This window comes from Zeus faber, assembly GCF_960531495.2.
Source record: "Zeus faber genome assembly, chromosome: 19".
Taxonomy (NCBI): Eukaryota; Metazoa; Chordata; class Actinopteri; order Zeiformes; family Zeidae; genus Zeus; species Zeus faber.
Window position 1 is genome coordinate 24,565,045 of NC_137206.1, and position 144,179 is coordinate 24,709,223.

General features: G+C 42.0%; 2 protein-coding genes across 2 annotated transcripts; both read left to right on the forward strand.

The window, feature by feature from the left end:
* Positions 1 to 31,342: 31,342 nt before the first annotated feature.
* On the forward strand, positions 31,343 to 64,224 carry LOC307245045 (integrin beta-1-like; the record flags this gene model as incomplete). Its single annotated transcript, XM_080020456.1, has 16 exons — positions 31,343 to 31,417; positions 31,593 to 31,714; positions 51,129 to 51,220; positions 51,888 to 52,099; positions 52,921 to 53,086; positions 53,904 to 54,067; positions 55,829 to 55,984; positions 58,166 to 58,261; positions 58,908 to 58,997; positions 59,087 to 59,227; positions 59,411 to 59,616; positions 60,293 to 60,531; positions 61,543 to 61,717; positions 62,475 to 62,617; positions 63,650 to 63,795; positions 64,159 to 64,224. The coding sequence occupies 16 exons, from the start codon at positions 31,343 to 31,345 to the stop codon at positions 64,222 to 64,224; spliced, it is 2,289 nt and encodes a 762-aa protein (XP_079876582.1).
* An 8,924-nt stretch (positions 64,225 to 73,148) lies between these two features.
* On the forward strand, positions 73,149 to 117,774 carry epc1a (enhancer of polycomb homolog 1 a; the record flags this gene model as incomplete). The annotated part of the gene is made up of 14 exons (XM_080019974.1): positions 73,149 to 73,301; positions 84,545 to 84,704; positions 94,957 to 95,102; positions 95,653 to 95,859; positions 96,421 to 96,569; positions 99,596 to 99,749; positions 104,903 to 105,061; positions 105,479 to 105,568; positions 106,812 to 106,960; positions 109,242 to 109,645; positions 114,783 to 114,904; positions 115,326 to 115,467; positions 116,740 to 117,124; positions 117,702 to 117,774. 14 exons carry the CDS (start codon positions 73,149 to 73,151, stop codon positions 117,772 to 117,774), a joined length of 2,493 nt encoding a protein of 830 aa, XP_079876100.1.
* Positions 117,775 to 144,179: the final 26,405 nt, after the last annotated feature.

Below are 144,179 nucleotides of genomic sequence, written 5' to 3' on the forward strand. Positions count from 1 at the left end.
GGCGGTCCAGGTTCCCTTTCAGTTTGTTTTTTTTCCCCCTCCCCAGAATGCGCCAAGAAGTGGCGTCAGACTCCCACTGGAGCGTGTTGTGAAATACCTTGGTTAAGCCGTTTATTGATCGTGGAGCGGAGGTATTCCCAGGCCGCAGCGTCTTTCTGTGAAGGAGCGGCTTTTAAAGGAAGACCTCCCTGCACCAGCGGTCACTACTGATACACATCACTTATCCAGCCACCCACACCAGCAACACACACACACACACACACACACACACACACACACACACACACACACACACACACACACACACAGGCTTTTCACATGCAATGTTGCATGGCTCAGGTGTGGAACGGATTCAAAAACGTATGTATGATGCGTATGAATAAATACAACCAACACCCACACAGAGATCCCTACCAAACAACACAATGTGCGCCTATGTGTACTCATGTGTACACAAATATTCACATAAACAATTCATAATGTATGCATACATATACACACAGAAATGTCCTCAGGCAGGCAGGCCGGCTGGCGGGAAGGCGTACACACACACACACACACACACACACACACACACACACACAGGTCTGCCTCTTCTCTGCACTGAATACCCATTTCCATGTCCAGTCCACACGCACGCAATGTCAGACGCAATGACTTTCAGGCGGGTTTTTGGCTGCCGTGAGCGAAGCTTTGAGCACCAGCCCATATGATCCATGCGCAGGCCTTTTCATCATCCCCCGCGTGATGCATCCAACCATCAATACATGACGCAATGTCTTATAGTTGAGTCATCACTATACAATATGATCATTGCCTTCCAAACCTTCAGTGAGACTTTTGGACGGACCGTCGTCCCTGCTTTATAAAAATCAGCAGCTGAAATTTTATTTTTTTCCCTCTTGATTTATTTACTTGCTTGAGTTGAATTTTCGATTAAGTGGATGGAGGGACAGCAAAGGCTGCTGAAGGACGAGGGCTTGCTTGATGGAGTTTGATCCCATTCTAACTGGCAACACACACGTACAAACACGTAAGACAGATTGGACTGTTTTTGCAACTCAGCTGTGTGGGGAATAGCACTTTGCAGCCTGAACAGGGCATTGGATTAATCATCTTTAGGTTATTACTGCACACAGAGGCTACTGTCCTCTTATCTCTCCATGTAAACATTAATTAATTGATGGCAATCAGTGATGGGAATTAATGAAGCCAAGTGGAAGGGAAGAACCCAAAGGAACCATTTGGCTTGTTGATATGCTAGGTGAGCCCAGCCCGGGGAGTGTTTGCCCGGCTGGTCTGGAACAGTTGTTTGAAGTTGAAATTATATTTATATATTTGCATTAACTAAAGTAAAAAAGTTAAAAAAAAAAAAAAAAAAAAAGGATGATAAAACACACGGTGCCAGGTGCAAGGTAACTGAGGTATTGTCTTTCCAACAGAAGCCGCTTTTCCAATAAAGCACAGGAACTTACTGAGGAACCATTCATGCTGGGAAACCTTCTGAAATGAGAACCTTCAGCAGTTATTGGTTGTTTTCGTTCCACACCAAGGAACCACGAATATTAGTAAATATGCAACAAGAAATGTCACTTATCTTGTCGCATGTGGAAACAAAACTAACTTGAACTTTGCCTGGACCCACCGGTCTCTGTTTCAGGTTCTAAATGTCCATTTATTCAGTATTTGAAAATGGTCGTTGTGTTTCACAATCAGTGTTGTTCAGTACTACAAGCTCCGCCCCAATGCTTCCCCTTCCCCTGAAAAGCACCACCAGCTCACGTGCAGGGATTGTTTTTGGATGAGGAACCATCCAACTGGAACCAACTTCAGAACCAAGTTCCTTCTGTGGAAAAAGTCCCAATTTCCTGAGACCCAAGGAGTCAGTCCATGGTTCCTGCAATGGTTGCTGCAGTGGAAAGGCCCCTACAGTGGGATGGTTGGAACAATGGAACAATGAGTTGGACAAAAGCCGGCATTGACCGTAGCTGCCTCCAAAATTCTGGGCGTAACAAACTCCTTGATCCCTCCTTGACCCACTCGGTGCCGGAACTCTGCTCTTTGACGGGCCAAGGAGGAAGAACAACAGGTTGTTGCTGCATGCAAGGGGAGTGTCTTTTTCAAATCTGAAATGGACAGACATGTGGCCATAAGAGTCCTTGACTTATCTGTGGAGAACGTCTGGCATTGCAGCTCTAAGCCCACTTTAAGCAAACTCAAATACATACTTCAAATTGTATTAAGACTGACCATATTACAGTTCCATTGTCATTTGGTGAGCTATTGGTAACTGTTTGTAAACTAACAATTGCGATACTTATATTGCTAAAGGCACTTGTCTCAGCGTAATAGCGTGAGCAACTGGGAGCGTTGTCACTTTTCCTTCCCTGGCTCTTCAGCTCCCACGATTGGGTAACCCATCCAGAAAACAGTCAGGCGTACAGTTCCCGGATCCCTGGGTGTGGACATTACACTTCACAATCCCATTATATTGTCTTCCCATTGATCGCTCGTTGATGATCGGGATCTTTATGATAGTCGTGATTGATCGACATCAGCCACCGGGAGATTGATGCAAAGGCAGTTTCTGCGGCAATGAAAACAGAATTCAAAAGCACCGGGTGCGTGTGCCCAACAATTCTTCCACAGTAATAATGTTTCTCCACGGAGCCAGAACTGCAAATATATATATATTTATATATATATATATATATATATATATATATATATATATATATATATATATATATATATATTTATATATATATATAATCCCAGTAATACATAATAATACTTATAAAGCGATATAATATCCCTATATATGAAAATTATATTTTTATATTTATTGATATATCACTTCATAAGTACATAGTACAGAATTTGTGTAAAACACCATTTCCCAGAATGCAAATGGCTGGGAGGACCCCGACATTTTGTATTCTTGGAATTGTTGTTTCCTGGCGATAGGTTTTCATGTGCAGGATCTGAAAAGTGTCACTTTCATCAAACGATCATTGTTATAAAACAATAAAGTCAGGAAATGGGAATGTTTAGAAGTTACAGAATAATAGAGGGACAGGCTGCTATAGTGAGCGTGAACTTTGAATTAAAAAAATGAATAACTTGAACTTCAAAGATTTACTTGAATTATGCATTTTCCAATATTTGTTTTTATAAATTTATGATTGAAATAATATTTCAGAAAAACACATTCAACATGATCTCTTTGAAGGAGCAAGACACTATCCAGATGTCACTATTTTAAAGCACTAATTTTGTTTCTAAATGTGTAATTTTTGCTGCAGAAGTCTGGAGATGTTTCTAAAACTTTAAAGTCTGATTTCTGACGACTTCTTTTTCCAAAACCTCCATCTTTAATAAGTCACAGCTTCCAAAATATTTGATTGATTCCCACAAGTTATACAGTACCTTGTTTTGAAGCCCTGATTCCACACTTTCATAATGTGAAAAAAATTTAAATTGTGACCCTAATGCATGTGGTGGGTCAGACATTACATAAAGTCATATCATAGTTATGTGATAACAAGGACAGTATCCTGATACCAAATACTGGTGCAATTACTTTAAAAGTTATTTTTTGTTAATCAACAGCTGAAATGTCTACAGAGGAAGTTGACAAATCTGGATTTCAAAAAGTACAGTTCAGCTAAAGTTGAAAGGAGAGGTCATCGCTGCCCTGTATAATTATTTGCCACCTTTTGATTTTTCAGCATCAGATCAGCTCAGTTTCTTAAAGAAAATATATATATATTCATTGGTTAGAGCAAACGCTTTGTATCAATATTTATTTTCATCGGGATCAAAAAGTATTGTTAATTCAGGAATCGTTCGCGAATAATTCTTAATATATAATGTAAATAAAACATTCACACCTTGTCCTGCTCATAAACCAAGGACTCTTACTCATAAGTTTGTGAAATTAATGTGGATGTCGAAAATGGAGGAATATCTGGAACAACTCAAAGTGTGATAATGGCCTCACATCCAGTTAAATAACACAGTCAAATATTCTTAAAAGAAGTTCATTTTTAAGCTTTAAGAGGTTGAAACAAAAAAGCAAGAACAATGGAAACATCGCTGAGAGTCGATGAGGGAGAAGAATGATTAGCACTCTATAGCACACTATAAAACATAGTGTAGGTGGAAGTGAAAAAGCAGACCAATGACATTACACAAAGAAGTGATTTTGGGGTTTTCAGCCGGTGGTGCAGACTCCCGTTTTTCAACCAGTGTCCCATGACAATGTTCGAAATTCCACTTCCAAAAATCAAGAAAGGGAACCAGCCGTTGTGTTGCAAGTTCAATGTTGCAAAACGGAACTAACTAATCGGATGCATCAGTTGCAGAGGAATAGCAGAAGTGTTAGTCGCAGTGAATGGTTCAAACTCTTTTTTGGGATTCGGTTCTTGACAAGTCACTGGGTAAAAAGGATGATTCAATTGGTTCAATGCAAACCCCTGGCAGCCATGGAGGACTTCCTGAAATGGGTCGGTTCACCTCTGAGTTGCGAATGGAATTCCCAGAGGAATCATTTAATCGTCATTGGTTTTAGTGGAACGCAGAGTTAAGTCCCATTAAATAGGAATGAGGCCAAATTCCTCAACCTTTATCGCCTTTGACTATAATTTGGTCCTCTAATTATTTTCCGTTTGTGAGTCGAATGTTCACTCTTGTGCCCGAGTGCCTCCCGACTTCAGAGTCATTTGTTCGCTACGGACGAGTCTTTCATTGCTGACTATTACTGTAGTAGGCAATAATAATAATAATAATAACAATATTATTATTATTATTATTATTATTATTATTATTATTATTAATAATAATAATAATAATAATAATAATAATAATAACAATATTATTATTATTATTATAATAATAATTATTATTATTATTATTATTATTAATAATAATAATAATAATAATAATAATAATAATAATAATAATAATAATAATAATAATAATAATGATGATGATAAGATAATGATATGTTAAGTGGTTAACAGTACAGTGTGGGGTTTTTCCTTTTAAAAAGTGTTGCGTGGAAGAAAAAAGTTTAAACAACACTAGACGACAGACCCCAATCGCCCACCCACCCACCCACCACCAGCACCCTCTGCTCCATCTCCTCCACCCAAGTCCTGGTCTCTCTATCTTGCCGTCCATCTTTCTATCCATCGCTCTCCTCTCCGTTCCATTAGTGACTTCACGCTCCGTCGGGCTGCACTTGTCAGACTGATACCAAACTAATCAAGACTAATGAATTCATTTAACTGATGATAATAATGTTATTAAAATGCAAATTGTTAATTTCTGTTAATTGCTCTACATCACATGTAATCAATCACAAATAACTTCCATCGCGGACATGAAATTGGCTTCCTTTTCCGGTTTATATTATGTTTAAATGGTTTATTGTATATGGCAAATTGATCTCTTCTACTTAGTTTTTAGGATTTATGTACAATACCAATTTCTCAGCTATTTTTTGATATTAAAGTTTTTTTTGTTATTCTATGTGCCAAGACTACTTGATTGAAATGTTTTTTCTTACTTGAATTGGCAGAACAAGGCCAATTTATTTGCACATTTCCTACATAAGGACGATTCCAAGTGCTTTACATAAGACAAAAAAGACGTGGCAGCAGCTCCAGTATCTTTAAAATCAAATTTGGGACACATTGGAAGCCATTGCAGGTCAGTACATGTGTGTTGATTAAATAACATTCATTTAATAACCACTGATTTATTTTTACATAATGTTACACAATTGTACTGCAGATTTCTGAGTCCCATCTGCCATTTTAATTTGAATCATCTTCTGCATACATGTTGGGTGCATTTTAACTCTATGTCAGTGAATGTGGTGTAAAGTCAAAAACATCTTAGGAAAAGCATTGACGCAGATCACTTGCTTAGCTTAGCACGGAAACAAAGCACATCCTCTTTTAGGCTGAAAAACAAACTGTACTGTAGAACGCTGATGCTTCAGAGGTCTGGATTTGTGGTTCAACTTTGCTGGGATTAGTCCCGGTCCATCCAGCACACTGTGTGTTATATCTATTTTTGTTGACGTCTATTTTTATATAAGCTGTACAAGCGGTGAATGTTGGCGTGATTCTGCGCGGATGATAAGGTTAATACAGCCAGATTACAGTTAAGGGCTTTTAAGTTAAGACGGAATAGATACGCAGAGATCATAGAAACGGTCGTTCTCAGCAAAAAGGACGAAAAGCAGCAGAAGCCGAATGGAGAGACAAGACATTGATGAAGAGGAACTTATAAAAAAAAAAAAATTTCATCTGGATTTACCTCAGGGCTGGCTGTAAAAAAAACAAAATCCACATATTACACACTGACCTATGACACAGAGGCTTACGGCTCAAAACAGGCGCTGTTAGCAGAGGTCAGCTGCAGAAAAAAAAATCATATATATATATATATATATATATATATATATTTTATATCTATTTCTGAAGAAACCCGAAATGGATTTTCCTGTGATAGAAAATGAAAAAATAATTGACTTTTCAGATAAGATAAGACTATTCATACCTGGAGGGAAGTCCAGGCATTAAAAGCAAAAACACAAAAAAACAAAAAAAAAAATGTATAAAGTGCAAGTCAAGAAGGAGAAATAAAAACTAGATAAGAAATAACACGTACACATCCATCCACACTAGTAAACAGGCACTAGTAGCACGGTGCTCACAAGTGAAAAATTTACAGTAATTGCAACTAATAGTTAATAACAAATTGTTATCACTGCAGTAATTATTATTGCATTTTTATTGCATTGATATGCCGTCTTGTATTTTATATTCTACATTTCATTGAAAATACCTGTATTGTATATTTAAGCTCTTTATTACAATCTCATCTAGAATTTACTTGTTTAATACATTTTATGCCGCTATCCTCGTATAAATTACAACAACAATAACAGTGTAAATACATGTTATTGCTCACAGAAGCTCTCTCTATTGACATTGAAGGAAGGCTGACCACACTTTCAAACCCCACCAGAGCCCCCAGAGTGTATTGATCGGAACAAATAAAAACACTGTTTTTATTTGTTTTCTTTGGAGAAACTTAACGGGGACGTGCAGGCGGTCCTGTGTTTGTTTGGCCTTCTTAATAGGATTTTTAATGTCAGCATTTCCACCGTGCGCGACCGGAAATGTGTGTGGAACGCAGCATTTTCATTGCCGGCCCTTTCACAAAGAAAAGAATAAGCCTCCTGGAGGTCTTTAGAAAAGACCAACTTTCCCTTCGACATGATGACTCCGAATTTTACGATTAACTTAAAGTGCGAAAAACATGACCTTTGTAGTTAGAATATACCAAGGAGAAAGGTATTCGGACATGAGGTATGTAACGTGGTGGATTATTCATAAGGCAGTTACGAGGATTATTAAAGCAATATCTATAGTTCTGATGTCCAATATGTATAATTTTCCACTCCAGCGTGCTGGAGTTGGCTTTTTTTAATGTCTGCATTGCAGGAACTAGGAACGATCGTAGTTCTTGGAATTCTGTTTGAGGTATTTTTTTTTTAGCTCCTACTCCAGGGGAGGACTAACCAGCATAACAAGAACCTTCAGTGACCTAAGTGCACAGTGATACAGACCTAAGTGTACGGTGATTGGTCCAGACATACCCAGACGCAATGTGGTTGGGTAATGAGTGGGACAGAACATGATAAACGCCTATGTAAGTGCTGAAAGCGAATATATTATAATTATAAAGCTTCAGTGTGTAGAATTTACAGAACGAACTCCGCAGAAATGGAATATAATATTGATAAGTATGTTTTAATTAGTGTATAATCCCATTAATTTAAGAATCGTTGTGTTGCCGTTACCTTAGAATGAGCCATTTTTTATCTACATAGGGAGAGGGTGCGCTGCCATGTTTCTTCTACAATAGCCCAGAAAGGACAAAGCAAACACTGGCTATAGAGAGGGCCTTTCGCATTTTTTTTTTCGGCCCCTGAAGGCCACCGTAGTTTCACCTACGTTATTGGAAAGGGAGGGGTGTGGGGGAATTCAGTTAGTTGCGATCTGCTGTTTTTGTTGCTGCTATTGTTGCTGCTGGTATAGATGCCGCTGGTGTTGTCATTGCTGCTTCTAAACTTATACCTAAACTTAACCATCTCTGACCTTATTCATTAACTTAACCATCTCTAACCTTTTACCCTAATTATAACACCTCTAACCTTATACCTCAACTTAACCATCTCTTAGATCTCTAACCTGAGTGATTTTTCCAGTTCCAGTGAGAGCTACCACTTCCGGTTCCGGTGAGGTCTTTGCGTGTGCACTGCTGTGTGTTGTTTTTGCTGTTGTTTTGCTGTTGTTGCTGCTGGTGATGATGTTGCTGCTGTTGTTGTTGTTATTTCTGTTGTGTACAGTGAGAGGATCATAAGAAGGGTGTGTTTTCAGAGAGAGAGAGTCAAAAGCATCTCCCTCCCGAGGTCTGATTGAAAAGAAGTAACTTAGGGATGCTAATTAAAGGACCGTGACTGGATTAAGATGAGATGGTGCACACAGTTGAAATTTCCGTTTCTGGTGAGGGCTGCCACTTGTGCTTCAGTGACGTCTTTGCTGTGCGTTACTTCGTTGAGGTGAGATGGTACACACTGTTGACTCAATCCAGATGAGGAGATTTCCGGTTCCGGTGAGAGCTACCACTTCCGGTTCTGGTGACGTCTTTGCGTGTGCGTTGTTGTTGTTTCTGTGGCTGCCGCTGCTGTTGTTGCTGCTCTTGTTGTTTTCTGTTGATGCTGCTGTTGCTGTGGTTGGAGTCGCTTTTATTGTTGTTTTTGTTGTCTTTGTTATCGCTGTTGCTTTTGTTGTTGCTGTTGTTTCAGGGGGATTCTTTTGTAATGACCGGCTGACAACTACGTTCTCTCTTTCTTTTTTGTATTCTTGTATGTACACTGATCTTGTGCCCCGATTACCTCCACCCAAGACAGGTGTGGCTGCTCAAACCACACCATCCCCACAACACACAGTTGTGGGGATGGTGTTTTTCGTAGACCGTATCTCCACACCACACTCTGCTGTGTCCACATTCTGTTTAGTGCAGCATTTCAAAGACAAAATCTGCTTGAAATTTGGAAGGAAACAGGACTTCAGAATCTAACATTTTACAAAATGATTGAGAGAGTGTGGTTATGTTAACAACTGTGACAGCTGTGTGTAGTGTAGTTTGGAGCGTTGTTTGTCAGCAGATGTTGCACAGCGCACGCGCATTCTCTTTCTACTTCCCGGTCTTGTACGTGTTAGAGGCGAGCTGCGCCATTCACACATCCGTCAATCAAGGGGCGGCGTGTCAAAGCACTCAAAGCCAGCGCCAACTTCGGGAACAAAGAAAAACCACCAACGCCAGCACGAATCCACAAGGCTTCCACGCCGCGGCTTGTAACATGTCATCAAACCCGACAGACTTAAAGAGCGGCAAATACAAAAAGAAAAAACGGCATTAAAATGTCCTTATGTTTGTCTGTCAGAGAGAATCATTAAAGAGTGCACGGAAGTCCTTGTTTTGTTGTTTTTGTCGCCGTTTCTTTTCACATCTCTAGCCAGAAGAGCTTCGGTTGGAATTTCCAGGAGTTGAGACGTTGCAATCGGATCTCCTGGTGGGGGGGGGACTCTGCCTGTAATCAGACTGTGCGCCGCCCAAGCGTCACGTTCTTGCCGTCTGACACGTTTGGCCTTTCGGCGCTCCCTTCTCCATCGTCACAACCTACTACAGTGTCCCGATGCCGGAAAAAAATTTTAAAAATAAAAATAAAAAAAACAACAAACGGAGGTGGAAAGCGTTCTAGTCTTCACGGGATAGAAGGAGCCTCCAGGCGGACGCTCTAACCTTCTGTTTTCCTGCTGCAGAAATGTCTGACTGACGCCAAACCACGAGCCTTTACTTCCACACGAAAGGTTGTATTTTGAGAAAGTCGATGTTTTGAACATAACCACTGAAAATACCCTTTACATTGTCATGTCGTATTGTATTATTCGAATTGGATAAATCTGGGAAAACCAATGTACGGTAATTATTATTTGTACCTATAATTTATCCCTTTGTATCCCCAAAATGTACATTGAGTTTTTGTCTTCATAATTGAAATGATAGTGAGCTGATTTGGAACCAGCCTGATAACTCGTTAACTGTCAATAATGCATGACGGGAAAACTGACCCTGGATCCGTCATTAAAGATCCAGTCACACCTCTCATCTTTTGAGGGGGACCAATCACATGGTTGAGGGGTCCTTGGCACAGATTCATATTGGCTGCAAACCCAGTTTTTCTTGCGTTTGCATTATCCTGATTCCTTCCACCAGCCCAGTTCACAGTACATGGCTCCGTCATTAGTCTAAATATTGAATTGAGGTGGGGTCGGAGGACATTTTTTGCACATTATTTTTATTGGGGGAATGTAATTTGTGTTGCGACTGTTAGCGTTCAATGTCAACATGCTCCAGTGGGTTAAATGCATATGCCTATTAGCACAGAGGGGGTAGAACGATATTTGCAGCCCCTTAAACTACTTTAAATGCTCAAGTGTAAAATAGTTGATGTACGAAAGAGAGATGTTTTCATTACACAGGCCTGACTGTGTGAAATGAAACAGGAACAAGTTGTTAAGACGGTTAGAGGTTATAATGTGATCGCTCCTCGGATAGATCATCAGTTCAGCACCACCAACCACCGAAAACAGTGAATCAACACCACCACACTCACGACTACATAAACAAAAGCTGATCTCCCTAGCTCTGCTCACTGAACGCAAACACAGTGTTATACAAACATAAACAGGGATAACAGCACCCATCAAACACTACATGAAGCTCCATAGCACCTGGTAATATGGGAAAAAAATTGTGGAAAACATGGGAAATAAACACGGAAAAGAATACACATTGGAAAATAACATGGAAAATAAAGTAAACATGGAAAATTACTAAGTAAACATGGAAAATAAAGTAAACATGGTAAATAACAAAGTAAACATGTAAAATAAAGTAAACATGTAAAATAACAAAGTAAACATGAAAAATAAAGTAAGACTGGAAAATAACAAAGTGAACATTGAAATGAACAAAGTAAACAATGAAAATAACAAAGTAAACAGGGATTATAACAAAGTAAACATTGAAAATAACAAATATGGAAAATAACAGTTAAAATTGGAAAATAACAAAGTCCACATGGAAAATAACGTAAAACTTGGAAAATAATAAAGTAAACATGGAAAAGAACAAAGTAACCATGGAAAACAACAAAGTCAACATGGAAGATAACAAAGTTAACATGGAAAATAATAAAGTAAACATGGAAAATGACAAAGAAAACATGGAGAATAAAGTAAACCTGAAAAATAACAAAGTAAACATGAAAAATAACAAAGTAAATATGGAAAATAATAAAGCAGACATGCAAAATAACAAAGTAAACCTGGAAATAATAAAATAAAGATGGAAAATAATAAATGAAACATGGAAAATAATAAAGTAAACATGGAACATAATAAAGCAACATGGGAAATGAAGTAAACCTGGTAAATAACAAATTAAACCTGGAAAATAACAAAGTAAATATGGAAAATGACAAAGTAAACATGGAAAATGAAGCAAACCTGAAATAACATAGTAACCATGGAAAATAATAACATTTACATGTAAAATTACAAACTAAACATGGACAATAATTAAGTAAACATGGAACATGATAAAGTAATCCTGGAAAATAAAAATTATAAAGTAAACATGAAAAATAATAAAGTAGACATTGAAAATAATAACATAGACATGGATAATAATAAAGTCAATATGGCAAATAATAAAGTCAAAATGGCAAATAATAAAGTCAACCTGCAAGCAAATAAAGTAAACATGGAAAATAATAAAGTAGACATGCAAAATAACAATGTAAACCTGGAATATAATAAAGTAAACATGGAACATAATAAAGTAAACATGGAAAATAACAAAGTAAACATTGAAAATTATAAAGTAAACATGAAAAATAAAGTAAGACTGGAAAATAACAAAGTGAACATTGAAATGAACAAAGTAAACAATGAAAATAACAAAGTAAACAGGGATTATAACAAAGTAAACATTGAAAATAACAAATATGGAAAATAACAGTTAAAATTGGAAAATAACAAAGTCCACATGGAAAATAACGTAAAACTTGGAAAATAATAAAGTAAACATGGAAAAGAACAAAGTAACCATGGAAAACAACAAAGTCAACATGGAAGATAACAAAGTTAACATGGAAAATAATAAAGTAAACATGGAAAATAACAAAGTAAATATGGAAAATAATAAAGCAGACATGCAAAATAACAAAGTAAACCTGGAAATAATAAAATAAAGATGGAAAATAATAAATGAAACATGGAAAATAATAAAGTAAACATGGAACATAATAAAGCAACATGGGAAATGAAGTAAACCTGGTAAATAACAAATTAAACCTGGAAAATAACAAAGTAAATATGGAAAATGACAAAGTAAACATGGAAAATGAAGCAAGCCTGAAATAACATAGTAACCATGGAAAATAATAACATTTACATGTAAAATTACAAACTAAACATGGAAAATAATTAAGTAAACATGGAACATGATAAAGTAATCCTGGAAAATAAAAATTATAAAGTAAACATGAAAAATAATAAAGTAGACATTGAAAATAATAACATAGACATGGATAATAATAAAGTCAATATGGCAAATAATAAAGTCAAAATGGCAAATAATAAAGTCAACCTGCAAGCAAATAAAGTAAACATGGAAAATAATAAAGTAGACATGCAAAATAACAATGTAAACCTGGAATATAATAAAGTAAACATGGAACATAATAAAGTAAACATGGAAAATAACAAAGTAAACATTGAAAATTATAAAGTAAACCTGGAAAAAAGTAAACCTGAAAACAAAACAAAGTAAACATGTCAAATAATATTGTCAACATGGAAAATAATAAAGTAAACATGGAAAAAAATTATGTAGAAATTGAAAATAATCAAGTAAAGATGGAAAATTATAAAGTAGACATGCTAATTTGCGAATGCAAATAACAAAGTAAACCTAATAAATAATCAAGTAAACGTGGAACATAATAAAGTCAACCTGGAAAATAAAAGAATATACTTAACACTTAAAATAATAAAGTACACATGGAAAATAATAAAGTAAATATGCAGCATAACAAAGTAAACATGGAAAATAATAAAGTCAACATGGAAAATAAAATAGTAAACATGGAACATATTAAAGTAAACATGGAAAATAAAAAAGTAATCATGGAAAATAAAAATCATAAAGTAAACATGGAAAATAATTAAGTAACCATTGAAAATAATAAAGTAGACATGGATAATAATAAGGTAAATATAGCAAATGACAAAGTAAACATGTAAACGAATTAAGTAAACATGGAAAATAATAAAGTAGACATGGGAAAAATTAAAGTAAACATGGAAAATAATGAAGGAAACATAGGAAATAAAAATAATGAAGTAAACATGGAAAATAAATTAAACATGGAAAAAAATTAAGTTGGTAATTACTTGATTTACTTGAGTTAATTAGTAAGACAGCTCCTAGCTGTGGTTGGAAGGTAGTCGGTGAAGGTATTCTTCCAGAGGTAGAAGGTATTCTTCCAGAGGTAGAAGGTATTCTTCCAAAGGTAGAAGGTATTCTTCCGGAGGTAGAAGGTATTCTTCTAGAGGTAGAAGGTATTCTTCCAGAGGTAGAAGGTATTCTTCTAGAGGTAGAAGGTATTCTTCCAGAGGTAGAAGGTATTCTTCCAGAGGTAGAAGGTATTCTTCCGGAGGTAGAAGGTATTCTTCCGGAGGTAGAAGTTGAAGACCTCGCGGACAGGGGCATCCACCAGGCGTTCCCATTTCACCCTCACTACACGTTTAGGTTTACCAGGTCTGTCTGGCAGTCTCCCCTGCCATCTGATCCAACTTACCGAAAATTATAAAAGTAAACATGAAAAACAATAAAGTAGAAATGGAAAATAATAACGATAAAGTAAATATGGAAAATTATACAGTAAACATTGAAAACAACAAGTTAACATGGAAAACAATGAAGTAGACATGGAAAATAATAAAGTTGACATGGAAAATAAAAATAATTAAGTAAATATGTAAATTAATAATATAAACATGGAAAAAAATAAAGCAAACATGGAAAATTTAAATAACAAATTAAAAATGGCAAATAATGAAGTTAACATGGAAAATACAAATAATACAGTAGACACTGAAAATAATAAAGAAGACATGGAAAATAATAAAGTAAATATGGAAAATAATAAAGTAAACATGGAAAATATCAAAGAAGACATGGACAATAATGAAGTAGACATGTGAAAAAAATAAACTAAACATGTAAAATAATGAAGTAAACATGGAAAATAATGAAGTAAACATGGGAAATAAAAGTAATCAAGTAAACATGATACAAAAAAATAATAATAAGGTAGACATGGATAATAAAAAAGACAATATGGCAAATAATAAGGTAAACACGTAAACTCATAAAGTAAACATGGAAAATACTAATGTACACATGGGAAAAAAATCAAGTAAACATGGAAAATAATCAAGTAAACATGGAAAAAATGAAGTTAACATGGGATATAAAAAAGTAAACATGGAAAATATAAAATAATAAAGTAAACATGGAAAATAATAAAGTAGAAATTGAAAATAATGAAGTACACATCGATAATAATTAAATAGATATGGAAAAATATAATGTAGACATGGAAAATAATAAAGTAAATATTGAAAATAATAAAGTAAACCTGGAAATTATAAAGTAAACACGGAAATTAAGAAAGTAAACATGAAAAATAATAAAGTAGAAATGGAAAACAATAATAATAATAATAATAATAATAATAATAATAATAATAATAATGTAAATATGGAAAATTATAAAGTAAACATTGAAAACAACAAGTAAACATGGAAAATAATGAAGTAGACATGGAAAATAATAAAGTATACATGGAAAATAAAAATAATGAAGTAAATATGGAAATTAATAATATAAACGTGGAAAATAATAAAGTAAACATGGAAAATTTAAATAACAAAGTAAACACAGCAAAAATTGAAGCTAACATGGAAAATAACAATAATAAGGTACATATGGAAAATAATGAAGTAAATATGGAAAATAATAAAGTAGACATTGAAAAAAATAAAAATGACTTGGATGATAATAAAGTTCATATTGAAAATAATTAAGTAAACATGTAAACTCATAAAGTAAACATGGAAAACAATAAAGGAGACATGGGAAAAAATAAAGTAAACATGGAAAATAATCAATAAACATGGAAAATAAAAATAAAAAGTAAACATGGAAAATAATAAAAATGACTTGGATGATAATAAAGTGAATATTGAAAATAATACAGTAAACATGGAAAATAAAAATGATAAAGTAAACATGGAAAATAATAAAGTAGACATGGAAAATAATAAAGAAGACATGGAAAATAATGGGGGGACGGTAGCTCAGGCGGTAGAGCTGGTGGTCTAGTAATCTAAAGGTTGCTGGTTGGATCCCAGGCTCCTCCTGCTAGCATGCTGTAGTGTCCTTGAGCAAGACACTTAACCCCTAATTGCTCCTGATGGCTGCGTCCGTCGGTGTTTGAACAATTGTAAGTCGCTTTGGATAAAAGCGTCTGATAAATGACTAAATGTAAATGTAAATGTAATGGAAAATAATAAAGTAAATATGGAAAATAATGAAGTAGACATTGAAAATATTAAAGAAGACATGGAAAATAATAGACTAAACATGGAAAATAATAGAATAAATATGGAAAATAATTAAGTAGACATTGAAAATAATAAAGTAGACATGGATAATAATAACGTAAATATGGCAAATAATAAAGTAAACATGTAAACTCATAAAGTAAACATGGAAAATAATCAATAAACATGAAAAATAAAAATAATAAAGTAAACATGGAAAATATTAAAGTAAACATGGAAAATTTTAATAACAAGGTAAACATGGCAAATAATTAAATTAACATTGAAAATAATAAAAAAGACATGGATAATAATAAAGTAAATATGGAAAATAATAAAGTAAATATGGAAATTAATAATATAAACATCGAAAATGATAAAGTAAAGATGGAAAATAACAAAGTAGACATTGAAAATATTAAAGGAGACATGGAAAATAATAGACTAAACATGGAAAATTATAAAATAAATATGGAAAATGATAAAGTAGACATTGAAAATAATAAATTAGACATGGATAATAATAATAATGTAAATATGGCAAATAATCAAGTAAACATGTAAACTTATAAAGTAAACATGGAAAATAATAAAGGAGACATGGGAAAAAATAAAGTAAACATGGAAAATAATCAAGTAAACATGGAAAATAAAAAATAATAAAGTAAACATGGAAAATAATAAAGTCAACATTAAAAATAATAAAGTACACAATGAAAATTATAAAGTAAATATAAATAATAAAGTTAATGTGGAAAGTAATAATATAAACATGGAAAATAAGTTAACATAGACAATTTAAATAACAAAGTAAGCATGGCAAACAATGAAATCAACATTGAAAATATTAACATGGAACATGGAACATTTTTACGAAAATATGGAAAATATTAAAGTACACATTGAAAATAATAAAGAAGACATGGAAAATAATACACTAAACATGGAAAATAATAAAATAAATATGGAAAATAATAAAGTAGACATTAAAAATAATAAAGCTAGACATGGATAATAATAATGGAAATATGGCAAATAATAGAGTAAACATGTAAATTCATGAAGTTAACATGTAAAATAAATTGAACATGGAAAAAATTAAGTCAACATGGAAAATAAAAATGTAAATATGGAAAATAATAAAGTAGACATTGAAAATTATAAAGAAGACATGGAAAATATTAAAGCAAATATGGAAAATATTAAAGTAAACATGGAAAATAATAAAGTTGACATGGAAGATAATAAAGTAAATGACTACGATCTGTGATTCAGGAAAATAAAAAACAAGTCGAGATGACATTCTACAGTCAGAGCACTTTTCACGTAGGCTTCATCAATACACTTTCAATATAACTTTACCAGGAGATAGTTTCACATTTACGCCGTTCATTTGTTGTATCGTTTGTTTGAAGAACTGTTCTTTCAAACTTTTCAGTTTTTCCCTGTGTTTTATTTCACATCATTTCAACGTCAGGTGTCCCTCAGCATCGGGATAAGCTCTCTGTACCTTCGCAAAAAACGCAATATCATCACGAGACGAGCGCAGCCATTTTGGTTGGAGGTCATCATATTTTGTTACTTGTTCTATTTTCTCCGTATCTTACTACCACTACTGGTTCCATGGCGCTTGCTGGGAAACGCCCATATCACCACAGCTGCACTGGTTTAATACATCATGAGGTGTCGAGCCACGGAAGGATCCATTCGGTTGTACCTCACGGGGGCGATGAGTAGTTAAGATTTGAATTTACCATACTCCATATAATAGAAGAAGAGTTTCTATATCAATTTTGCACGTATTTAAACATTCCTATCCATTGTAAAACAATATGAATGTTAAATCATTGCACATAATGATAAGAGTCCCCCTTAAGGAGATGCCACGCGGAGGGCGACCCACTGGGTTATTATGTTTAGTCGTGTTCTGCTCTCCGTGGTGATGGATGAGACCACAGCATGGGCCTCACTCAGTCCCAGGAAAGGTTTATTTTCACAGTGGGATTTAAAAAAAACTTTGTCACGCTGCGAGAAAAATGAAGTCGTTCGGAGTCATTAGATCAAGTTGAATTTTTAAAAATAAATGTATGTAATTGAAAAAAAAAATTGCATTTGGAAAATCAAAATAAATAAACATTTAAAATAGAAAAATTTTTGCAATATAGAAAAAATAAGAAAATAAATGGTAATTATTGCAAGCCTACAATGAAAGGATAAACCAGTAAACGTTTATATCAACAGTTGGAATAGTAAAATTGAGATTGAGAATTTAAAGGGAGACTCTTTATTTTTACCCCGATTCAGACGAGAGGATCAAAAGCAGTTTCTTCCCTGTGTGTCCAGTACAGAGATAGCGATGGGCTGCATGCTAACTGTGTTAGCTTAATGCATGACTGCAGATGGGATCAGCTAGCCTAGCTCCTGTGGAAAGCCCCGAAATGCACCTTTAGCATCTCAAAGGGTGAGCTATTCAAAGAGGTGGTTCTCATCATAGGGTCCAGGGACCCCCTCAGGGGCCTTCAAGGAGTTGCAGGTGGATCCCCAAAAAATGTGTAGATTAGAATAGATTAGATTAGATTGGATTACATTACATTACATTATATTAAATTACATTACATTAGATAATATTACATAAGATTAGATTAGATTCAATTAAATTAGATTTGATTACATTAGATCACATTAGATATAATTAGATTACATAACATTACATTCGATTGCATTTGATTATATTAGATTTGATTACATTACATTACCATTCATTGTATTTGATTCGATTTGATTTGATTTGATTAGATAAGATTACATTACATTAGATTAGATTACATTAGATTACATTAGATTACATTAAATAGCATTACATTAGATTAAATTAGATTACATTAGATGAGATTAAATTACACCACATTACATTTATTTAGATTACATTAGTTAGATTACATTACATTAGATTAGATATTTTATTCATCCCCAGTCGAAATGTTGCAGTGTTACAGCTGATCAAAACAGAATGAATACCCAGTCACAATAAAGTAAAACATTTAAAAAGTTAAAAATTAGCATGCCATATTATTTTCATTCATATTTTTTTAAATTTGATTAATAGATTGATAGATAAATATATTAATAGTTCAACTTCACCATTATTTCATTTACAAGGCATTAGCACCATAAGACGATGCAGAATAAAGACGGTTTTGAACACAGGGTTAGGGTTAGGGTTAGGGTTAAGGTTAGTGTTAAGGTTAGGGTTAGGGTTATTTTTCAGGGTCACTGTTTTCTCTGGAACTATAGTATGAACAGCTATGAAAGTTTGGACCAAATCATGTTTAAAAACCGAAATGTTTCCGTATTGAGGTCACGAAGACACCAAAATCTTATCAAACGGAACAAACAAACAGGAACAAGATGGCCGCCTGGCTCCGTCAGGGCCATTTCTTGCTTTATATGGACAATGCTGCTCCAGCGGGGCCCCTGAAGCAACCAGGGGGCCCCAAGTCCCCATTTTACATGTTTTTTTTTCTTTTTTCTCTATTAAAATGACTGGTCTCTCTTGGTAGCCAAGCACCCTCTTTTGGGGGGGAAAAGTAACATTTTTATACTTTTCGTATTTATCAGTTGCAACGTTTGCCTTCATTTCCATTCCTGAATGTGAATGTTAAAGGCATGGCCCCCAGACCACCTTAGAGCCCCCCCCCCCCACCTGCTTCCCAGGAATCGTCGCACATCGTCGCCGTACTCATTGACAAGCTGGGCTGTGACAAACGCACCAGGGTTTGCTTTTATTATCCGAAGGAGGCGGCACGAAGCCAGCGTGAGTGGCTTCATGCCGGGGGCCTCAATGGAAGTGGTGTTTTGTTTAATGCTGAAGGACTGATGGTGTTCCGCATCTTTCTGCCGCTCGCCACTCCTAAAAGCGGCCACCGACCTTTCTTTTCTGGCCTTCGTGTCGGAGCCACATCCCTGAAATGTGCGAGTTTCCAGTAGGCGCACACACACGTGCTCTTACTTATGTACATGCAAAGATCATGTCGCGCCATGAGAGTTGTTTATCAACAGACAGAAAATTTTGCCGCATAATTTGCAGCTCAAAATGTCATTTGACATTTCAAGGGGTTGATAAGATCATTTACATAGTTTGCTTGAATGCGAAATCCAATGCAGTAACAAACACAGTGTTTTTTCATCTGCAAAATGTGCCATAAAAATGTTTCAAATTCCACTAATTCCACAAAATACATCAATAATGGAAGTTGTGTTGTGTCTCTTGTGTTGCAATATCAAAACTGTAAGGCTGCACCAATTCATCAAATTCACAAGTTTCAGCAGAACAGCCCTGTGTTCATCAGAACAAGCTCGAGTTTCATACTGAAAAGACTGAACTATTAGTAGTGATGAAAAGGTTTGATTGTTTTGAAGATTTGGTCATAACGAATCACTCAGTAAAAAGAGTCGTTCCGATTTTAAGACTCTTTGTTCGTTTGTCTCAGACATTTTGATGAACTTTGAGCAAGGAGAACATCTGGTGAAAAAAATTCACAATCACCTCTGGGAGAAGGTAAGATAAACAAAAAATTAATAAAGCATAAATCACTCTCAATATGAGCGCATAGTGGGATAATGCTAATAATTCCGCTGACTGTTTTGAAATGTAATGTTATCTTTGGAAATAAACGCCTTTTTCTGCGAAGAACAGCTTCAGCCTGATCCCCGTGAAGGCTCGAAGAATCTGATTCGATTTGTCCGCCACTAGGTTCGTACGAAACTTGAGACGTTTTCCATGAATCTGTGCCGGGTATAAAAAAGAATTTTAAAAAAACCCTTGCCACCTAGAAGCCAGCAGCTAAAAATAAAAATAAAAGATAAAATTCAATCATTGAAGGCATTACTCTGGAAGTAAGAATCACAGCACACCGGGGTAAATATCTGTCTCGACATGTCACTTTATCCAGTAATGAAGCTTTAAATGTTGTTTTCCTCAAACACAAACAGCGTTAGGAGGGAGAAAATAAAAATGGTGTCCCGTGGGATGAGCAGAAACAGACCATTCCCATTTAATTCCGCTTCCCGGAATAATTCCCCGGGACATCTCGCAGCTTCTCCAAATAGCGGAGGCCGTTCGGCATGTTGGGAGGTTTTACTTGATGTTGCAGCGAGTTTGGTTCCAAATGAGTCGTGTTTTAGTGGATATGATTCGGGGGAGTCGGGTGAGTGCGGAGGAAGTTCTTCATGAATGAGCTTCATTAAAATTCAGGAAGCTTTGTTCCTTTTTGTCGGTTCCATTTGGTGATATATTTTTTTTTTTCCTAAAACATTGACTATTTTCTTGAGAAACTAATTTTAACGCTTGGAGCCATACAGGAGCATATTTGGGGATGTCAGTCTCTATGATTGACTTGACTTTTTCAAACAGCCCCACCTGATATTAACAGGCTCGGCGCATCATTTAGATATTATATTCATTTATTATAATTTTATTTATTTTATTTTAGTCATTTTAAAGGTCAAGCTGCGAAGCATTTCTGGTGTCTTGCAGGAGGAATAATCTTTGCTGCTTCCCGAAATGTTTGTAAGTGGTAAGTTGGGATTTGAAAATGTAAAGATATACAGTATATATAGAGAGATAGATTGAAAACACAAGCAAATGAAGAGAGCGTCTCTAACAATGTGACAACACACGCGCAGCATTTAGAAAACATTCTGCAAATCCAGACACATCGAATAAACTGCATAGCAATACGCCTCGCAAATTAAAAAACACAACCGTATCAACGGAAAACACAAATGCAAAATAACAGAAGTGAGCCACAACGGATTAATCTGCAATAAAATATATTTAAGTAAATTATTTTGTGTCTCAAAATGTATAAAAGTAATAACCTGGAGCCCCAGCTATCACCAGACCAACCCCCGACCAAAAGATTTGAATTGTTCGATCGACACCACACCATCACGGAGCCGGTAGAAGCCGTTTTTTCTGGAACATTGCACTTTAATGGCTTGAATAAAAACTGTGGATTGATATAAAAATATATTTTTTTAATTGCACAGAGGTGGCAGATGGAGGATTTGGACACGGTGGTCTTGCGGGGCGCGGTTGGTCTGGTGATAGCTGCGGCTCCAGGTTATTACTTGTATAAATTCTGAGACACAAAATAATTGACTTTAATATATTTTATTCCAGATAAATCCGTTGTGGCTCACTTATGTTATGTTGTGGCTTTGCATTTGTGTTTTTCGTTGTGTTTTTTGATGTTGTGAAGCGTGTCTGGATTTGCAGCATGTTTTCTAAATGTTGCACGTGTTGTCACATTGGTGAAGATGTTTTCTTAATTCTCTTGTGTTTAGCCTATTTGCATGTGCTTTCTTAAGTTGTAGTGCGATGGGAAAAGACCCAAACTCTTTTTATCCCAGTCACTTCCATTTCCACTTACGAAGCAAATCCTCAAAGCGCGACTTGTTGGACAAACAGCCTCTCCCTGCTTCTTGCTGTTGTTTCTTTCTTTAACTCCCCGTGTCTGCTGAAGAGCAATTAGTGGAGCTGTTCATTAATTACACATGTGCGGCGGAGGCCAGATGCCGCAACCCCAGCGACCTGCTCGACCCCTTGACGCAATCCAATTCTGCACGACTTGCATTTGCCGCGTCCGCACCGCTTGTTCAATCAAGACGTCGTGGGCAATTTGTCTGCCACACCCCCAACCGAAAAGTCGATTACAGTATCCGTCAGCCGTCCCAAAGGGTCCCGCCAGCTCCCGCCGGCTCCTCGGAGGCAGAGTGGGTGCCCGCATAGGCTCGTCCCGAGTGTGTTCCGAGCTCCCCAGTCTCACAGGTCCCTTTAATATTTTACAAATTGACTTATTAAAAAATATATATTATAAGTATTAAAATAATGAATAAATAAATAAGTGTGGCGGACAAAAGGCCGTGGTTAGATGGCCGCCTGGCTGCCCCGAAGAGCTGATTGGCTCGATCCGGAGTAGAAAGCTTTCTACATGTTTGTGTCCAAACTATATTATTGTTTATTATTCATCCTTTTGGCCAGTGAGCCTTTCTGTTCAGGATTATAATAAAAACTCTCGCAGCTGTCGGCAGCCCACTGCCAGGAGGAACCTTCTCCCTCCCTAAACCCGTACCTGTGGGCAAAGACCCATATAACACAATATTTCCGTCACCCCGACGCATAAAATGTGTCATTTGTTTCTGTTGACGAACCACAAAATGTATTTGCAGTCTGCGCTCGTGTTTCATTGTCGAAACTTTGGTCGGACCAGTGGCTCTCGAGATAGGGTCCGGGGGCCCTCCACAGGGGTCCCTACGAGAGGTTGAGAGCTTCCAGGGGGGTCCCCAGCCAACTCAATATCCAAATCAAAACCTATCAACAGTTGAACTTCATCAACAGTTTAACTTCACCGTTATTTCACCTAAAAAGGACGTTGGCGCCATTTCAGAAGGTACAACGTTGGTTGTTTGGATCCTGGTTTCACTGGTATCTCCCTCACCACAGTCCAGACAGGTGTGGGAGTTTTGGACTAAATCATATCTAACAATCATAATCTTCTCAGATCGGGCTCATGGAGACGCCAACATGGTATCAAAGGGGGTCCTTGGCCAGGTGCCTTTGAAATTGAGGGTCCTTGATGTGGAGAACGGAATCGTTGGGCCAGAGCAGCGTTTCCATTATCTGGTAATCGGTGGTTTTTGACTGGGAAAATCTGTTGAAGTCCAACATATTTGAATCTCTCCGGTCATAATGTCCGGTGAAAATAAATCCCTCAACACACAATTTGAATTAGTGCTGGACGATAAAACGCTAACAATAATTATCGCCATATTTTTTCCTCGATGTCGAAATAAAGTAGACTAGATCATTTCCATAAATAACTCCGCAGATCTGTTCATTTCCGCACTCGGCATGTTGCAACGGAAAGCCAATCAGTTTGGACAATCTAAAGCTGACCTTTCAAATCTGACCAATCACATTGATATAGAAACACAGTACACACGGAGCGGAGACAGAGAGCAACATCCAAAACTCAGAAGAGAAACAGAAAGATGATGTATGGTTGACAACAGGGACACATACATCCATAGTTTATCGTTTTTTTGGATATTTAATCTATATCGACCCACAACAGACGGTAAATATTCATTGTGTAAAATATGTCGAAGGGACGTCCCGACCAAGACCTCAACACCACAAACTTTATTATTTATTTAGACCTAGTTGCCATATATATATATATATTTTTTTAATTTAATTAAAAAAATGATTTAAGTGAAATGTTAATTCAAGCAGCTGCACTTGTTACTTATTGTTCACAAACAGAAATTATTTGATTTGAAGTCATAATAATCGTAATTTTTATTTTGTTATTTTTAAAATGGTGTTTACTGTTGGGACTTATTTTATTTTGAATATTCAATAAAAAATATTATACATCTACATGCCTTGATGATGTCATTCTCTATATGGCCTGCTTATCAATTGTTTTTAAGTTCAATACACACAGAAAATATTTGACCAGAATCTCTCCTATTTGTCTGGGAAATTGAAATATTCCAGGACACGTTGACCGGCACCAATTTTTTTCTAACGGAAACTCTGGGCCAGGGAGCGGAATAGTCGATTTTTTTCACTAAATGATCAATCTTCAATTGATGATTATTTTCTTGTTGATTTTCTTTAAGCGGATGACCTTTGTAGCGTCGGGGGGGTGGATAGATCGATCGGTGGACAACCGAACGAATAAATAAACACACCGAGTTAAACCCTCAGGTCCCTTGTCCGTCCACGGCTTGTAATAGCCTGCCTCGCACGGGCGCCAAAGGCGTCTGCTATCTTTCGTGAAGGAAAACCAACAACACCACGCTACACGGCCGCCGCCGCCGCGTTTGCCGAGTGCTGGCCACGGCTTTAATTAAGCGGGCGGATAAAGGGGCGAGCGGGAGATGAAAGAGGCGGCAACGGGCTCGGACGCAAACAGACGCATCGGAGAAATTGATCAATGAGGCCGGCGCTGCTTTATCAGTCTACGGCGGCCCTCTCCAGAAACATCTCCTTATCTGGTGCGCACAGGAAGCCCGGTGGACGACTCCCCCCCCCCACTCTCTCTCTCTCTCTCTCTCTCCGCCCTCTCTCTGTCTCTTTCTTTCCCTGTTTTTTTCTCGTGAGTGTTGGCTATGTCAGCAGGTTGAGCGACACCTCATGCATGTGCCGAAAGAATTTCAAATCCTTTGTCCCAACCCGACAGGAAAATTGCTATTAACCTTCCATCGCTCACCCCAGATTTGTGTAAATGTGAATGGACGTCTTTGCAGGGTGAGAGAGGCAATACACCCCCGTCATTTATTTACCAAATTAAAATGGCGGAACGATGCGTCCGCCTGGTCTTTAGGACTTTGGCTCCCTTCCCCGGAGCGCCGGGCGTGGCAGGCGGGAGGCGGGTGGCGGGCGATTAGACGCTTCATCGGCCGCGCTGCGTTCCATCTATCGTTCCCTCTGTTGTGTCACCGCTCATCTGACTTGTTCCTGTAAACATCTGTACTTTTGGTGCCGGACAGAGGAAGTACGCGCTTCATAAATCAAACAGAACGGAGCTGACTAAGCATCCAATATCTCTCTTGCTCCGGGGTGGACGGACCTCATCCACTACTGTTGGGCACCAAACAGCTGAAGGGAAAGTGCCTTGCCAATGGGCACTAAACATGGTTGATGGTGAGGTAGAGGGCATCATTTACCAACTAACGAACGAACCGACTGACAATTATTCCAGTTTGGACATCCATACTTTCCTGGAACAAGCCTACTTAGTTAAAGGAACTCTGGTATCTTTTAAACTAAACCTTATTTCTGGTCGTTGGGAATCAAAACGTGAGCGATAGGATTCCGAATATTTTCAAATTATCCATTATTGACAGAACAGCTTCAGCCAGTTGCCACTCATGGAGCAATTACAGCTGAATGCTGCTATTACAGTGAATTCCACAAACTATCCGACTGTCTGAAGATTTCTGGCGTCTTGTAGTTTTCTCAGCTGTACATTTTATCATTTTCACTGAATGAAAGAAAAGCTGGAAACTTGTTTCATTCACCGTTCGAAGATAGCGCACAGAAGGGGTTCCGGCTCGTCAGACTCCACAGCAGCGTTCGCTCAAAGTGTCAGGTCTGAAATCTGCGAGGAAGAGTGAAAGAGCCGAGAGATTGAACGTTTTCAATGCATCACAACCTTCGGTCCTATGTGGAAATGTCAGAGCGGCAGAGCGTTTCTCATGCGGTTTCAGATTCTCCTTAAGAAAACCAATCCGACTTCCATTGGAGTCGTTGATGTCGTTTGTCGTATTCAGTGTAAAGCCCGGTTTAGCATCGCGCCTTCCTTCGCTGTTTAACCGCAGAGACAACGCAACATCACAACAACTCTCTACTGTGCTGTATTATCCCAAACACTACCTCACACTATTCACATTCACATGCCACTTTAATTCACATGCCACTTTAAATGCACATATCTGTATATACATAGCCATATTCCTTCAACCTATTCCATTTTATTTCAATTTATTTTTTATTGTATTTTATTCTATATATTTTTTATCTTATTCTATAAGTATTCCACTTACTGTATTACGTTTTAGGAGTCAGTTAGTCGGTCTATTAGAAAGGAATTTTCTACTTTTTATTTTATTTTATTTTTGTACTTTTTCCTAGGACTTCTTGTGCGCTATCACCGGGTGCGTTGCATTACATTTCACTGCATATATGTATGGAAGTATGTATATGTATGTGACAAATAAAAATCTTGAATCTTGAATCTTGAAATCTTGAACCCTTCTGTTAGTTTTCCCATTCTGCTCCCGTCGAATCCACCGCGCTCCACGTCCGGGTATCTCACCCCCACCCCCACCCCTAACACCAATAACCCCCAGCACCAACAGCAGCAGCAGCAGTAATGAACTGACTGGCAAGTGGCAGCTGTGCTGTGACCGCTGCTCCGGCCTAATCTGATTCACCGCCGAGTGTAATGGCTTTCTACTCCCAAGGCCCCCGCCACGCTACCGCTAACACTAGCGCTACCAACACCCGCTAGCGACAGTGCTACCGACACCGCGCTGCACCACACATGTTTCCGGGCCCCATTTATAACCCGGGACAGACCTTTTAGTAATCAGATAGCAGCTCGATAGCGTTGAACTGCTGACTTCCCCGAGGAGCGCCTCTGAAGGGCCATTTACCACCTCGCCGCTGAGGGGACGCACATCCCCCGCCCGTCTGTTGGTGTTGTCAGTGTACGGGGGCGGGAGGCCGTGTGGAGGAGGGGTGGAGGGGGAGGTGGAGGAGGAGGAGGTGAAGGAGGAAGGGGGGATTCTCAATATCGTTCTCATTTTCTCTCTCTCACTTGCCCTGGGATTGTTTGCTCGCTCGATCACGTTGTCCATCCATCTCTCTCTGATGCGCTGTTCTTTCCTTCCCTCCTCCTTTCTTTCTTCCCCTCCCTGTCCTTCTCTCTCTCTTTCCTCTCGCTCTCTCTCTCTCTCTCTCTCGCTCTCTCTCTCTCTGTCCAAACTCACCAGGAGACTGGTCATATTGGTGTTGACCTGGATCAGATCCCACAATTTTATGACTGTTTGCTGCTGCAACCTGGTTGATTATTGTTTATTTATTTTATTTATTCAATAATTATTATTATTTTAAAAAATGTATATGGGATGGAAATATTTTCAATTTCAATTCATAGAGCATGCTTTGCTTTCTGGAAATAGATTTTATAATTTATTATAATAATAATAATTTATATGTTTATATAATGATTTATATAATAATCATTTATTTTATTGATCAAATAAGTTAAATAAAATGATTTTCTTCATGTATTTAGGTGTCTATATCCATATTGTAACCCACATAACTGTTCTAAACCATGTCCTATTAAAAGCACTTCATGGTTCAGGGATTTGAACCTGTGACTATTCCCTGAACCCAAACCCTAACTCAGCAGCTACAGAAATGTGTGAAGAAATAACAAAAAGTCACATGTCACACAAGGCATCCAGCTCAAAAAACCTTTGTTACATTTCCGAGGAAGCGAACAACAGCGTCGACTCACCTGACGTGTCGTGATGAAAAAAATATATCAATAATAAATACGCTGTAAACGTGATCCATGCTGTGAACTGATGTGGTTTTGTTTGATTTTGTTTCCTACGAAAGCAACGGCAATTTACCACTCATTCTTATTTTTTCACAAACATTCAGTAATGGAGATGTTACGTTGGAGGCAGGTGGTGCATATATATATATATATGTATTTATATACACTACTCACAAAAAGTTAGGGATATTTGGCTTTCGGGTGAAATTTATGGAAAATGTAAAAAGTTCACGCTACAGTGATATATCATGAAAGTACGACATTTAAGCAGAAGCATGCAATGGTGACTTCCTCATCTCAAACAATTTATTGAAACAAAAGCCAACAACAGCGGTGGGGCTCTCAGGTCATTGAGGTTCTGGGGCACAGAGTTACGAGCCTCTACACGGCGACTCAGCTGATCCCATAGGTTTTCTGTGGGATTCAGGTCTGGAGAAAGTGCAGGCCACTCCATTTGAGGTGCCCCAGTCTCCAGCAGCCGTTCCCTAATGATGCGACCTCGATGAGCTGCAGCATTGTTGTCCATGAAGATGAAATGAGGCCTGTGTTGTTTATGCAGGGGCACAATGACTGGATTAATGATGTTATTCAGGTAGTATGGGCTTGTCACTGTACTATTCACAAAGTGTAGGGCAGTTCTGTATTGACTAGACACACCTGCCCACACTGTAACACCACCACCACCAACAGTGGCTGATGCATAGTGCTCTCCTTGACGTCTCCAACATCATTGGCGACCATCATTTCTGCTCAGCGTGAATCGACTTTCATCAGAGAACAGCACTGAGGCCACTGGGCCCTCTTCTGGCGTAAATGCTCCCTGGCCCGTGCAAGACGATGATGCCTGTGCCTGGTGGTGTGGTCAGGTACCCTCGCAGGTCGTCTAGCACGTAGACCACGCCAATGTAAATGGTTTTGAATGGTCTGACATGACACTTGGGTGCCCCTCACCTCCCTTAAATGCGCCTGGAGTTGAGTGGCATTCATCATCCGGTTCCACGGGGCACTGTTCACATTGAAACAATCATCAGTGTGGGATGTGGCCAAAGGACGTCCACTTCTATGCCTTTCTGTGACTCTTCCAGTCTCTGTATCTCTGTTGCAAGCTGCTGATGACACTCTGTGACACTCTAAGCTCAGTGGCCACTTCCCTCTGAGAACATCCTGTTTGAAGCCTCACAATGGTGAGGTACTGTTGATCAATTGTTAGGCGTCGTCTTGGTCTCGTGATGTCAAAATGTGAACAGCATGATGAAGAGAACTGTTTAAATACCAATTCTAATTGAACCAGGAAATGTATTGGTCGATTCATGGATCAAACACCTGAATTTTGCCGTTCAGCTCCTTGTTAGAGAACAGCAAGTTGTGCAAAAAGTACTGAAACATTGAACAGTTGGTCAAATTAAGTTCACCTGTAAAGGTTATAGTGCATTTTAGGTTCATCCTGAAATTTCACCCGAAAGCCCAATATCCATAACTTTTGTGAGTAGTTACTCACCGCCCAAAATATTATTATTCACAGGTTGTACATAATGTTCCTCAGCTGTGGTTTTGCAGCAGGAAAGCTTTGGTGGAAATGGAAAAGGATGGTGACATACATGAGTCTAAGTGAGTGTGTGTGTGTGTGTGTGTGTGTGTGTGTGTGTGTGTGTGTGTGTGTGTGTGTGTGTGTGTGTGTGTGTGTGTGTGTGTGTGTGTGTGTGTGTGTGTGTGTGTGTGTGTGTGTGTGTGTTCCTGCAAGGAAGTGTGTGTATCTTTGTGGTGAGTGTGTGCTACCTGTGGTGACTTTGTGATCCAACCACACTCGCCTCCACCTGTCTTCTCTGCAGACATCGTGAAATGCCAAGCTAGATAGAGAACGATAAAGAAACTACAAAACCTTCGTCCTAAACGATCGACAATACACACGTGCGAGTGTGTATTGTCGATATATACTCACAGTAGCACACTCGCACACTCACACACTCACACACACACACACACACACTCGCACACTCACACACACACACACACACACAGGCGCACACTCACACACAGGTGCTCAGATGAATGTTTTATGGGATGAAATGACGTGAAATTATTAACAAGTAAACCGTGTAATCAACTTGCACGGTCAATGAATACAGCGAATATCGTGAATTAAATTACACCGAAATGTGAAACCGTGCGGTTTTAAATTCCATAACATACGGTGGACTTAAAAGAACATGAGGACATGAAAGAACTGAACATCCAGACACTGTCTGACAAGGACTGCAGTATATGAAAGAGTGTGAGAGAGAGAGAGAGAGAGAGAGAGAGAGAGAGAGAGAGAATTACAGGGATTTAATAATATCAACAATGCCAATATTCAAATTGGTCATATACAGTACATATAGTAAAGTGGGAATCCATAAGATCTCTGCGCAATTGATTTGGATTTTTTTCTCAGTCACTTGAGGCTGTGGAAATTTCCTAAATATGTCATATATAAATACACACATCAGATAAATATGCAATAAATGTCATAAAAGTTTTTTACAAAATAATTTCACGCATTCCCACTTTAAGGTGGTTATTTTGTTGATTTCTTGTTCAGATTCTGGTTTACAACCTCACCAAAAAATCTCCAAAATCGCTCTGGTGGGGCTGAAGGACGATCTGTCGTCTCGTATATTTGAAGAAGGTTCCTCTCACACTGCCAACTAATCTCTGTCACACACAGAGCAGCAACAGAACACGCACTTTGATCAACTGTTTCCACCAAAATGTTTCTGGATCCGTGTGTTTTCCCCTCGATCAAGCACCCACTGACATGGAAGCCGCGGAAACGTTAATAGTATCAGAGCCACCGCCGTGCAATTACGCACGATGCATCAATCCGTCCCTTCCCGGCGCCGTGCCCGGGTGCGTTTGAGTAATGGGCGGTGAGACCTCAAAGGTGCCGCCCGGGATGCCCGGGAAAAGCTAAAACGTTCATGTTAACGTCGGCCGATCGATCGGAGCGCTCGGTCAAAGGAACGTGGAGGTGTTGCTCAAGCCGGGACATAGTTTTCACTTTGCCAACGGGATGTGAGCGGGCGCTGCCAAGCTTTTCTAACGGATGGACACCAGGACAACGTCGCCAAATACGGAGCCAAGTTTCACCCCCCTGTTACAGCGGGCTGGTGTAAACCCAGGCAGGAGTTACGACTGGGTGTTGATATACCTTTTCTGGCCCATTTTTAGGCCCCAAAATTGCAACAATAAATATTTTGTTCTGTTCTTGCTTTCATTGTTATTTTGGACCCAGCACGACAAATTTTACGCATTACAAATTACATGAGGTGATCAGATATCAAGGCCCTGATTGGCTGGGTAAGGCTCAGTCATGTGGAGCACAGGGCGATGTGCCAGTCCTTCGCTTTAACGATGGTGGACGTGGGCTGTCCCGAGGCCTTGGAGCTCGCCACGCTGGGGTGGGTGAGTCCCACCAACATGGTCCATCTGCTGTACTTGGTGCTTCAGCCACCGAGAGGGAGCTCTTGGAGTGAGTCGTGGCCAGGAGGGGGCGCTTCACAAAAGGGGGATGCCACCTAGGCCCTGCAGATGTGCTGGCTGTGGTAGCATACCTCCACCCCTTGGGAATCACCCACAGGGAATGACCCACAGGGAATCACCCACAGGGAATGACCCACAGGGAATCTTCTCCAGGGAATCACCCACAGGGAATCACCCCAAGGAAATCACCCACATAGACCTGAAGCCAGAGAATATCCTGTACTACCATGCAAGGCCTGTTTCCAGACTAATGATTTCCACGTTGGACAGGTGGCTTTTGGCGGCAAAGGGGTGTGGTGGTTCAGCAGCTGAACAGGCGAACCTTCAGAGATGGATGAATACATGTCCAGAAAGTTAAAATCCTTCCATATGTTTCCTCCACCCATGCACTGACTCATTATGAGTTCACCCACTAGTTGAACGTCTGTGGTGTTACTAATGAGCAAATCTGCATGGTTGAGAGATCTCAAATCCCAGAGTTTTGGACACGTACAATGGACACGTGGTTTCTGGGTGTGATCCCCTACGTGGCGTTGAAGCCCTTTGAAGAAGACAGCCGACATACTTTTCCACGGAGCCGTCACGAGTGGGAAGTAGTGCTTGAGCGTTGAGCTTTCTTGCTCCGACTCCGTTCCCTGCTGCCAAGCCGGCGAATGTTTTCCTCGGCCGCCGGTATTTGCACATGCTGGGAAGCAACCCAGCCGCGGCCATGCACATATGTTTAGATGTAAGCTGTCAAAACCGCTCTCCACACAGGCACAAATAATTCACACTCTGGACTTGTTCCGCCGCATTGATGCCGCTCTGTCAACTGGAAATAGCCATAATAGTTTATCGTTGGAAGCTGGTGCGTTGGCTGCGGTAAGAAGGTGATTCGCGCTTTGTTTCCGTTCCCTTTCCTCACGCAGCAGCAGCAGCAGCGTGGCATGCGAACGGACGTACGTAGGCGCGTTGGTGGAGCTCCAGTTTCGGCTCTTGGAAGTAGAGGCAGAAGAGGTCTCGTGTTGCCCCCCCCCTACCCGATACCACAATAGGGTATTTTCTTGCTGAGTTCGGCGGCGAGTTCAGGATTGTTCTTTCACGCTGATTACACCCCAGGCTGGATTATTCGCTGGCTTTAAACCAGAGACTGGGTCATGGGATGTACTGTAGCCTGACATTTTAGTGTGGCATACAAGAAGCCCCCTTTGCAGGGGCAGAGGACTGTTATCCTAATGTTTACCGCTGCACTGACCACCAACTGAACAATGGCAGAAAATCCCTCTGGAGTTTTATGCAAAAGGCTTATTCAATTCCAATATTTTCGCGAGGGCTTTAGGAGAGAGCCACACGGGTCGTCGGGGGAAATCCTCAGAGACATCGAAGTTCCCCCCCCTCTTTTGGAGAGGGAACTGGAGTTGTGCCAGCAAAGTGAATTGTCAAGGGACGACAATTTGTGACGTCCATATTTATTTGGGATTCAGGAGGGGTGCAGTATGAAGTCATCAGAGGCGGCTGAGCGGCAATCTCAGCCTCCGTCATTGATGGATTAGCTGTCAATCACGTTGCCGGGGGGACGGGGGGGCGAACAGCGACAACTCACTCCGGTATGCATCACACACACACACACAAACACACACACAAATATGCAAATACGCACACACAAATACACGATCTAAATACACATCTATCTAACTATCTATCAATCTATCTAGCTAGCTATCTATCTATCTATCTCTCTCAAAATTTCAAGATTTTTATTAGTCACACGCATACAGGCATGCAGTGAAATGCAAATGGCAGCAAGTGGTCTGCATAGATTGAACCCATTTTTAGCAGCAGCACATTTTTAGCAGCAATAAAATTTCCAATATAACAATGTATATATTAAAATAGTATAAAAAATAGAGATATAATAAGAATGTGGATATACAAAAAAAAAATATATATATATATATTCCATGCAAAAATAGATGAAATCAAGTCAAAAATCGAGTCAGTACATCCAAAGAAAAAAATATATAATCTGTATCCACAAAGAAGTGTATGTATACAGTACATCTGAACTGAAGTGTGCAACAAATAGAAGAGAGCAGCAGCAGTCTCTCTCTCTATCTTATCTATCTATCTATCTATCTATCTATTTGTCTGTCTGTCTATCTGTCTCTCTGTCTGTCTGTCTGTCTGTCTGTCTGTCTGTCTGTCCTGCAGATTTCCCGTGAATTTGTCACAAAAGGAAAAACACCAGATGGCAAAGATATGTGTGTAAACAGGGCAAATCCACTTAATCCAAATGTGGAAATAAGTTAAATATTCTTAACCATTTTTGTAAATATCGAAATAGTTTGGTAAATACTGTGTATAAACTATTTCACCTACTCACCATTTCATCTTTCATCTTTTCTCTTTTCTTGTATTGTTGGGTTTGGCTCAAAGATGAAGCACTTCATTGATTATCTGACTCTGGCTGTAGATTCAACCATTTCACAAAAAATATAAAATAACTTTATCTATAAAGCTAAAAAGTAATAAAGAAAAATTGCAAAACAAATCCAATTAGGCTACATTGTTAAGGATTCAAGACACAAAGGATGCACTCGAGCAGTGGATTTTACCAAGAAAATCATATGCATGTTTCCTAAAAGTAATTTTTATGTGTCTGAACACGCAGAAACAGCTTCATTCAATATCTTCACTTTTTAGCGTAATTTCATTATTTTTATTGTAATTTTTCCCAAAACTATCGAGACATTTGAATATGTCACTCAGGGCACAATGCAAGTGAAGTGCGCGTAGGCTTCCCGAATCCTAATGGAGGGGTGCACGTGTTGAATTCCAAATTGCAATTACAACATCTAATTTAAAAAACACACACACACAAACCGCTGGGGATGCTGGAGCAATACGAAACGGCTCCATTAGCATAACGTTTACAAGATAAATCCCAAACACGAATCAGGGATAAAGATTCCAGATTAGATCCTGGAAATGTTTTGTTTTCTCCCCCAAACAACTGTGTTTATTTGCATAGCAACTGGTCGCCAATTGATCTACAAATCAAAAAATCAACAAACACACACATGCACATTCACGCATATAACCAAATATACCCACAAACACATACACATGGAAATAAAAACTTGCAACACACACACACACACATACACACACACACACACGCAAAGTCATGCATAAAAAGCTACCTACACACACACAAACACAGACACACACACATGTACACACACTCACGGACATGGACAAGCTCCATACTGATGCAAATATACCCACAAAACACATATGAATGAGCGAAGACACTTGCAACACACCCGCACGAATACTACCTATACACACACGCACACACACTCTCACAGACGTGCACAAACTAAATGCCAATAATCTGACAAACACATATATCCATGGGTATGCACACTTGCAACACACATACCTATACAACCCATACACACACACACATAGGGACAAGCACACAAACAATAACACACACACACACACACACACAATCACACATGCAAACTCGTGCACAAATACCTATCTACACACACACACAAACACATAAACAAACAGTCACACACACTCACAGACATACACAAGCTTGCATAAAGTATGGAAATAGACACAAACACACATGTGCATGGATACGATACACAAACACGCACACACAACACACACACAGACATACACAAGCTTGATTATACATTTCAATATACCCAGAAACACATACACTTCAATAGCATTCACAAACCTGCAACAACAACTTACACACACACACACACACACACACACACACACACACACACACACACACTGTAGGAACTGTAGAACCATAGGAAGAAAGGTAAGCGGGGGGGGAGGGGGGGGTGGAGGAAAAAGGGAACATGAAGGAGGACAGAGGCCGGGCATGGCGGAGGGCGGACGCAGCCTCGGGGCTTCGCATCGCTCCACCTGTTCCCCTCTGATGTGTGCGTCTCTGTGTGTGTGTGTGTGTGTGTGTGTGTGTGTGTGTGTGTGTGTGTGTGTGTGTGTGTGTGTGTGTGTGTGTGTGTGTGTTTTTGTTTCCGTGCCTACATGTATGTCTGCACGTCTTCCTCTGTTTGTGTATGTGTGTTTGCCTATCGTGTGTATTATCTGTGTGTGTGTGTGTGTGTGTGTGTGTGTGTGTGTGTGTGTGTGTGTGTGTGTGTGTGTGTGTGTGTGTGTGTGTGTGTGTGTGTATGGTGGAACGTGAGTCTCCTATGCCCAATCCTAACCCACGTGCAGCTCAAGTTTTATTTAAACCGCGGTGAGCAGACATGGCGCCGAACACCTGCATCCAGCAAACAGCCGCAGGACCGGGCACGGCGCGCTGTGCCCAGTCTGCCCCCTGGTGGCCACCCGCAGAACCAGCACTCCAGCAGACCCCCCTCCACTGGCCGCTGCACCGCTCTGTCTCACAGATCACTAGTATTCTGATTCATATTCTGATTAGAATATGTGTTTCTGCTTTAAAATGTTTCCAGATGTTCAGTGGTGAAGAGTATCCGTACTTGTTTAAAATATGTTAAATCTATCATCCTGTATACAGTGCATACAAAATATATTCACTTTCAGAAACTTTCAAATTACAAATATATATGCGATTTACTCAACTACATATCGAACACCAATTGAATTTTTTCATATATATTCCTTTACATTTTTAAATGTAAAAGTATATCCTATGTCCTTTTGTCTTTGTGAATTGTAATCAATATATGCATGTGCTGTCATCTGCATGAAACAGTGCAACCGCACTTTGCACTGGATGCAACAGGTAGTTTTACTTTTAATACTTTAAGTACATTTGAAAACAAGTCCTTAACTACTCTGAGTGACTTCCACCACTCCAGATTCTTCAAACTGGAGAAAATCTAGATAGATAGATAGATAGATAGATAGATAGATAGATAGATAGATAGATAGATAGATAGATAGATAGATAGATAGATAGATAGATAGATAGATAGATAGATAGATAGATAGATAGATAGATAGATAGATAGATAGATAGATAGATAGATAGATAGATAGATTTTTATTGTTTGACAGACAGACGGACAGACGGACAGACAGACAGACAGATGGACAGAGAGACAGACAGACAGACAGACAGTCAGATAGATAGATAGATAGATAGATAGATAGATAGATAGATAGATAGATAGATAGATAGATAGATAGATAGATAGATAGATAGATAGATAGATAGATAGATAGATAGATAGATAGATAGATAGATAGATAGATAGATAGATAGATAGATAGATAGATAGATAAATAGATAAATAGATAGATAGATATATAAATAGATAGATAGATAGATAGATAGATAGATAGATAGATAGATAAATAGATAGATAGATATATAAATAGATAGATAGATAGATAGATGCGTAATTAGATAGAATGAAGTAGAAAAAGGAAGCAGGGCAAATAAGCAGAAACACGGGCTTGAAAGAAGGATCATTTGGCTGATGCAGTAAATGGCTTTTTGGCACCTGCCTCAGGTTGTGCATTATTCAGCAGTGTCACTGTGATTCCTGCTGCTGGCGCCTGATTCATATCAAGGTGTCATCACGGCTTTGTCAGGTAAGTAGCATATAGCAAATAGCTTCTAAAGCCCTTTGGACCACACGCCAGAGAGTTTGTATTCCCCTTCACTTTGGCACCAAATGACCCCCCACCTTCATCACCTTCCTCTTCTCTGTTCCCTAACTTGTAGTTCATTCGAAGTTATTGTACATTTTGCGGTTTCCTTGTTGATTTCTAGGATTATTTCTATTGTTTTTGTCAGTTATGGGGTTAGACGTATTCGTTGATCAGTGGGTTATTATTGTAATAGAAAATTAGATTTTCATTGTTTATCTAAGTGTTTATTGATCGGATTTTTTTGGTTTATTTTATTATTATTTTATTATTAATATGATTATGATGATGATGATGTTATTCTTCTTCTTCTTCTTCTTCTTATTATTATTATTATTATTATTATTATTATTATCATCATTATTATCATTCTTCTTATCATAATAATAATCATAATTATTATTATTAATGTTGTTATTATTATCATTATTATTATTATCATTATTATTATTATCATTATTATTGACCGTTTTTGATTTGAAATGCTGACATTTCCCTCCTGGGATCAATAAAGTAGATCTATCTATCTATCTTTCTGCGTGTGTGTGTGTGTATGTGTGTGTGTGTGTGTGTGTGTGTGTGTGTGTGTGTGTGCTGGCAGACAATCAGAGAGAGAAGTCTTTCATCGCATCCCTCTCGTTGAAATATTTCATATCACTCTATTATTTCCAGTTATAAATCAAAGGTGTGTGGACAACATCTCTTTCTATCCCTCTCTCTTTTTCTATCCATCTCTCTTTTTCCACCCCCTCCCTTTTTCTATCCCCATCTTGCTTTCTATCCCCCTCTCTTTCTTTCCTACTCTCTCTCTCTCTTTCTATTCACCTTTATCTTTTTCTATACCTCTCTCTTTTTCCACCCTCCCTCTCTTTCTATCTCTCTCTTTTTCTCTCTCTCCCTCTCTTTCTATCCCTCTCTCTTTTTCTACCCCCTCTCTCTTTCTATCCCACTCTCTCTCTCTTTCTTCCGGTTCCAGCGGTGGCCTCTGTCAAATGTGTGTTTTATTCGCTGTTGGTGAAGGGAAAACACCAACAGGGAGCAGCGGGATGGATGAAGAGGACGGCGGGCAAGATGGCTGGGTCTACCTCTCCCTCCCCCCCTCTCTCTATCTCTCTCTCTCTCTCTCTCTCTCTATCTCTCTCTATCTCTCTCTTCCTCCCAGATAAAAGGTGTGTCACTGTACTCGCCTCTCAGGTGTGAAGTAAAAACACAATGAGGGGAACGTCTGAGTAAGAGGCATTTTTTGGTATTTTTTGACGGGCTACAGTGTCCTCTCCCTTCGACCGAGGGGGGGAGGGAGTCCTGGCTCCTTTTGAATTCCTCTCTTCACCGGCAACAGTCTTGCAATTGTCAATTTCATGCTTGATTAATTGTCATTACTGGGTAAGAGACAAAAAAGAGAGAGAGAGAGAGAGAGAGAGAGAGAGAGAGAGAGAGAGAGAGAGAGAGAGAGAGTGAGAGAGCGAGAGAGAGCAAGAGCGAGAGAAATGCATTTTGGGATTAAAATGGAGAGCAAGACCTGACTAAAGAGCAAATGAGTCAGGGGGGGTTGAGAATGAAAAAATGTCACTTTTTTTTAAAGTGTTTTTTATTGCTTTAATCTGCCAGACATGCTTTGAGGAAAAATTAAAAAAATAATAACAATAATAATAAATCGTTAATTGGGTCGTTTATTGGGGGTTATTTTTCGGGCAGGTCATTTTTTTCTTTAAATTTCTTTCAATTCATCTCGGAGACAAGTGACTAACTAAAATGTTGATGAAGGTAATCAAGTCTCTTCTGGCCGCTGAATGGCACTAATCACAGCTCGCTGTTGCGAGACAAATTCAGAACCGTCCCGAAATGCGGCGAGATGAGCTGTACTCGCTTTGGTATTTTCCTTTATCACCTCCGTTCTGGTGCTGACGAGAGCTGTTTTGTTGCTGTGGTCTGTCCTCTGCTGTGATATCCAGGTGTTTATTCACGACAGGTAATAATCAAGCTGCCATCCGTGGACCTGTGTCACACCTGCTCCACCTGCTCCCCCGTGCCCCGTGTGCTCCGCGTGGGTGTGGTTTCCTTTTATTTTCAGCTTTGGTGTGAATGTGAGTCTCTGGTGGTTTATAGTCTGTCCCTCCTTTCCTTCTATCTCTATGTCTATGCTCCGCTCAGGTTCTGGTTTTACAAGCTGATGATCGTCAACAAGCAGGCTGACTCCAGTCTAAGTACAGCAGCTGTCAGGGACCTGCACAGACAGATCAGCCACAACATTGAAACCACCTGCCTAATATAGTGTAGCTCCCCCTCCTGCCACCAAAACAGCTCTGACCCGTGGAGACTCCACAAGACCTCTGAAGGTGTCCTTTAGTATCTGGCACCAAGACGTTTACAGCAGATTCTTTAAGTCCTGGAAGTTGTGAGGTGGGGCCCCCAGGGATCAGGCTTGTTGTTAAGAAACAGAAACAGAAAGAAAGAAACAGTCTTTAATTGTCACTAGACACTCCACAACACATGCTTGCACACACACACACATGCACATGCTTGATGGTGGCCGGTGAAATGGCTCCTCTGCTTTTGACCCATCCTGGCTTGTCCTTCCTCTGGGGCCACAGCCAGGAGCAGTGGGCAGCATACGTGGACGCGCCCGGGGACCAGGTGATAAGTGTCCATCGCTGGTCAGACGATGATGACCACACATGTTGAATGTTCCAACACATCCCACAGATGCTCCATCGGTTCGGACCCTAACCCCGACCATCCACATGATGTAGAAGAAAACGTTATTCATCGGACCACATCATGTCCATTGTAGGTGCTTTCAGCGTTTGACTGGGGTCAGTATGGACACTCTGACTGCTCCCATACGCAGCAAGCTGCGATGCAGTGTGTGTTCTGACACCTTTCTATCATAGCAGCATTAACTTTTTCACCAGTTTTTGCTACAGTAGTTCTTCTGTGGGGTCGAACCAGACGGGCTAGACTTCACTCCCCACGTGCATCAGTGAGCCTTGGGCATCCATGACCCTGTCGCCGGTTCACCGGTTGTCCTTCCTTGGACCACTGTTGGTAGCTACTAACCACTGCATACCGGGAACACCCCACAAGACCTGTCGTTTTGGAGATGCTCTGACCCAGTCGTTTAGCCATCACAATTTGGTCCTTTTCAAAGTGGCTCAGATCCTTACCACGCCCATTTTTCCTGCTTCCAACACATCAACTTCAAGAAGTGACTGTTCACTTGCTGCCTAATATACCCCCGTACCCGTGCCACTGGAACCTGATGATCAATGTTATTCACTTCAACTTTTTACTGGTTTCAATGTTGTGGCTGATCAATGTATAAGCTCTGCTGTTCCCTTCCTCTGGGTCCAGATCGTCTTTGATCACCGACCACACTTCTAGCCTCCCTTTCCTGATCCCGTGTTTCCTGTTTCCGTGTTACCTGTCCTGGCTCTTTCAGTCTGTCCTGCTTCTGTTTCTGCTAGCAGCTACCCGTTCTCCCTGCATTCACCTGTACTATTCCCCAGCCAGTAGTAAACTCTGTCTGCATTTGGGTTCCATTGCCAGCACACATTCTGACAACCTGCCGTGTTCCTCACGCCACGCTAATTTAATTCACAGCCAAAGTTATTAATATTTAATTTGAAATAAGGCGGTAAAGCCAAGGTCACCGCTTGCTCCAGGGGGATGCTATACGCTGTTGTTTCTATGACAAGCTGTCGGATGCAGAATTAATTATTAAAAGATCTTTAGCCGTAGCTTCTCTCTGTTTCTAAAAATTCATTGTGCATCTCCAAAGAGCCCTTGCGTGCCAGTTTTCAGGGCCCGGACAGAGGAGAACCGCATTGATATTTATTTGAAGGGTGGTGTGTGTTCGTGTTTGTGTGTGTGTGTGTGTGTGTGTGTGTGTGTGTGTGTGTGTGGCGACCGCATTGTGAAGCAACCAGTCCCAGAAATGAAGGCGATCAGGCTCCCACGCGCTCACCACCAGAGTCCTTTCCCCACGACTTCACTCTCATCCAGTGGAGCCGGATTTCTTCAGCCCAGTGACATTTAGCCAAGATCCGAGGTTGGTTCCGGCTGTTAGGCCTGCAGGACGCAGCCGTCATCGGGTTTTTTTTTTTTTTCTTTGTTACAATCAAATCTTAAGTTAGAAGCCTTGAGTCCAACTCGCTGCGGTTATCAAAGCAGCATTTTTTTTAAAGGACTGCACATGAACCAGATCATCTCATTGTTGGGGCAGTAGAGGTGGAAAATCTGTACTCAGAAAGTAAAAACTCCACTCCGGGATTTTGGGTCAGCCATGTGGATTTGCTTATTAGCAAACACCCAGAGGTTTGAGCCCAACTCATAAGTGAAACCAATCGGGTCAGAGTGTGGCTGGAACACAAACTCTGGCAGGACTTTTATTTTCTGAAGCCGGACTGTTCCACCTCTGAGCAGAATTTTCAGGGATAGAAATTGTGATGGCCAACCCATTCCCAGTCAGAGTCTATCTAGTCCCCTTTGCTTTGGCCCTCTATACCGAACCTGGCGAAGGACTTCATCTGGGACCCAAATGTCCCAAGTGTCACCCCTGTGTGGTCTCCCTTCTCCCTTCACTGTTCTTCACGAATGTAGAACAGAAAAAAGAAACCAAAAAGGGTCAGGGGCAGGAGGCCTCGTTGAACTGGTAGGTTTCGAGGAGATTTTTGAAGTTGGCCAGGGATGGAGCATTTAGAATGTCAGTGGGAGAGAGTTCCAGAGGGTGGGGGCTGCCACACTGAAGGCTCTGTCGCCAAAGGTTCGTAGCCTCCTGTGGAGGGTGGAGAGCAGACCCGTGTCCAAGGACTGCAGCTTCAGGGACAGGGCGGAGGGGGGGTTGGAGGAGGCCTGTTAGGTACTGCGTGCAAGGGCATGGAGGGATTTTTAGGTTAGTAGTAGGGTTTTGTCGGAAATATGGGTTTTGACAGGGAGCCAGTGGAGATGAATCAGGGTGGGGGTGATGTGCTTCCAGGGCTTGGTCGAGTGAGAACTCTAGCAGCAGAGTTTTGAACATACTGGAGCCTGTCCAGGACTTTGCTTGGAACCCCGGACAGGACTCCATTACAGTAGTCGAGACGGGAGGTGATGAAAGCGTGAATTGGTGTTTCTGCCACTGACTCAGACAGTGATGGGCGGAGTCTGGAGATGTTCCTGAGGTGGAAGAAGGCAGATTTGGTTATGGATTTGATGTGTGAGTGAAATGAGAGGGTTGAGTCGAAGATGACGCCCAGGTTGCGTACTTTGGAGGATGAGAAGATAGAGCAGCCATCAACAACCAGGAGCAGATCTCAAATCTTTCTGAGCCGTGCCTTGGGAGCCGCAACCAAGAGTTCGGTTTTGCGATCGTTGAGTTTGAGCAGGGTTGATGACATCCAGACTTTGATGTCATGGAGGCAGTTGAGAAGAGACAGAGAGGGTAGTCGGGTGGATGGTTTTGTGCTGAGCTATGGTGGCCGGGTGTCATTGGCGTAGGTGTGGAAGCATAGACCGTGGTGGAGTATGATCTGACCAAGAGGGAGCATGTAAATGGTGAAGAGGAGGGGCCCAAGCACGGAGCCTTGAGTGCTGCCGCTTCCTGTTGGTGAGATCGGATTGGTTTCTGGTTTGTGGTTTAGTTTTGGTTGGACAGGTTTCTGCTAGTTTCTGTTGGTTTCCACTGGTATCATTTGGTTACCGTTGGTTCCTGTTGGTTTCTGCTATTTTCTGTTTGTTTCCATTAGTATTGTTTGGTAACCATTGGTTTCTGCTGAATTCTGTGGGTTTCTGCTGGTTAATGTTGGTTTCTGTGGGTTCATTTTGGTTCCAATTGTTTTCATTGGTTTCTGTTGGTTTCCATCGGTTCCCGTTGGTTTCAAATGTTTTCGTGGGTTTACTTTGGTTCCAATTGGTTTCCACTGGTTCCCACTGGTTCCCATTGGTTTCAATTGTTTTAGTATGTTTCTGTTTGTTAATTTTGGTTTTGATTGGTTTTGATTGGTCCCCAGTGGTTTCAATTGTTTTTGTTGGGTTCTGTGGACTTGTTTTGGTTCCCATTGGTTCCTGCTGGTCGAGTGGAGCCACTGTGGCGTACCTTCTAGCTTTTATTCACACAGACAGCGTTGTCCACCCACTCGCACTCTCACGGTCCTGGTTCCTCTCACATCTCAGACTAATGAGTAGAGTAGGTGTCATAGATCATTATGCATCATCATATTAACCGAGCCAGAGTTTTAGACTGAAATAAGATATTCGCTGAGAGAATTAAATAAAATGAGAGACTAAGTTGTCTAGTTTTACTTTTTATCTCACATTGGAGAGGTTTCTGGTTATCTTAATGCTTGTGCTTGTCATATTTAGAACAGTTAAATTAAAGTGGAATTTTAAAAGATATGAATATCTCTCCATTAAAATTGAACATTACATTTCTTGGATGCTATTTTGGAATTACCCACTTTTTTACACAGGCTTCCATTTGGACACCGGTGGCATATTTGGAGATTCGTCAACACGGTGTAGGAACACAGCACCATATAGGAAGTCAACCAAAGGGTGTCTGGAACCAGACATCAGGAAACAGGTCTCAACTAAAAATTTGAAGTAAAACCTGACTCTGTTCTCTCCCCATTGCTTCTTTGTAAACTGTAAGCCTCATCTGCAAAATACCTTTTAATTTTGTGTCAGGGCTTTTTGAAAGTTTGGCTTTTTTTTTGCCATTTGCCAATGACAACTTTTCATATTATTATGTTGATATGATTCAGCAACACAAGAGGCGGTGGGGAGGGAAAGATGTTGCAAAAGTGCATTAAAATGCAAATAGGATTGAAGTCGTAATTACCAGTGAAATTATTATTTCAGTATTTATTTTCCGCTTCCCGTCCGTTTTTTTCAATGACAACTCTGTCTCTACAGATGAAGACTATTCCGAGAGGTGCTGCAGTCTTACTAAAAAGGGCAAATTAGTAAGGATGGACATTTGGAGGAAATACTATTTAGTATTTAATTAATTTCCCTCATGTTGGACCTCTATTTTTCAGAAAATTGCATTTATTGTATATATTTACAAGGTCCAATTTTGAGAAAGTGTTATTTGGAATTCCCTACTTTCAGAGCGTTCGATTATTCAATCTTTCTTCTGTTATTATGTCAATCATTTGCTGTTTTGTGTCATTTTTGGACCATGTACAAGCTACATATTTCATAGAAAACTATGAAAAAATTTAATGCATTAGAATGGTTGATATTTCTGAGGAGCTGCTCTCTCCACGTGGGTGAGCCAGGGCTTGGTCCAGTAATAGATATTAAAAGTCAGATTTCCAGCCAAGAGCCACAAAGACTCTCCTGGCTCACGGACACACGGTCAGGCTCGGCTGCATGATAAAATGTGAATGGAGTTGATTAAAATTTGGAGAAGTCTCATACATTATTTCTTCTACGGGGACCATTAAAAAGGAGCCGAAACAGTATCCTTGACCACCAAATATGCCGTAATGACCTCCAAGTGGTATTTCATTGGAAAAATTTAGCCACCGATTCATAAATTGCTTTATGAGTTGGTGGCTAAATTATTTATATAAGAGAAATTATTTCTAAACCCTGAGATAGCATTTAAAGTGGAGAGAAGAGAAAAGTTTGGACATCGATAGGACTTGAAGATAAACCTTAACTACTTAACTAAAGGCCCTTTCCCACCTGCACTGAAAGCCGTAAATACACTGGCAATGTTCCATATTGGCGTCATGTGGGAAAAGGAGCCGGTGTCGATGTTCCATAAAAGCGTTCCGTAAAGTTCCTCACTCTTGACCCAGTATCATTACTGGGAAAACGCCGGTACGGCTGTGAATGGAAGTGTGTGTGAATGGAAGCAATAACATTGCATTTCTATGAAATAGTGGGTTTTTACAAATATTTATTTTGTACAAATATTGTACAAGCGCTTGGCTTGCCCACCAGCTGCAGCGTCGCGTGGAGCGGGAGGGCAGCAAGCGGACAGGGAGAGGTAGAACGGGTAGAGAACCTTCCTTCTACGGAGGCAGAGAGCGTAGGACATGTTGAAAATGATCACACTGATTTAATAACATCGGGTTTAGGGTTATTGTGTCCGGGGACGGAGGCTCTGTCCTCCCTCCGTAGGCGGAGGGAACCGAGTCCGTCCGGGGGGGCCATAGGGAGACGGGAAGCGAAGCGCTGGTCTCTGAGAGCCAGAAAAAAAAACGATTGAAATTGTATGTCCATTGCCAACAGATTGTCCAGACAATCCCATCTACACTGGACATTAGGTACTAACCCTCACACATTATGTACTGTATCCATAACGGTTGTGTAATATGGGAACAGACTCCATACGGAACTTTTCCATAAAGGAGGCCAATGTATGAATGACTACCTACACCTCTGTCAGATATTTTTTATCCAGCTATGTTATGGATTCCATGTGGGAAAGGGGCTTAAAGCACAAACCTGAAGTCGATAATATTGTATGTATGACCAAAAATTCAATAGATATCGTTCGATGAGATTCATGGTCTAAATTGATGACTGCAAATCTGAAAATGTGTATATTATTTACCTTTTTTATGAAATGCATATCGCTTGTTCGCCTTTTTTATTGTTACTCTTTGATTGCCTTAAATTAATGCAAAGCACTTTGAGTTGGTTTCTATTGGTTTCTGCTGGTTTATGTTGGTTTATATTGGTTTACAATATGTTGGTTTATGTTGATTTCTGTTGGTTTCTGTTGATTTCCATTAGTTTCTGTTTGTTTCTGTTGATTTTTATTGGTCGAGTAGAGCCACTGTGGCTTACTGTAGTGGCTCAGGCATTGAAGTTTCTGGGCTTTAATCATACAGACAGTGCTGTCCACCCACTCACGCTCTCCCACTTCTGGTTCCTCTCACAGCTCAGACTAGTGAGTAGAGGTTGATAAAGGTTATTATTATTATTAATATTATTATTATTATTGTTATATACAGAGAGCGGCATGCATCCTTTGCATTCGGCTATGCAGGACTCCCATCACTTTTTCGTCTATATAATCGCACTGGTGATCTGGTCGCACCTTATCAAATCCATCTTTGTACATCCTGTCGGACAAATTAGTCGGACAAATTAAATTTCCGTTGCGGGACTATAAAGGTTTGGAATCGTGCAGGGATTGAATCCGACAATGGTGGACAGTGTTTGCCGCTGACTAAAATGGGCTCTATATCTTTGGGGGAAATAGAGGGAAAACAAACCGGCCGCCTTGTGGAAATTTCGTCTGTCTCATTTCCGCGCACGCACTAATTCTATTGTCTTCCCTGGTAGAGATGCAGAGGGACAGCGGCGGGCAGCAAGAGCCGCTTGATCTGGGAGGAAATTCAGAGCTTATTTTCTTGCCGTCTGTAATGGAGCACCGTGCATAATCCTTCTATTATTTTCCGTCTCCAATGGCTATGCGATCGCGCGGTGGTTGATTTCCACTTTGAGCTGGAAACCGACTCCTCTTGTTGGACAAAAAAATCTAAATCCCACCGAATTGCATGCAAATAGATCTGCCTCGAGTCGTGGATCACCCCCCCCGCGCCAATATGATATGTTTTTTTACTCCTCAGTCCAAGACATCGAGGCTGCGTATGCCGTGCGTTCATGTTAGAGATGGTTAAGTTTAGGTAGAATGTTAGAGATGATTACCTTTACCTATGATGTTAGAGATGGTTAAATTTATGTATAATGTGATGATGGTTAAGTTTACTTATAATGTTAGAGATGGTTAAGTTTAGGAATAAGGTTAGAGATGGGTTAGTTTCCATATAATGTCAGAGATGGTTAAGTTCAGGTATAATGTATGAGATGGTTAAGTTTATGTATAATGTATGAGATGGTTAAGTTTAGGTATAATGTATGAGATGGTTAGGTTTAGGTATAATGTTAGAGATGGTTAAGTTTAGGTATAATGATAGAGATGGTTAAGTTTAGGTATAATGTTAGAGATGGTTAAGTTTAGATATAATGTATGAGATGGTTGGTTTAGGTATAATGTTAGAGATGGTTAAGTTTAGGTATAATGATAGAGATGGTTAAGTTTAGGTATAATGTTAGAGATGGTTAAGTTTAGATATAATGTCAGAAATGATTAAGTCTAGGGTGAGGGTGTCATCCATGTCTGATGGGACCTTTTTCGGACTATTGGGGTTTTGGAATAATGGGCTGTCCGAACAATGACATGGCACTGCCAACAGATGCCGCCTCTTTGCACTGCATTGCAAAGGAAGCCGTCTTGCTCATTTTGAGATACAGGACTTTCATTCAGGAAAGGAAGAAGTAGTTCCTGACGTCGGAGAAAGAGAGCGAGAGAGCGACTCCCCGACTTGGAATTGTTCTCTTGATCTTTGGCCTCGCTTGAAGAGATATTTTGGCGCCGGTCGTCCTGAAACACAAGCTGGCAGATTCACTGTAACCGGGAGAGAAGATCAGATCATTGGAGTATAGCGTGGAGGCTTCGTAGGTGTGTATGTGTGTGTGTGTGTGTGTGTGTGTGTGTGTGTGTGTTTGTTGTCACCCCCGCCCCCCTCCTTCTTTCTCCATCCTGTCCAGTCGGGGAAAAACTGACGGAGGAGCCTGCAGATTTAGGGAGATGTTGGGTACACACCTCCACCCCCTTCTTGCCTCCAAAGGTAGAGCTGCATCACCTGCTGTTTTGGATCATAGTGTATTGTTCTACCAGGGCTGTGAGGGGCAGGAAGGGAGGGAGGGAGGGAGGGAGGGGAGAGAGAGGCCTTTTGTTCTTCACAGAAGAGTCTTCCCAAACGAAAATCAACCGATCCAGCCCCGCTTAATGGTGTGAATGGAACGAATGGTCCATATTATGTCTGTAAATTGGGTTATTTTGGTTAGTTGGTTTCAGATGGCTCCGCTTTTCGTTGCTGTTGCCGTGCTGTTGTCGTGTTCTGGAGACAACACTGCAGTAATCCAAGGTAGGTTAGGCCGCTCTACAAATATATATATATATTAAAAAAAAACAACATTTGGTTCTCTTCTGTTCTTTTCTAACATTTGTTCCGAAGTTTGGGTTGCAATCCCATATTTATGCGATTGTACATCCTCGTCGCACTGCTCGTCCTCGGCAGCGATGCAGTGGATCCAGGGCTTGGGAGACGAGGCCTTTCGCAACGTACCATTTCAGCCTTGAAATATTAATTTAGATAAGATAAGATACAACTTTTTTGTGGGGGGGAGTGTTCTGGGAAATTCAGGTGTTCTAACTGAGTTGACAGAACAGTAGAAGAAAAAATATATAGTAAAAATTAAAATAAAATACAAAAATAAGTACACATAAGATAAGATAAGTACTTTATTGAGCATCTCAACAGGAAGAATGAAGTATAGAGTAACAGCAGAAGAATATACATTAAATAGACAATATATTGTATATATACTGTACAATAAGCAGTCCAACAGTAAAAAATAGAATAAGTAATATAGTAATATAATTTTAGAAGTTAACAGGGAGTGGCACAAATAAAATTAATGAGTCAGCCCAAAATGTGCAGATGGCATTTCCGCAAAAATAACTATATAATAAAAAGTGAAAATTAATGATATGTAATAATAATAAGACTAGCAAGTGGTATTATATACCATAATATACTTGCATAATGTAATATATATACATATATATATATATATATATATATATTTATATATATATATATATATATATATATATATATATATAGTAATATGTAGTAATTATAACAATAACAATAATAATAATAATAATAATAATAATAATATTATATACTGTAATTTACTAACAACTCCAACAATACTAGTTATACTAAAAATAATACCAATAGCAATAATTAGACTAGAATACTAGTCCTCATGGTTATTAATAATAATATAAAATGTAATCCAAATAATGATATATTAATAAATACATTTCTAAAACTAATAAATAAAAAAAAATTAATAGATATTTATAAGATGTAGTGGAGAGAAGTTATTAGAAGTTAATTTGCCCAATGTACACCACGTTCCAAATTATTAGGCAAATGATATTTTTCTCTTATTTTCCTAAATAGTCTATGCAAATGAGAGTCAATATAATTTTCAAGTCATCAACCATTAGGGTATTCATTCAGGGTAATTTGAATGTTATTGAAAAAACCTCCCAATGATAACCGCATTTTTTTCCAAAATAAAAAAACTCAAAATGCACTGTTCCAAATTATTATGCACAACAGAGTTTCAAAACATTTTATAGGTTGTAAAGAACTGAAAATGGTCATTTGTTGAGTTTGCAGCATTAGGAGGTCATATTTACTGAAATCAAAAGCTATTCCAATCAAAAACATCTTAACAGGCCAAGTTACATGTTAACATAGGACCCCTTCTTTGATATCACCTTCACAATTCTTACATCCATTGAACTTGTGAGTTTTTGGAGAGTCTCTGCTTGAATTTCTTTGCAGGATGTCAGAATAGCCTCCCAGAGCTGCTGTTTTGATGCAAACTGCCTCCCACCCTCATAGATCTTTTGCTTGAGGATGCTCCAAAGGTTCTCAACAGGGTCAGGGGAAGATGGGGGCCACACCATGAGTTTCTCCCCTTTTATGCTCATACTTTCCAATGACACAGCGGTATTCTTTGCAGCATGAGATGGTGCATTGTCATGCATGAAGATGATTTTCCTTCCTAAGGCACGTTTCTTCTTTTTGTACCATGGAAGAAAGTGGTCAGTCAGAAACTCTATATACTTTGCCGAGGTCATTTTCACACCTTCAGGGACCCTAAAGGGGCCTACCAGCTCTCTCCCCATGATTCCAGCCCAAAAGATGACTCCACCACCTCCTTGCTGACGTCACAGCCTTGTTAGGACATGGTGGCCATCCACCAACCACCCACTACTCCATCCATCTGGACCATCCAGGGTTGCACGGCACTCATCAGTAAACAAGACTGTTTGATTAGTCTTCATGTATTTCTGGGCCCACTGCAACCGTTTCTGCTTGTGAGCATTGGTTAGGGGTGGCCGAATAGTAGGTTTATGCACAACTGCAAGCCTCTGGAGGATCCTACACCTTTAGGTTCACAGGACTCCAGAGGCACCAGCAACTTCAAATACCTGTTTGCTGCTTTGTAATGGCATTTTAGCAGCTGCTCCCTTATTCGGATTAATTTGTCTGGCAGAAACCTTCCTCATTATGCCTTTATCTGCACAAACCCGTCTGTGCTCTGAATCAGCCACAAAGCTCTTCACAGTACAATGATCACGCTTACGTTTTTGTGAAATATCGAATGTTTTCATACCTTGTCCAAGGCATTGCACTATTTGAGGCTTTTCGGCAGCAGAGAGATCCTTTTTCTTTCCCATATTGCTTGAAACCTGTGGCCTGCTTAAGTAGTTTTCCTTTTATTGGGCTCACCTGGCAAACTAATTATCACAGCTGTCTGAGATTGATTTCAGTGATCCAAAGAGCCCTGAGACACAATACCATCCATGAGTTTAATTGAAAAACAAAAAATGTAATGTTTATGACACTTTAATCCAATTTGCATCATAATTTGGAACGCAGTGAAATATCATATTTTTCCAAATTTTTCAACTATTTTGCCCGTGGCACCACATTGAGATTTCCATTGGTTTGCTGACAACATTTTGTCTCATGTGGAAAACTCGATGTTTGATGTAGTTGATGAGAGCAGTCCATGCGTTCTATCAAAATGTTCTGTCGCCGAAATTTGATGGGTTTGATCCCCAGCCATCTGGATCTTTCTTCACAGCAGGGTCCCGTCACTGTTCACTCATCGCAGCTAGGAGTGACAAAATGCAGAAGTTGTAACCGGCGGCTACGAAAAAAAGAAAACAACAAAAAAATAAACTTCACAGAACTTTATAGCAAATCATCCCTCCTCACAGGTAGGTTTTTGCGAGGTTTTTTTGGGGCTCACTGCACTTCTTTACACAATGGAGACGGAATCCTTGTTTTTTTGCCTCCACTCCCAACTGCAGATCATTCAGACCACGGCTGCCAAGGTCAGGGGGTCACAAGCTGCGGAGAGTGTCTGGCAGCGAGGCCATGGTGCGCCTGGTGCACGGAGCAGGTGAAAAGCTCCTTAAAATACAATGAGGAGGCTTTATTTCATGCACACACACACACACACACACACACACACACACACACACACACACACACATACACGCACGCACGCACGCACGCACACACACACACCGGTCCAGTGAGCGCGCATTTTGCCTTGACCTTGAAAATGTAAATTTACAAGGACGAGGGCAACAATACTGATGAAATGACAGAATATTATGAAAAATGTGGCAATGAGTTACGAAAATGTCTGGATGGACGTACACAAACACACATATAGTATGACAATCTCCTGTATGAAAGTTTTCGGCTTTAAAATACAATCTACTATATGAATCTTCTTGTTTTATATCAAAGCTTCCATGAACACAATGGGAAAGTCCATACTGTATGTTCATGACCCAGAGGCATTTTCAATGGAAAAATAAGACTTTAATTGTTCTATGAATTTTTTATTCATAAATTTAGATCTTGTGTGTGGTCAGATATTATCCATTTACTGTATATCCTGTATAACCAGTCTCATATCAATTAAAATGTATGGGTCAGTAAAGCCACATATTCCTTAATAACCCGCTTTCCTAATCCTATACTCACCTTCACCAACGAACCAGGCCTAACTTCTGTCCTGACCCTGAACTTCAAACCTTCTTTCAGAGCTTCCTAAGAGTGGATCATCACACATGGGAACACGGCCGGCGCCCTTCTGAGGACGGGCTGCCCTGCTCATCGCCTGGAGGACCCCCGGGGTTCCGTCGTCCTCCTGGAGAACCAGAAGGTCACCTCGCCTCTGAAGGACCGAGGACTGCGGCCGAGCCATGACCACGATGTGGTCCAGCTGCAGCCGCAGAAGGTCCAGCTGCTCCTCCGGCCAGGTGAGGTTTGCAGGGACAACGGTGATTCGTTTACAGTCAAGGGACATTTTATGGAGATTCAGACTGAACCTCAGCCCCCTAAGTCAGTGTTTCCCAAACTTTTTTTACACCACGGCACACTTTTTACAGTGAAAAAATCCCATGGCACTACCACTATCCTGTTAACCACTAAAAATGTAATGTGGAACAGTGCTTATTATTATTATGGTCTATTAATAGTGATAGTGATAGTGATAGTGATGCAAGACGCACAAGTGACTTGTTTATACCGAACACGTCTTATAAATGACAAAAGCGTGGGTGAGTGAGTGAATCTTCAACTCACAAACAGAAAATAATGACTGAGGAAGGCTTTTGCCATAACTCATACTGAGTGTGACGAATTTACACATTGCATTCCACAATGGAATTCAATGATACCCCTGAGAATTACATTCACAACCCGGAGCCGAACCGACACATCTGCTGACTCTCATTTTGTAGGAAGTCAAAGATCTGGTCTCTATAGCAAATTTACTAAAATGTCTAATCCATACGGCGGCTAGACGGTTGTGACTGCTCTCTCATTGCTTGTGAAAAGTAACTGGACTTTGCGACCACAGTTCCACCCACCCGGACCCCAGCAGTGACATCAGATGACTTCATTAGTGGTTATAACTAAATGTAGATTTAGCGTAGAAAGTCAAGATATCAAATGAAGATCTGGTGTTTATAGCAAGTGTCACTTAAATGTCCACCCCATACTGGTTCAGCTCCACAGCAGTGACTAGTAGTGACCATCTCACTGCTTGGGAAGGGTAACTCTTTGGTTTGGTCGCTCCTGTAGGCGGGCCCCAGAGCTTTGAAGTTCAAGCGCGTAGAAAACTACCCTGTCGACCTGTACTACCTGATGGACCTCTCCTTCTGCATGGAGGACCACCTGCCCAACGTCAAGAAGCTCGGGGCCGACCTGATAGAGGCCATGAGGAGCACCACCAGCGACTTCCGGATGGGTGTGTTAAAATCAACTTCATCGCTTATCGTCCGTCAACGATGTCTTATCGTAGCATATCACGCCGCCCTGCGAGATCCTGGCGTCTGATTGGTCGATAGTGCCGTTCAGCTCTCGCACTAGCTAGTGGCATCATCTTGTGACACTACATCTAAACTACAGTGGAAGATTTCTGAACGTAAATGTCAATTGTGACATTCATAGTAAATACAGTGGGTAAATCACATTTGGGGCAAAAACGTTGGCGGAGCGACTTGACTATTTTGCTTAATGGAAGTTCTTAATCTAGGCATACTAGTTATTCCCACTAGTAAATTACAATCAATTTTCTGTGTCAATGCATTTGTTTAGCGAGTCATTATTGCGCAGTATCCCTTGGGTAATTAAGATATCATTGTGATACACAACTCTACCTTCTAAATAATTGATTATGAGAGAATCTGGGGTCAAAATGTTGACCTTTCGAGGTCTGGTATGAACGGCATCAGTGTGGAGTCAAACAGGACCAATCTAAAGAAACAATTCAGTGTTTCATTTGGACATGTACAATGTCAGATTTTTCCATTCATTTCCCCCCAAAAAAGCTATTCAAAGGACTTCTGTGTATTCGTTATGCCAGTGATTAGTGCACATTATCCCTCGGTAATTAAGATATCATGGTGATAAACAACTTTCCATTCCAGACAATCTCAACTAAAGATCAGTCTGTAGTCAAATCTAAATGAAGAAAGACAGATAAATGCATTTAATGCGTTTATCTGTCTTTCTTCATTTCTATTTGTGAAACCGTGTTTTCCACTTGTCTTCCAACGCCGAAGGTTTTGGAGCGTTCGTGGACAAGACGGTGATGCCGTACGTCAGCGCCGCCAAGGCCATGCTCCGAAACCCGTGCAAGCGTACCGAGCCCTGGCCGTGCACGCCGCCCATCAACTTCCACCACGTCCTGGGCCTCACCGCCAACGGAAGCCTGTTTGCCCAGCTGGTGGGCGGCCAGCGCATATCTGGCAACCTTGACTCCCCGGAGGGCGGGCTGGACGCCCTGATCTCTCTCTCTGACACGACAGAGAGAGAGATAGAGAGAGAGAGAGAGAGAGCGAGAGAGAGAGAGATTTAGTGATATCAACAATGCCAATTTTTGGGTTGGTCAGTGGAAAACAATGGTGAGATAAAGCATATACAGTATATATGAGTACATATATTAAATTGCCAAATCATAATATCTTTTAGAAAGTATATTGTCTTCTGATCAATGGATTTGCGTTTTTTTCTCAGTCGCTTGAGGCGGTGGGAATATTCCAAATATGTGATATAAAGTGTTTCTCTCTTTGTCTGGACGAGCGTGGGTCGCAGAAGTGGAAGCGGGGAACGCCAATAATAGATGAGAAGAGGAGAAGAGCCTTATTTCTCAACCTGGCGCAGCCCCCTGTGAAGCCGTGCTATCCAGTTTGGGAGTCTGTGTTTCTTTCGGGGAAAATCTCATTGAGCAAATAAGCAAACAATGACAGAATTGCTCCCTGAAACAGAACGACAAACCGGCTTGCTGCTTTTGAACAACTTGGAAATATACATGTGCTATGATTAAATACGAGAGTAGGCAAGTGTGTGTTTTCCCTGCAGCAAGGCATTAAAACAACTCAAAACAGCAACTTCTATCGCTCATGTTCCCATTCCGCGACCAAACTGAAGCTGGTTAACATTCAGGAACGTGCAGAGGGCGTGGTGGAGGATGCCCGAGCACCTGCCCCTTTGCCACTTGATGCCCCATGGTGCCCTTTTTTTTTCATGTGCGAATGGGCGTCGAGATTTCGTTGGAAACAGCTGTATTATATATGGACTTTAGAGACCCTGTTTTGGTTGGGTTGTTGGAAGGTGGGGGGTGCTGATGATGGGGGGAACGTTTCTCCCAGAGAGACACGCAAACCAGAGTGTATTTGTGTGACAGTGTATTATTTTGTGTTTTTCTTTTCAAAATCCAAATACCAATTGTCAACTTTATATAAAATTGATCAAAATAAGCCCAAATAAAAGCCATATTTATGCGGGCGCATGTGTGTGGCTTTCATGGAAAAGAGACGACAATAATTCCTTCCACGACATTATTTTTTATAATCATGGCAGGAGAATGACATTGCAACACGATTGTTTTAATGAGTCGCATATTCAGAGTAAATGAATAAATATGGATATTCGTAAGCTCCGCCTTCTGAACGCGTTCTCATTGGTCGAGTCCAAATGAGTCTTTGTTGGTGGAGTTGGTGAAGGAAGCTCATGTCACCAGTCAAATTATATATATATTTTTTGTTTTATATATATAATATATATACATATATATAAATATGTAAACAAAAACAAACAAAAAAATTATATATATATATATACACAGGTTATGCTGGAAATGGCATTTTAAAATTGTGCCCTTTTTTTACTTTGAGCACCTGCCCTTCTTAACCCTGAAAAGCCCAAATAAGAAAAAATGAGAGATGAGCTCTGTGGAAAGTTGGCAAAAATGGACCATGACCAGATTCCCAGATCAATTAACACATTATCCATCCAATAACATTGTTTGAGTAGAAACATATATTTTGTATTGTGTATAAACAATAGGATGCATTGATAATGTAAGGTCTTTAAAAGAGAGCTAAAAGTGGATGTTGTATTACACCCGAGGGCTTCACAGCGTCAGGGTCTCTGCACGGGCCTATTAACATTCATGGTCATTGACAGTTTTCTCGTCGTTCTCCAGGAGCAGATCGGTTCGAGGAACGTGACCCGCCTGCTGGTGTTCTCCACCGACACCGGCTTCCACTCCGCCGGCGACGGGAAGCTGGGCGGCATCGTGCTGCCCAATGATTGGAAGTGTCACCTGCACCATGATGTCTACAGCCAAGGAAATTCACAGGTTCATTACCCAAAGAAAAAAATATTCTGTAAATATATACTGTACAGGAAATCCTCCACGGCTCCATGGCACTCAGTCGTTATCATACGAAGTCGGGAGATAAAGCTCGAGTCCAGCTGTCACCAGTGGAGTGGATTTCTTTTCCCAGGGCACTTTTGCTGTATTTTTGGCAACGGCGGCAGCGTGTAACGTTTATCTTATAGAATGGATATCGCTCTGTGTGTTAAATTGATTCCTGTCTGCAATCCCAGCAGAGAGACGGAGGTCCTCGCTGCCGCAGGCAGGAGTCAAAGACAGTGATTTAAAGGTCAGAATAAACAGCGTGGACCAGCTGAGTAGGTAGTGCACCGCATGGATAGTGTGTTTCCGCATGTCTTTCTGTTTGTTTGTTTGTTTGTTTGCTTTAATATGTCCCATTGTTTGGATTGTCCCTCTGCTACCGGTGTTGGTACCAGATGTGCTCGGCCTGGCAGACCGACTCTCACGCCCCAGTCAGAGGGTGAAACAAACCGGGCTTAATGAAAGTGAGGGCTGAAGCGTGCCAGGTGATTGCTTTTTTTTTTTTTTTTATACATTAATTACCGGAGCCAACATCAAGCAAGTGATGTAGTGCCATAAAAATAACACACTTTTACCGCCTTTAAGCCCGAAGCCAGAAGTTACATAATGCAAGAACAGGAGTTTGGGGGATGGTAATGAAAGAGGTGCCATTCTTCATATTACAAGTCAGTGTACCATCAAAATGATATGGAAGCTGTTATTGTAAGGTAACAAAGTTACATAATGTTGCTTTAATGAACAGGCATTTGTATCTGTGCGAATGTAAGTGGCTTTTTGGAGACATTCTAAAAGGGCTTAATGCAGTTTTTTAAATGATTCATTTTGGCGGAAATAGGGACCGTAATGTGGCCTAATGGGCCAATATTACAGAGAATTTGTGGAAGAAATTCTTCTGCAATGATCGGTGAGGTTAATCTGCCCGCTATAAGAAAACAAAACTGAGAATATTCAAGATTATTTATTCTGCAGAATAAAGAGAAAGGTTCAGTACTGCTCCAAAGCAGTGTTCTACCAGTCTAAATCTCATTTCTGATCAAGAGGACTTTATACAACAACAGAGGGTGTGGCTTGGGTCAGAAGTCATTTACAAATCTGTGTCCCTCAACTGTCTCCTCAACTGACCGTGGTGGTGATGAGGAAGCTGAGCCGGAAGGCAAAGCTCTCAATTTACCAGTCCATCTACGTCCCAACCCTCACCTATGGTCATGAGCTTTGGGTAGTGACCGAAAGAACGAGATTGCGAACACAGGCGGCCGAAATGAGTTTCCTCCGTCGAAATGAGTTTCCATCTCTAAGGCTCAGCCTTAGAGATGGGGTGAGGATCTCGGACATCCGGAGGGAGCTCAGAGTAGAGTCGCTGCTCCTTCATGTCCAAAGGAGCCATTTGAGGGGTTTTGGGCATCTGATCAGGAAGCCTCCTGGGCACCTTCCCTTGGAGGTTTTCCAGGCACGTCCAACTGGTAGGAGACCATGAGGCAGACCCAGAACTGGAGGAATAACATATCCCAGCTAACCTGGGAAGGCCTCGGGGTCCCCCAGGAAGAACTGGAAAACATTGCCAGGGAGAAGGGGGCCTGGAGCTCCTTGCTCAGCCTGCTGCCACTTCAACCCGGCCCGGATTAGCGGACGAAAATGGATGGATGGATGGAAGCCCGCCAAAATCTAGTATTTGATTAACTATTTCTAGATTTCAAAATTTTTCATATGCCCATATGTTCCTGACCAAGTTGAGGCCAATTGACAGGGGAGAGACACCCACGCGTTATCAATCCAGCCGCAGTCAAGATAAATCACCACGCAGGATGGGGAAATAACCATGTAGAGAGAGAGAGAGAGAGAGAGAGAGAGAGAGAGAGAGAGAGAAGGGAGAATAAAATGAGCGACAGGAACAGTTGTTAGACAGGAGGGGAAGAGAGGAAGAGTGTAAATACTGATCAAATATAATGTCTACCCTGTGTGCTACACATCACAATTTGCATCCTCCCTGTCTCTCTCTCTCTCTCTCTCTCCCCGTCTCCCTGTCTTTCTCTCCCTCGCTCCCTCTCTCCCTCTCCCCCTCCCTCTCTCTCTCCCTCTCTCCCTCCCTCCATCCCTCCCTCCATCCATCCCTCTCTCTGCTAGGACTATCCGTCAGTGGCTCACATTGCTGAGACGCTGAGACAGAGGAACATCCAGATCATATTCGCCGTGACGGAGGACATGGTGCATTTGTACGAGGTGCGAGGCAGAGGACGCGCTTCATTTATGATGCCACTTGTTTTCTGTTTATCCTCCTCCAAGCTGCTTTCGCACTGAATACCCCCCAAAAAACGGACTATGATCCACCCAATTCCTTCATGTAAAAAGTGATTAATTGATCGCGACCACGGTGACACCCAACATTAACATTAATAACGTCTTCACTTTAAGGTACATTACGCCACATTAAGACACATTCTTCCCAGTTTGGCAATGGCCGACTTTTAAGACGGCTTTTAGATTTGGAATTCACTTCAAATTTGCAACAGAGGTACAGCACAGCATGTCCCCCTGCGACATGAATTTATTTAGATTTATTTTGTGATTTGGGTTTGTTATATGCTTGCATTAAACTAAGTTCAATGTGCCGCCAAAATCTGGAAATGATTCAATTATGTTCCATATTTATTGCAGATGGGCGGGGCCTATTGCAGAGGGGGCAGAGCTTCTCTCATGCCTCTCTTTCCGCCTCTCCACATGAACGACACTTCCTGCCTGCGTCGTGGTTGTCGTTTGTCGGATTCGGTGTAAATCCGGCTTTAGAATTAGGATTAGAAATAGGATTAGAATTGGAATTGGAATTAGAATAAGAATATTGTGTGTTTTTTCTCCTGTCTTATCCCAGGGCCTTAGAAGCATTTTCCCCAAATGTGCAGTGGGAACGCTGTCCAACACCTCGCACAACATCCTGCAGATCATCGTGGAGGCATACCATGTGACTTCGGTGGCGGCAGCAGGTGCACGGTGTCATTTCCTCACTTTAAAAAAAGGTGAAATGTGTTCACGGCGCTCCCCACCCCCAAGGCCTTGACCTCGGAGGTGGTGATGGAGAACAGTGAGCTTCCTCTGGGCGTCTCCATCTCCTACACGTCGTGCTGCAAGGACGGCAAACTGCGGCGGGGCCAGGCGGGGCGGAGCTGCTCGCTCATCTCAATCGGCGACGAGGTGCGTTGAACGCTGGGGGGAAATTGCGTAAGTGCCTCTGTTAGCATGTGGCTAACAGCCCCTCGCTGTTAAATCAGTGCCAACGCTGATTATAATCACCTCGTAAGCGATGGAGCTGTAATTGGGACCACAGGTGTCTCCTCCTCCTCCTCCTCCTCTTCCTCCCTCCCCACCTCCACCCAGGTGAACTTTCATATTACCGTGACGGCGTCGGCGTGTACGGAGGCTCGTGGGTGGCGGCCGTCTCGCGTCGTCCTCAAGCCCCAGGGCTACAGCGAGGAGGCGGAGCTGCTGCTGGGCGTGTGCGACTGCTCGTGTCGTCGGGACAAGGTGGAGTGCAGCCCGGCGTGTAGCCATGGCAACGGTACTCTGGAGTGCGGGGTGTGCCAGTGAGTCGGCAAAAATGGCAGCAGGCATTCACACACACACACACACACACACACACATGCGCGCACGCACACACACACACAAGCAGTGCAAGGCCTGGCACACCAGCAGAATCCAGCCGGCTCATGAGGGTTACATGTACCAAACAGTCATCAGTGTTGGAAATAATCCAATAATAAAGTGGAAATATTCCTCAAATGGAAAGGGTGAAAATAATAATAATAATAATAATAACAACAACAACAACAACAACAACAACAACAACAACAACAACAACAACAGCAATAATAATAATATATAATAATAATACATTAACTTTAAACTATCTAATAACTAAAAATAACCAAATATTATTTTCAATTTCTTTCAATTCAATTTCCATTTTCTGTTTTGGGTCGTCAATTTAGACCTTAAGGGTGATTTTTTTTCAACATTATCTCTCTCGAATTATCTATCTTGTCTTGAAGTACTCCAAACAATTCTGAATGCCCATTCTCAAAATAGTCCCACACTAGTTCAGGGACCTTTTCAATTGACTTCATTCACTGTCATTCGCCAGCAAGCGATTCCACTTGAGTTATCTTACTTATATAGAATTCTCCTTTACCCAGGTAGTTGTGTGTGATTCCACTGTGACGGGGGCAGCGGACGGTGACGCTTCGCTTCCTTCTGCTACAGGTGCAACGGAGACCGAGTCGGGACGCTGTGCGAGTGCGAGCGAGCCGGGTCGGACGAGCCGGCTGAGTCGGCCATTTGTCGCCGTGACGACGCCCCGGAGCCGTGCAGCGGACACGACGAGTGCATCTGCGGGAAGTGCGTCTGTCATAAGAGCCGCAAGAAGCCCGGCCCGGCCTTCTACGGCAAATACTGCCAATGCAGCGACTACAGCTGTGACCAGTACCAAGGATTGCAGTGCGGTAGTGAAACAAAGATGACATTGGAGTCATGCGTTCCACGTAAAACTTTTTGATTTCATTTGTAAAACCTAAATACGGTGTTTTTTTTTTTTAGGTTTTCTCAGCTAAAATGTTTTCTTAATATCTTGATTTCAAGTTGAAGAAACCAAAAGAAAGTTGTGACCTGTCCACTACATGTTCAGTAATATATTGTTGAATCCTGTGCACAAATTAATAGAAAGAAAGAAGAATTTGGAAATGCTTTATACATTCACACAATTTTACTTCCATTTTTTAAGAATATAAAATGAATGATTAATCAAATGAAGTGTAGAATAAATAAATCCTAAAATAAATATATAAACAATTAAATAAAATTGAATATAATATATATTCTTATATATTTAAGTAATTTCCCCCTGGGATTATTAAATTATTTCTGATTCTGATTCTGATTCTGATATAAGAAATGGAAAAATAATATATTTAAAAGATTTAAGAAATATGTAGCTTTTTCAAATGTATATGAATACATCATCTTTTCACCCCATCCATCAATCCATCCACCTTTCCATCCATCCAACCATCCATCCATCCATTAATCCATTTATCCACCAATCCAATAATCCGTCCAACCATCCACCCACACATCCATCCATCCATCCATCCATCTATGCATCCACCCATTTATCCACCATTCCATTAATCTCTCCAACCATCCACCCACATATCCATCCACCCATGCATCTGCCCATCCATCCATCCATTCATCCGTCCATTATTCCATCCACTCATCCAATCCACCCATCCTTCATCCATCCATCCATCCATCCATTCATCCATCCATCTATCCATTCATCTATCCTTCTACACATTCACCCATCCATCCATCCATGATGGATATCCATCCATCCATCCATTCCATCCACCCATCCATCCACTCCATCCGTTTACCCATCCACCCATCTACCCAGCCTCCCGTCCATCCAGGGCGAGGCCAGTGTGTGTGTAGAGTGTGTGAATGTCTCCCAGGATTCTCCGGCCGGGCATGCGAGTGTTCGCTGGGCGTCTGTCCGGGGACGGAGAGGTCTGCTCGGCCAGGGGGGGTCTGCGTCTGCGGGGCCTGCATCTGCTGGGACCCCCAGCGCTTCCAGGGCCCCACCTGCGACCTCTGTCCCGCCTGCCCCGCCCCCTGCACCCTGCACAGGTAGAGCGGTCACGGGAACACTTCGTTGATGCTTCAATGTCAATACACCACAAAATGAATTTGACGCACAATTGAGTCAATGTTGGTGCTTCAATGACTTAGCATCAACATGTTCAGTGGTGAATAAACTGGATCAAATAAAGGTAGATCTGGGATTATTCTGAAACAAGTAATTCCTTAATGAGGTGGTTATTACGCAACTAATGCAAATGTTATCAAGTAGTAAAAAGGGACACTTTACAGTAATGATGACAGCAGTTTTGGCGTGTTATTACATGTTTAATTATTACATGTTCATCCTTAAAACAGTTAAAAAGCCGAATGTATTTACATTAGATTCGATTAGATTAGACAGATAGTTTTCTAATCTCCGGGGGGGAAATTGCCATGTTACAGTAGCTCACACGAAAAACAATTGGCCGATCACGATAAAGTGATTTAATAGAAAATACGAAGTAAATATTATCACAAGAGAAAAAAATACAATATACAATAAACAATACACCTAAAAATAAACTCCTATTAACAATTTGAAATGTAAAAGCAGGTAATTGTGCATACTGTGTATGCATCGGTATGTGTTATTATATACAGGAAAATGCATATTTTATCATATTATGTATGTGTTACTACATAATATAGGTGACATTTACTACATTTTGGCCAGTTAATTCAAAATGCAGTGATATTACGTAATGTGTTGTTAAAAGGACATTAGAGCAGGGTTTCGGCTGACGCTGTTTTCCTCTCTGTTCAGGGAATGCGTCCTGTGCAGGGTCTTCTCCCAGGGGAGGTTGAACCAGAGGGAGTGTGAGCTGAGCTGCTCCCAGCTGAACATCACTGTGGTGGGGGAAGCCGCGGCACTGGCCCCCGGTGCGGCCCGGTACACGGTGCAGGGAGGTGGACAGCGAGGGCTGCCTGCTCAATTTTGTAATTGAGAAAGGCCAGCGAGGAGGCTCTGCCCACGTTCATGTCATCCAGGAAAGAGGTAATCATGGCGAAGCCCCTATTGCTTTTTTTTTTTTTTTTTTTTATGGGAGGAAGCCGTTTTTCATCACTTTTACGCTGCCAATAGGGATTCTGAGTGCTAAAATTAAAGAATGGGTTGATACCGGTTTCTGATTCATTACTTTCTCTGACGTTATAGACTCACACCATTGGTTAGTGGTAATTAGAACATAATAATCGGCATAAACTCTAATTTTCTCCCATTCCAGACATTCAGGCAGGGTTATTATACGATAACGACTGGGAATTTTGTGGACATTCTAAATAAAGGATTACATTAAGACAGAATAGTGTTTTCTAATTTATTTTTTAAGAACCACTATGCCTACTGTAGTTTAAGGGCTTCCACTAAGAAAAATTGTCTGGTCATTGTAGTTCCTATGTTATGCCACCAGATGGTGCCACTTGCTACTGTTCATATTAGCACGTCGGGAGAGTGATACAAGGGATGTGAATGCAGGCAGACGTGATTATCAATGTTAATACGTCATCATTAACAAACAGCGGTCAATATTCCGAAATAACCGATTGCTGATTGGACGTTGACCAATCAGAATTGAGTATTGCACAGAGCTGGGTAATAAAACCCATATTAATAGGTATAAACTCTATTTTGCGCCATCCAAGCCACCTAACATGCTTCAAAGCGTCTTGAAAGCGGAAGCTCAAATTACTTTTCTTTAATTATCCGATGTGGTTGATGTGGCTACTGGCATTGGACATTCATACCAGGGATATACTGGGATATAATTTGCTATAGCTGTAGCATCAAAACCAATCATTCAGTCAATCAAGTGAGCTTGTACATCAAAGGGCGGTGTGTATATACAGTATATACAGTATATAGCTTTGGCTTTGTTCCATTTGTGCTAATGTTTATCGACTTCCTGCGTCTTTGTGGAGTATGTCCGTCTGGTCCTGAAGTGGCGCTGATCATGGCGGCGGTGTCCGCCTCCGTGGTGCTGCTGGGCGTGGCCCTGCTGCTGCTATGGAAACTAGTCACCAGCATCTATGACCGCAGGGAGTTTGCCGGCTTCCAGAGAGAGCTGGAGCGGAGGCGCTGGAACAGGGTGAGTAGAAACCACCTCCACTGCCACCGCCCTCCGACGATACACAACCCCGATCTGTCAGCACATGTGATTCAAATGAGTATGAAAATAACACGTATAGAGTTGCCGTGGTGACAGTGATGCCTCGACATTTGACAACCAATTATGAGAAACCCACTGGAACACCCCGTGCATGGGCCGCAGGACCTCGCTTTTAGGCTGATGAGGGACACTGTAATCCAGCGCAACGCTCTATAAAGACCGTAAAAACAATCTAGATTTATTCAAGTACGGTTGACATCCAGTGTCGGGAAATATTCTCATGTGACTCAGCATGAATGTCTTTGATTAAGAACCTTCCTTTCCTCCCCCAATCTGTTGCAGAGGGACAACCCCATCTACAGGAGTTCCATCACGACTACTGTCAACCCAAAGTACAAAGAACAATAATGTTACGGAAGGGGAAAAGATCTGAACTGTCGTTTCAATGGGGATCCCCGTCGAGCGACACAATGAAAACAGCATCCTTCACCTGAGCTGGTGTCAGCGGGAGGTCCTGTTTGTCTGGCAGGATGCTGCCGTCTGACTTACTCGGGCTTTGTTCCTAATGTGCTATTTTCCAACTTCAGTATCTAGCCAAGCCCTTCCCTGCCCTTCCCTGCCCTTCTCTCCCCTTCAACTCCTCTTCCCTTCCCTTCCCTCCTCTTCCCTTCCCTTCCCTCCTCTTCCCTTCCCTCCACTCCTCTTCCCTTCCCTTCCCTTCCCTTCCCTCCTCCTCCCTTCCCTCCCCTCCTCTTCACTTTTCTCCTCTCCTCTTCCCTTCCCTTCCCTTCCCTCCTCTTCCCTTCCCTCCTCTTCACTTCCCTCCCCTTCTCTCCTCTCCTCTTCCCTTCTCTCTTCTCCTCTTCCCTTCCCTTCCCTTCCCTTCCCTCCTCTTCCCTACTCTTCCCTTCCCTTCCCTCCTCTTCCCTACTCTTCCCTTCCCTCCTCTTCCCTACTCTTCCCTTCCCTTCCCTTCCCTCCCCTCCTCTTCCCTTCCCTCCTCTTCCCTACTCTTCCCTTCCCTTCCCTCCTCTTCCTACCTCTTCTCTTCTCTCCTCTTCCCTTCCCTCTTCCCTCCTCTTCCCTTCCCTTCCGCACGCACACTGCAGGCCCTCACAATTTCAAAGGAGGTGTTCTTCATTTCAGACACCGCTGTTGCTTTCACCAGGTCGGCTGCCGGGGCAGGATGTGTGTAACACAGATGTTTGCGCGTTTCTTGTTTTTATTTATTTATTTATTTTTCACACTCCTCAAAGCATCGAATTCTGTTTTATCCACCTGTACGTACGTAAGTATGTAGGTAAATAAATAAATAGATGAATACTTAATATTTATGCTTGCACTGTTGTTGTGTTGCTCATGTCTCGGTGGCGAGTGCCAGCAAGGTGAATGCGTTGCATTATCCATCGGCCCGAGCTCTTTGGGTGGGTCTCCACTGCCTCCTAGAGAAAGGCAGATGAAATAACACCCTCTCGAAATCACGGAGCACATTTCTTTATAGGACGTGGTCATGGAAGAATGTCCCCCTTCCTCTTTACACTAACACAAAGCCGTGCCTCTGAGGGTACCGTGGCCCCGGCAGAATGTCTTTGAATTCATTATGCATCAAAATCCCATGTGGAAAGTGCTGTGCGGACATGATACGTTGCAATATAAATCACAAAACAAAAGTGGCTGTGTGCAGGGCTTGTGAGGAGCAACTGATGTGGAGGGGGTTTGCCGGTTCATTGGACTGAATCATGTGAGCACAAAGCAACAATCCCATGTTCAAATCTAGATACATGTACGGGGAGGGGCGGGGTTCTCCCTGCCTACAGATGGCTACTGATGACCTTGCTGGGGAAGTTTAGCAAAGCAATATTCATCTTAGCAACACCCAGCCTCCTCCACTCCCACCATCTCCGCGCTTGAGCAGCTAGTGGGTGGTGATGCACCAGAGATAATGACTCCATATGCTTCTGTTTCTGCTTTTTTTCCCCAGCATTCCATCTCATCTGCATCTGCGGAGGATTGTGGGATGCTGAGACCACTGTTCGGGCAGCAAGGCTATGAAGTGGCAGGCCCGCCATGCGGCAAGACCAAGAAAAATATGCACTTTACTTTGTCCCCTGCATTTTATCGATCCTAACTACCCAGACCTAGAGATGATGTGATGGTCGGAGGCATTAGCAGGAGTGTCTGTGTATTTATGTATTTAGGGTGGGGGAGGGAACTGGGGGAACCTGGATGAAACCCCACGTTAACATGGGGAGAACATGCAAACTCCACAGGAAAAGGTTTGCACCCAGAAGCGTCTCGCTGTGAGACCGCAGTGCTAAGCACCGAGCCGCCATGCGACAGGACTTATGTGAAGGGCGGTAATAGGGCAGGGGTCTCCTGCTGCGGCAGCAGCCCCGGAGACCGTTGCACAGCACGGACAACAACCGGATTTGGGAAAGCACAGTTACCACTGCATCTCCTAAATTAGTGTCAGGTTAATCCCACTCTGATGCCGCCTCCTTGGCTTTGCCCGATTACAGTAAATGCAAACAGGTTTCAATGGTGTGGTCAAGTAAAAACTTTGCTGTGGCCATTACTAATATTAACAACTAACATTACATGTAGCAGACGCGTTTATCCAAAGTGACTTACAATGACGGACGCAGCCATCAGGAGCAATTAGGGGTTAAGTGTCTCGCTCAAGGACACTACAGCATGCTAGCAGGAGGAGCCTGGGATCCAACCAGCAACCTTTAGATCTCTAGGCGACCAGCTCTATAATTTATAATAAAAAAGTGGATCATTGGTAGCATTATTAGTAGGAGTATTATTATTAGTAGTAGTAGTAGAATTACTATTATTCATAATAATAATCATAATCTGTAAGTACATGGGGCTTGTCTCGCTTTTGTTTGGTGCATTGTTTTACACAATCAGACATACAGTTGATAAGGTAAAATCTGAGAATATATCATAATGACATTAATGACAGTCATAACATTTGAAAATATAAAGTTGTATAATTTATATAAAAAATATAAAATAGCAATATAATCACAACTATAACAAATAATAACCATAACAATAAATAATAATAATAATAATAATAATAATAATAATAATAATAATAATAATAATAATAATAATATGTTGGCGGGGCGGGATCAACGAGCTCTGCTCTGTGGTTGGCTGCCTCCGCCGTCCAATCAGGTAGTCGCTGACAAAGTGTCTGGGTGGTCAGTTTGAGCGTAGAGCTCCACTTCTCTGTCAAAGTAGAAACTCGTGATCTTCACGAACTTTCTAATCCGGAAAACACGACCCTCCCCCCGTGCGTGGAAGCCTGGGTTGTCTCGGAGCAGCCCGGCCTGACCCGGGAGAGCGCTGGCGACCACTGCCACAACCGTCCCAGCCGTGCTAAAGGGGAGCTAACGAGACTTTAGCCTTAGCATTAGCATGATGACACTGAGAGGAGCCGCCGCCGCCCTCCCCGCCAGGTGAGTTTAAAACCCCCGCTCCCAGCCCCACATTTACTAGTTGGGCCTCAACGATTGAAAGTTTGTTTGTTTTTCCTGCGTTTTAACTAAACGGGCGAGCGCCCTGCATTGCAAGTTAACGGCGCGGGGTGAGGATTACACGGCTAGCTAGCTGGTGTGGAAGGAATTGTGTGTCACAATTCCCAAAATATACATAATAAAGGATAAATAAATACAATAAAAGATAAATAGAAATGTGAAAAAATGTGAATAAATACTACAACCGCAAATCCGTGTTTGGATTAAAAATAAATAAATAAATAAAATAAATAAATAAATAAATAGATAGATAGATATTTACCAATCCACAAATAAATAATGTATTATGTTGAGTACACGATTTAAAAAATAAATAAAGCACAATTAATGTGGTTTAATATAGTTTTATATTGAATGTACTGCAACTTTGAAACGTGCATCCGTTTACATGACATTACGTCATTCGGTTTGTGACACACGTATGACGTCACAGATGTATTTCCTTTTTTTAAATAAAATAATAGATTTCTGGTTTGCAGTAGTTATTCTCGTCTTAGAATTTATATTCAATTTTTTTATTGTGATCTATTTATGAGTTGTGACCCATAACCTCCTTCCAGAGCGAACAGTGTGTTCCCAATGCAATTAGACGTTGGATCAACTTAAACAAACTGCTTCAAACCCATAAAACCTTTATTTCTTATGTTTTCATATTTGATATCGAGAGATTACATGCAATGATTTAAAAAATATAAGTATTTTTCTCTAAGCTAGTTTTTTCTAAGTTGATCTAATAGCTTGTCTAACTATAATCATGTCAGAATGTGAATTATTTTTGTTTTGCAAATCTTAAATTTAAGTGTGTATTTTAGGTGAATTGCTTATTGCCAAACTTTCTATTTATTTTCTAAAATTTTTAGGTTTTCTGTATATTTCCATTTTTGAGTGTATGTAATTCTTTATATTTATTGTATATTGCCTTTTGTATACATCTCATTGTTAGGGACAATCATCATCAAGGGCTTAAAAATGAAACCCACTAAACAGCCCTGCTGTTTTCCTGGCGCCTGTGATATTTCCCTCTTACCCGAATGGTGGTGTTGGAATATTATTTTAGTGAGAACAAAATCTAAGTACTCTACTATCCATGATAATTGCCGCACTAATGCACACTGTCTCCATTCTCAGATATGTTTCCCTGATTTTAAAGTCATAAAATAAAAAGCTTCTAAGGCTGCCACTCTATAAAAAAACAGCCTATCTTCCCACCAGTGTTGCCAGATCGGATTGAAAATTTCCAGCCCCACCGCGGTCTAAAAACCGCCAAACCCACCGAAAGCCATCCCAAATCATACACTGCAAGAAAAGCGTTGGTGGGAGGTGCAACGTGTGTGATGCGATGCGGGACACACAGGGCTTTTTTTGGTTTCATTCAATTAGGAAATGGAGGAAAATAAATACGTCTTGTTTGTATTTATTTGGAGAAAACAGAAACGGAGATCTCGTGATCTTGATTTCCATCTTGTGAAAAAAACAACAACTCCCAGTTATTTAAAAACCAGCCCAAATTTTGTAAACGGGCCCAATGCTATTTTTTCCAGCCCAATGTGATCAACAGAAGGGAAACTGCCCAACCTGCACCTTTCACCATTGGTGGTGGAAAAAGGGTCATTGTCATGAAAACACTATAAAACATGAAATGTTTGATATGAATTGATACACATATTCCACGTATTCTCAGAGAGAATGTGAAATAATTTATTTAAATATTAATATATAAATAAATAAAATATATTATAAATATTATTGTTACATTACTGTAACTATGTATTTTTGTCTGGGAAAAAAACAGAAAATAATATCATAGTTAAAAACAACTAAGTGGGCTATGTAGTAGGCATTGCATACTTTTTAATATTTTAATGAATTGTTTCACATTCTCTGAATATGTGAATCAATGCATTTCGGACATGTTTATGAAGAATGACTCAAGTGTAATATTGTTTTGATATTATTCTAAAGTATTTAGTCAAACTCATTGGCTTTGCAATTTCCATCCCGAGAAACTTGTTTTAAGCATTTTCACGCTCAAGAGCTTGTCTTTCCTAGTAGGCCTGGGCGATATGAGAAGAAATAAAAATATCACTTTTTTTGACATGCCTCGATATTGAGACTTGAATGATATTTTGGGGATTACTATTAGTGATTATTGGAAGATAAGATATTCACACAAAACAAATATTTGAACAAGATCATTAGTACCGGGTACAGGCATTGATTAGAAAAGTGCATAATTTAATAAACTATATCAAGTTATTACGGTCGCCAGATGTCTAGTGTCATATCAATACCAGTGTTTCCCACAGGTCTGAAATATACTTGTGGCAGTCGCTGGCGAAGGGCAGCACAGCTTCCTGTGACTGAGCATCACTTCCTGCTGTCCCTCGACCCGATACAAACATGGAGTGCTTTCTAATCCGTGTCCGTGTGTCATTGTAATGTAATACCAGAGAATGAGTTCACAAGTTAATCGATCGCAGATGGCGACCTTCTGTCGGACGGATAAAAACATTGGAAATGCTAAAATTGATCGCCAAATATACTTTGGCGGCCTTTAATATACCTGGGCGACCTGCCCAAGTAAAGTCTATTGTGTGGGGAAACACTGGATACTATATCAATATATCACCCATTCCTATTTTTCTATGCTGTGCTATGTTGCATGCTATGATTATTATTATTACTACAATCTGGAAATTCTGAACAAATGCAGTCCATTCCCAAACCGGGTAGCAGTTATGGTGACCTCCACTGCTAATTTAGTGGGGTTTTTTTTTTTGTTTTTTTTTGTATTCTCACTCGTCATTCAGGCCGCCGCAGTTCTCTGCAGGTGCTGGAACATTGTTTCCAATGGATGAAGAATATCAAGTGTGCTAAAAATGAATCACCTCTGTCTGTTCATGGAACGGATTATAAACAACCCTTGCAGGTTAATTCAAACTGTTTAAAAAAATTAAAAAAATTCCTTTTTTTATCAGTATGTCCGCCAATAAATCATCGGCAGTGATCTCCTATGGCCGTGATGCACTTGTGGATATAAAAATTCCCTTGAAAGAACAATTTTGGGACTTTTTATCTGCGGATCCAGAGTGGCCGTCGGCTATTTTACACGCCAACACTCTCAACAGCAACAACAATGGAGCCGCTGTTCCACAGGTGGGCCCACGGAGGAAGCACCGTGGTAAACGAGGTGGCATTCAGGTCAGAACGAGGATGCAACATTACCGTCAACCTCTGCCAAGCATCCTTCTTGCCAACGTTCAGTCTCTGGAGAACAAGATGGGTAAGCTTCGAGCGAGGATAAAATTCCAACGGGATACGAGAAACTGTTGCGTCCCTCTGCCTGGTCGGAGACATGGCTGAACCCGCTGGTGCCGGATCACGCCATACGTGCAGCCGAGTCCTTCTCCGTGTTCCGTGCCAACAGGTCGGAGGAGTCGGGCAAATCCAAGGGTGGACGTGTCTGCCTCAGGATACACAGCCGCTGGTGTAACCCCAACAACATCAAGACTCTCCCGCTCCTGCTCGCCGAACCTGGAACAGCTGAGCATCTCATGCCGTCCATTCTACCTCCCCCGGGAATTCAGCATAGTCCCCATCACAGCCGTTTATATTCCACCACAAGTGGACACAGACACAGCACTGTCGAACCTATGTGATGTGTTGTGCGGACTTCAGAATGAACATCCCGACGCGGCTGTGGTGGTGACTGGACACTTTAAAAGGCAAACCTTAAAAAAACAGTTCTGCCTAATTTCTGTCAACACATCACGTGCCACCAGGGGAGATAGATAGAACTTTGGACCATTTTTTACACACCTTACAAGAACGGATACAAGACTGTCTCGCTCCCTGCTTTCAGGAAATCAAATCACACCACGATTTCCACTGCGTAAAGCGGTGGTGACGAGGGATGTAAAGCGGTGGTCAGACCAATCAGAGGCCGCGCTTCAGGATGCTCTTTCTGACGTAGACTGGGACATGTTCCAGTAGCATCAGCGAGTTTACGGAAGTAGCTACGTGCTTCATAGCTATGTTAGCGGACAGCATCGTTCCCAGGTTGAAAGTTCGGATATTTCCAAACCAGAAACCATGGGTCGATAAATCCATCCGTGGAGCTCTGAATGGTCCCACGTCCGCTTACAATGAAGGTCTTGGATCCGGAAGCATGGACAACGACAAAGCGGCGTCGTACACTCTGCGGAGGGCGGTGAAGAATCCCAAATGGACGTACAGAGACACAGTGGAGCTACAGATGGAGCAACGGGACACCAGATACTTGTGGCAGGCTGCGACTTTTACGAACTACAAGAGCACCTCCTACCCAGCCACGAGTGTGGACGCCTCCCTAGCCAACAAACTGAACTCCTTTTATGCATGGTTTGAGTCTGGCAAGAGCACCCGTAGCTCGCCAGCTAATTGGAGTTACACCGCTGGGGATGGGCAGTATATGTTTGTGATGAATATAAACCTCTTGAATCTTAAATGTTTCTCTGCTTGTCAATAGAAACATTAGATATGATCACATATGTAGTGAAATACCCATTTGTACCACAGGGTGGCGCTATATGCATACACTTTACACCAGATGGCGGTGGGACTGGATTGCCTGCGGATTGATTCTGAGTTGAAAAGTTAAAATAAAGCTTGTATTATGAGGCCTACAAAATAAATGTAGGCCTTGTGTTTACAATTATAATATATGCTGCTGTAAAGTGTGTGTGTGTTCTCTGGCTCTGGGGTTTTTTTGTTTTTTTTGTAATGCCAGACTTTCCCATCAAATTATTTATTTTCATTTTAATATTTATCCCTCGCCACAGTGCATTCAAACACACCATTAATGGCAGTGGTAGATTGGTGCTCAGCACATTCAAGAGAAAAAGGAAGAAAATATATGTATTATAATAAAATAACAATTTATGAAAACCCAGGGGGAGATTTGGGTGGTCCAGCTGCAAAGTGGAAAAAGAGAAACCAGAAGTTAACAGGGCACTGATTACTGATTACACAAATTAAAATATGACAGCATTACTCAAATAATTTGGCAGTTACAGTAATAACTGCAGTACTAATGATGATGGCAATAAAGACAATAAGACAAATGAGTAGATTTATAATGTGTGTGTGTGTGTGTAACGTAAAAGATTTACTGAAAAGGCAATATACAATGAACCGGAAGTGAACAATAAACTTGTCTCAGCAATTCACATTCTGACAAAATTGGGAAATTGTGCAAATATGATGTATTTGATATTGAAATTCGATTTTTATGTTTGGACCATTTTTTTTACGTTGACATTCAAATGCGTATTTATTTAGCGATGATCGCGGTTGTTGTTATTTATTAAGTGTGTGCTCTTTACATGTGTGAAGTTGTATCCCCCCGCGCACGCGCGTGACCCCGCGCGGGAATGGCTGCGCCGTCACCGAGGGGGCCGGGCCCGCCACGCCACGCACCGCGCGCCCCGAGCGGAGGCAGAGCCGCGCCGCGACGAGAGGAGCATCTGTAACCGTAATGTCCGCCATGTTGGCAGCCATGTTGGCAGCCATGTTGGCCACGGCGTGCTGAGCACCGGGAGGAGGAGGAGGGACAGCGGAGCGCCGCGAGGACGCACACCGAGACAGCGCGATCGAAGCCCGGGGACCGCCCGGCTCTGGCCCCCCCGCCCCCCCGGATCTACCCCCGGATTCCTCCATGAGAGCCCGCCGCGGCGCCGCCGTGACTCCGAGCAGCCGACCCTCCGCATTCGTCCTGTATGCGCCGTCCCGCTGCGTAGAGCCATGAGCAAGCTGTCGTTCCGGGCCCGAGCTCTGGACGCGGCCAAGCCGCTGCCCGTGTTCCGCTGCGAGGACCTGCCCGACCTGCACGAGTATGCCTCGATCAACCGGGCGGTGCCGCAGATGCCCACCGGCATGGAGAAGGAGGAGGAATCGGTATGTTTGAAACGCCGCGGATGGAACCGTGACGGACCGCCATTGCGTTATTTTCTGCCTTTTAAGATTCCCCATGTTCCGCCGCTGTCAGCCTGCGCAGGCTGGTGCAAAATGGCCGCCATGTCGGTTTTCCGTGCACACGACGGATCTCGGTGAATGTTTGTCGCCGCGCTGCCGTTTCGGCTCCAACGTGGCCGGGGGTCCGCGCCGCCTCGGGATTTGGGCCGTTAACCGTGCGGCGGCGGGTCGTGCCGCTCAGCGTCGCAGCGGAACGCACAAAGGCTGTCACGTGACCCGCGTTTCGGCCTCCATTTTGTTTGGCTTTCTCCTCGGCGGGGACGGTGCAGTGGCGCCCGGCGCCCGCCAGAGGGAGCCGCGGGGCACGGCGTGTTACTGATGATGGACGGGGTCCCTCGGTCATCCCCGGTGATTCAGAACAAATAGGCAATAAATAGAAAAAGTAAAATAAATAAAAAGTCATGACAACACACACACAAAAAAAAAAATGGCAATGTGCAACAGACCTAAAACAGTATTTTATAAAAAAATAACTTGACATTTTTAAAAACGTTTACAAAAAAAAGCTCAACCGACACGAACAACAATAGACACAATGCTAATATGCAATAACCCTAAAAATGAACAATAAACAAACCCCTCTGGGTGAGAATCAGGACTGTGTACACGTGTGCATCCATAACACATACTGTGTTTACCACGGGGGAAACAGCTGCTGTGGCGGGAAGGGTCATGAGGTGACCGCTCCGGGCCACCGACAACAAATATAATACATACGATTAAAAAAAAAAACCAAACCGAGCCAGATAGACCTTCATCTAGCGTCTTAAATAAAAAGGTTTAATGAAAGCATTTACGCTGCATCGTTTGGAGTCCCGATTCCCCCACCCGCACCCGCTGGGGGTTGTTTTGATGTGTTTACCCAATGTGATTTTTTTTTTTTTTTTTTTTTTTATAGCGAACGTGATCAGTGACACCTCAGGGAAATAAGAACGCCGTGAACTGCGATAAATAGTGAAGGACATTGAATTAAAGTGTGATTAATTACGATCCGTCAGGCAGCCCAGCGCAGAGAACAAAACTTATCTTATATCAAAATGAGTCCGCCGCTTCTGATTGTTTTAGGAGTTGCCGTATGAACGAAACGCTTATACATGGTGGCGGATTGCGTTAAGAAAACAACAGATTTGGGCGATAGCGGTTATTATAAACACAATGGACATAACTGACGTGAGACGCAGATGTCCAGGACTCATAAATAGCTCCTCCACGTTGTATGCGGTTTGCCTTTGGGGATCTATCCATTCGTATCCATCCATTTAATGAAAAAATAAATCTATTGATAATAACAAAGATAAAGAAGTAAATGTTGTGCAGATCTGCACATGATGTGACCCGTTCCCTGTTGAGGCATTTCAGAATGCTCCCTGCATGTCAAACGAGAGACCTCCAATGGAGGTTCTTGTCTCAGAGCATCCTGTAGCACCTGCTTCTTTGGGCTGGTTTGCTACTCCACTATTTACCTTATTAATCAGGGTGGATGTTTTTACTGATGCATCTATTATGTGTCATCAGGCGACTAAAACTGCTTGGAAGATAACTGCTTTTCTCCTAGTTAACAGTGGCTTTGAAATGTTGTCCCTGTGATCTGAATGTTTAATTCCAAACCTGTTGGGAGTGTGTCATGGTCCCATCTTATTGAACTGTGTGTGTGTGTGTGTGTGTGTGTGTGTGTGTGTGTGTGTGTGTGTGTGTGTGTGTGTGTGTGTGTGTGTGTGTGTGTGTGTGTGTGTGTGTGTGTGTGTGTGTGTGTGTGTGTGTGTGAGAGTCAGTCAATCTTCACATTTGTTAGTTGATTTTTGGAATGATTCTGGCAGGAAATTTAGATTTGAGAAAGTGGCTTCCCCAGTCATATTTGACTGAACTATGATTCATCCTGTGTTCACACATCGACCTAATTTCCCCTTGATGGGCAACAAATCCCATTTTACAAACTTGACCACAAATGCTGGGAGTACTAAGAAAATGTATAACAATGTATTTTCCAGAGTTGCTGTATCCAAAACGTGTGTAGTTGTTGGCGGACGCTAGCTGCTCTAACAAACAAAGAGGCGGGCGGTAGTGAATTTGACATGGGTGTCGTTTCCGCTCCGCGGTTACCTTGTTTATTTCTCATTAGTCGCGTCAACGACTGGATGCCCCTCTGCCCCTGAGGATTGTCAGCAAACAGAACCTTGTTTTTTTTTTTTGGTTTTTTTTTGCCCCCTTCTTCCCTGGCCCTCCCGCCCTTAACTGTACACATGCACTGTAGTATTGCATAACAGAGTGACAGCGGAGATACAGTTTTACTACGGCACTTGGCTTAGCACCCTGACCTACATCCGGCCCAGCGAGGCAGTGTGTGTCCTTGCAGCGAGCAGAGTGACCACATGTTGCATGTAGCAGCGTGGATCAGCGATGCAGATGCTGCTTGGGTCGTCTTATAAGTCAGAATCTGGTTGTTCTGCAGAACCCGTTTGTGCACACAGTGAATTTGGCTCTGCCCCTTGCTTTATACAACAAATAAAAACAACATGGAAGAATTTATTGACGATTACGAATGCAATTGGGCATTTCACATGGTCATTTTGTGAGCATATTTCTCGAGTTTAGGTCTTCTTGCGACATTGTCAGTTCATTTTCTAATCACCTTAATATTCTATTCTTGAACCAGGTTCCTTGAATATCTCTGATTTTAGGGTATTTTCCTTTTAGCTATTTCTCAGACACTATTTTAAATACCCATGCTACTGTTAAATGGCATTTGATTAATCTATCTGGAAATCTAAATTACCCAAATTAAATATGAGGTGGTTCTGAAATTATGCAATTCATTTAAAGGGTTTATGACGCTGGGGACATCTAAAGTTCATTACATATCTAAATGATGGTCATTTTAGATGTCTAATTAAATATATCTCAGTGCAATAGCCTATTGCCTACATCACAATGGCAATGTGTTAGCTGCGATTTCTTAGGCTTAGATAAGGACAGATTTAGTCTGTTGATCTAAATCTATGATGTAAACAAAGTCAGCCGAATTCAACAGTTCCAAGATAGTTCTTGCAAATAAGTACACCTTGCTGTTGGTGACCTTGAATGATTTAAAAAGGCATATGTTTGCTGAGAATGATGACATTGTCAAACCAGTGAGTTTAATGGTTTTGTGTCAGCCCCAAACATGGCTAGCGTTCACTCGTGTTTCCTTTCCTTGTCTTAAGCATGCAAGGATGGATGGTCTCTAGATGCTGATACATGTTTGATGTATTTGACAAAACCTGATCATCCATGTATAGTCACTTATATCTCGCAAATCAACAAGCTGCTAGCCAGCTAGAACCACCACATATACAGTGTTTCTTAATTGTTATTTTTGAAGGCTGAATGCCATAGTTTTGAGAAATAAGGTTTGGAACCTGGTGTTTAAATAAATTATTAAAAGTGAAACCAGTGAATTGTGACATTGGGCACAGGTGGACAATTATAATGCAGGAGGCATTGTTTTTGGGTTGTCCATCCGTCCCCTTTTTGTGAACAAGATCTCTCAGGAACGCCTTGAGGGAATTTTTCAAATTTGGTTCAAACGTCCACTTGGACTGAAGGGTGGACGATTTTATTTTGTTGGTCAAGGTCACCGACCTCACGTCCGTCCCGTTCTCGTTCTCGTATCTACCGAACGCCTGGAAGGAATAGCATTACATCTGGCACAAACGTCCATCTGAACCCGAGATGAAGATGAACTGATTAGAATTTGGTGGTCGGAGGGTCAAGGTCACTGACCTCACGTCCGTCCCCGTCAGTCTCGTTCTCGTGAACACGATATCTGAGGAACGTCTTGTCCAGACAGACATGGATGTAAACTGATGGTTTACGATTCAACTTGACTGGTTGGCGGAGGTGTACAGCCGCGACGCAGTAATGTCGTCCTTTTATTTTCCCTGGTTATTTTTTTTCAGGCAGTATGAGTACTAAACTTAAGTACTGGCTGATAAAGTAGAGATTCAAATACTGTCAATTCCAGGTACAATAAGTAAGGGTGCTGCAATATTTTTTTTTTAGGGCCGATCGCTGTAAGCAGAATCCGCCGATACCTATCAGGGGGTCTATTTTGAAGCCTTCTAATTATCGTGAAGCTTTATTTATTCATTAATTTTATTTATTTATTGAATTGAATATTCTTAACTTTATGTATTAAAATTGATGACAGATGAGAAAGTATCATGAATTGACAACTGTTTATTTACTGTCAGGAAACATGTCCAATATATTCCACTCTCTCTAAGCATGAAGGGCAAAGCTTTCGATTTAGACCCCATTTACACCAGGCATTAACATGCGTCATTTGGTGATGATTGCACGTGGACGGCTGTAATGCCAGGTGGGAACGCACCCAATGCATCCTCAATCCAGTTCGAGATGTGAACGCTCACTCCAGTTCGGAAGTGGTCGGAGCCCCACATGCCCACATTCTTTAAGCAGCGTAAAAGTAAATGTGTCCTGGGCCACATAGAAGGGCCGCCTTCTCAACTGACTTCCCCCGCGTACGTGGAAGTACGTAATCATTCGCGCGGCAACGGCATCATATTAAAGTCTGGTCGGGAAGGTCTCCTCGTTAAAGTGCAGGATTTATTAGTTACAAGTTAAATATTTACACTTACTAAATTAAGTCCACAACTCAGTTGTTTAAAAAAAATGTTGTTTTTTTTCCATACAACTAGAATAAAAAAAAAAGGGACATCTGTCTACACCGCTTTCTAGACAAGGGCAGTGGATCCTCTCCACTGTCCCAATCCGCAGTTTGTATGGCGCACCACTTAGGAGGAAAAAAAAAACTCCATCCATTCCATTTGGATGATGTTCACATGAGTGTGATAATCACAACATTCTATTCATTATCAAACATTCATTGTTATAATGTTGCGACATGTGCGTGCAATGCGTGTCTCCTCCCCTCCCAGCTCCCATCCCCCCCTTCAGTTCATTCATTCATTCATTAAGATCCTGTGCATAATTCCAAACCGATTTGTCACTCAAATTTCTCTGTTATCCGCAAAGTGTGATTGTTAATTCCTTGTGTCAATTACGTTTTGATCGCCAGTCAATCAAAGGGTAGGATGTGAAATGTAAGTGTCTGGTTTTCACTGCCTACGGCACCACACTTGCTTTGCCAGTCTTTCGCAAAGGAAGAAGGCTATTCAGTAAGATCAGCAGGTAATTCTGGAAATATTTTTGTCATTCAAACAACTCTGAATTAGTTAAATTTTATACACCTCTAACTTAAGACAATTTCAGTTTCAAATTTGTTTTAAACTGGGCTCTGGCCGGGACAATAAATGCAGCTAATGGAACGGACCTGTGCCGGGCTCAGACAGAACTGGCTGCTTATGAGACTATCTTACCCAAGCCTTCCTTTGCTTTCCTTCTGTCACCTCAATAGTATGTTCTTGAAATAAGAAGGCTGCAGTTTCAGGACTGCATTTCTAGGACCCTAGTTTTTCGTGACCGTGCTACCCAGCGAATTACAGTTTTAAAGTTTTATTCTACGCAAATACTACTTTGTGTCCAGCTACATTTAGTTTTAGGTATAATGTTAGAGATGTTTAAGTTTAGGTATGAGGATTAGAGGAGGTTAGGGTAGTTTGTTATACCTTGGCGGTCCTAGAACGACGGTCCTGAAACTGTAGCCTCTATTGCTGGAACATGCTACTCTGTCACCTGCTGGAGGCCACACTTTGGTTGCCATGGTAACTTTTTTTTTTATTGCATTCATCTGTTCTTCTGGGGAACGTTAAGTGGACGGAGCGGCCGGCGGTCGGTGTGAAAAACAGATTTCTGATTGCATCTGCGGCTTGAAACACGGCGAAGCAGTCCCAGATCAACCTGCGTAGGCAGAACGAGGCTGGCAGCGCTTAACTTGTTTGTTTGTAGGGAGGCAAAATAGTCAGCACACACACAGCAAACTTGACTTCAATCGCATTATAGATCTGTGCTGTGTGTGCTGTGTCTGTTGGCCTTATGGTCCAGAGTGGCCTCGATAAAGTTTGCTGTAGGCTGGGTTGAAAAAAATCTATATTCCAAAACTTTAAAGTGTATACTTTGTTTGGAAGCTATGCAATCGTGTTCAGTTTAAATGAAATATCACCAGTCACAATTTTATTCTGTGAACTATTTTTATAATGGACCTATGTACACTGGATAGTTCGTATCAATTCTCGCTGTGTATAAAATGTCATATCCATGTAGAATCGTACCATGAGCCTTCTCAAAAATATCGGATTGAATCGTGACACTTTGTATCAAAAACCAAATCGTGAGACCCAGCCCTATTGTAGCTCATCCTATATAAGGGCACTTTTCCACCCAAACTCCTGGATTCCTTATAAGACAAACTAGTACAGAAGACACCCTGTTCCTGTGTGCTGCTTCCTAAAGCCCCTTAATCCTTTTTCTCCCCTGTCGCCTTAGCAAGGGAAATCCGGCGCTGTGGGGTTCAGTCTGGAGTCATGCACCTGTGACCGATCAGGATGTCCTGATGTCCCAAGTTGGGGCTGCAGGAGGCAAGCTAGGGGCCTCCAGAGACCTGCGCAGGGACGAGTCTGTCCCAGACTCTGCTCCTAATTGGTTCCACGTGCAGGATACCAGGGTTCATGGCTGTGTCACTGAGAGTGTGTGTCTGCTGACGCTCCCCGGGGGGTAATTTGAGGCTTCGCCTGAGTCTGCATGCATCGAGTCATACGAGAGCACAAACTCCATGTGGTATCGGTTTTAGCGTACTGTACATGAGGGCTGTTTTGTTGGGGTGTCCCATCCCGTGATTTAATGATGTCGAGAATGATCTCATTGTTGAAGCTCTATAAAAGTCTTTTGGGTGTCTGCTCCTGTCTGTTTTAATTGTCATCCGCGACGTAAATTAGCACCAGCCACATGGTAATTTTATGTTGCCTGTGGGTGGTAAATTTGCTTGTTTTTTTTCGCACCCACTTTGGCAGTGGACCTTGCATTATTTGCTGTGTCTTCACTTAAATTTAATATGATGGTTAACAGATTTAAGTGGCTGGAAAATTTTTGCATAAAAAAGCTGCTGCTTACTCTGTTAACTGCAAATTGGGGTTATTGGGGATGGGGATAGGGTTTGGGTCATAATGACGTACTTTGCCATTTATTTTTTTCAATCCTGAGATTTCAATCAAAGTATGTAAAATGATGATTCACAATGAGAGTTATGAAGAGAAATTTCAGTAGTGGTGTGTTTGTATGAACCACTATGTCATCTTACTATTGCCACAGTGTGTAGGTTATCTATATTCAGTTAAATACTGTTATGGTGCATCCACACTGGGGGAGCACATGTTCAAGGACAGTCATTTTACCCATTGTTATGCCTTATTTATTTACTTATTTTATCCCGTCTATCATTACACAGTGATGTTTGGACGTCGAATCCCCTTGAACTTCTTTTATTCCTGGTGCATACCAGTTCAATCCAATATAGAACACAGACTAGCGTAAGGATAGGAGTGCTGGCATTTGGGCTGCTGTGATTCTATATGACATTGTGGATTAGGATATTCTTGCTGAACACGTCGGCATTAGAGATGCATGGATTGCAGTTTTTTTGGCTGACTTATTTATCAAGTCTGACCTGCCGATTCCGATTTTCATTCAATTTTATGTTGATAATAAAACATTGACTATTAAATAACTTTTACATCGTAGTCAGATACTTTTTTTTAATTTTTTTACTTGATCTGTGATCTGAGAAATCAAATTTTCCTATAATTTTGTCTTATTGGATATATCCGCTGTACGTCAATGACCAGTACATCACATGATCTGATCACACTCGTGATAGGACAGCTGCACATATTGACTACCGCTGCAATTTTCAGTTCTTACAATAGTGAGATTGCTGAGTTTGAACCTGTTTATTGTTCACTATGGAACAATAACAGAACAAAACTGTCCCTGAGTTCCAATTAAATATTACATGGAACGGTCACTGAGTTCCAATAAAATAGAATATGGGACTGTAACCAAGTTTCAGTATAATTCAACCTGTAACTGTACAATGTCCAGTTCAAACTCCAAATGAAAGTCTCTTTCAAGTACAAAAATAACTTTCTATTACTGTATAATTATATGGTACTTGTCATTCCAAATTAATTGCAAAAAAAAAGTAATAAATGGCCGACTGTTCTTACTCTGGTTCACTGGAGGTCCTCCTCCTCCTTCTTCGCTCACCTGCATTAGACCAACTGAATGTAATCAAACGACTTATTTTACTGAGTGACTAGTCAAGAAGTGAGTCTAAAAAAGTCGAGTCAAACCTTTCACCAGGATAAGCTCGTGCACTAGGAACAACCAGAGCAGACGCTCCGCTGTCGTGACAGCGATAAGATACGCAGCCTGCACAATTTAGAATATTGTCAGGTGACAGATAAATAATTTATTAATTCTTTGTTTACCTTTAAGAACCTCCAAAGAGCCACAATTGTTTTTTTCACTCTGTTTTGACTGTCAACTATGTTATATTACATTGGTATCGGTTAGACTATTGGAGCTTTTTTTTTTAATTTTTTTTTATTTACGAGACCATGAGCATGTATCGGGCGTGTAAATTCATTGTCAACCGGCTGATTGCAGTTGGTGCATCTCTAGTCTTCATATTCCATCATTTTCGGGATGTGGTAACAAACAAAAGCCTTCTCAATCTCACCGAGGCTTAACCGGCATGGTGGCGTGTGTTATGACACTGAGACGAACCTTTGACTGTGCTGAGGCTGTGTCTGCTTGGAAACCAGTTCCAAAGAAGACAACCACCGCAACAGGCTACGGCATTACTGATTAACACTAAAACTCTGACAAGAATACCAATGTGCAAACATCCATGGGCTGTAGCATCTACAGTGAAAACAAACCAAGCTGTTTTTGCTGGGGTGGTGTAATTTTTAGGGGCTTGTGTTTTTAAAGGCTTGGAACAAGTTCCAGAAAAGCCACAGTGCCGAAGGTTAATGCCAGTCATTTGGAAATGAAATAAGTTTCCGTGCCTGTCGGGAAAAGTTATTTATTTGAACAATTGCCATCAAATAACTGAATTATTGGGTGTGATTTTTCTTTGTAATTCTCTAACAATGCTTCGGGGTGACATTGCCTTTTCAAAACCCCCTTTTCTGTTTTTTATTCAACTTTGTTAGCTTGAGTGATCCCCTAGCTGTACAATTAACCTTCACTCCCTTACATCCTTTCATCCCAAAGTAATTTCATTTCGGGTTCCATATCATTGTCTTTCCTCTCCCGGGTGTATCAGATCATCAAGGCAGAATGGCCAGCATAAATGTGGGTTTTCTTTGTTTGGATTTTATAACAAACACTTCTGTTTGGTAGAGCACTCTGTAGCAGTGTGTTTTTAGAATGTGCTACATATGTAAATCTCGCTTTACACAAAATGCAGTTGCTGTGATTACGTGGCGACTGATTAAATGTCTCCTTGTTTGATTGGCCTCAGGTTATGCTGACTACATGTGCTTTTCCAAAGGAAATGAGTTGGGTAAAAACCTTCTGGTAATTGACTGGATCTATTTAATAGGCCAAATGCAATTATGTCTTCCAGTCATTTCCATTCTCAGGCTTATGTTATTCGTACGTTACATTTGTTTTTTGTGTTTTAATTGGTTTTTCATTTGGTTTAAGGAGATCCTTGTACATGTCTTGTCTGTTTGGAATCCACACCAGTGTCTGCAGGTACCAGCGCCCCTGCACTGACTGGAAATGAGCCCCAAATGGGTTATATTTTGTCCCACTAGCTGTCTGACAGCCTTGTTGTCTGTCTCTGTCTGTCTGTCTGTCTCTAATCTCAGTACACTTTTTTTTTTTTTGTAATAATCACTGCTCACACACTTGTATATTTTGTGTTTGCCGGTTCAGAGAAGCCATCTGCAAAGACTCACACCATGAGTCTGGGGGCGTTAGAATATAATGCATATATTCAGTTTTTTCTCCATCTAAGCGCAGGCTATGGACTTGGTTTTTCCATTAGTAGCACTGCCGCTCCCTACTGAAAATTTTAGGAGCACCAGCACACCATTTAGAAGAACCACTTTACTCGACATGCAACGCAATTACATTCATATTTTTTTTCATCTTAACTGTATTTGGTCATAAATAGACAATTTACTTAAGTAGTGCCTTAACAGAAAATAAACTAAGTTAAATAGTGCTTGTCTTTTTAAACAGACAGTAAATAATCAATTAACAAATGTAAACGTAAGTTATGTGGTCAGTTTAATACTCATTAACAACCACAACAAAACATGTAAACAAGGAACTCCCTCTTAGCGCAAGCACACACCCCGGGACACACCCCGGGCCTGGGCCTTCTAGCTCCTTTTACCCTGACTGAACCATATCTGTACAGTCTCCTTTGCGTCAAACTCCTCTGAGCTATTTCCCTCAAGACTTATTCAAATTCGGGTCCTCCACTGTTGGATTTGAATTATAAAAAAAAAAAAAAAAAAGTAAAAATATACTGCATATTAAAATATCTCTGCATCAACATTCGCTAAAAAATATGCAGTGTTTCAGCAGAAATTTATTTTTGATTAAAAAATAAATAAAAAGTTGCGCTCATACGTCCACATATATCCTTTGTGCCTGCAAGTGAACGAGCTTTGTCTGTGCAGTAACTTAAAAAACAAAAAAAACAAACGGGCTTGGTGTTCAGAATGAGGCTCCGTCTGGATTCTCCAGGTGTCCCAGCACACGCCCCACACAGCGCATTGCAGCCCGGGACGGAGCACCGGGTCTTACCGGGGGGCAGCGTGGAGGTTTGGCGAAACTATTGCTTAATTAGGCGTTTTTTCATTTTTTTGGGCTGCTTTCTAAAATCTTACTATGGTTAATGAGTGGAGGAGTATAATAAAAGGACCAAATCTTGTAAATATCCCGGAGAAAGGTTTCGTCCCAACCCCCAGTCTGCTTCCCGGAGGTGGCAGCTGGGGGCCGCAATTGGACAATTTTAAGTGTACACGCCCACCCAAGCGTAACGCACAATATCAGAAACTTGTAGCATTTTCAAATTATAATAAATATTTGATTTCGATTTAGTTTCAGATGATATACAATGATGATTTAAGCATTTTAAGCATATTCTCCACCAGATCATCCTCTTCCTCCTCCTTTTTCTCCAGGAGCATCATCTCCAGCGGGCCATTTCCGCGCAGCAGGTCTACGGCGAGAAGCGGGACACCATGGTCATCCCGGTCCCCGAGGCGGAGAGCAACATCGCATACTACGAGTCCCTCTACCCCGGTGACTTCAAGATGCCAAAGCAGCTCATTCACATACAGCGTGAGTAGCCGTGAGGTCCGCACTCACGTGGTTTGCTTGTTGTCACGACAGTGATGATGTCATTCTGAACGCTGCTGGCTGAGAGAGATGTGAAGCTATTAGAGTTGACGTTTGTTTTGGAGGTTAATCTTTTTGGAAAACCAAGCCATGAATGAAATATCTTGCGCCTGCTCAGGATTTATCTCTTTTTTAATTTTTTTACAGATTTGGATTCTTGAAACTCATGTACAAATCAAATCTCTTGAATAGCATAGTTCTGTCATCTGTAGTGATGGTTAAACCGCACTTGCTTAGGCATTTTCGAAACAGGAAGTTACATTTCTCATTTGCATCCCATAGTGTCTGTAGTGGTTCACAACCATAGTGTTTAGGGTTGTGAGCCCACTCAGAGGCCATGAGGTTGAACCTAGACTAAAGCAGGAAACCTGTCATCTCTTATCTAACTGCCACAATATGCTTGTAATACATTGTTTGGTCGACATGCTTGTTTAGTATAATAAGCACTTTTAGAACTCGCTGTTGGACTCTGTTCTAATTCGGGGCGTTAGATGGTCTCAGTGCATCAAGTTGTGGCTGGTGTGTCTGCGTCACGTCCTTACATTGGATACGCCGCTTGGTGTCTTGAGTGTTTTCTTGGGAATATTCTGTGGTACTGTTACCCTGTCTGGGGCTAGAGCCACATTACGTGATTTCCGAGGCTGATACAGCGTGCGTGCGTGCGTGCGTGCGTGTGTGTGTGAAATGTCTCAATACGATCCCAATCAACCAGATTCAAATCAAAATGTTTAGGATTATCGGGGGTAGTTTTTCTGTAATCATTTGATGTGTACACGTCAAAGCCTCATCACAATGGCAATTTTCAACTGTACAGGCGAAATAATGTCAATGGCAGTTTTGCAAAGCCAAAGAAAGCAGCAAGTGGGGAGTGTGGACTTGTGAAATGGAGGAGGGGCTTTTGTAATCGTGGCGACTAATGAGGGTCTGTGTAATGTCAGTGCTGCAAGGCATCCATGTTTGTTTTGGTGTCAAAATATCTTGCATACATTCTTGGCGTACGGGAGTTCCACACATTCCGTCTGGAGGTTTGTGCTCCTCAAAGACAGCGATTATGTGTTTGCAGAAGAGATTGAAAATCTATAAATGTCAGTAAATGTGCGCTGCTCAATCTTTTTATCGTCAGTATCTGGTCTCAAACTAGGCAATATCAGTACCAGTGTATCAATATAAAAGTTTGATATTGTGGCATGGGACAAGATGTCTTTGGGGATTTTGGATCATATCCTTATATGGTGAAATGGTGTTTTATGAACTTCATAGTCTCTTGTAATCAGTGCCTCTATCTGCTTTGTCATAATGTCCACATTACTCAAGGGTGTTTTTTTGTGTGGGTAGTTACTGTCAAATTATTGATATTGACTTACGGCGTTTAAAATTTCACAATATTTTATTTTGGCAGTATCGCCTAGGCTTAAATCGGGTTTGTCCCGAATAAAAGATTGCAACATTAAAACATCACGGTTGAGCATTTTGAATAGCTACTTTTGTTGGACGATATATTGTCCCATAAAAAATTCATTTTAAAACCATTTTCTGCCACTTATATAATGATAATTTATAAGCATAATCAGAGTTTCTGTTCGAAAAAGTCGGCGCTGGTCGACGTCAGAGTTTCTGTTCGAAAAAGTCGGCGCCGGTCGACATCTCCTGGACGATTTAAATTTCCCAGACATGGGAGAAATTCCGGTCAAATATTATCTGTGTTTGAGCTTAAAAACAATTAATAAGCAGGCTTTATAAGAATGAAACATCAAGGTATGTGGATGTATAATATTTTTTATTAAATATTCAAAATAAAATAAATCCCATCAGTTGGCGCCATTTTATAAAAAAAAAATTGTAAATAAATATTGCGGATATTACTACTTGAAATAAAACCATTTCCATTCCAGAACAATAAGTCACAAGTGCAGCCACTTTAATAAACATTTCACTTAAATAAAATTGATAAAATTTAAAACAATAAATATGACAACTTGGTCTAAATAAATGATAAAGTGCAAGGTTGTCCGTCTTGGGTAGGACGTCAAATATGACAACTAGGTCTAAATAAATGATAAAGTGCAAGGTTGTCCGTCTTGGGTAGGACGTCTCGTCGACATATTTCACAACACAATCGATATTTACCGTCTCGTACCGTCTTTACGTTCATTGCATTATATGTATTTGTATATTGTGACACAATTCCTTCCATGACGTGTTTTTATTCACTTTGAAACGTACAAGAATTCGCTACATTACGTCATTTAGTTGGCGATTTTGTTAAGCCATTTCCAGATCAGGGCTCCAGACTGACCATTTAGTTGCATTTTGTGACCATTTTTGGAGACGTTTAAGTGTGACTAAATGTATAATTAGGAGCAACAGAGCGACTTCCGAACATGCTCGCCTTTTTTTTTTTTTTTTTGTATTATCATATAAGTAGGAGTCACGGAGTGCATCATGTGTGGCTTGTTTTTTTCGATAACTAGATGAAAAAAAGCACTGCCAGAGTGCACGAGCCTACATAGTTGCGTGTTGCCTTGCAGACACCGCGGCGATGTTCTCCCAAAAGTTCGTGGGCGCTGTGCACAAAACACCAGGGGAAACTAAAAGAACTGCTGTAAACATAACAAAGAAGTTCTGAGGGAAGGATCTGAATAACTGGAAAAGAGCAGTAAAATTAAAAAATAGAAAGTGTTAAGTCTATGTCTATTTATTGTAGTCTGTCGGATTTTTTATATATCATCTTGAGTTTGTGTAAATTGTCGGTGTAAATGAAAAAAGTCCCGAGGTATTAAAATAGTCCAAATATTTTGACAGAGATGGCGCTGTGTGCTTCCATGAATTCAACAGCATCTGGTTATTTTTGTGGTCACACATGGATCAACGTACAGATTGCACCTGCGGGGCTCTTCACACAAATTATCCATCATATATCGTACATAGCATTTTAGTAATTTTTGCATTGACTGAAAAAACGGCTTCTGAAAGATCTGTAGCACCTCAAACTGAAAACATCGCTAATGATACTGAACCCATGTGAGCTTGGCAGATTTTAATTATTTTCTTAAATTCTTAGAAATCTTTCAGGAAATGAAGAATGCCAGTATTGAGTCGGAATAGTAAACGTATTGGGCAATTTAAACAATCTCAGCAGCGAAACATCTTAATACCTCGGCTAGGGATGCCACGGTGAGGAATTTTACCCACCGGTTAATTAACTCATGACACACCCAGTGTTACCGGTAACGATGGACATTTTACAACGTGCGGGGGCGGGCTGTCCAGAGTGTCCTCGTTATGCATGGGCGCTAACTACGGATGGAAGGAGACAGGTCCTGATCTCTACCTAATCTAAGGTCTCCTCTAGCCTTTTCTCCTCCCCTCCCGTGATAAATAGACTGTGCTGTGACTCTGCTGTGCGCACAAGCAGATACTTTCACTTCTGTGGCATTTGACCAAGTATTGATAACATGCTTAGTATTTTACAGATGAGAATTTTTTTTTTCTAATTTAAACATCAGCGCTGATATGTGAAAATTAACTAAATGTTTTTATTTAGGTTCTATTTCTATTAAAAAAAAAAAAAAAAGCCAAACGGCGGTGGACAAGTAATGTAATCGATGTACGCCTGAACACCGTGTTACACCGATCAACCCGAACCCCTGCTAATTTCCTATCTTCTGTACAGATTATTTCCTTTGGCTATGTCACATTTCTGTTGACGTCTCAAAATAGACTAGTCAAATAGACATGTACAGTTTACTTTTTGACAATAGAAAACTGTTGAATTAAATGAATGCACTAATATTTGTTTCGAATACGTGGTTTTTTTTTTTCTTTCGCACCACCTACTAGTCTACCATTAAAATATGATTTGGGCACATTGTTATTGTCTGTAGTAGTAGTCGGCAGATGGCTGAAGCGTTTGTAATGTTGTAGCGGGTTTATCGCTACTCGTTAAGAGAGATGTGTACCCCCCTTTTATTTCAGGTCCTGACAGAAGAATGTAGAGGATACTTAAGGCATGCATGCGCGTGTGTCTATGAGAATGAATGATGAGATGGCGGCAGTGTAAGTGTGTTGCAGCCCCGCCCCAGGGCCGTGTGACAGCAGCTGTGATCCCAGAGGTGTCCTGTCTTGAATCATTTGAGCAAACTAAAGCAGAGGGCAGAGGCGGAGATTAGAGGCAGTGCAGTGGCGTGACTAGGGAGATTAACCAAAAGATGAGACGGGGGGGGGGTCTCTTAGGTGGTTGAGTAACCTGCAGAGACGAGCGACTGCTTTGACTGCATCCGGTGCTGCTGCTGTGCATTTTAAGGCCTCTCCTGCTGTCTGCAAGTTCTCCAGTTGTCTAGCCTGTTTGATGGGATTTAGTTGTGTTAAAGAAGTTTTCGGCTGTCATTTTTGGGGTGACTATTGGTGCTTTGATCAAATTTTTACACACAAGAAATAATTGAGAAAACAGTGGTTAATAAGGTGGCTATTATGAGCAAGCAGGAAGATGGGGTTGATTAGAACGGTCATTACTGTTGCATTACTTTACTGCAATGCAGAGACATGTACCTACATATGTAATGATTCTGTCTAGAGCCATGATATATCCATATCATGGCTCAAATGGCGCTGCAATACAGGCATTAAATATAATTCTCTTGACCTAAGGGATGCAACAGTACGCTGTATGCTATCGAACCATTTAGTACGCCCCCTACGGTTCAATACACACACGTGAACGGCGGTATTACGATATCCCGGTGGAAGTCCACTGGACACAGTGGTGCAGTGTTCAGTACAAGATATGCTATCGAACCATTTAGTACGCCCCCTACGGGTCAATACACACATGTGAACCGCGGTATTACGATATCCCGGTGGAAGTCCACTGGACACAGTGGTGCAGCGTTCAGTAAGTGCTGCTTCCTTTTGAATCCACTGTTGCGGCTCCACCGGCCACGTCAGTCGACAGGGACCCCACATTGAGAACCATTTAATTTGACAAGTATTCAGACACGGTGGTCAGTTCTTTGTTGAAGCACCTTTGTCAAAGTTACATCTGGAGTCTTGAGTGCTGGCGCTGCTACCATTATTTTCTAAACCAATTAAAATTATGAACTTTCATTCAAAAATTGAAATTAAATTTAAAGAAATCATTTAGAAAATGAGAATTAACAATAGCAGCCTGCTAGTTAAACCAGCACAAATCTATGATGTATAATTAGGAGCCAAACATTAAGCAATGGTCGGCAACAAACCCAGCATGTAGATAACAAACTGTGAATGCAAATCAAGCACAATAAAGTCAAAGAAGAAAATGAATGCCATGTTACAAAGAACGCCTAAAAGAATGAAAGAATATTCCGACTTAAGATTCAAGATTTTTATTCGTCACTTACATATACATACTTTCATACATATATGCAGTGAAATGTAATGCAACGCAAAGCACACCCACACAGATAACATCTGTGTTGGGATATGAATGGGAAATGATCAGCTCTATTTGGCTTGTATACACTGCTGAGAAATGCAGAGCAGAATTTTCCCCACAGATTAAGACACACCAGCCCTTTAATTTCAACTCTGAACTTCAACAGTACATGGGTAATCAGCACAGCACAAGTGGGGACATTAGGACTGAGGATTGCCAAAATCAAATAAAGATATTTTTGACTAATACCTTGATATTGATCATTTGATAATTTGACAATATTATGGGGATGCCTATTGGTGCTCTCATAAGACATTTACACAAAAATATTTGAGAAACGATCCTTAATGATGTGGCTATTATGGCCAAGCAGGAAGTAGGGATACAACGGTACAGTGGGCTCATGTGTGTATTACTGTGGCGGGGTGGTGGTTAAAGTTCATTGGTGGGTTGTTATAATTTGCATAAGTTCATCTGATTGGAGGGGGGGGGGGGGGAGAGAGAGACTTTTGTGTAGAACAGGTATAAACAGTTTTGGGGTTTTTTACACATAAGTAATAATAATAATTACTTATTAAAATAAAACCTCACAGTCAGCAGTGCGTGTGTGCCTTCGCTTTGTAAACCTGATGTGAGAGTGGGTGCACTCCTTTTCCGCCTGGGCACCTCCTGGCGAGAGCGGAGCTTAGGTTATCTCTTACATAGAGGGGAAACATTGAGACTTGGTTCTCTTCATTTCTACAAAGGAACCGTTCAAAAGAACCATTCATTATTAAGATGGACAGGGCCATCTTAGGGGGTTATTTTCTGACTGGACACCTTGATGGATTGCACTCTTGTTTCTATTGAAAAGGCTGCGTAGCCGCACATAGTTGAAAAGAAATAGACCTTTCCTGCAAAAATAGAGAAATGGCAGCTCTGTGCGGCTGCTGTGGTCAGTGGAGCTCCAACAGGGGATTCAATAGGATGCGTGGACTAAGCGCACTCTGTGCCGATGCGTCCGGTGGACTTCTACCGTGATATCGTATTGAACCGTAAGGTGCCTACGAACGGTTCGATAACATACCGTGTAGCGTTGCATCCCTTAGATCACAAACGTAAGGATGAAGTCGGTGCCTTACGAAAGTCGGAACAAACTTTTACATTTCAGAAATCCGAAGTCATGTTGCAACCCTATTGGCTGAGGTCACTTCAGAGTTCCTTTTGGCGGTGTGAATGCCACCAGAAAAAAAGCCCTTGAAGGTATTTAATTCTCCGGGGACCTCACCAGTTCCTCATTCCCCCCAGGGAGTCCCCAGAACGGTTTGGTCCAAAAAAACCTAATGCTGCTATGATAGAAAGGTGTCAGAACACACAGTGCATAGCAGCTTGCTGTGTATGGGAGCCATCAGAGTGTCCATGCTGACCCCTGTCCACCACCGAAAGCACCTATAATGGACACGTGAGCATCAGAACTGGACCATGGAGCAATGGAAGATGGTGGCCTGGTCTGATGAATCACGTTTTCTTCTACATCATGTGGATGGGCGGGGTTAAGGTCTGATGAAGCATCTGTGGGATGTGCTGGAACAACAAGCCCGATCCCTGGGGGCCCCACCTCGCAACTTCCAGGACTTAAAGGATCTGCTGCTAACGTCTTGGTGCCAGATACCACAGGACACTTTCAGAGGTCTTCAGGAGTCTATGCCACGGGTCAGAGCGGTTTTGGCGGCATGAGGGGGAGCTACACTATATTAGTGGTTATAAGTGGTGGTTTTAATGTTGTGGCTCATCGACTAGTGGTTAAAATGTTACAGAAACCCCTGGCAGGGTCTTGGAACTGGGAGGAGAAAAACATGAAAACTTTAACTATACCTGTAATTTATCTTCAATGACCAGCATGCTGAAACACGCTCATCCTCATTATTTTGAAAGTGAAATCCCACATTGTTGGGACAGTTGATTTATACTTGACTATGTTGAGGCAACTCAATGAATGTGCTCAGAATTGGTAACATTGATTTAATTTGTTGTTCAGATCAGAAAATCCAGACGACTGTTGCGCTTGTGTGGTTGAATGCTTTGTGTAACTGTTTGAAAAGACAAAGAGAAAAGGCTTTGAAGATTAGATAAAGACCCTTAACTTGGAGCCTTATCTAAATGGGGACCTTGAAAAAGCTTGTCCCTTTGTGCCTTTGGGGTCGTTGTCACATTCCATTTCTGTGGTTGTAGTTGTTTTAGACTATATACTTCACATTGACGTTTAGAAGAACACAAATTACTTAAAATACTACAGCCGACGTGTCACGATTTTTAAATAAGTATAATAAACAAAAAACATTATTTAGCTTGTACTTGTCTATTTGAGCATTGTAATTGCGATTTATAACAAAATAGGATGTCATTTTTGCCAGAGGCCAACGCTGGTAGTAAAACCAGCCGTCGCCGCACGTCAAGTGCATGTGTTGTGGTGTGTGTGCCGTGTGATGAATAAAGAATCTTCTTCTTAAAAGGCAAATTAAATTGTACTGACACTACCTGTGTCTCCTATATCGTAAAACGCAATCGGCTCGGTCGTCTCCTCACCTTATGGCGGCGTGGTAGTAGACGTAGCAAATGTTGCATACGTAATTTTCATTTCCCGAAACACCATGTTCCTGCACCCATGTTTGTTGACCCTCACTCCCATGCTCACGCCCATGCTCAGATACGTTCAAGCGCTGTGATGTTAAATATTGCTGTAAAGCGGTTCTGCCACTGATTTGCGACATGAGGGGCCTATCACGTGGGTGGGAACAGATCACTTGTAAAACATGAACTATGGTCAAAAACGGTAAACTGCACTTATACCATCTCAATGCTTGACAGGATTTTCCCTGGCGGATAAAAAATAAAATCGTCTTTCATTTAAGTCCTGTCGACGACTGAATCGTCAACCTGCCCAAGTCTAACACACACCATTCCTAAGAACGCCACACTTTGATAGTACCGGTTTTGCCATATGTGGTTATACTCATAAAATCGAATGTTATGAAGTGGAAGGAAATATACAAAGTTGGTTTTTTTCCACAGTAATCACTGTCGGGATTTTCCAAAATTAATTGATTTTTATCGTTAACATCAAATTCAACACTTTTTTTGGTTCATCTCCTAGTTTAAAATAGATGAACGTGAGCTACTTCACCCCAATTCTTCATTGATGATGTGATACAAGTGAGAGACTACAAAACAATATTGCATAATGTCTCAGCCCTCTATTAATATATTTTGTCATGCAGGCTTAAGCGCCCTCATTTCTCACTGAAGGCTTTTGTCTACATCGTCACATGCTTCTCACATGTGTCTGGGCTCTAATTTACGCCACATGTACCGTGAAGCGAGTCAGTGATTTTATCTCAACACTGGGCGATATATCTATTTAAAATCTACATTTTGATATGAGACTAGATATGGTCTGGGCTTTCATGATATTTCTTATTTGTCAAACGTTAGCTTAAATGTAGATGCACCAATCCACTGTTTGTTCAAATCCAATTCTGATACATATTTGCAGATACTGATTGCGATACCAGAGCTATTTTTTCTTGTTGTTGGTATTATGTGTAAGGTTACATTAGGCTGTAAGAGCAAAAAAACATGCAAAAAATACATTACATTAAAATGTATTCTAAAGCCATTTATTTGGACTGTATGTTAAAGTAGGTTTTACATACTCTACATTTTACCTTCAGATACAAACAGGTATATCAAAATGACTTGTTAAAATTGGTTGAGAAATGTAAATGTTATAGTGCTTTTTATCCAGAAAAAACACAGCTCCCCCTTTTACTAGTATTTGTTTACAGGCCAGTCTTGCCCGTTCCAGTATGGCAGTGACCTTGACGTAGGATTATTTTGATTGGAAACCGGACAAAACCGGCAAACCAAAGGATGTATCTGTGTAGTTTTTAATCCTCATCCAGTGACTCGTTTCAGTGTGGCGTTGCATAAATAGAACTACATCTCCTAAAAGTTCTATGGTAGCGCATATTATAGTCTTATTTTGAGGACCGACACAGCTGACTGGCTGCTTCAGTCAGTGACTGTTGATGACTGGTTTGCCTAACTGCCAGCTCCTATTCACTTTTTGCGCTGCACAGGTTAATTATTTGCAGAGTTGAGGCAGACTATCAAATTAGCAAAAACGGCTAGTTAATGGTCTAGCTCAAGCTAGGAAATGGAATTTGGATCGGCACATGGATCTGTGACATCAGTCAGAAAGTCCGATGAGTGAATGACGTCACTAACGGCACCCGATACGATATTGGAACGGCCCCACCTCTACTTTAAGGCTTCATGCTGGTGTGTGGTATGATTCAACTTGCAAGATTTTAATATAGAACAGCTGTTGTAGTCAAATCTTCAATTAATATAACTTTCTCCCTTAATGTTTAACTGCCTTTTTTGTTCTTTTTAGTAGTTATTATTTATTCTGTCAACAGCCTGGTGTAAAAGCAGCGTTAACATTGAACATATTAACTTATGTAGATGTGGGTCATGACACCGTTCTTAATTGCCAGGGCCAAATGCCACTCATGAGGCAGCATTACCCAGTGAGCAGAGATATTCAACACGGGGGAATAAAACACGTCCCCACCCAGTCGAAATACAACTTTTTAATTATCCAACAGTGTTTGAGTGGCCACGTAATTCATTCATCAAATTCATGAGCATGGGCGCTGGGTTCATTTTGAGGGCCCTCCTGCTCCTGCAGGCTCCGCTCGGCTCTCCAGTGACCCCTCCCCCCACCCCCTCTCCCAACAGCTTTCTGTCTGGATGCCGAGCAGCCGGACTACGACCTCGACTCGGAGGACGAGACATTTGTGAATAAGCTGAAGAAGAAAATGGAAATCACGGCACTGCAGTTTGAGGAGATGATTGACAGGCTGGAGAAAGGCAGCGGACAGCAGGTACAGAATGACGACACTCATGATGCTAATGTCCCTCCACGCGATGCTACATGTGTTCTTTCCCCCATGAAGTGTTGCGTCAATACCTTTCTGCGCCCCTGCTATGTTTTTTTTTATTTTATTTTTTTAACTTGATGAACTTGAACTTAATGGAAAGCGCTGTTATTCTTCTAACTGCAACCACATTTTACATCATGGCCATTCTGAGTTGAGCCGAGCTGTTCTCTCAATTCTGGATCAATTTAAAAGATTCTGATGCCAGTCACTCGGGTTGAGTGCCAATGATGGAAAAACAAGGTTTGAGGGAAAAATACCGGAATTCTATTAACCGAAAAAGGACGATCTGATCGGTTACTTTTAATCAGCATCAAGTTAAACCAATAGTTTGGGCCATTGAACATAATTATTGACCCATTCTATTTTCTCCATTAAAGACCACCAACATGAAAACCAAGTTGCAATTCAATTTGAGATGTTTTACACATTTGATATCAGAACTTTTGGTTGAAATTCCCAGATAGTATATTTTAAGAGCCGTGTTGCCCCACAGCTGGTCAGCCTCACGGAAGCCAAGCTGCTGCTGAAGGAAGATGACGAGCTCATCAAGGAGGTCTTTGAGTACTGGAGCCGCAAGAGGAAAAGCTGCAAGGCCGGCTGCCTCATCCCCAACGTCAAGCAGGAGAAGAGGGACGGCTCCAGCACCAACGACCCCTATGTGGCCTTCCGCCGACGGACGGAGAAGATGCAGACCAGGAAGGTAGGAGTGTTGGAAGGGCCTGTGTTCATGTCTACGGTCTGTGTAAAAGTGTAATCAGCCACCTAGACGGTAGTTGTTTGGAGAAACAGTGTTCTTCTCAAATCAGCGTTCTTTCCATATAAACCTGGCCATTGCCATTTCCCTCCAGGGGTGAAGAACCATCTAAAACCCAAACCTATTCCTCGAAATGGGGTCTGGACTAGTAAGGCCTACGCAATGACATTGTGACTTCCCCTTATCTGCACAGGTTATGGTTTTAGGGTCTTTTATTTAGGCTGAAAATGGCTGCAAAACCTAACAAAGTATCAGTATTACATTTTCAAATTGATTGAGAAATTGAAACAATGGGAATTGTATCCTGGTGATTTTTTAATACAAGTGTTTTCTCTGCTGAATATCAGTGGGTAACGCTGGTAGTCAAAGCCCCACCAGCTTCTGAAGTGGCGTCATAGACCAGCCAACGGTCCCTGGCTGACCTGTCTGATTATGATTTACGTTTTGGACATAGTGGACACAGGGTTTGCAATCCTGATGGTGTTCTCCACTCCCACTTCTTTACAGAACCGCAAGAACGATGAGGCGTCTTACGAGAAGATGCTGAAGCTGCGCAGGGACCTGAGCCGAGCCGTCACCATCCTGGAGATGATCAAGAGGCGGGAGAAGAGCAAGAGGGAGCTGCTGCATCTCACGCTGGAGATCGTGGAGAAGAGGTAGGAGACTGGCCTCGAACAGGTCCTCAGCAGGACATTCAATATTTACATTTTAACACAAATTTAAAGAAAATTGGGGCGGGCGATATTATATGTTTTAAGTAAAATTCCATTTTCATCCATGTATTTTAAAGTGGAGACTGATAATGTCACCAGTACCCAGGAAATATAAATAACTAAATAAATAAATAGAATATATAGTATAGTCCCTGAAGCTCAGAAATTAGGCTTGGGTGATGGTGCATAATTCCAATCGGTGATCGCTGGAGGGCAGTGGTTGCTGATTTAAGATTCTATTGTGAAGAGGAGGGGGGTGTGGTGCACTCGCATAGTGCATAATATAATCTGCCAAATGCGGTCTCTTATTAATTACAAGTAAAGTATTGACACAAAACATCTAGTTTTTACTAAATTAAGTCCCCTAGTAATGGAAAGCTACGAGGAGATGTGCTGATGCAGCACAGGACAGGGTGGACAAGCAGCGTTTTTTTTGGTTGTTTTTTTTTCTTTTGTAAATTGGGTGGGGTTTTGAACTGGACAGTCCCTTAATTAACCCAGTTATTTAAAATATAATTGTTTGATACAAGTAGGAAACACAAAAATATATAGATCTAAAATAAAAACACAGGAAACATGGCACGGGATTCAGGAACCGGTGGGCTGTCTGAAGGAGCAGTAAAAAAAAAAAAACTCCACTGCAATTCTCTATCGCTTTTCCACTGCAGACGTTTGCGCGTAAATAGACAGGAGGGTCTCACGGAACCCCGCGGCGCAGTGAAAATTATGAAAGAACCCATGAATCGGAATCCCTCCACCTCGCCTGGTGCACGCAGGGGCTGGGGGTGTTTATTTACTCATTTATGTATTTACATTACACTTTCTGATATATTTATTGCATCATTTATTTATTTCACAGGCATTTTTATTTTAATTGCGTGCTACATCCACATATATCCTCTTGGTGCGCGAGTGCATGAGCTGCATGCGCTGCTGCTCCCATCTTTCGCTCTCTGGCAGGTGGTGCGGACCGAAGTGCACCGGGTGACTTCTGCTGGACTGTTCCTTTGCCCATCTATTCTGGCATTGTCATGGCATATGTGAAAAGGCTTGAGACTGAAATACTCTGGAATGTAGCTGCATGTGTGAATAGTGAAACTTTCTAGCGGTGCCAGAAAGCTTATCCCGGTAGTTTACTAGTAGCTATGTGTGAAAGGGGCTCAAAATAGCTCTTGAGCGGGGAAGGAGAGACTGGCTCTCTCTGTCTGCCCCTTCTCTCCCTCTCCACTCCCACGATCACTTTCAGAACACTGTGAACTGCACTTACAAGGTACACCGTTTCAATGCATGGAATTTTCCTGGCAGATTTAAGAAAAAATAAATGTAGATTGGCAGTCGATTGACGATTTAATTGTCATTCTGTACAAGCCCGTCAGAAATATCTATAGTTATGTTTGTTTACTTTGCCCCACGACAAACACAAAATGCTATTGCCCCCAAGAATTCACTAACATTTTGATTAAATAAAATATACTCAATTATATCCAAAAAAAAGTTTTCTGAACCACCAGACATTGTAGTGTTGTATTGCCTCAAATTCTTTAGAATTTCTAATCACCTATCTTGAGTTTAAGTTCTTCTGTAACCTATGATCCAATTTAGACCAGTGGTTGAGCTAAAGGCAGGTGAATTTCCAGCAAAGGAGAAATAGAATGTGTCCGTGCCCTACGACTTTCTGAGCATTTACTACTGTTCCCGCTGCTGAGAAGCTATTGGCTGATAACGGTGGGCTTGTAATCGCTCTTACAAGGCATTCTGGGAGTTTGTATTGCTTGTGATTGATGAGGCTTGTTTTGAACTTGTTGTGGCTAAAGTCTATGAAGAGGCCATTCCAACACTTGTCTATATGATTGTCTATATGATCGTCAACAGGAGAGCAGTGTGTAAACGTTGGCTTATAGTCAGATACTCGTGTTAATTGGAGGCGCTGTTCGCTACACAATTACACAAGTACATTATCAAGGTGTCCAGAGGAAATTATCCTATTGAAGTTTCCATCTCTACTCTTACCAGGGCATTTGAGTAGTTTTATAGATAGATAGATAGATAGATAGATAGATAGATAGTGTTTATTTATTTTTGTATTTAAATCCCCCACGAAGTTTCCATCGCTACTCTTACGAGGGCATTTGAGTAGTTTTATAGATAGATAGATAGATAGATAGATAGTGTTTATTTATCTTTGTATTTAAATCCCCCACGTTTCTCCCTTGGTTCCCATTCAATCCATCTCCGCATGACATCCGAGAGAAATTAATTTCCTCTGAAAGTAGTTGTCAGCGTGAGCTTGAAGCGGAGCGGTCTTCTGTGGATTCTCTTTTATTTTATTTATTTATTGTTGTGACATTTCAATTTCCTCCTGTTATCACGATCTGGTTCCCACTGGCAGTCACGCCAATTTCCTCCCCTTGAACTAAACTACTCTATTCTGAAGAGATGGTCCCTGTGCTCCGCCTCATCACATTAGACTGAGGAAGAGGCACACAGGTGTTGTGCTGCAGATATATGAATATAAACCTGATACCATGTTTGGTTCTGTCCACTGAAAGCTATTTGTCATATTTGAACGTCTCTGATCAAGATGTTGCAGAAGTGGTTTGTTAGTTTGGGGCATACCTCACTTTTAAACTCATGACCAGGACAACACCTGATGTGGACACAAATCACGATCAAAAGATAACACGTAACACATAAAGGTGATGCTGGTTTTTCTGCTGTCTTTCTACTACTTGATTTTACTGTTTTGTTTTTTTAATTCTATGTTTCCATTCTCTAAGAGGATGTGTTGAATGTTTTTTACCACACTGGGGACTTGCACATCGGTCTATCTGTGATGGGTTCATTACTTTTTTTATTTTATTTTTTTGTAAGGCCTTTTTAAGCTCCTGTGATGAAGCCCTCCACAGGTGAAGCCGACTCCTCTTAACTTTTCTGCCTTCCATGTTTCCTCCGCTTTCCTGTCTCATCAGGAATGTGATGCCAGACTACGGCAGCGAGGTCATGGCCGAGGCCTTGGCACAGTGCGCCCTGGTGAAGCCCGTCTACACCATTCCCATCATCCCCCCGTCCAGCAACAACCAGTACAGACACCAGGAGCACTTGGACATCAAGGACTACAAGAAGGTAATATTTTGGCTTTCCTGTCTGGTGTGAAAGGTCAACCAATTTACAAAAAAAGACAAAAGAAAACATGAACAGTAGAAAGCATAGATTGTTCATTGTCCGACGTTGGACATCCCATGAGACCTTGCAGCACTAGGCAAAATGAAATAAATCCGATGGGGGGGTTCAAATTTATAAACACAAATGTCAACACTGCCTGCTGGTTTGGTCTGTTGTGCTGGCTTAATTGACGTTCCCATGGCAACTGCTATTCACGTGACTGTACCTTGCAAAGTCGTTTGAATTCATGTCCCTAGAAGGCATAGGCATAGCCAACAATCTACAATACATTTTAATACTATATGTGATCCACCACAGACTTCAGGTACATTTGGTGGGTTTTGACTTCTTTTTTTTTTTTTTTGCATAATTTGAAAGTGAAGAATCAGAGATTCAAAACAAGGTGTCACTTGTGCAAATCAAGCAAACATTTTTAAAGCTATGACTTGTTAATGACAAGGGTGTGACAAACTGTGATTCTGAGATAATCACCTTCAAAGTTTTCACCCACATTTGGCTTTATTCAGCAAGCTCCTAGAATGCAAATGGTGGAGGACCAACATAACCGCATGGCCACTCGACACACTGCTGAATGGGGCATTCTCTGCATTGTTCTTGTGTTTTGAGGGAATGTTGAACAGCCTCATCGACACACATCATTTGTTTTTAAAAAGGCTTTTAACAGTAAGAATATACATGTTTTATGAAAGAGGAATTACACAACAAACACAACAAAATCTAGAGTATCAATAATATGTCTCCCACCACAGCAAAAGCCGACCGATTCCTTTAAAAGCGAGCGTCCAGGTGAAGGTCATTCATCCCTATTCCATGTGATATGAAGTCACAATGTGAAACCATTTTGATAGAATTCAGCCTTTAAATCGTACTACTTAAACACACACACTGAGCCACTGTTGTGAAACGGCGAAGAAGAAAGCTCCTACGTTCAAATGATGCGAGGGGAAAAAAAATCTCAGAGCCGCCAAATGACCTTAAAGTACGCGGAGGGTCACATATGAATCTCTGTATATCAGCCTCTGTCTATGTGTGTTTGCCAAATATCTTCGAAGTTCTTGGAGTTGTGTGGGCTAACTCCAACCCTACCCCAGCTACACTCTGAGAGCCTGTTTGGGGCCTCTGCATTTTCTTTTCCACCCTGGCTGCATTTGCAGGTAAAATTGGGAATCTTGTCCATTACCATCACCAACCTCAACGGACTTCATCATGTCAACTTCTTCTGTTGTGACAACAACGGCGTGTCTTCAGTCTCCTCCGGTGGTTCTTGAAAATATTCCGTTTCATTGTCACATTCAGGTTGAAATCCACTGTTTGAAATCTTCTCCAAGTCCAGGATAACGCCGGAATCAGTTTCACAGTCGTTCTCTGTGTCGCTGTCGGAGAACTGACTATCATCTAGAAATATGAAGTCCAGGACCCGCTGCTTACACTGACTTGGATCTATCGCACTGCTCAGATTAAGGTCCGCGATATGATTTCGATCTTCCGGCACCCACTTCTTGTAATACGTAACACGGAGACGAAAGTTTTCACAGACAAGTGGAACTGGATCCTCGGCATGACGGAAATGACATCAGCATGACTTCTTCGCCGGTATACGTTGGGATATGCCCCCTTCAAAAGTGTGTGTGTGTGTGTGTGTGTGTGTGTGTGTGTGTGTGTGTGTGTGTGTGTGTGTGTGTGTGTGTGTGTGTGTGTGTGTGTGTGTGTGTGTGTGTAAAAATCTTCAGATTTAAAGGTTGAACTCTATCAAAACAGTTTCACATTGTGACTTTACATCACATAAAATATGGATGAATGATTTTTACCTGGATTGTCAATTTAAAGGAAACGATCGATCAGCATTGTTCAGCATCTTGGTAAGTGAACTGTGTTTCCCCATGTAATCTAACGGGAATATTTAACTCCACAGTTTAACATTTTTCTACTATTTATAAATCAAACTCTGTTTTGAAGATATGTTGAGAGATAAAAAAAACAAAACACAAAGGAACACGAATCTTGAAAAATAAAATCTTCCTTCTAGAAAGGTTTTTTTCAACTTATTTGGCTGCTCCTGGCGATTGAAGAACTGCGCAAGATAGCGGGTTTTGCTGCAGTGGGTCACATGTGTTGGGTCCAAACTTTTTGTTTTAATCATATATAGATTTTTATTATTAATCAATAGTTAATTAAACAAATTGAGAAACAATGAGTTTGCCTTACTTTTGGAGTTTTAGATGACTCAAATATTTTTGTTTTTGGGGAAATACAAAGGCAGAAAACGATCATGTGCATTTTACAGTCAAATCCTTGAAATGAACAGGCCCACTGTGTGTGATGTCACGACCCCGTTTCAACTGTACGACAACCTCATGCTACTCACTTACTGCCCGTTAATAACTCCTATGAAGGTTATGCTGATAAGGGGTCGGGGGAATCGATAACACGCACCGCAGACTCTGTTCATTTTGAACCCGAGTCACCATCTGCTTTGCTACTACAGCGCTTCATCAACTTGTCCTGTCGCACCACCTCCCATTATCACTTAATTATCTCCCCTGCCTCCCCCTTCACTTCCTATTCTTTAGCTCCCTCATCTGTGTAACGCTACCCCCACTCGCACCGCTGCAGCGACTATTCCCACCACTGTGACGTCCTCAGATCCTTCCCACTTCTTTCCTGTAATGCCCCCTCCCCCCCAGGCTTAACAACTCTTAAGCGTTGACTAACCCCAGCAGAGTAGGAGTGTGTTGAGTCAGGGAAGGGGTCGGCCGACTGGGGGGGTGGGCGGCCATCTGGCCCGGCTGCGGCATCTGGCGCGTGCCACCATCTGCATATCAATGCCCTGTACTACACACACGGACACAGATCCAAACACTCCACTGAATGCAGTTCTTACAGAGCAGACTGCAGAGTAAACACTTTCCCAAGGACCGATCCAAACACAAGATCACCAATTCGCTCTATATTGTTGCGTTGATCTTCATCCCAAATCAATATTCACTCCTTCCAGGAAATTGAGAGAGATTTGGTGAGAGCAATAATTAATGCAAATCCAACCAATCCAATCCAACTTCACATTTGACTTGAGCACGTGCTATTAGCATGGCTATTGGAATAGGTCAAATATTGCTTAAATGCGACTCACCGTGTACTACCAAATGACCCTTTTGTCATTTGGCAGCTTTCGAGATTTTTTTTTTCTCGCATCATTTGAAAGTGGAGAATCAGCTTCCAAACAAGGTGTCACTTGTGCAAATCAAGTAAATATTTTTAAACCTATGATTTGTTAATGACAAGGGTGAAGCAAACTTTTTTTTTTTTTCAAACCCACACCAGGTTCATTCAGCCAGGTCCCAGAATGTAAATGGGTTTGGCGGACAAACAAAGCCTCATGGCTAATTAAAATACTGCTGAATGGGCCAATCACGAACAGCTCAAAAACACAACCCATTTTGTTTTTAAAAAAGCTTTTATTTAACTGCAAGAACATACATGTTTTATAAAGTGGAATTATTTTGGTGTTTAAAAGTACAAACAACACAACAAAATGTAGAGTCTATCAATAATGAGTCTCTATGAATATCTAATATGAATATCTGAAAATCTCTCACCAACCTCAACAGACTTCGTCACCTCATCAACTTCCTCCGTTGTAACAAAAACGGATGTATCGTCGGTCTCAACCGGTGGTTCTTGAAAATATTCCGTTTCATCGTCACATTAAGTTTGAAATCTGCTGCTTGAAATGTTAATATATAAGAATAATATCACATTCAGCATTGCTGTTGTTCTCCGCGTCGCTGTCGGAGAACTGATCATCGTCACGGAAATTGAAGTCCAGTACGCGCTGCTAACACTACCTTGGATCTATCACACTGGCCAGATTAAGGTCCGAAATATGATTCAGAGCTTCCGCCACACGCTATGCGTAATCCATAACGATACAGAAGGAAGTTTTCACAGACAAGTGAGACCGAAACACCCCCATGCTGCTCTTTAACCGGCTGTTTACAGAAGTGACGTAGGTGCGTGACGCGAAGGGTTTTTCTTTGCCGTTTCACAACAGTGTGTAAGAGTAGTACGATTTGAATCATGAATTCTATCAAAACGGTTTCACATTGTGACTTCACATCACATGGAATATGGATGAACGATCTTCACCTGGACTCTCGCTTTAAACGAAACTCTCAAAGGAAAAATCTCATTTTCTCTCAAGAAAGGGTTTTTTTCCAACTTATTTGGCTGCCCCTGGCCATTTTAGAAATGCGCAAGATGGCGAGTTTTGCAGTGGTCGGACACAAATCCTATACAGTAGAAACCTGTTATAGTGATCACATCTGTCCGTGTCAAATTCACAACTATAAGCAGATGATTATTATAATCAGTTTTTTTTTTCTGATGCAGATTATCATCTAATGGTACCAATGGCTCCAAAAAAAGGAAAATAAATACAGCAAAAATAAATACACTGTTTTTATTTATTTATAAATAAATGGAGGGGTGGGGGCGTGGCTGCTCTAATCTGCCTGTTTATCCTGACGGGGCTATAGCACTGGTTGGCCCCGGTCTGCCCACTGCAGATCAGTTACCGCGAGGAAAGGGATCATGGGAGTAAAGTTAAAAAATAATTTAATTACCATAGTTTTTGCCATATGTTATTGAAATGAACACTGTCAATGAACTTCTTGATTAATATTAGCGAATTAATGAAACAGCATTTTTTTATGAATGATTCGGTCCCAAGCTTTTTGATCCATATAAGCCATTGATCACTATAACCGTGATCATTATAAGCAGTTTCCACTTGTATAAATTGTAGAAAAGTGTATGACTGTGTGCTATAATATGTTGTCCTTGCTTTTTCTACCACAACAATGGAACAGATTCACACAAAAACAACCTCATAAATCCATAGGGAAAAATTTTCATCCTATAAACGGGGGTTCTCTCTAGGCGCCCAGCCCCCCCCTATGAAGAGAATAGAGCAGGCGGGGTCCACGTGACAAGACAGGTCTTCAATTTCAGTTTTTGGACAAAAGGCTTGATTACGATTCAGCAGCTAATGTTAATTACTAACCTCTCCGTTTCTTTTTCTCACTCCCTTCCAGCCGGAGAAGATGGAGGTGGTCCGAACCAAGAGGAAATATGAGAAAAAACCCAAGATCCAGCCCCTAGCAGCGCCGCAGCATTTAGGCCCCTCCGTGTTCAACCCCAAGGACCTGAATCAGTACGACTTCCCCAGCTCGGACGACGAGCCCTTCTCGCAGGTGGGCTCCAGCTCTGGTGGATGATGAGTGGTGATGTCACTTTCAACGTACTGAGCACTCATTCTTAGTACTCGTCAGGTACTTCATGATACAGGTCAGATACAAATAATAACATTTTCAGTGACTATAAATGTGAGATCACTGAAAGGTGTTAAACGGTTAATGTGTTCAAATCCTAAAACAGGAAGCTGTAGCTGTTGTTGGGTTTTTTTGTGCACAGCCCCTGTATCTGGGGATTCCCTCCTCCTGACAAACAAATAAAAAATTCTGTACGATTACGAAAATGTACCCAACAAAAAAAGAGACAACCGCGGTTTTCCAGTGATTCTATTTCGAGTGATTCTGTTTGATCACCTGTCGTGTCTCCTCGCTCTCGCTCTCGCTCTCGCTCTCTCTCGCTCTCTCTCGCGCCGTCAGATCCATTCAGGTTCCTCCGAGGCGGAGGAAGAGAACGACCCAGATGGCTGCTATGCATTCAGGAGGAAGGCCGGCTGTCAGTACTACGCTGTGAGTTCCCTCGCTGTGGCGCTCCCTGCCAGCGCTCCTGGCTCTGCCTCCAAATCCCTTGTTTCTCTTTCTCTTGTTTCATTTCACCCCCCCCGTCCCTTTCAACATCCTGCAATATTTGGAGTAGATTTAAACGTTTGCATTGCCTACAGTGCTGCTGGCTGGGTTTAAAAAAAATAATAATAATAATTAAATTGGTACAATGATATGATTTATTTCTATTGTTTTAATTGCTGAATTTATTTTAAAATTGTCATTTAAATAACAACCAGTTGTGCACATGATTCTTCAACTAGTCGATTAAATGTTGCTACCCTCGCTAGGCGGTACCATCAATAGTAGTCAGTTAAACGTATAATTTAATTTGTGTACACATTTATATACCATATTGACATAATTTGCACTGAAATATTATGTCTTCCTCGTCAAATGTTGCTTTATAAAAAATGATTCAGCCCTGTTAATGTTAACATGCCGGATTAAACACACACACACACACACACACACAGATTTGGCCTGTTTGCTCCACAAGTTAAGCCAGCGGTGTGGAAAGTGACAGATGCCATCTCGTAAAACTGTAAAAACTATGGTTTTCACGGTGTCGGCGCCCCCTCTCAAGGGTCCCCTCATTGGGCTCGCCTCCGCCTGGTCCGGGGGGGGGGGGGGGGGGGGCGATAGTACCTGAAAGATTTTAAATTTAATTTGGTAACTGAAGAATGTGATTAATGGTTTCAAATGGCTATAATATATATAATATATATATATTTTTTTTAATGATATATGCAGGGGGTTTTCAGACTTTTAGACTTCTAAATTTAAACTTCCATTTAATTAACAAAGAAATAAGTCGTTAGGAGCATCCCTAGTCTTGGCAGAGTAAAAATGGTGTTCTGGTGCAAATGGCGATGGTTTAGAATGTAATCACTGCAACAAACAAACTGCTAGAATAACTCATCATAGAATAATCTAGTGCCAAGTGTCTACCTCTTCCTGTAGAAAATATATAATGCTTTTATACTATTATTCTAACAATTCTATTTTATTTGATCCACTCATGTTGATTTTCCACTTTGTCTTTGAATTTTTTATTTTTTTCCTTGTATTTTATTTGATTTATCATATATTTCAATCTAATTGAAATGGGCCTGTTGTCCCATTTTTTTCCTAATCTGTGAAGGACTTTCCAACCTTTTGAAAAGTATAGTATGAATAAAGCTTGACTTTCTTCCGCCTCCCGCCCCAGTCTTGTCCGGATCAGGGCGGCGACTGGCCCTGGGTGAGTCCATCCGACGGCGGCCAGGGTGACCTGCGCTTCCGTTACTGCCTGACCTCGCTGACGGTGCCGCGGCGCTGCGTGGGCCTGGCCCGCCGTCGAACCGGCAGAGGGGGAAGGTGAGCTCCCACCAGCGCCCCGCTTCCTTTATGTCAGACGCAACTTATTTGACCTATTTTAGTTACTGATATTAGACGAGTGACTTTGAGTCGACTTGACTCAAACTTGACTTGACTTCGAGTGACGTGTCAAGAGTGTTGTAATTGAGTTGATGGTTGCAAGTAGTTCAAAAGCATGTGGAGGTGATTTAACCCTAGAATGCCTGTTTTCTTGCTTTGTTTTTCAAGCCACCATATTTAAATCACCTAAAATGATATAAATAAACACATTTTAAGCTGTTATTTTTGACCCACCATATGCATTCTAGAGGGTTGAAATTGCCTATGTGTTCTCGGGTTAAACTGGTTTCTTTTCATGCTTTTAACCTTCCATGGCAGAGTAAAACTGGTGTTCCGGTACAAGCTCCCCTATTACCAAGTGCACGGAAAAAATACAATGCTCATTCATATCTTGGCCTTAAATTTTGCTGGTGAAGGCTTATTTTTTCCTCTATGTGTAATTATATTCAAATTCCGACCCACACAGCTTGAAACAATATGACTGATGTAGGGATTGGCCCTTGCTGTGCCCCCTGTTGGCTTTATTATTTTTAAGCACAGCAATAGTTTGATCTGGGACATGTGCTTATGTGCGCCACCGCCCAGTGGAAAAAAACAAACACTTTCCGATCACATTTGAAATACATTGATTGTTTACGAAGCCACGTTCACACAACACTGTATGAAAACACATTTTCTGCATTACCTTTGCCATGTTTCGTTGGTCTAGCCGCAGCATTGAAGGAAAAAATGCAAACCTTGGTGCAGAGTGGAGATCTAAAATCCGGTGGGCAGGTGTGCAGACGACAGGTTCATTTGGGGATTTATGAACATCTGGGGCCGGGAGATAGAAAGTCAGACTTTCTACCTCGCCGCTGGCAATAAAACAACAGTGACGTGCCAGGGCTTTTGTCTGGTATTACCATCAGTAATTATATCGAATAAAGAGTTGTGATTTGAGTTGGCCGGCACCAGACTCACTGCCAGATGACGGGGACAAGATTAACTTGGGTCAGACTGTCTGTTTTCGTGCACGCACACAAGATTGGAAATGTTTTTGTTTTTTTCCTCTTCATCTTTCAACTTAGCGGGTTCCCTGAGGGAGGTTGGAGCTCGCTGTATGCCTTTTGTGACAAAAGCATTTCTGCTAGGTGACATTTTAATTATAAATCAAACAGTTAATCATATTGCAAATAATTAACTCAGTTTTGTCTGTGCAGGTAAGTGTATGTGGGCCTACACTCATAACAGAAGCTTGTTTTCATGTTTTGTTTCGTTTGGATTAGTTTACTTGCTCAGTGCTGGTCGTCTGCACAACTGCTGTCACAAAGTGAAATTTTAGTTGGTCATTATCATCAACAAATAATTGCAATTAACACTTTAGTCAAGCGCCGGTAGCCATGTAATATGTTATATGTAAGCCATGTAATAAAGTGCTTGATATGACAAGTACTTACTTACGTAGGGCTGAGACGGTATGAAAAAGCAAAGTATCCCCGTGGAATTGGGGGGTTACTTTTTTTCAGTCAGTGCATTACAATAACAGGATAAAACAGATAGATGCTTACAAAATGCACAGGGATAACATTTCAATTGTGTTGCTTCAAAACAACAAAAAAAGTGTGTTTTTAGCCTTGTGTGTTTTGAACAGCTCAATTGAATCGACTGACAAAATGCTGACTCGTGTACAACCCTAGAAAATGAATGTTTAATGGGCTGTCCCTCCCCCTCGGCGTGTGACGCCAAAGTGACGAGCGGAGCATCTGAAAAGTTTGGTTTCTCTAGAAGCCCTCAAACATAGGATGGAAGACAGTCAATGATAACGAAAAAATGATAATCGTGTTTATTACATACATTATGCACTGCTGTACCTTTCAACAGCAAAAAATGTAATACAAAAATGTATTTATTTATATTATATTATTTGTGGTGATGATAATGAGCTCAACCCCGCGGTGATCTCACATCACCGTGGTATTTGTGGTAATGCGGTTATCGTTACAGCCCGAACTTTTAAGTACATAGAAACTTTCACTTCAGTAGAAATGTCATTGTGGTACTTTTACCTTTTTGTGTCAGTTTCATCAGGACTCTCTTGTAAATGAGACCTTTCTGCTTAATCAAAGGTTAAAAATAAAACATTATTTATACCTTTACTGAAGTAAAAGGTCTTCCATTGATGAAGTGTCTTCTCCTTCTCTGCCCCTGTCGATTGAATTCTAAAGGTTTATTTTGGTTGCAGGGTCTTGCTGGACCGGGCACACACAGACCTGGACGGCGTCTTTCAGAGCCTCGATTCGGACCCGGAGCCCGAGCCGCTGGCCGCCTCGCCCCCCAGCTCTCCACTCCGCAACTCCAACACCAGTACCTCAGAAACCAATACCTCGGACCCCAACTGCTCCTCCCACCTCCCCCCCGCCACATCGCCCTCGTCGGACGACTTAAGTCGGATTCTGCTCAACATCAAGTCATGCCGCTGGAGGCATTTTAGACCACGGACGCTTTCCCAGCACCCCTCGGGTGAAGGAAAAACATCCCGCAGAGGGTTGAGGGGCTTTAGCCGAACGGCACCCGGACTAGCCCGGCCCCCGGCCGGAGGAATCCACTCACAGAACCGAACCGTACCCGCCCCCACCCGTGTTAATGGTGAGTTATCGGTTTTCTTCATCCAGATTCACGATTGTAGTAGAGCGTTTTCTATGGAAGCGATGGCTTAACGGTAAATCTATTTCACCTTAATCGTTGGTGTCCCTGGATCATGTGCTGTCCATGTACTAGAGTTCAGCTTCTCTTCACATGCACAGGTCGGTCAGTCATGATGCTGAAACACCCCCCCTCGCTATACAGGGTGATATGGAGCAACATTCCCTGTTAGTCTTACCAATCACATGTGGCCCAACGCTGCTGTATGTTGTACCATGAAGTTGAGACAGGATCATTGTTGTTAACATATACACTGCTCAAAAAAATAAAGGGAACACTTAAACAACACATCCTAGATCTCGATGAATGAAATATTCCAGTTGAAAATCTTAATTCATTACATAGTGGAATGCATTGAGAACAAAATAACATAAGAATGATCAATGGAAATCAAAATCATTAACCCATGGAGGTCTGGATTCAGAATCATACTCAGAATAAAAGTGGAAAAATCAGATCACAGGCTGATCCACCTTCTGTGGAAATTCCTCAAGACAACTCAAAATGAGGCTCAGTAATGTGTGTGTGGGCTCCAGGTGCCTGTATGCACTCCCTGCAACGTCTGGGCATGCTCCTGATGAGACAACGGATGTTCTCCTGAGGGATCTCCTCCCAGACCTGGATCAGGGCATCACTCAACTCCTGGACAGTCTGTGGTGCGACGTGGCATCATTGGATAGAACGAGACATGATGTCCTAGAGGTGCTTGATTGGATTCAGGTTTGGGGAACGGACAGACCAGTCCATAGCATTAAGGCCTTTGTCATGCAGGAACTGCTGACACACTCCAGCCACATGAGGCCGAGCATTGGCATGCATCAGAAGGAACCCAGGGCCCACTGCACCAGCATATGGTCTGACAATGGGTCTGAGGATCTCATCCCAGTACCAAATAGCAGTCAAGGTACCTCTAGCTAGCACATGGAGGTCTGTGCGGCCCTCCAAGGATATGCCTCCCCACACCATCACTGACCCACTGCCAAAGGGGTCATGCTGGAGGATGCTGCAGGCAGCAGAGCGTTCTCCATGGCGTCTCCAGACTCTCACGTCTGTCACATGTGCTCAGTGTGAACCTGTTTTCATCCGTGGAGAGCACAGGGCACCAATGGCGAATCTGCCAATCTTGGTGTTCTCTGGCAAATGCCATCGGGTTGCACGGTGTTGGGCTGTGAGCACAGGGCCCAATTGTGGACCTCGGGCCCTCATACCACCCTCATGGAGTCTGTTTCTGACAGTTTGAGCAGAAACTGGATGAGCTGCACTACCTGAGCAAATTCTGTGGGTTGCAGACACCGCTTCATGCTACCTCTAGTGTTGAGGGCACTGGCAAAATGCAAAAGTGACAAAAAATCAGCCAGGAAAGATGAGGACAGGGAAGTGGTCTGTGGCCACCACCTGTAGAACCATTCCTTTATAGGGGTTATCTTGCTTATTGCACAACAGCAGGTTAAATGGATTCACAATCAGTGTTGCTTCCTAACTGGACAGGTTGATATCCCAGAAGTTTGATTGACTTGGAGTTACATTGTAATGATTGTGTTCCCTTTATTTTTTTGAGCAGTGTATTTAAAATGTCATTTCATAAGGTTGTCTGTGCTGGGTGGATTACACTACAAGTCCCAAAAATCTATCTGAAACTGGGATGTTTTTTTGAAAAAATTTTCACTTCTACATTTTCCTCGTCTTCGCACTAAGACAGTCACTTTCATTTAGCTTCTCATTGATTGATTTGTTTTTCTTGGTCAGTTGAGGTGGTGATTTTATTATCCAAGGTTATCGTACTATTCATTTTTCTTTTCTTTAATAGTCATCCATTTCCTGAGTTTACTAACCTACGCTGATTTGTCAAATGCACCACGGAGGCTTTTCATTCCTTGCTTGTGCCTGATCTTTGTATTCTTCCTGGGAAAGATGGACCCCGCCACCAACAATGAAATGGTTTATAGAGGAGTACTCCGTCTATCTAGGGCTGTAAATCGACCTGGGTGCTGGATGTTTTCAAACCACAAATTAACCTTTCGTGCGTGGCATGAAAGTTCTGGAGATTGGGATTAAATAATTGCAGGGTTACTGCAGGCCTGTCGCTGTCATCTCTTATAACTCTGCCTCCATTTCCCTGTAAAAACTTAAAAGCTGCTGGTGTGAAAGCTCAACAGCCGACCTGATTCGGCTTTGTAGTGTGCGCTGCATAAAGGGAGAGCCATAATTGGAAAATTTCGTCATGCATGAAAGGGTGTGGGTGTGTGATGTCCAATGCAAAGGGGCAAAATTTGACTTTAAAGCTTTTTTGCTGCTGCTTAGTCTGTTGCTCTGCGTCCCCTTCTGAGCCGTTTCAAAGGTAGATTGTGGACTAGTAGGTTTTGGCCCGCTGGTATATCAAACGATGCCTTTGCCTCAGACGTACTTTTCTAATTAGAATACATCAATTTCTGCTCTCCTGGTATGGGTTAGTCAATTAGACATGCTCTTGTATAAATTGATTCTTGAGAGCCACAGAAAAGGAGCTTCTAGAATATTAAACGCCCCAGGCCGAACCAGGCTGGGGACAGTGTTTTAAAGTATGATAAGTTGGTCTGTGAATATGTTACGGGCTCATAATGCATACATGCGTTCTTGGACTACTTAAAGCTGTCGTGCTTCTGATTAATTCAAGTTGTGGCTTTAGAGACTGGCAATGGCAGACTGTCTAGAGATCTGTAGGAACTTGAGTTTCTGTTTCGGTTGTCTGTTCAGCTCATTGTTGGGTTTTTATAATTTGCATAAGTTCATCTGATTGGAAGGAAGGTGTCCAGGATAGTGGGTAATTGGCCCAGGTGTCGAGGGGGGCATTTCTCATTGTCTGATTTGTGTGCAGCTCTGACACAGCAAGGCCTGGAGAATTCATCGTTCCACAGTTGTACTAAATTTGTGCCATGCTGAGCACTATCTTCAAATCTGGTCATCGTCGTGGAGAAAGATTGGACGTATTTGGGAGTCCTGTGGTAGTTGTGTACAGTGTAAGATAGATTAACGGTTGCCCCATTTGAAATTGATTTTTATAAAGGCACCCTCTAAAATATTTGTATGTAACACAGTCTTTGTAGTATAGAGTATGCAGGGTTTCCACTCAAGTATGCTAAATTAATAGATATTTTGTTGCTGTGCAGGAGTGTTCCAAGTCGTTGATTTTGTCCTGAGTTTGCGTCATCTGAACCTGATGATGATTCTGTTTTAATACACATCTCTAGATTTATACTGACATTGCTGGGCTGTCAAAATAGTCTCATTTTGTTACGATATTTTAGTGAGCACCGCTGCCATAACCTATTATGTTGAGGAATGTCATGAATCATAAATGAATGTGTTCAATCTTGCACGTTTGGCATTTGATTTGTTCATGTATTTTTCCCACACTTGGTTTGTCAGTCTCAGTTATATTTGTGTAAATTCTTCTACTTGTCAGTCTACTTCGGGGTGATTCTGAGCATCTTCACTGCAGTAGTTGCGGTGAAACGTTCTCTGTTTATTTTTGGGAATGAACCACCAACCCTCTGGTGACAAGTTGAGGTCATTTTACATCAAGTGCAACCAGACTTGAAACCATATTTGGTAACTCTCTCTCTGCAGATGACTAAATTGTCTATCTATCTATACATATCCAACGTGATATTTTGCTTTCCGAAAATATGTAATTTATTTCATTCTCGCCATGGGCTGTTTATTCTATTTATTGCCTGCGAAAAAATGGGTTTAACCAATCACAACCATCTATCAAACTTTATTTGCCTGAGACCCGCGGCCGGGCGCCGTCCCAGGTCAATCTGTGCCCTGATATTTGTCCTCTATCTTCTCAAATATTCTTTGAGTCACACCACAATTGCTGCATTTTAACAAGAAATAATGCCCATAAATCAAAAGACCTTTTAAGCTCTTATCGACACTTTGGAATTGCTCTGCTGCAGATCAAATATAATCTTAAATTGGCCTGGTGGTGGGGAGCGTTGGTTCCTGACCTGTAGCTGTAATCTGTGCCTTATGAAAGGGATTTTAAAAGTAAATTCTTTCAGTTAGGCTGGTGTCTGTCTAATGCGATTATTGGATATTACATTACATTGATGTCATTTAGTCAAAGCTTTTGTTCAAGCTTTTGGCCTTGTGCACAAGATTCTGGCAGAGCCTGGAGCATGGACACGGAATGGGCAGTGGGGGAAATGGGCATGAGATGACTGTTACAGTACGGTGCGCTCTGTGCCGTGCAGGTCGTGCATCGCCAGTGTCTCACAGCTACGCTGTCAGTAAGTCAGCATCGTCCTCACCATAGCCTACAGCGTTCGTTAGATGAGATCATTTTAATTAAGCTTGTTAAATCAGTGTGATTCTCCTGAACTCTATGGTATACGTCACACTAGAGGCCGACGCTGTTGTGTGACACAACCCCATGATCATGGCATGCCGGCATCTATCTAAAATCACACACACAGGCGGCATTATGTCGCCTTTGTTTGGTTCAGTGTAAGAGAGCAAAGCTGTGTCAGACGGATCTTCCTTCTGGCAGTATTGCGGGATCTCTGTATAAAAGCGGCTTTTGGTTTGTTGGTTTGGCTTTTGGTTGTTGAAACGTTGGGTCTGTTGTTTTGTAGACATTGTGTACCTGCTTCACTTCTAGGGATGCAGTGGTATGCGCTATGTTATCGCCAATGCGCGCTTCCTATCTAATCTGTTGCAGTTCCACTGGTCACGTCAGCCGCACAGCATTTCTCTATTTTTTTATTATTTTATTTTTTTTCAACTGCGCCCATGCAAGCCTTTTCCATAGAAACACAAGATAAAACTACAGAGAAATGTTTTGGTAAAGAGTGCCATCAATTTGAATGTGTTTTATGAGTTGACATTGTACCAGAGACCTAGAGCTGGTGTCTGATTTGCTTATTGATACTCTGAAAATACTATTATTATTATTTTCTTGAATATAAAGATACCGAAACCGTATTGTTACCGTGGCCCAAAAACCGTGATACCTACCGAACCCTAGGCCCGCTGTAGCGTTGCATCCCTAACCCCTCTCAGTATCAGCATCTGACCGGGGTGTGTCTTGTCTCAGTGTTGACAGTAGAGCAGTACCAGCAGCACCAAGAGCAGCTGGCCCTCATGCAGAAGCAGCAGCTGGAGCAGAGTCAGCAGCAGTGGCAGGTCAGCGACGCAGCCTCCGCCGCCAACACACAGGTCAGTATGGACGCCATCACCTCCATTCCAAAGGGTCTTATGTCATCATCTGCCATGCAGTCGTTATCCTATAGACATGGGAAAGTCAAAAAAAAGAGTTCTCAGGACATTAAAAGTTCCTATTTGGCATGAAAAGTGCTGTGCTCTGTAGATTCACGCCACTGACCGATGATCTCAGCACATTTCTCTCTCACGTTTCTTTCCAATTCTTTCTGCGTTAAATTTTTTTTTCCGCCTTTAAAGCTGCATGGGATGCATTTCAAATGAAATCTAATAGTTATTGGTGTTGGGATGGACTTAAGCAAGTCCACACAAAGCCATTAGCAGTTCTTGACAGTGAGACTTGTGAGTGTCTGTACTGGAACCATGCGGCAGAGTTCCCCTGTTAAGCTTCCTATCTTCCTCCTTGCCGTGTGTGCAGGGCCTCGTGTCCAAGACACTGGACCAGGCCAGCGCCCAGTTTGCTGCGTCGGCGCTGGTCTCCTCGGACCAACTGCTGGCCTTCAAGTCCAAGGAGGAGCTGGTGCTGCCCAGTGGAGTCAACGGGGTCTTGCCGGGCTCAGGTGAGCTTTTCAAGAATTTTTTGTGCTTCTTCCTCAGTTTGCTGGCATGCGAGCGCTGGACTTTGTACCTTGTGATGTATTCACTCGCTCCTCAGGACGATCTGCATAAACAAGTTGCATGGCAGGTGGCGTGGCCATACACCCTCAAAATCTGGCAATTGGTAGAGAATGTTTTCTTGAACTCAATGCCCAGATACGTTGGTAGTCACTTTTATGTTTGATCACACTAGGGACTATACCAGGGATGCCCAATACGTCGATCGCGATCGACCGGTAGATCGCAGAGATAGTGCAGGTACATCACGCGCCATTCAAAATTATTTTTTATTTTCAAACGATCTGACCAACATGTTGAATGAGCTCAATTTAGAGCTGCAAGGAAAATACAAAACCGTGGTCAACATGATCCGTTCAGTTAATGCTTTCAAACGAAAAATGCAACTTCTGTCCTCAAAGCTGCAGCGCCATGATTTGGGGAACTTTCAAAACCTCGCATCAGAGCTGGAGACCCAAAGGCAGCTTGACAGTGTGCGCTACACAGAGCAGATTGAGTCTGTCAGACTTTGACAAAGGGTTTCAAGACATGGCTTTACTCAAGCCAATCACTACATTGATGTGCTTCCCATTTAGGGAAGATATTGAGGTTGATTCACTCGCATCAAAAATTGCAACACTGTTTCACCTGAACTGGTCTGCAGTGGAGGATGAGATGTTGACACAACAGGCTGACATTCAACTCAAGTGCAGGGCTCATGACAGTTTTTGAACTTACTCACAGAGGAAAATAACCCAAACATGAGGAAATGTGCTACCTCCTTGACTGCATTATTGGGCTCTACTTATTTGTGTGCGTCAGCCTTTTCCCACGTGAAGATTATTAAGTCGAAATAGCGTTCCACCATGACGGATGATCATTTAGAAGCCTGCTTGAGGGGCTGCCTACCAGCAGCTACTGTTCAGACTATGCAACCCTGGCCAACTCCATTCAGTGCAAGTCATCAGAGCAAGGTAGTCACAAAAAATGTATTTAATTGTATTGTACCGTAAGGGTTATTTTCTCTGGCCTTGAATGTATTTTTATTTTATTGGCACTCCCTGCCGCAGCGCATCTGTCCCACAGTCTCCACCACCGTTTTTGACAAATAACCATCTTGGCACCAAAGGTACAAAATGTCAAGCTCTGGTTAAAATTTTTTCTAACCAGAAAGTAACACGACTTATTTCTACCTGTGTGGAGGATAAATATGTTTTTGGTTTTCTCTATTTCTCCAGGTGTGTTTAAGGGCTTACACCTCTCCAGCTCCTCGGTGGTCCCCACCACCCCCAACCCAGCCCCCCCGGTCTTCCTCCAGCCCTCCTCCAAGCCAGCCACTCCTTCGGCCCCCACCCCGCTCTCCCCCGGACCCAATGCCCGTGCAGCCGCCCTGGGCGTCCTGGGCCACGGCACCGCCAACTCCGCCGCCGCCGCCACCACCACCACTCAGGTCCTGATCGGGAACAACATCCGTCTGAGCGTACCGGCGGCCTCCAGCCTGGCCGGGCGCCACCTCCCCCGGGCGCTCGGCAGTGTGCCGCCCTCCGCCTTAAAGCTGGCCGCTGCCACCAACCTGCCCATGGCCAAAGTCTCCGGGGCGGCGTCCATGGACATTGGCTCGAGGTGAGAGCTCAGTATGTTACAGTTAGACAGTGGACCCCTTCGTCCAAAGCCTCGCTTAACAAAACCATTGGTTAGTTTATTGGCAGTGATGCAGTGTCATTGTGGTCGTTTAATGTCAGGGTACTAGTACTTTTACTTCATTGAAAGGCCTGACGACTACTTCCATCACTGATGGTAGCCAACCTGGTTTTAACGCTGTGTTACCCTTGTATTGCGCTGCAGGCTACAGAGCACTACTCATGCAGGGTTTCCCAAAATTGTACAAAATCTTGATATTTTTTTACTTATTTGACTAATTTGTAAGTAAAGGCATCATTTAAGAAAGGTTTTTTTTTTATTAACAAATTCAATGAATAAATTAATATGAATAAATTTGAATAAGTCTGAATTTCTTGAATGTTGTTTTCCAGTAGCCGGAGTTTAATTATAACAAAATAACTGCTAAATTTGCACACGGTAAAAAAAAAATAAAGCAAATTTTGCCCATGTACACTTTGTCACAGTAATTAATGACAAAGTACCAGTCGTCAACTACCATTGAGTTTGACTAACGTTCCTGTGTCCTGCCCCCCTGCAGGGACACCCACGAGCAGGACAAGCCGTCCCTGAACAGCCTAGCGGACAACACAGTGGCCATGGAGGTGACGTAGTAGTAGCGTCGTCACCGGGGAATCGAGGAGAGAGAAAAAAGGGGGGGGGGGGTGGCACTCGAAAAAAAAAAAAAAACGGACCGACCGACGCCTGACGGTCACAACTCTGACTCATCTCTCCCCCTGCCTTTTTTTTTGTTGTTTGTTTGTTTGTTTGTTTTTTAAACCTTTTTTATTTTGTTTTTGTTTTTCATTCATTTTTTTGTTACTTTTAAAGAGTTAAAAAAAAGATCTGTAAATTATGACTATTGCAAAAATGAGTATCTGTAAAGCAACTACATATTTGTAATATCCCCATTGTATATATGTTACTTGGATACAGAAACTGTCCGTTTGTGATGTTTGCACTTGGGTAAAGAGACGGTGTTTGCGTGGGGGTGGGTGGGGGCGGGTGGGGTCCGAATAATATCTGAGTGACGTGGAGAGCGTGTGCTGTGGGGGGCGCTGTACAGAGGAACCTTTTTTTAAATCACAACATGTGCATGGTGCGGAGTCTGCTGTTTTTTAATCTATTTATTGTGCTGTGTTTACAGTTTACCTTAACTTTTTTTTTTTTTTCCAATTTTTTTTTTTTTTTTCCCCAATTTTTTTTTTTTTCAAATTTTTCTATATATATATTTTTTTTTTTTATTTTATTTGTACACTGTACTTTCGTTGGTTCCTGTGCTGTAGTAAATGTTTGGTAGCTACGGACTCCTGGGTATTTTTGTATAATCATGAAACACAAAGCAGGTCTCACCTTAAGTCTCCACCTTCTGGTGGTGGGGGCAGAAACTTTTTTTTAAATTTTATCTGGTTTCATTTGTAAGTCTTCTCCCAGGGGGCGGGGTCCCTGTGCTTCAATCTGTGAATTGTTTAGTGATGTACACACTGGGTTGGGATCATTGGCAAGGATGCTTTGGGGTTGGGTAGGATCTGTCTCATCCACTCAAAAGATTAGAAAATGTCCAGATTAAAGGACTACGTTTACTATGGGGCAATCGTGACCACATGCTAAAGCATCCAAGATGGGCTGAATCTGTTCCCCCAATACTGGATCACTTTTAAAGATTCAGATGCCAATCACTGGGTTGACTCCCTACGATCGGAAAAGAAGGCTTGGGATTAAAAAATAAATCGAGGATCGAGTTTTCCTTCAATATCCTAGATTGGGGGGAAAATTCAAGGAAGCATCAGTTTGTTCCTTGGCCGATGCCATTGAAGAACATACTCCGATGTAGCGCTCAACGGAGACTACGCCATTTGAAAGTCCAAACCCCCTAAAAAGAGGAGGGAGTTCCGAGAAAAGAAAAAAAGCCCCGAACGGCGGGAAGCTGAATCGAATCAGTCTAGTCTTCAACAACCCCAATAGGGAAGCATCCTGCCAAATGAGTAGAACCTCCAGGCCAAACTATGGTCCTTGCGGTTCTTCAGAGGGAGAGGAGGAGGAATCCTCCATTTCCGTTGTCCCCACACGAGTAACGAAAATCAGGGATGAGGTCTCCTATGAGCGGCCTCTGCCGCTTCTCATTCAAAGCACTATCCATTTTTTTTTATTTTACCCTTTAAAAAAAAAAATATATCAATGCTGCTTTTGTATTTTGGTCTTTTTTTCTGAGATGAATTCATGCAACTTTCCTTTTTATTTTAATTAAAAATTTCATTTTTCAGCCCTGCCACACGTTTTTATCAGAACAATGAATTGAATTATTTTTATATTAATTTTTTTTAGATGTAATTCTTGCTACTTGTTGATGCATAGGTGATAAGGGAGGTGAAAAGCAGTAATTGCTTTTAAGTGTTTCATCATTCCAGTTTTTTGACGACAAAAACAAATGCTAACCAGTCGATTGTGGCGGGGAACGGCCCTCTCCCTCATTTTGTGTTTTTTTTAAATTCCATTTTATTTTATTTTTATATATTTTGATTCGATTTTATTTTTTCCTTCTTTTTGAAAAAGAATCTCCAGATGGCTGCAAGGCCAAAACCACAAAGTATTGGGTGCCTTCCTTTGGGGAATATCGAACACTCTCTTCCGTGAAGAGTCAGGCACAACGACGGCGCTACTTAGTAGTGTTTCCCGTCTGTGTCACTATCTGAATGCCCAGTCCACTGGCAGGATACAGCTATGAGGTTTACTTCTTGTCCCACACGGAGGCTGAAAAGACAAAAAAAAATTAAACAAATGGGAAATGAAATTTAAAAAAAATCAAGAGAAAATGTGACAACTCTCACTAAAATATGACAATAAAGCCCAGGGCATTAAATGTGAACTGTTTCAGCTCTGTTTGAATTTGTGTGTGTGCACTGATGGATATTAATGAGGCGACCTATGCTACTCACATTTTTTAAAGCACAGTACATAAATGAAATGATAATCCCTAAGTTAGTCCTCCCTACATTGTTCAGCCACAACATTGAAGAACCACCAGCGTAATATTGTGTAGGTCCCCCTGGTGCCACCAAAGCAGCTCTGACCCGTCGAAGCTTGGACTCCACAAGACCTTCAGGTGTCTGACTTTGCTCCCCACGTGCATCAATGAGCCTGGGGCGTCCATGACCCTGTTGCCGGTTCGCCCGTTGTCCGTCCTTTGTCCACTGTTGGTCGGTACTAACCACTGCATACGGGAACACCCCACAAGACCTGCCGTTTTGGAGATGCTCTGACCCAGTCGTCTAGCCATCACAATTTGGTCCTTGTCAAAGTGGCTCAGATCCTCACTGTTGTCCATTTTTCTTTCTTCCAACACATTAACTTTAAGAACTGACTGTTCACCTGCTGCATAATATATCCAATCCCTTGACAGGTGCCATTGGAACCAGATGATCAATGTTATTCACTTCACCTGTCAGTGGTTTTATTGTTGTGGCCGATTGATGTGTATATGCATGTTCAGTTTTTAGTTTACACAGTGACACAGCAAGATAAACTTGGGTTGTGGTCTATAATTGGCCAATCCAGATGAACACAGACTTTGTTGAACTTCAGAGAAAATCAAACGTTGCCTGATATTGAACCTCTTACACAAGCCCTTCATCTTGTATTTAACCCGGAGGTCGGTGGACCCTAGTTGAATTATTTTGTGAACCTGTTCAGGTTCAGACATCGGTAAAAATCGATATATGGTGACGCACGCTGTGCTGTAGAAGGAGTGTTGCTCGTGGTAGTAGAGAACAGAAGAGAACAATCTTAAATCGTCGCACAGCACACCACACTACAACATACACATGCTTTGAAAGGTGGCCAGTGAAATGAGGCCTCTGCGTTTAACCCATCCTGGCTTGTCCTTCCTATGGGGGCACAGCCAGGAGCAGTGGGCAGCATTCGTGGACGCGCCCGGGGACCTGGTGATGAGTGTCCATCGCTGGTCGACGATGATGTGTGCATGTTTTTGGGGGAGGTCCTTTACTGACGTGAGGTGGAGGAAACCCCATGTGAGCACGTGGAGAACATGCAAACTCCACACAGAAAGGCTCCTATTTGGGGGAGAACCCAGCGGAGCATGGTGCCAACAGCGCCCCAGTCGGGAATCGAACCCAGGACCTTCTTGCTCTGAGGCAGCAGTGCAATGCACATACACTGTACAGTGACACGTTTGGCCACTTTGACAACATGAAATTCATGGGAAGTTATGGGTGAGTTGCAGCCACCTTCGACGTAATCCCAGATCTCCCCCTGACCTCTAACTCCACCTTTGGGCCATTCCCATTTTCAAAAGGGGGGGACTCTTTGAGGTGTTATCCTAACTCCCTCCTCCCCCGGCTCCTGTTGCTCTGCAGGTTTCACAGCCGTGCCAATTAAAAAGGAGCTTGTTAGGCTACTTGTTAATGACGTGCGTATCTTTGAATAAGTGTAATCAACATGAGATCCGGAGGGGGCGTCACCCATCTAGTTGTGGCTGTGGAGTCATTAGCCTCAGCGAAGTACTAGACATCAGTCATTACATCAGCCCTGGAGGCCCCCGTGGCTTTCATGCCATGGCAACCAACAACCCCCATTCCCATCTTAATCAATCTGGGCGTGTTCCAAATTACTTTGTACTGGACGAACCAGGGTAGAGGCCGAGACATGGTTCAGCGTTAACTACGCCTGTATTCCCTCTGCGGTGTCTACAGCGGTAGTGAGCTATTCCTTGTTCTGCGTGCTGACCACCCTCTTTTACTATTATTTTACCCAAATTGATGAAATATATCATAATACAATTTTAAAGTACTGGCTCGATCCCGACGGATGCATTCTGTAACATCCAACCTAGTGTTCCGCGCTGTTTCCCATCATGACATTTTGTAAATTAGTCGTTTTTAATAACTTTAACTTTGTAATTGCCGAAAAGTCAGATGCTGAACTACGTAGGAGGAAATGACATAGCGGGGATACGTACAGGTCCAGAAAGCAAGCGGCCAAACGCAGTCTCTCCTGCCTAGATCTTGCGGGGTTTCGACGCAAACCTGCAAATCAGGCGTTGGGGTTCACCGTCTTTCAAATGGCATCACTTTACATTACGCCATTTTTTTACGACGCTTTTGTCCAAAGCGACTTAGAATGAGAACATTTTGTCACAGGACCGAACCAACAGTATGTCAGTCTTAGCTAAACCTTCTCTAGCAACAAGAAGCGCCAGTAGGGTGAGATTATTTTATTCAATAAAATCCCATCAAAACAATGAAACACTATATCGTCCTTGGACAAATAACCCCAAAACAGGACCAAAAAGAAGTGACAAACCAATGATGTGTATGATTTAAAGCTGCGTTAAGCCAAATTTAAGCAAATAAACGACGATGGACAGGAACAAATTTTCAGACTTTTTGAGTTGCGCATGCAAATGCTCCATCTAACTACGACGGCTGAGAAGAAACAAACGGCAAAGGGTCGAGGAGAAGGTGTGGAAACGGTTTAACCTGAAAAGCACAAGCTGTAGTTCAGAACGATCAGCAGTATCCCTTAATTCCAATTTCAATTCCCCAATGTACAATGTGAAAGGGTGAACGGAGTGATTGATGGTTTGGAACGCGCCGTTCTTCTCTGACGCACATTCCTCTTGCGTCAGCATAGCGGGCGGGAAGTGGGGAGAAATAAAAAGAAAAAAATTTGAGTCCAAAAAATTCAAGTGTGACCAAATTAGCGGCCCGAAAAACACGATGCAGCTGTTGTCCCACCGCTGGATCGGGTGTCCTGGACTGGGCCGCAATTGGACGAGCGCCCCGTCCCGCCGATTAGCCCTCCCCGGCTTTCTCCCCCTTCGGACGACAGGTGCTCTGCCGCGGAGCCGCGAGCAGAGACGCTGGTGACGGAGTGACTCCATACAGGCGGGAACCTAATGCTGCTTATTTACGTCTATATTATTTATCCTACACTGATGTAGAGTTGGTTTGCGACTACCGAGTGCAGAGAAAATGTACTTATTGAAAGTCTCTCGGGAAAAGAGCGCCTGTTCAATGATGTCATGTAATGTGATCTATTTTGGTTCCCTCAATGCAGAGTACATGCACGTACAGTACACCTCCATCCTCTCTCTGCCGAACAGCATGAAACCTAATACGTGGTTGTCCAACGATGGCTTGGTCAGGACCTTTAGATTGGGTTCTCTACATCCCAGAAATCTCTCTCTCTCTCATTTCAGCCAAAGTTGAATTTGCAAATAGGGAGGGTCTTTTCAAGAGATAACCTCAAACCCATTTAATGGCGATGGCACAGTTTGCTCCACTCTGTAAAGCGGTGTTTCTTAATACATATCGAGCCTCAGACCCACATTTCAAGGGCACATTCTCTACCCTTGCAGAAAAAAAAATCCTTGTTCAACGCAACAAAACTTGTGGAACTCAAAGGAAAACTCCCGTGTGCCCCCCCCCCCCGCCAAAAACCAACCCCAGTGATTGGCACCAGAATGTTTTGAATTGATCCGGTATGCAGAGAAGCACCGTCCGCAGACCTGCGATACGTAGAACAATGGGGCATCACGGACCTCGCCGAAGGACGAGTTGCGATTTCCCCGTTGTACAAGATATTGCAGCTCTTTGCAGTATGGAGGTAAGATTTGCTCAGTACTTCCACTTGAACATATTTCTCTACTCTGTCCACCTTGGCCAACCAATACATCCTTCTTCAGTAGGTATCAAAGTGCACAGTATACCAAATGATTAGGACGGCAGAATAGTCCAAAGACTATTCTGGTAGTCTAGTGGGGTTAGTTGGTTTGGTTTTATCTTAATTCTTAGCTCCTGTAGTGTTTTGCTGAAATCCCAAGACGCCTGATCCCCTGCAGTCACCGCCCCTTAAGTCCTACAATGTGTGCACGACTGGGATGGACCAAAAAAAGGTCTTTTAATGTGTGACGTCTGCCTTTTTGAAGTCTTTCAAGTTTTTTGTTGTGTCCCTGCCACCACTACTTTAAGTGTGATATAGAAAAAAAAACGCCTTGAGGTTTCATATCTCATATTTGGAGAAATCAAAGGTCATACCTTCTCATAATTCTTAATTTACACCACAGCATTGTGGCCGACCGCAAGACAGTGGCTTAATTTAATGATGATGGTGAGAGCTCATGTTGAGTTGTGGCCCAGTCCTGTCCTCCAGTGGAGCCGCCGGGTTACAGCAGGGTGATGGTTGCCCAGAATCTCCCACTCAGATGCTTTTTACTTCATTTCAAAAAGACGATGCGCTTACAGGCCATTTGAATTCAACACATTTTAACGGACGTGGTTTGGATGAAAAGTAACAGAATCCCTCTCTCTTTTACATCCCTATGGTGTGGAGGTCGCCTCGAATAGACAATCAGGCATTCATTCATTCACTCATTGTGCCGGACTGAAGCCTGACGCCTACGTTGCTTTCACCAAAAAAGTGGACCACGCAACTGTTTAAAAGTATAATGTAGGGTTGTTATAAGGTCTATTCGTTTCAATCAATATTAACCAAATTATGGACTTTTTGGTCAATACAACACGTCATATGGGAGCGAGTAAGAGCTGGTTGTGTTTTAATGGTTTGATCAAACTGACTCTCATCAAGCTTTTTGGACCGTAATACCTACACCAAAGGACTTTCTCGGAAATTTTCGGAGACCTTAAGAAAATCGAATGAAATGTCTCATCCTAAGGGTTGTTCGTCTTAAGGGTCAGCAGTCTTTTGATCAGTCCCAAACTCTGGGTCTCTTGCGAAAATGTTATGCTAGTTTGATATTATCTAAGGCCCAAGACTCGGCCTGGCTCCTAGTGTTAAGTCTCGACTCCGGTAAAATCTACACCAAAGGAGTTTCGCAAGGATTTTCAAGTCTCAGACAGATTTTCAAGAGCGTGGGAAAATCGTAGGAAATGTCCTATGCCGGTCCTATGCCGGCCTTACACTAAATGACTTTTCATTTGGTGTAACCGCAGTGAATTCACTGTCAAAGACAAATTTCAAATGTCGGAATGAAATCACGAGAGTTTTACCTCAGTCGATGCGCACTCCCGTCACCTCGATCGTTTGGTGTAAGGTAGTCATTGTCTAAACCGTCATTAGTCTTAAGGACCAGCAGACGTTTAGTCAGTCCCAGACTCTGGGTCTCCTGTTAGAATATCAGGCTAGTTTGATATCTAATCTTAAGTCTTAAGAGCAGTGGCTCCTAGTATTAAGTCTTGACTCCTGTAATGACTACACTAAAGGACTTTTGCAAGGATTTTCAAGTCTCAGACAAAGTGTGAAGAGCACCGGAAAATCGTCGGAAATGTCTTACCTTAAGGGTTGTGTATCTAAAGGGTCAGGAGTATTTTTATCAGTCCCAAACTCTGGGTCTCTTGCAAGAATATCAGGCAAGTTTAATATTATCTAGTCTTAAGTCTCGGCTGGGCTCAAGTATTAAATCTTGGCTGTAGTGTGTGTTAGGATCCTATAGTGTGTGCTCTACTGGGATGGAAGAAAGCCTGTAAATGCGTAATGACTTTAGAGAAACTTGTGGAAGTCTTCTGGTGTGTCCCTGCCATTGAAGGGGAGCTGTTATAGGACCAACGATCCACCTTCTCACAGCCTCATAAACCTCGAAATGCGAGGAGGAAAAGCGCAGGCGACGGCTCGTTAAACGGCAGCTCGTTGGCCTGGCAGGAGTTCCACGGCGTTTAACGAGGAAGGGCTCGTCTTCCTCAACCACGCCTGGGGAGCAGCGCGGACCAACCTTGGGAGGGAAATTGCATCATTCCCGACGGAACGAGCTGTTCCACCCGAGTGGAGCCGCGAGCTTCGCCCTGAGCGGAAACGCTGTTCGATTACCCCGGCAGCTGTGTCCGTCTCTCATGTTTTTTTTTTTTTCTTTTTATCCGCCGACGACACTGTCTCGCAGGCAATTAGTTAATATCATATTGTACTTTATGGGCTTTTTTTGTATTTGTTTTTAAAATTGATTTTTTGCTATGTTGATTACTTGTTTTGTATTTCATTCATTTCATTTCATTGTTTGTTTATTTATTTATCAAATACATTTATTCATTTATTTATTTAATTGAATCATTTATTAAATTTCAATTCGATTTTTTTTTATTTTTTTTATTCTATTCATTTTTTATTGATTGGGTTGAGTGGTCTACCACATGCACCCCAACAGATACAAGCATTTTTTTTTTTTTTACATATAATTTCACCATTTTAAATAATCATCAAAGAATTACAGTTATGATCCAGGAAACCACTGACCCTAAATCAGTTTTGTTTTTTGTTTTTTTATAATATTTTGTGCTATAATTTTAACAAAATTTCTGTCAGGTCAAAGTTGACCACGCCCTTTGCCGTATATCAACACTGATATGAACACACTTGCGTAGTAATGAGGTTAGAGGTTAAAGTAGAAAGCTGGCAATGAATACCATTAGATGTTTTGTGCTCAGAATTCATAAAAAATAGTAATAATTCAAAACTGATATCCTTAAATATATATAATAAATATATATAAGCCTTGCAATTATTGATCTTGCAACACAAAAGCTCTGACGGCGGTTGGAAAACACTGGTTCAGATGAGTCAAGGAATCCATCTTGGATGTGCATTCAACCCCCCAACAAAGCCATAACCTTGAAGACTCTCAGTGCATTCTGGGAAATCTCTACAATACAAACGGTGAATTAATTGTGTTGATCTGAAAATGGTGAAATCAATCATTGACATAATTTCCCTTCTTAGTGTCATTTGATTTGACTTTTTGGTGGAATTTTGTGGATTGTTGTGCAATTTCAGGATTCCAGTTTTCCAGGCTTCCAGGCTGCGTGTCGGAAGCGGTTCTGCATGGCTACAGATGTGATGAAAACAGGTAAATATAGATCTGTGGTGAGTCACACGGGTTCTTCAAACCCTCTTTCATACCAACGTTCACACACACGTGCACGCTACAACAACACACACACACGTGCACACACAGACACTCACAAACACACACACATACAGACACACACACACACACACACACTCACACATGCATCACATATACACACAAAGACACAGACACATACACACACACTGTCACATGCATGCACACATACACTGACACCCCCCCCACACACACACACACATACAGACACACACACCCACACACACATACAGACACACACACATACTCACACAAGCATGAACATATATACAAACAGACACACACACGCACACACACAGGTGCACCCACACAGACACTTACACACACACAAAGATACTCACACAGAGATGCACACATACACAGACACACACAAACAGACTACACACACACACACACACACACACACACACACATACAGAGACACACACATACAAACACAGACACACACACACACACACACACATGCACACACGCTGACACATACACAGACACACACACACACACACACACACACACACACACACACAAGGGTGCACGCCAGACATAGAGACCCACCCACCCATGCACACACAGACATACACACACACATGCACACGTATACACAGACACCTACACGCCCACACACATCTAAATTTGCGTGCATGCCAAATGTAATCACTTGACACATCTCTGTCAATAGAGCTTTGGTTGAGACCGTTTTCGGAAACCTTCCAAACGAGGTTTCGCTCATTTCTTCCCTCAAACATCGTCCATGTTTGCTCCGTTTGTGTTCAGCCACAAAAGTAAAACCGCTCTAATTTCATTCTTTAATGTGACGGAAAGTGCCCTGCCTGTCAGGAGAAGGTGATTTTGAATTTGATTAAACACAACCTCGGATCTTAACGGCTGTAATAGACTGCACAACGCATTAATAATACTCAGAGATCAGCTGAGTAATTGCAAACGCCAATCAATAATCATTGATTGAGATTAGCATTCACCGATGCTCACTGCACATACAGGGCGCACGCAATACCTGGTTACCATGGTTACCCCTTCTTCCAAACCAGTTGGGTGAGGTCACCTTTCCTGACGCCTCCTGCTGCTGCTGCTGCCTCTTTATCCGAGCTCCTGCTTCGCTTATCGCCAAGGAAAAACTCTTCCGCGTTGTTTACCGACATTCTCTAGAAAATGCATGGAAATAAGTAGATATGACTCCAGTAGATGCTGGGGTAACTATGGTAACCAGGTGATGTATTCCTCTATGGATGGCCCTTGTTGCCATCGTAGGCTGCATGTAACCGCTTCTGATTCTAATCCAGCGTGGACCCAAAGAAGCAGATGTTTTGGTGGATTATCCGTCTGCAAGGGACCATCACGTGGTAATCATCGTGTGATAAGATGGTTATTACACCGCCAAGATTGTAATGATAACAATCACAATAACTTTAATCCTCCAGGTGCAGGAGTTTTTTCTGGAGAGGTTCGCCACATTTCACCACAGACGAGTACCATGATAAAAAAGCCGTCCCAAAAAAAACGAGAATATATATATGTTTTAAATAAAATAGAATTTGTATATTTAAGATATTGATAGAAATTGACAGATATATACAAATAGTCAAAACATTACTTTTAAATAGGGTAAAAAGTGAAGTAAAGTCAAATAAATAAGTAAAAAAAATGTATGTGTATATACACAAATAGCCCAAAAAAATACAAAACAAAAATAGATATATAAGCAAAATGTATACTATGCACATGATAAATGATTGCTATTGGTGTACAGTATATAAGATGGTTATTATAATGTACTATTAATGTGGGTCCTGTCTTTCAGCCGGTGGTGTTCAATGGTGTTTGGTTGAGGGCCCCAACGGGTGCAGAGTTATGTTCCAACCAAACACTCCACCATCTGATTCCCCTCATTGGAAGCCCATCCGCTCCCCGGCTGAAGGGGCCCTAATGAGTGAGATCGGGTGGCGTAGTGTCGGGGAAGGGTGTGGCGGGAATGAAGGCGGGCGAGGCAGGGGAAGGGGACGCTGCCACGGATGGAGCTGTCTCCGCTTTTGGCAAAAGGAAAAATTGGCCTCATCAAGGCCTTCTCTCGCTTTCTCTCTCTCGGTGTCCAATCATCGTGGAGGAGCGGGGGGTCCTCCACAAAAAAAAGAACATTTTCGGCACGCCCCCTCCCCATCTCCACCCTTCCACTCCTCTCATCCCAGGTGGGAAGTCCTCCACCAGAACATGCAGCCGTGACATTTGCGCTACGCTGCGATTCCGTGTCATTTATTTCATTCAGTCCAGCGGGCGATGAAGTTGTCCATCGGGGGGTCGGCATCGATCCTACATCCGACGCCCGCCCGCCCCCTTTCACCCCTCCGCCTCATGGTCGTTCGATCACAACGCGTTTGGGAGCTTCGCTGGCCACTCATCAATGAGTGCTTTGTACCCACCGCCCCCACCCACAGAAACACACACTTCCATTTCATTGAGTCGGAGGACAGACTGTGGAGTGACCTTTCAATCAATTCCTCTGGGGGATGGGAGAAGAAGGAGGAGGTGGAGGAGGTGGAGAAGGAGGAGGAGGAGGAGGAGGTGGGGTTTGGTTGCTAGGCAACGCGGACCCCACAATGGCCGTATGTCAACAATGCATGAGACGCTGAATGGGAAGAGGATCACGTTCGGCCACGTAAAGGAGGGGAATTGGAGTCAGGTTGTTGTGTGGGCGACGCCCATCCATCCAGCCATCCATCCAGCCATCCATCCATCCATCCATCCATCATCTATCTATGTCTGTCTGTCTGTCTGTCTGTCTGTCTACCATATCCATAGATAGACATACAGACAGATAGATAGATAGATTGATGGACGTGAGTATAGTTGTGCATCAGTAAGGGAAGATGGGAGAACAAGTGGAGAGAGAGAGCCAAGGAAAGACGGTGAGAGGGAAAACCCACCGAGCCACAACAGCACCTCTGTTCCCAGTTAGCACCTGCCTCACCCCCCCCCCCCCCCCCTCACCCCCCACCCTGAGAGGAAGTGCGCGCGCGTGTGTGTGTGTGTGTGTGTGTGTGTGTGTGTGTCTGTGTGTGTGTGTGTGTGTGTCTGTGTGTGTGTCTGTGTGTGTGTGTGTGTGTGTGTGTGTGTGTGTCTGTGTGTGTGTCTGTGTCTGTGTGTCAATCAGTCCATCCACTCCATCCAATCTCTCACTCCATGGTAACTAACTCATGACGCTTCTGTTACATAGTGTCGCCTGGTGGAGCACAAAACATCAGCAGTTCCCATCAGGACGCATCAAGCCCCTTTGCATTTTGGGAAGTTTCAGTGCAACATTCAGAGCATTTTGAAGTTCGCCTCACACTGAATCTGAAAACGCATCAGACAGTCCGATCCTACCCCCTAGTGGCCGTCGGATGAACCGCAGCGTTCCTTTTTGCGTTTATCCAAAACTTGCCTCTTTAAAAACACGTCCTCTGTGATGGGTTTGGAATAAAGAAATAAAAGAGCTGTGTTTCTCCTCAGCCTCCCACTCCTTCTCCCCTAACCGCTGCTGAGACTTGTAAGCCCTTCGTGCCGCTATCGACCCGTGCATTTTCCCTTGGAAATACATAAAAGCAGATGGAACGAGAAAAAAAGAAGAACTTCAAGAAGCAATTTGGCACAATTTGGATCCCGCCAGTCGAAGGCCAATCAGCGGACGTCACCATCCTCTGTCTGTACGCTCGGATGCTGTCTAATAGAAGAGAAGAGAAGACAACACAACATTTTGTGAATGAGACTCCGACACACCCCCAACCCCCAATCTAATCCCTGGTAAAGAAATCATTTTCCATGACCTTTCCAGAACTTTTTTCCATGACCGCCCGCCCAACATGTATTCATTTTCATATCACATTACATTTCGCAGACGCTTTTATCCAAAGCGACTCACAATTGTTCAAACACTGACGGACGCAGCCATCAGGAGCAATTAGGGGTTAAGTGTCTTGCTCAAGGACACTACAGCATGCTAGCAGGAGGAGCCTGGGATCCAACCAGCAACCTTTAGATCACCAGCTCTACCAGCTTTCTGAGGAACTCATGTTCACACACAAAAAAGGTTAAAAAAGATTAAAATAATAGTTAAAAAATGTTGAAATAAATATGGTAATACATGGTATTACACAAATATATTGTTGCACAAAATGTTATTTTTAGTTTGTTATCTTATCTTATGTTATTCCTTCAAAAGTGAAGCTACTTTATCATAAAAATCCTCACATATTTGCCTATATTTTGGGGCTCTACCAAAAGCTAACTTAGAAGAGAATCAATCAATGACGTATTGAAGAATGCTGCCGGACACCATTAACCAATTGGGGAAAACACACACACACACACACACACACACACACACACACACACACACACACACACACACACACACACACACACACACACACACATACACATACACACAAGGACACAAACAGTCCCCCCAATTGTTTAATGGATATTTCAATAGTATTTCTTCATATGACAATATTCATATTTCTTATTCAACTTCATATTTAAAATCTACTTTATATGCTATTTATATCCACAATTTATTTTTCATTTTTTTTTATTTGTAATACTTTTCAGGACTCTTACTTAATATAAATCTAGTTTTATTTTCTTATCTTTAACCGTTATCTTTTTATCTTTCTTATTTTCTGTATTTATGGAAATAGTGTATACTTTAATGTTATGCTTGTTTTATTTCCTTACTTACTTTTGAAAAAATTTTCACCTATTCCAGGTCTGACATATTTCATCTTTTATTTGCAGTGAAATTCAAACACAACGAAAACGAGACGAAGCAATGAAACGATCCAGATCCACATTTACCATGTTGCATGAAAATAAACAAATAATTTAGTTGTGGGTCACCGTGGTTACGAAGAAGGTGGCGCCGAAATGGCACACTAGCTCACTATCTGGCACGCTAAATAAGGGGTGCTTGATCTGTCCAAAAAGAGGTATGCACCGTGAAAAGCACCAGGATGGCACACGATGCATTCAGTGAAATATCCTAGTTGTAAACCTTGCACCAAGTGTGTCAACATAGTTTGACAAAGTATTTCCCAAATCCACAAACACGTTGCTTGTAATGCGTGGGATTGTCTTGGAGCCTATTTAGTGTTAATCCTGATCTACCTTATGCCAGGGGGCTGACGTGGTCCCGGCCTGGAGGATACATCTCAGGGGGGTCCTGTTGGAAGATTCCAAACGGCTGTTGGCCTTTTGCTTCTGAGGCGCAGTTTCTCTGTGGCGGGCGCCCCGGGTGCTGGGGGTGGCGGAGGGCCTGTATACCCGGCGGCCTGCCGGCATCGCCAGGGGGGGGTGTAACAATCGAGGGGCCCCGCGCTGGGCAGTGCTGCTACGTGTATGGTCACTTGGCACTCACGCCGGGCTGCGGTGGGGCGACCCCCCCCCCCCCCCCCCTGTGCGGGCATGGGTGGGCATGGGGGTCCTGCTGGCTCGCCCATGGGGCGGGCGGCTCAGGCGGGGTGTTGGTCTGTCACCGTGGGGCCGTGATCCGGGCCCGCGGTCCGTGCCTTGCGCCCATGGCCCGGGTTCTGTGCCGGCGGCTGCGTCTTGTGCCTGCTCCTGGGGGTTGGTTGTATGTGTGCGCCCCTGGGGTGTGGGGTCTCCTCGTGAACCTGGGACTGGGTCATGCTCCTCGGGCTGGGCGCAGGAGTTGCTCCACGGCCCTCTGGCTTCTCTGGGGGCCCGGGGGCCGCAGGGCAGGGTACCCGGGGATTGTCCGCAGGGCTGTGGAGTTCGGGGGGCTTCGTGGCTCCTTGCGCTGCTTCGAGGCGCCGCAACATAATACTGACCGTCTACACCAGTACCAATGGGAATAAGTCATGTACACTCACCGGTGGACATCTTACACACACACACACACCCACGCATGCACGCACACATGCACACTTGCACACACGCACCCCTGCTTGGAGTGCACCCCAGCAACCGGGGGTGCTTTCCTCTCCTTTCCTCCCTTATTTACTGCCATAACTTTGACAGGAAAAGGTTATAGGACCAGTTGTAGTTCGTTTTCCTGGACCTAATTCATTGTTTTTCAATACATGTTGTCATCCAGTGCTCATGTTTTTGTGTAAATGTTGTTTGTTTCTATGTTTATTTGGGTTAGGGTTAGGGTTAGGGTTAGGGTGTAGTGATCCGATGTTTATAGACCCAAACATGATGAATAGTTCTCCAAAAAGGGGGGTTCTGGTGGTTCTCCATAACCAAAACTGTGCTCTTGTCATTAACAGGTCATCGACAGGACAGAGTTATTGCAGCAGTTCTTGATGATTTAAGAATTAATAGAGAGTTGAATTGCAGGTTGAGAACTTGAACTCCTCTTGCAGACTAACTCTCTCCTGGATGCAAATGGCAAACAAATACTCTGTGTTGTATGCCCAGCATGCTGACAGCACAGGTGAAAAAAAAAAAAAAAAAAGGAAGATTCAACCAGGAAGATTACCCCAGCAGATTACCCCAGGGAGACGATATTTATGAACTGAAATTCTCAGTGTGAGGAGCTCTTCATCAGGAACACAAGATTGATGAGAAGTGTTTAGAACCATTCAAGCTAATCTTGGAGAGTAGAGCTGATTCATTTTTTGATTAGATGTAGAAATATTTATTTGTGAAGTGTCCTTGGTTTTCTTGAAAGATTAAATTAATTTCAATCCATCATTATCATTTATTTATTGTTGTATTTATTATTATTATTATTATTATTATTATTATTATTATTATTATTATTATTATTAGGGGACTATTGTTGATGTTTGGATTTTTATTATTATTTTTCTCCTTGGCATTTTTTGGAGTGAAAGTGTCTTGAACACAACAACCGCTGGACCCACAGACACGGTTGAGGTCTCGTTAGAGCCAGGACGTCTCAGACATCTAATTTGATCCATATCGATCTACATTTGGAGCAGGAATTAGTGAAAAACCAATTACATTTGACCGGAAGTAGCAGAACCTTAGTGCATCGCCGATACGGCAAAGTTCAGGTGGGTGTTGAACGAGATGAGACTGTTGAGTCGGACGCTTTGTGGCATCATCATCCAATTCCTTACATATGTACATGTTGTGGCTATGGGTGTGCATTTGCATTGTACGTGGTGTAGACTCCATCACTCTGTAGTGATTAAAAACTGCGGGTGTGTAGGTGTCGGTGTATCGTCTTACCTGCTTCACGGTGGTGGGGTTGTTAGATTGATATTTTATCTCTTTTGCTCTTTTTAAAAATAAAGGCATTCTGTTTGTTGGATCCCTCCTTAATTTGCAGGATTCGAGGAAGTCGTAAGATACAAACTGTAGGAGTCCATGATGTGTTTCATGGACTTGGATTGCGTTGTTAAACTAGGACCCTGAAAAAGTATAAATAATCACAGAAAGTTGTCACCGTGTCATTACGTCACTCTGTCATTGTTGCCCCACACGGCATCAAACGGTCCCCTTTACGTCGCTCAGAGTGCAGCTCTATATCTAGCCCCGTAAAGTCAAAAAAGTCAAAAAGGTATGGCGCACTTTGCAACACAAACTACCTTGAAGGTCTCTCAAACATATTTGTAATAACCCGCTGCAATGGCGCAATATGTCAGTTGTTGTAAAATGCCAATGACAAGAGATAGAAAAGAGAATTTTCTCATATTTGGGTTAGAGGAGCATCTTTTTCAAACAACAGGTACAATTTAGATGCAATGCAGAAGTCCCAATGAAAACGAGCGCAGGGGACTGTTACGGGGCGACTCTATTTCCACAGACAACACGGTGAGTTATAACAATGAGACGTTCTGGTTTACAGGCAAACAAGGACGGTTGTTATAAAGACAGGAGAGTCGCGCTGTGTAGACTGCATAGTGATTGCTCTGCGAGACAAGCAACCAATGAGACAGACCGGTTGGAGCCCACGCTGCATTCAAGTAAACTCTGAATATCGTATCGTATTTCAGAGAACCCGGAAAACTGTATTACGTACCAAACACAACTGAACTGTACCCTGTCTATTTCTGCCTGCAGCTATTATTATTATTATTTTTATTATTATTATGATCATTTTTATTATTATCATTATTATTATTATTATTATTATAATAATAATAATAATAATAATAATTATTATTATTATTATTATTATTATTATTATTATCATTTTTATTATTATCATTATTATTATTATTATTATTATTATTATTATTATTATTATTATATTGACTGACAATTACTGACATTTGGACTTATATTCACCACTAGAATCTAGCCACTGGGGTGCACAAGCCAGTGTATCATCGGTGCCGGTCCCAAACCCGGATGAATAGAGAGGGTTGCGTCAGGAAGGGCATCCGGCGTAAAAACCATGCCAAATCAAACATGCAGACAACAAATCTGATTTCCATACCGGATCGGTCGAGGCCCGAGTTAACAACAACCGCCACTGGTGCCGTTAGCCAACAGGGTGCCTGTGGAAATTTTGCTACTGTCGGCCCGAAGAAGACAAAGAAGAAGAGGGGGAAGGCGTGTCCGGAGACAGCAGGAGAGAAAGAAGGGTAGGAGAGTAGAGTTGAAAGTAGGAACTTTGAACGTTGGCACTATGAAGGGTAAAGAGAGAGAGCTGGCCGACATGATGGAGAGAAGGAAGGTAGATGTACTATGTGTACAAGAGACCAGGTGGAAGGGGACTAGGCCAGGAGTATCGGAGCCGGGTACAAACTGTTCTACCATGGAGTGGATGGCAGGAGAAATTGATGGGGTGATAATGGATGTGGTCAGGGCATATGCTCCCCAAGTTGGGTGTGAGATGGAAGAAAATTAATAATTCTTTAGTGAATTGGATGTAGTGGTGGAGAGCGTCCCCAAGGGAGAGAGAGTGGTCGTTGGAGCAGATCTCAATGGGCATGTTGGCGAAGGGATCAGAGACATAGGTGATGAGAAGGTGATGGGTAGGTATGGTGTCAAGGAGAGGAATGTGGAAGGACAGATAGTGGTGGATTTCACCAAAAGGATGGAATTGGCTGTTGTGAATACGTATTTCAAGAAGAGCCAGGAACACAGGGTGATATACAAGAGTTGAGGAAGGTGCACACAGGTGGACTACATCTTATGTAGGAGGTGCAATCTGAAAGAGATTAGTGACTGCAAAGTGATGGTAGGGGAGTTTGTTGCTGGCAGCATCGGATGGTGGTATGTACGATGACTCTGGAGGCCAAGAAGAGGAAGAGAGCGAAAGAAGAGCCAAAGATAAAATGGTGTAAGTTGAAAAAGGAGGAGTGTTGCATGCAATTTAGGGAAGAGGTAAGGTAGGAAATAGGTGGTAGGGAAAAGGAAAGGTAAACAGATGACTGGGAAACAACTGCAGAAGTGGTGAGGGAGAGACGGCGAAGAAGGTACTCGGGGTATCATGCAGGAAGAGGGAGGAAGACAAGGACTCTTGGTGGTGGAATGAGGAAGAACAGGAGAGCATAGAGCAGAAGAGGTTGGCGAAGAAGAAATGGGATCGTCAAAGAGATGAAGAAAGCAGACAGGAGAACAAGCTGATGCGGCGCAAGGCAAAGAGAGAAGTGGCAAAGGAAAAGGCAAGTGGAACGCGTCTGATCATCAAGAAATTGTTGAAAATAAAAATCTCTCTAAATAAAATCTCAAGACCTGGAGATGTTAAAAAGAAATCCAAACTATCAGTTTAAAAGTGCAAAGTATATAATTTATGGAACGGGTTGTCAGAAATGGAATATAACACTGATAAGTATGTTTTAATTAGTGTATAATCCCATGAAGTTGGCGTTGCCTTAAAGTAAGACGTTTTTATCTGCATAGCAAGCGAGTACGCTTCGGCGGAGACCGCCATGTTGCACCGCCATCTTTCTACTGCCTTGTTGTAGGGATGGCGAGACTTGAGCCTGCATGGTGGTGCCGGTGTTGTTGTGGCTTTGTGTAGGATGTGCCAGTCGTTCTTCTGGGCTTTCCTTGCCAGGGCAAGGGTAGCTGCTTCCCGTCGGAGACTGGGTGGGGCGATACCAGCTAGGACTGGCAGGTAGGACACAGGGGTGGGTTTCAGACCACCAGTTACTATCCGGAGGGCGCTGTTGATGACAGTATCCACCTTGTTCGCATGTGGACTTCTGCTCCAGGCAGGGGCACAGTATTCCGCTACGGGTAGGACAAGGGCTTGCGTGGATATGCGTAGGGTCTGGGGGGAAGCTCCCCAAGTCGAGCCTGCAAGGCGGCGGATGAGCGAGACCCTTGCGGTTGTCTTGGCCTTCACTTCATCCAGGTGCTGCTTGTAGGACAGCGTCCGGTCCAAGCATACGCCGAGGTACTTGGGGGCTTGCTGGAGCTCTAGGCGGATGTTGCCAACATGCACGTCCAGTTCCCTTCTTGCCTCCCGGTTGTAGAGGTGGAAAGCTGCAGACACTGTTTTGCCCATGCTGATCCCTCCTTAAGGTGCCACTTCTGGAGGTAGTCTGCCAGGATGCCCATGTCTCGGTTGAGGCCTTCTTCCATAGTGTTCCATGTTGGGCATCGAAGCATGATGGCCAGGTCGTCCGCATAGCCGTACTTCTTGGATGTTGTGTCTGGCAGGTCGTGAATATAGATGTTAAATAACATTGATGAGAGGACAGAGCCTTGCGGGACACCGTTCTTCAGCCTTCTGAGCCTGCTGGTCTGGCCATCGCTGGTTTGTAGGATGAAGCTATGGTTAGATAGCATTTCCATAATAAATCTCACCATGTGCCGGTCCGGGATTGTTCTCAACAGTTTCAGGCGTAGTCCACGGTGCCACACGGTGTCATAAGCGGCTGTCAGGTCCAGGAATACTACTCCAGCTTTCTCATTATCTTGGAAGCTGTCCTCGATGTCCTGGGTGAGTAGCGTTACCTGGTCCACCGTTGACCTGCCTCTGCGGAAGCCGGCTTGTTCCGGTGGGAGTTGAGGGTCCACCACTGGCTCAATGCGGCTGTGGATCAGCCTCTCCAGAATCTTGTACGGGACACAGAGCAGGGATATGGGCCTGTAGGACTTTGGGTCTTCGGCGGGTTTGTTCGGCTTTGGCAAGGCTATGATGGAAGCACGGCGCCAGGTCTTCGGGAGCTTGGACCTCCGGAAGCATGATGAGAAGAATGTGCGTAGCCATTGAGATGTTCTTTCACTTTGGTGGATGACAAACTCTGGGTGGATATTGTCTCGACCTGGTGATTTGCCCAGCTTCGGTTTTTTAATTGCTGCCTTTAGCTCGGCTGCTGTGAAGTCTCCTGAGAGATTAGCATCAGCGCTGGCTGCTCTGGAGAGGGATGATACCTCACACGATGTCAGTCGTGCAAAGTTTTTGTCCGCATCAGGGAAGCGACCATTTTTCAGGAGCTGGGAAGCAATAGCATCTGCAGTCACTGGACACCTACGAGGTGTTGTTTTTCTCCCTGAGAGCAAGTTGATGGTCTGCCACGCCTTCCGGCTGGAGTGGGTGAAGTCGATGGATTCCGCTACTTCCGTCCACCTAGCCCTTCGGGTGTCATCCAGCTTCTGCAGTAGGGTTATTGCTGTTGCGTCCATTTCTTCCCTGGTGATCGCCTGCTGGTGTTGGCGCAACAGGCAGCTGCACTCCTCATCCCAGCCCGGGATATAGTTTTTATTGTAGCCACCTGGGATGTTGTGCTTTGCTGCCCTTAGGAGGACTTCACAGTAGGCGCTGTATGCAGCATCCACGTCTTCTGCTTCTGGGTCCATGAGGCCAGCAGTTCTTCTTTCTGTTTCCACCATAAACGACTGCCAGTTCGCCTTCCTGAAGTTCCATCTCCTGACCGGTTTGCCAGCTACCGGCTGTACTAGGGATGGTACTTTGATGATGGATGGCCGGTGGTGTGAGTGAGGGAACCTGTCCAAGACACGTCCCTCCGGTTTCAGGTCGTTACTGCGGCATATGACGAAGGCCAGATCTGGGTTGGTATAAGAGTTCCAACGTGCAGAGCAGAAACTTGGGGGCTCCTTTGGGTCGTACAGCAGTAGTGCCTCAACGTTAGAGGCCCACTCACTCAGTGCTTCTCCTTCCTGTGATGTGTGTTGGTAACCCCAATCCGTATGTTGGCAGTTGAAGTCACCTGCATAGATGGCAGGAGCAGTCACGGATGGAAGTGATGATGCAGTCAGCGCTGTTGGTGGGGGCTTATATACGTTCACGACAGATGTTTCTTGGATTTTAGTGACCAGCCACTCGATGTTGCAGCCAGGTGGAGATTGGCTGGTGGCTGCCCAGCTCAAACCATCTCAGACGAAGGTTGCCATTCCATGCTTCTTGCTGTGGATGGATCCAGCGAGGGAGAACCCAGGAAGCTTGAGGTTCTCATCTGACACCCAGTGTGTCTCTTGCAGGAGGACCGCTGCCACTTTGTTGGAATCGGCGAGATGCCTGATGACTTCGAGTTTGGCGATGGTAAGGCCCTCGACATTGAGTTGGAGCACCGGCAGACCTTGGTTTTCGACGGTGGGGGTGTCCGCCCGTCCTAAAGAGGATGTTCTCTGCCTTGGTTTTGGCATTGGCTTGTACCTTGGTCTGCCAGCTCGATGATTCTTTGGCGACATTAGTTTCGTGAGTTGGTCTTGCACCATTTCTCACTACTCACAGAAGAGGCCTCGTGAAGGCTGTCGTCTTCTCCCCCCTAAACACTGCGAACACATAGTAAATGTTATAGTTAAAACTAGTGAAACAAATTAAAACAATACACATAATAAATAAATAAATATATCAACACAAATATTTATTAAATATTTACAAAAATTAAGAAAATGCTCCCTGAATATTTAAACAATATCATTCTTATTATAGTGTACTATAAAGATAATACGCCGTTAAACTAACAATGGATATTGATAAAGCACCTCACTTTCCAATCACAATCTGTTTATTGGAATTCCAAATCCATTTCCATCTACAAGTATTGTTTTCTTAGTGTGGCTGGGTGCATTGCTGTACAGACATTTTGCATTAAAAAATCTGAAAAGTCGAAATAATCTCCTTTTTGAAAACAGACAAATTGTGAACTTATCCTTTTTTAAGACTTCAGTCTTTGGTGCAAAGCAAGTGTACAAATGTAGTAATAGTTTACAGTTTGACATGATCATGAAGACATATTTGAAAAGGCAAACACTCAAATAAATTACAATGGAATTACCTGGGAGAACATACGGTATATTTATTCCAAAATAATGCATTAATAAAAAGTGGAAAAAGCAGCCATAACATAAATTATAGTAAAGATCTATCTACACATGAAAATATACTGTAAATTGGATTTTCTTTTTACCTTTTAAATCATACTTTTTAGCGTGCATATTGCATGCCTACATCGTATTTTATTTAATAATCAAAGGAATGTGTTAATTAACCTTGTATTAAATGGTCAAGTTAAACGTTAAAGGTTTTTCATGGGGTAGTAAGTGCTATTCATCTCCTGAAATGTATCGCAGGGCTATTAGGGTACAAATCAAATGGTATAATAAAAGGGGTTTCCAAGTTGTAAAGAAAAAAAAAAAGAAGGCCAGTCTCCCAAACTCTCAATTGGAAAAGATTTATCCGAACCGAAGCTTGGACGCATCAAAACGCTCCCACCCGCACGTTGATAAATGCTGCATTTCTCGGTCCGGCCACGAGATGGTAGCAGTGTCGCGTTTTCTTTTAAAGACATGGAGCTACCGCAGATTACAAATGTGACGTTAATAATTATAATGCAGCAGGATTTTCACTAGATTTACTATTGAAGTGCTACAATATTATTCCATTTTGTTCACTACAGTTTAAGGCCTGTTTGGCTATTTTGTGGACGAGTGTTTTATTGAGTTGTTGTTTTTTGTTACTCTCATTATTTGTAACACCCTGCTTGTGCGTATTGGTGGCGGACCCTGCCACCAAACAACACAAACAGCGTATAGAGGAGCACCTGCTAAATGCAAATACATCAAATGGCTGCTTATGATGGATTACCACATGAATCTTCACCTTTTTCCTCGTTTTTTTTTTCATTTTGACAAATTCCTTCCTATGACCCCCCTGCTCCCCTCTTTTCCTCTGACCATCTCTTCTTTCCTCCCCCTGGATTCACAGCATCCTCATTTCCCCCTTCTCTCCCTCTGTCATCAATCCCTTCTTCAAATACCAGCACTCCTCTTCCTCTCCTCCTCCCCCATCCCCCATGCTCTGACTCTGAGAAACCCCTTGTGAGTCATATTCCCTTATCAGATAATGATAGGAAATATTGGGGGGGGGGGGATTAAGACAAAGGAATTATAATAGCAACCGACCCAGCAACCCCTAATATGTATTTATGGATGGAGTATGGACACCAGGTGTGTGTGTGATGTCAAAACAATACATTCAAATTCATTTAATTCAGTCGCAGTCGAGGGATTTGAATACAACGAATACAATATATATTGAATACAATATATATTAACTATATGTCTATTTATGTTTATGTTTGTGTCCAAACGTATCACGTGAGAATGTTGTTTTATCATTATATGAAAAAGAAAATTATAAATAAAAGAATAACACATATAATTATATGAATAATAATATAGTTATCATTATTACTATTATTATTATTATTATTATTATTATCATTATTATTATTACTATCATTATTATTATTATTATTATTATTAAATAAAAATAAGAATATAACCCTAAACTTCCCCCCAGGGATTAAGAATCCAGATATAGAAATATAGTTTTATTTATACGATTCATTGTTATATTAATTCACATTTATTAGCCATTTAAATGTAAAATGATGAGGGAAATAAAACAGAAAATTGAAAAAATCCTTTATTTTAGGATTTATTTTAGTCATTCCTAAGCTCGGGAACTCCAAAAAAAAAGAGCAGAAACGTTTCATCCCTCATTCACGGCCCTGTGGCTTCTCATTGTTTGGAAGTGTTTTGCTCTATTGCATCGTCTGCAGACGGTGAATGGATGCCACCCAGGAGCACCAGGAGAACAAAAGCCCACTGCCAAGCAGCACTTTGCTGCTTGAGTTTAAGCTGCCAGCTTCAATTGGGCTTCATCCCCTTGTTTGTGTAAGATCTGTTTTTCATCTACGCATTTGGCAAAACCCATGTACACGGTTTAGTGGCGTTGACGTCGGACTGTTGCGGTGCCCATGCTGACAGCTTCGCCCGTTATTTATTTATTTATTTATTATTTGAACCCACTGAAAGACAGACCAAACCCACAAATTTTGTGATTACATTTTGAAAAGCTTATATTTTTATGCTCACAAATCCTAATCTTAGGCTATATAAGGGATAGGATAGATAAATAAATAAAAACTCTAAACTAATATAAGAGATTTGCGAAGCTCTCCGGCAGTTTCTTGTCATTGCTTGCTATGCATCGCCCTCTGGCTGTGATGCCTGGTTCTGCAACAGGCGCTCGCGATGCGCTAAGAATTTCCAGGCAATAACGCGACTACGCCCGAAAGCAATTTTGCGTTGCTCGAAGTGTCCACATTTACTCTCTCCACAGCTCTGTTAGCGCGGCGATGACAAACAGCTGCATCGTGTCGGCGAATTTCTTCGGCCTCAGTGGAGCGAGGGTTGGCAGCTGTGGAGGTGTGGGTGGGAACGGTTGGAAAATAAATGAAGAATCACAGAAAACATAGCACTCTGTCTACCACAGCGTTTTTTCTAACCCTGCATTGAGCTAACACAGTTAGTACGCAGCCTGTTGCTATCTCCATCCTGGTCCTCAGTGATGAAATTGGTGTTGAACTTCTCATCTGAGTCTGGGTAAGACAGATTGACAAAGGGGGAATTTTGGAGTATCACTTTAAATCACACCAAGTTGAAGAAAGTGTCCATTATTAGCAAACTCCATGAGGAAATAGAACGTCACCTCACCCAGAGAAGCTCACATTTTTCCCGGTTGTGCAATCTTCAATCTTAAAACATTCATGTTTTCAAGAATACATTTGGCAGAAAAATACGTTTATTCAGAAAGAGGGCTGAGCAGGTCTGCAGCCATCTGTGCTCTTGTTTTTTTCGTTTTATTTTCATTTTATTTTGTTTCTGTTGTTTGTGTTGCCATGACGGCTCCACCAACAAAGAAAGACTCAGCGGGAAGATTGTGTCACCGTAAATCAATCCCATTGTTCCCACAACCCCAAACTTACAGAAAGTCTTACTTGATGAGTCATTTACGAAAATGGTTTTAGCCTGCGTGTTCGGCAATGCCAGCTTCCCACGGTGTGACACACGCTGCTGCGAACAGACGACTGGGTCAAGGGCCAAAATGACCATTTATGGCCAATTAGGTGTTTTATCTGTCATTACCCACTCCACGTGATAAAGAGCGGTTTCCACTGATTATACTTGAAAACCAGAGGCCGGCGGAAGGCCTTGCTCATTTTGGCAGACAGGAAGTTGAGTGTGTTTGGGACGGATGAAATGAGGACACGATGAAAGGGATACAGCAGTTTTTTGGTGGGGAGGAGAACTTGTTCTAAAAAGTTGAAGAACATATGCATGTACGCAATGCACGCATGCAATTAAAAAGGTATTTATTATTTTAATCATGAAGATGTGTTGCTTGAATAATAAGAATAACGCTTTTGAGATGCTGGAAGGTGCATTTCCCTAATTCGATTGCGAGCAAGGCTAGTCGCTTCCCTCTGCAGCCATGCATAGAGCTGTTAGCATGCATCTGGTCACTATCTCTGTACTGGACACACAGGGAGGAAATTGGTGGTGAGCTTTTCATTTGAAACTGGGAAAACCAAAAATACAAAAAGCGAAATTCCCTCCGGAGTAAAAAAAACAAATAAAAAAAAACCTTGAGTATTTAACCTTTAGCGAGTGAGGACTGTGTAGATGGAGAGAAAACAGCATCATACAAGGTAGTATAAGTAAATAAAGAAGAGATATTTTAACATGAGAACACACCCAATATCTAAAGTTTCCCCTTCCCAAGGACGGCTGTCGGAGCCATTTATTTTGCATTGCCGGTATTGGCGTTACTGAAGCGAGGACTCTTATTTTGAAGGGAAGCCACTTCATGCCACTCACCTGCATTCAATC